The 144,179-nt window shown below is 46.5% G+C and overlaps 2 protein-coding genes across 2 annotated transcripts; both read left to right on the forward strand.

Annotated features, from left to right (window-relative positions):
* Positions 1 to 14,483: 14,483 nt before the first annotated feature.
* LOC148436192 (chloride channel protein 2-like) lies at positions 14,484 to 82,341 on the forward strand (the record flags this gene model as incomplete). Its single annotated transcript, XM_088465223.1, has 17 exons — positions 14,484 to 14,562; positions 30,764 to 30,889; positions 31,939 to 32,023; positions 46,899 to 47,000; positions 50,791 to 50,878; positions 50,964 to 51,146; positions 56,338 to 56,407; positions 60,918 to 61,028; positions 62,791 to 63,004; positions 63,168 to 63,301; positions 63,586 to 63,722; positions 64,570 to 64,615; positions 66,293 to 66,354; positions 66,559 to 66,627; positions 66,998 to 67,102; positions 73,457 to 73,543; positions 82,168 to 82,341. Coding segments are annotated over 17 exons (1,872 nt in total), but the record flags the coding sequence as incomplete, so codon positions are not given.
* Positions 82,342 to 113,017: 30,676 nt separating this feature from the next.
* Positions 113,018 to 116,766, forward strand: POP7 (POP7 ribonuclease P/MRP subunit). Its single transcript, XM_088465226.1, has 2 exons — positions 113,018 to 113,087; positions 115,849 to 116,766. The coding sequence occupies exon 2, from the start codon at positions 115,852 to 115,854 to the stop codon at positions 116,233 to 116,235; it is 384 nt and encodes a 127-aa protein (XP_088321352.1). The 5' UTR covers positions 113,018 to 113,087; positions 115,849 to 115,851; the 3' UTR covers positions 116,236 to 116,766.
* The last annotated feature ends 27,413 nt before the right edge of the window (positions 116,767 to 144,179 follow it).

Consider the following 144,179-nt stretch of genomic DNA (forward strand, 5'->3'; position numbering starts at 1 on the left):
ACTTATAGGTATCCTGTGTGTGTGACACTATTATCCCATCAGAGGAGTCACTGACCCTATAACTTATAGGTATCCTGTGTGTGTGACACTATTATGCCATCAGAGGAGTCACTGACCCTATAACTTATAGGTATCCTGTGTGTGTTACACTATTATGCCATCAGAGGGGTCACTGACCCTATACCTTATAGGTATCCTGTGTGTGTGACACTAATATCCCATCAGAGGAGTCACTGACCCTATAACTTATAGGTATCCTGTGTGTGTGACACTATTATCCCATCAGAGGACTCTCTGACCCTATAACTTATAGGTATCCTGTGTGTGTGACACTATTATCCCATCAGAGGGGTCACTGACCCTATAACTTATAGGTATCCTGTGTGTGACACTATTATCCCATCAGAGGAGTCACTGACCCTATAACTTATAGGTATCCTGTGTGTGTGACACTATTATCCTATCAGAGGAGTCACTGACCCTATAACTTATAGGTATCCTGTGTGTGTGACACTATTATCCCATCAGAGGAGTCACTGACCCTATAACTTATAGGTATCCTGTGTGTGTGACACTATTATCCCATCAGAGGGGTCACTGACCCTATAACTTATAGGTATCCTGTGTGTGTGACACTATTATCCCATCAGAGGGGTCACTGACCCTATAACTTATAGGTATCCTGTGTGTGTGACACTATTATCCCATCAGAGGGGTCACTGACCCTATAACTTATAGGTATCCTGTGTGTGTAACATTATTATCCCATCAGAGGGGTCACTGACCCTATATCTTATAGGTATCCTGTGTGTGTGACACTATTATCCCATCAGAGGGGTCACTGACCCTTTAACTTATAGATATCCTGTGTGTGTGACACTATTATCCCATCAGAGGAGTCACTGACCCTATAACTTATAGGTATCATGTGTGTGTGTGACACTATTATCCCATCAGAGGAGTCACTGACCCTATAACTTATAGGTATCCTGTGTGTGTGACACTATTATCCCATCAGAGGAGTCACTGACCCTATAACTTATAGGTATCCTGTGTCTGTTTGACACTATTATCCCATCAGAGGGGTCACTGACCCTATAACTTATAGGTATCCTGTGTGTGTGATACTATTATCCCATCAGAGAGGTCACTGACCCTATAACTTATAGGTATCCTGTGTGTGTGATACTATTATCCCATCAGAGGGGTCACTGACCCTATAACTTATAGGTATCCTGTGTGTGTGACACTATTATCCCATCAGAGGAGTCACTGACCCTATAACTTATAGGTATCCTGTGTGTGTGACACTATTATCCCATCAGAGGAGTCACTGACCCTATAACTTATAGGTATCCTGTGTGTGACACTATTATCCCATCAGAGGAGTCACTGACCGTATAACTTACAGGTATCCTGTGTGTGTGTGTGACACTATTATCCCATCAGAGGGATCACTGACCCTATAACTTATAGGTATCCTGTGTCTGTGACACTATTATCCCATCAGAGGAGTCACTGACCCTATAACTTATAGGTATCCTGTGTGTGTGACACTATTATCCCATCAGAGGAGTCACTGACCCTATAACTTATAGGTATCCTGTGTGTGTGATACTATTATCCCATCAGAGGGATCACTGACCCTATAACTTATAGGTATCAAGTGTGTGTGACACTATTATCCCATCAGAGGGGTCACTGACCCTATAACTTATAGGTATCCTGTGTGTGTGACACTATTATCCCATCAGAGGAGTCACTGACCCTATAACTTAAGGGTATCTTGTGTGTGTGACACTATTATCCCATCAGAGGGATCACTGACCCTATACCTTATAGGTATCCTGTGTGTGTGACACTATTATCCCATCAGAGGAGTCACTGACCCTATAACTTTTAGGTATTCTGTGTGTGTGATACTATTATCCCATCAGAGGGGCCACTGACCCTATAACTTATAGGTATCCTGTGTGTGTGACACTATTATCCCATCAGAGGGGTCACTGACCCTATAACTTATAGGTATCCTGTGTGTGTGACACTATTATCCCATCAGAGGGGTCACTGACCCTATAACTTATAGGTATCCTGTGTGTGACACTATTATCCCATCAGAGGAGTCACTGACCCTATAACTTATAGCTATCCTGTGTGTGTGACACTATTATCCTATCAGAGGAGTCACTGACCCTATAACTTATAGGTATCCTGTGTGTGTGACACTATTATCCCATCAGAGGAGTCACTGACCCTATAACTTATAGGTATCCTGTGTGTGTGACACTATTATCCCATCAGAGGGGTCACTGACCCTATAACTTATAGGTATCCTGTGTGTGTGACACTATTATCCCATCAGAGGGGTCACTGACCCTATAACTTATAGGTATCCTGTGTGTGTGACACTATTATCCCATCAGAGGGGTCACTGACCCTATAACTTATAGGTATCCTGTGTGTGATACTATTATCCCATCAGAGGAGTCACTGACCCTATAACTTATAGGTATCCTGTGTGTGTAACATTATTATCCCATCAGAGGGGTCACTGACCCTATATCTTATAGGTATCCTGTGTGTGTGACACTATTATCCCATCAGAGGGGTCACTGACCCTTTAACTTATAGATATCCTGTGTGTGTGACACTATTATCCCATCAGAGGAGTCACTGACCCTATAACTTATAGGTATCATGTGTGTGTGTGACACTATTATCCCATCAGAGGAGTCACTGACCCTATAACTTATAGGTATCCTGTGTGTGTGACACTATTATCCCATCAGAGGAGTCACTGACCCTATAACTTATAGGTATCCTGTGTCTGTTTGACACTATTATCCCATCAGAGGGGTCACTGACCCTATAACTTATAGGTATCCTGTGTGTGTGATACTATTATCCCATCAGAGAGGTCACTGACCCTATAACTTATAGGTATCCTGTGTGTGTGATACTATTATCCCATCAGAGGGGTCACTGACCCTATAACTTATAGGTATCCTGTGTGTGTGACACTATTATCCCATCAGAGGAGTCACTGACCCTATAACTTATAGGTATCCTGTGTGTGTGACACTATTATCCCATCAGAGGAGTCACTGACCCTATACCTTATAGGTATCCTGTGTGTGACACTATTATCCTATCAGAGGAGTCACTGACCGTATAACTTACAGGTATCCTGTGTGTGTGTGACACTATTATCCCATCAGAGGGATCACTGACCCTATAACTTATAGGTATCCTGTGTCTGTGACACTATTATCCCATCAGAGGAGTCACTGACCCTATAACTTATAGGTATCCTGTGTGTGTGACACTATTATCCCATCAGAGGAGTCACTGACCCTATAACTTATAGGTATCCTGTGTGTGTGATACTATTATCCCATCAGAGGGATCACTGACCCTATAACTTATAGGTATCAAGTGTGTGTGACACTATTATCCCATCAGAGGGGTCACTGACCAAATAACTTATAGGTATCCTGTGTGTGTGACACTATTATCCCATCAGAGGAGTCACTGACCCTATAACTTAAGGGTATCTTGTGTGTGTGACACTATTATCCCATCAGAGGGATCACTGACCCTATACCTTATAGGTATCCTGTGTGTGTGACACTATTATCCCATCAGAGGAGTCACTGACCCTATAACTTTTAGGTATTCTGTGTGTGTGATACTATTATCCCATCAGAGGGGCCACTGACCCTATAACTTATAGGTATCCTGTGTGTGTGACACTATTGTCCCATCAGAGGAGTCACTGACCCTATAACTTATAGGTATTCTGTGTGTGTGACACTATTATCCCATCAGAGGAGTCACTGACCCTATAACTTATTGGTATCCTGTGTGTGTGACACTATTATCCCATCAGAGGAGTCACTGACCCTATAACTTATAGGTATCCTGTGTGTGTGACACTATTGTCCCATCAGAGGGGTCACTGACCCTATAACTTATAGGTATCCTGTGTGTGTGACACTATTATCCCATCAGAGGGGTCACTGACCCTATAACTTAGAGGTATCCTGTGTTTGACACTATTATCCCATCAGAGGTGTCACTGACCCTATAACTTATAGGTATCCTGTGTGTGTGACACTATTATCCCATCAGAGGAGTCACTGACCCTATAACTTATAGGTATCCTGTGTGTGTGACACTATTATCCAATCAGAGGGGTCACTGACCCTATAACTTATAGGTATCCTGTGTGTGTCACTATTATCCCATCAGAGGGGTCACTGACCCTATAACTTATAGGTATCCTGTGTGTGTGACACTGTTACCCCATCAGAGGGGTCACTGACCCTATAACTTATAGGTATCCTGTGTGTGACACTATTATCCCATCAGAGGAGTCACTGACCCTATAACTTATAGGTGTCCTGTGTGTGTGTGACACTATTATCCCATCACAGGAGTCACTGACCCTATAACTTATAGGTATCCTGTGTGTGTGACACTAATATCCCATCAGAGGGGTCACTGACCCTATAACTTATAGGTATCCTGTGTGTGTGACACTATTTTCCCATCAGAGGGGTCACTGACCCTATAACTTATAGGTATCCTGTGTGTGTGACACTATTATCCCATCAGAGGACTCTCTGACCCTATAACTTATAGGTATCCTGTGTGTGTGACACTATTATCCCATCAGAGGAGTCACTGACCCTATAACTTATAGGTATCCTGTGTGTGACACTATTATCCCATCAGAGGGGTCACTGACCCTATAACTTATAGGTATCCTGTGTGTGTGTGACACTATTATCCCATCAGAGGGGTCACTGACCCTATAACTTATAGGTATCCTGTGTGTGTGACATTATTATCCCATCATAGGGTTCACTGACCCTATAACTTATAGGTATCCTGTGTGTGTGACACTATTATCCCATCAGAGGAGTCACTGACCCTATAACTTATAGGTATCCTGTGTGTGTGACACTATTATGCCATCAGAGGCGTCACTGACCCTATAACTTATAGGTATCCTGTGTGTGTGACACTATTATGCCATCAGAGGGGTCACTGACCCTATACCTTATAGGTATCCTGTGTGTGTGACACTAATATCCCATCAGAGGAGTCACTGACCCTATAACTTATAGGTATCCTGTGTGTGTGACACTATTATCCCATCAGAGGACTCTCTGACCCTATAACTTATAGGTATCCTGTGTGTGTGACACTATTATCCCATCAGAGGGGTCACTGACCCTATAACTTATAGGTATCCTGTGTGTGACACTATTATCCCATCAGAGGAGTCACTGACCCTATAACTTATAGCTATCCTGTGTGTGTGACACTATTATCCTATCAGAGGAGTCACTGACCCTATAACTTATAGGTATCCTGTGTGTGTGACACTATTATCCCATCAGAGGAGTCACTGACCCTATAACTTATAGGTATCCTGTGTGTGTGACACTATTATCCCATCAGAGGGGTCACTGACCCTATAACTTATAGGTATCCTGTGTGTGTGACACTATTATCCCATCAGAGGGGTCACTGACCCTATAACTTATAGGTATCCTGTGTGTGTGACACTATTATCCCATCAGAGGGGTCACTGACCCTATAACTTATAGGTATCCTGTGTGTGATACTATTATCCCATCAGAGGAGTCACTGACCCTATAACTTATAGGTATCCTGTGTGTGTAACATTATTATCCCATCAGAGGGGTCACTGACCCTATATCTTATAGGTATCCTGTGTGTGTGACACTATTATCCCATCAGAGGGGTCACTGACCCTTTAACTTATAGATATCCTGTGTGTGTGACACTATTATCCCATCAGAGGAGTCACTGACCCTATAACTTATAGGTATCATGTGTGTGTGTGACACTATTATCCCATCAGAGGAGTCACTGACCCTATAACTTATAGGTATCCTGTGTGTGTGACACTATTATCCCATCAGAGGAGTCACTGACCCTATAACTTATAGGTATCCTGTGTCTGTTTGACACTATTATCCCATCAGAGGGGTCACTGACCCTATAACTTATAGGTATCCTGTGTGTGTGATACTATTATCCCATCAGAGAGGTCACTGACCCTATAACTTATAGGTATCCTGTGTGTGTGATACTATTATCCCATCAGAGGGGTCACTGACCCTATAACTTATAGGTATCCTGTGTGTGTGACACTATTATCCCATCAGAGGAGTCACTGACCCTATAACTTATAGGTATCCTGTGTGTGTGACACTATTATCCCATCAGAGGGATCACTGACCCTATAACTTATAGGTATCCTGTGTCTGTGACACTATTATCCCATCAGAGGAGTCACTGACCCTATAACTTATAGGTATCCTGTGTGTGTGACACTATTATCCCATCAGAGGAGTCACTGACCATATAACTTATAGGTATCCTGTGTGTGTGATACTATTATCCCATCAGAGGGATCACTGACCCTATAACTTATAGGTATCAAGTGTGTGTGACACTATTATCCCATCAGAGGGGTCACTGACCCTATAACTTATAGGTATCCTGTGTGTGTGACACTATTATCCCATCAGAGGAGTCACTGACCCTATAACTTAAGGGTATCTTGTGTGTGTGACACTATTATCCCATCAGAGGGATCACTGACCCTATACCTTATAGGTATCCTGTGTGTGTGACACTATTATCCCATCAGAGGAGTCACTGACCCTATAACTTTTAGGTATTCTGTGTGTGTGATACTATTATCCCATCAGAGGGGCCACTGACCCTATAACTTATAGGTATCCTGTGTGTGTGACACTATTGTCCCATCAGAGGAGTCACTGACCCTATAACTTATAGGTATTCTGTGTGTGTGACACTATTATCCCATCAGAGGACTCTGTGACCCTATAACTTATAGGTATCCTGTGTGTGTGACACTATTATCCCATCAGAGGGGTCACTGACCCTATAACTTATAGGTATCCTGTGTGTGACACTATTATCCCATCAGAGGAGTCACTGACCCTATAACTTATAGCTATCCTGTGTGTGTGACACTATTATCCTATCAGAGGAGTCACTGACCCTATAACTTATAGGTATCCTGTGTGTGTGACACTATTATCCCATCAGAGGAGTCACTGACCCTATAACTTATAGGTATCCTGTGTGTGTGACACTATTATCCCATCAGCGGGGTCACTGACCCTATAACTTATAGGTATCCTGTGTGTGTGACACTATTATCCCATCAGAGGGGTCACTGACCCTATAACTTATAGGTATCCTGTGTGTGTGACACTATTATCCCATCAGAGGGGTCACTGACCCTATAACTTATAGGTATCCTGTGTGTGATACTATTATCCCATCAGAGGAGTCACTGACCCTATAACTTATAGGTATCCTGTGTGTGTAACATTATTATCCCATCAGAGGGGTCACTGACCCTATATCTTATAGGTATCCTGTGTGTGTGACACTATTATCCCATCAGAGGGGTCACTGACCCTTTAACTTATAGATATCCTGTGTGTGTGACACTATTATCCCATCAGAGGAGTCACTGACCCTATAACTTATAGGTATCATGTGTGTGTGTGACACTATTATCCCATCAGAGGAGTCACTGACCCTATAACTTATAGGTATCCTGTGTGTGTGACACTATTATCCCATCAGAGGAGTCACTGACCCTATAACTTATAGGTATCCTGTGTCTGTTTGACACTATTATCCCATCAGAGGGGTCACTGACCCTATAACTTATAGGTATCCTGTGTGTGTGATACTATTATCCCATCAGAGGGGTCACTGACCCTATAACTTATAGGTATCCTGTGTGTGTGACACTATTATCCCATCAGAGGAGTCACTGACCCTATAACTTATAGGTATCCTGTGTGTGTGACACTATTATCCCATCAGAGGAGTCACTGACCCTATAACTTATAGGTATCCTGTGTGTGACACTATTATCCCATCAGAGGAGTCACTGACCGTATAACTTACAGGTATCCTGTGTGTGTGTGACACTATTATCCCATCAGAGGGATCACTGACCCTATAACTTATAGGTATCCTGTGTCTGTGACACTATTATCCCATCAGAGGAGTCACTGACCCTATAACTTATAGGTATCCTGTGTGTGTGACACTATTATCCCATCAGAGGAGTCACTGACCCTATAACTTATAGGTATCCTGTGTGTGTGATACTATTATCCCATCAGAGGGATCACTGACCCTATAACTTATAGGTATCAAGTGTGTGTGACACTATTATCCCATCAGAGGGGTCACTGACCAAATAACTTATAGGTATCCTGTGTGTGTGACACTATTATCCCATCAGAGGAGTCACTGACCCTATAACTTAAGGGTATCTTGTGTGTGTGACACTATTATCCCATCAGAGGGATCACTGACCCTATACCTTATAGGTATCCTGTGTGTGTGACACTATTATCCCATCAGAGGAGTCACTGACCCTATAACTTTTAGGTATTCTGTGTGTGTGATACTATTATCCCATCAGAGGGGCCACTGACCCTATAACTTATAGGTATCCTGTGTGTGTGACACTATTGTCCCATCAGAGGAGTCACTGACCCTATAACTTATAGGTATTCTGTGTGTGTGACACTATTATCCCATCAGAGGAGTCACTGACCCTATAACTTATTGGTATCCTGTGTGTGTGACACTATTATCCCATCAGAGGAGTCACTGACCCTATAACTTATAGGTATCCTGTGTGTGTGACACTATTGTCCCATCAGAGGGGTCACTGACCCTATAACTTATAGGTATCCTGTGTGTGTGACACTATTATCCCATCAGAGGGGTCACTGACCCTATAACTTAGAGGTATCCTGTGTGTGTGACACTATTATCCCATCAGAGGAGTCACTGACCCTATAACTTATAGGTATCCTGTGTGTGTGACACTATTATCCCATCAGAGGGGTCACTGACCCTATAACTTATAGGTATCCTGTGTGTGTCACTATTATCCCATCAGAGGGGTCACTGACCCTATAACTTATAGGTATCCTGTGTGTGTGACACTATTATCCCATCAGAGGGGTCACTGACCCTATAACTTATAGGTATCCTGTGTGTGTGACACTATTATCCCATCAGAGGAGTCACTGACCCTATAACTTATAGGTATCCTGTGTGTGTGTGACACTATTATCCCATCAGAGGGGTCATTGACCCTATAACTTATAGGTATCCTGTGTGTGTCACTATTATCCCATCAGAGGGGTCACTGACCCTATAACTTATAGGTATCCTGTGTGTGTGACACTATTATCCCATCAGAGAAGTTACTGACCCTATAACTTATAGGTATCCTGTGTGTGTGACACTATTATCCCATCAGAGGAGTCACTACTGACCCTATAACTTATAGGTATCCTGTGTGTGTGGCACTATTATCCCATCAGAGGAGTCACTGATCCTATAACTTATTGGTATCCTGTGTGTGTGACACTATTATCCCATCAGAGGGGTCACTGACCCTATAACTTATAGGTATCCTGTGTGTGTGACACTTTTATCCCATCAGAGGATTCACTGATCTTATAACTTATAGGTATCCTGTGTGTGTGACACTATTATCCCATCAGAGGGGTCACTGACCGTATAACTTATAGGTATCCTGTGTGTGTGACACTTTTATCCCATCAGAGGATTCACTGATCTTATAACTTATAGGTATCCTGTGTGTGTGACACTATTGTCCCATCAGAGGGGTCCCTGACCCTATAACTTATAGGTATCCTGTGTGTGACACTAATATCCCATCAGAGGAGTCACTGACCGTATAACTTATAGGTATCCTGTGTGTGTGACACTATTATCCCATCAGAGGAGTCACTACTGACCCTATAACTTATAGGTATCCTGTGTGTGACACTATTATCCCATCAGAGGAGTCACTGACCGTATAACTTATAGGTATCCTGTGTGTGTGACACTATTATCCCATCAGAGGAGTCTCTGACCCTATAACTTATAGGTATCCTGTGTGTGTGACACTATTATCCCATCAGAGGGGTCACTGACCCTATAACTTATAGGTATCCTGTGTGTGTGACACTATTATCCCATCAGAGGAGTCACTGACCCTATAACTTATAGGTATCCTGTATGTGTGACACTATTATCCCATCAGAGGAGTCACTGACCCTATAACTTATAGGTATCCTGTGTGTGTGACACTATTATCCCATCAGAGGGGTCACTGACCCTATAACTTATAGTTATCCTGTGTGTGTGAAACTATTATCCCATCAGAGGGGTCACTGACCCTATAACTTATAGGTATCCTGTGTTTGACACTATTATCCCATCAGAGGAGTCACTGACCCTATAACTTAAAGGTATCCTGTATGTGTGACACTATTATCCCATCACAGGAGTCACTGACCCTATAACTTATAGGTATCCTGTGTGTGTGAAACTATTATCCCATCAGAGGGGTCACTGACCCTATAACTTATAGGTATCCTGTGTGTGTTTGACACTATTATCCCATCAGAGGGATCACTGACCCTATAACTTATAGGTATCCTGTGTGTGTGACACTATTATCCCATCAGAGGAGTCACTACTGACCCTATAACTTATAGGTATCCTGTGTGTGTGGCACTATTATCCCATCAGAGGGGGCACTGACCCTATAACTTATAGGTATCCTGTGTGTGTGACACTATTATCCCATCATAGGAGTCACTGACCCTATAACTTATAGGTATCCTGTGTGTGTGACACTATTATCCCATCAGAGGGGTCACTGACCCTATAACTTATAGGTATCCTGTGTGTGTGACACTATTATCCCATCAGAGGAGTCACTGTCTCTATAACTTATAGGTATCCTGTGTGTGTGACTCTATTATCCCATCAGAGGAGTCACTGACCCTAAAAATTATAGGTATCCTGTGTGTATGACACTATTATCCCATCAGAGGGGTCACTGACCCTATAACTTATAGGTATCCTGTGTGTGTGACACTATTATCCCATCAGAGGAGTCACTGACCCTATAACTTATAGGTATCCTGTGTGTGTGACACTATTATCCCATCAGAGGAGTCACTGACCCTATAACTTAGAGGTATCCTGTGTGTGACACTATTATCCCATCATAGGGGTCACTGACTCTATAACTTATAGGTATCCTGTGTGTGTGTGACACTATTATCCCATCAGAGGAGTCACTGACCCTATAACTTATAGGTATCCTGTGTGTGACACTAATATCCCATCAGAGGGGTCACTGACCCTATAACTTATAGGTATCCTGTGTGTGTGACACTATTATCCCATCAGAGGAGTCACTGACCCTATAATTTATAGGTATCCTGTGTGTGTGACACTATTATCCCATCAGAGGGGTCACTGACCCTATAACTTATAGGTATCCTGTGTGTGTGTGACACTATTATCCCATCAGAGGAGTCACTGACCCTATAACTTATAGGTATCCTGTGTGTGTGTGACACTATTATCCCATCAGAGGAGTCACTGACCCTATAACTTATAGGTGTCCTGTGTGTGTGACACTATTATCCCATCAGAGGAGTCACTGACCCTATAACTTATAGGTATCTTGTGTGTGTGACACTATTATCCCATCAGAGGGGTCACTGACCCTATAACTTATAGGTATCCTGTGTGTGACACTATTATCCCATCAGAAGGGTCACTGACCCTATAACTTATAGGTATCCTGTGTGTATGACACTATTATCCCATCAGAGGGGTCACTGACCCTATAACTTATAGGTATCCTGTGTGTATGACACTATTATCCGATCAGAGGGGTCACTGACCCTATAACTTATAGATATCCTGTGTGTATGACACTATTATCCCATCAGAGGGGTCACTGACCCTATAACTTATAGGTATCCTGTGTGTATGACACTATTATCCCATCAGAGGAGTCACTGACCCTATAACTTATAGGTATCCTGTGTGTATGACACTATTATCCCATCAGAGGGGTCACTGACCCTATAACTTATAGGTATCCTATGTGTGTGTGACACATTATTATCCCATCAGAGGAGTCACTGACCCTATAACTTATAGGTATCCTGTGTGTGACACTATTATCCCATCAGAGGGGTCACTGACCCTATAACTTATAGGTATCCTGTGTGTGTGACACTGTTACCCCATCAGAGGGGTCACTGACCCTATTACTTATAGGTATCCTGTGTGTGACACTATTATCCCATCAGAGGAGTCACTGACCCTATAACTTATAGGTGTCCTGTGTGTGTGTGACACTATTATCCCATCAGATGAGTCACTGACCCTATAACTTATAGGTATCCTGTGTGTGTGACACTAATATCCCATCAGATGGGTCACTGACCCTATAACTTATAGGTATCCTGTGTGTGTGACACTATTATCCCATCAGAGGGGTCACTGACCCTATAACTTATAGGTATCCTGTGTGTGTGACACTATTATCCCATCAGAGGAGTCACTGACCCTATAACTTATAGGTATCCTGTGTGTGTGACACTATTATCCCATCAGAGGGGTCACTGACCCTATAACTTATAGGTATCCTGTGTGTGTGACACTATTATCCCATCAGAGGAGTCACTGACCCTATAACTTATAGGTATCCTGTGTGTGACACTATTATCCCATCAGAGGGGTCACTGACCCTATAACTTATAGTTATCCTGTGTGTGTGACACTATTATCCCATCAGAGGAGTCACTGACCCTATAACTTATAGTTATTCTGTGTGTGTGACACTATTATCCCATCAGAGGAGTCACTGACCCTATAACTTATAGGTATCCTGTGTGTTTGTGACACTATTATCCCATCAGAGGAGTCACTGACCCTAAAACTTATAGGTATCATGTGTGTTTGTGACACTATTATCCCATCAGAGGAGTCACTGACCCTATAACTTATTGGTATCCTGTGTGTGACACTATTATCCCATAAGAGGGGTCACTGACCCTATAACTTATAGGTATCCTGTGTGTGACACTATTATCCCATCAGAGGAGTCACTGACCCTATAACTTATAGGTATCCTGTGTGTGTGACACTATTATCCCATCAGAGGGGTCACTGACCCTATAACTTATAGGTATACTGTGTGTGACACTATTATCCCATCAGAGGCGTCACTGACTCTATAACTTTTAGGTATCCTGTGTGTGTGACACTATTATCCCATCAGAGGCGTCACTGACCCTATAACTTATAGGTATCCTGTGTGTGTGTGACACTATTATCCCATCAGAGGAGTCACTGACCCTATAACTTATAGGTATCCTGTGTGTGTGTGACACTATTATCCCATCAGAGGGGTCACTGACCCTATACCTTATAGGTATCCTGTGTGTGTGACACTATTATCCCATCAGAGGAGGCACTGACCCTATAACTTATAGGTATCCTGTGTGTGTGACACTATTATCCCATCAGAGGAGTCACTGACCCTATAACTTATAGGTATCATGTGTGTGTGACAGTATTATCCCATCAGAGGAGTCACTGACCCTATAACTTATAGGTATCCTGTGTGTGTGACACTATTATCCCATCAGAGGGGTCACTGACCCTATAACTTATAGGTATCCTGTGTGTGACACTATTATCCCATCAGAGGGGTCACTGACCCTATAACTTATAGGTATCCTGTGTGTGTGACACTATTATCCCATCAGAGGAGTCACTGACCCTATATCTTATAGGTATCATGTGTGTGTGACACTATTATCCTATCAGAGGAGTCACTGACACTATAACTTATAGGTATCCTGTGTGTGTGACACTATTATCCCATCAGAGGAGTCACTGACCCTATAACTTATAGGTATCCTGTGTGTGTGACACTATTATCCCATCAGAGGGGTCACTGACCCTATAACTTATAGGTATCCTGTGTGTGATACTATTATCCCATCAGAGGAGTCACTGACCCTATAACTTATAGGTATCCTGTGTGTGTGTGACATTATTATCCCATCAGAGGGGTCACTGACCCTATATCTTATAGGTATCCTGTGCGTGTGACACATTATTATCCCATCAGAGGAGTCACTGACCCTATAACTTATAGGTATCCTGTGTGTGACACTATTATCCCATCATAGGGTTCACTGACCATATAACTTATAGGTATCCTGTGTGTGTGACACTATTATCCCATCAGAGGGGTCACTGACCCTATATCTTATAGGTATCCTGTGTGTGTGACACTATTATCCCATCAGAGTGGTCTCTGACCCTATAACTTATAGGTGTCCTGTGTGCATGACACTATTATCCCATCATAGGGGTATTCCATCAGAGGATTCCTATAAGCTATAGGGTCAGTGACCCCTCTATGTTGATGGTCTCGTATGTCTGAATGATGACTATTATAGACTTTGCAGTAGGACCAAAGTACTTTGGCTATATCCTTGCCTAGATCCCTGCAATATGTTCTCTTGTTGTAGAATCCGAGCAGGAAGTACGAGCTGCTTATAGCCGGGGCTGCAGTCGGTGTTGCCTGCTGCTTTGTTGCTCCTGTGGGAGGTAGGTTGTCCATTCCATATTCTTGTCTATGTTATATTTGTGTCACTTGTATAATTGTACGTCACATGTAAGTTGTAACAACCATCAGGACCCGTGCGCAGTGCGTCTTGGACGAAAACGCATACGCAGGCTTAAAACATTGGCATACGGCATTGACATTACCTTCACCAATGAATCGGGGTGATAGGGTCTGATTTTGAGTCAGATGCAGCGGTGATTTTGGATGTAGTGGAGCTTTTTTTTTTTTCTCCGCACTGCGCATGTGTCCACAGTCCGTACGCACAGAGCCGGAGTTACGATTGAGGCGCGCGGGAGACGCATGGTTTTAGAAATGTTTAAAAAATTGTGTTGGACTTGCCATCTTACAGGCGTGTTATGGGTGTGTCGAAAGTGTGTCCTACAGAACTGCAAGGAGAGTTGCAAGCTGCACTTCAGGTTGAGACCAGTCTCCTCTGGCAGCGAAGAGCAGTGGGTAGGAACTGTCATCGGATCGATGCCAGGTGATTCTCAGATCTGGACTCTTGGATTGATTACAAAGGATCGAGCACTCCCAGCCTTACGCCAAGGCTGAAGAACCAAGGAGGAGTATGCTATTGAGTTTACAAAGTGGTCGACAGGTATGTACTGGAATGACCCTGCTTTAAGGCGCCAGATCAGATTGTCCTTGATCTGATAAGAGAGACCCACTCTAGTGCAGTAGCAGGTCCTGGCCTCTCCAGAAGCTCTAGTGCAGGTGGCAATATGCATCGATAGGTGTCTCAAGAAGCGATACAAGAAGAGAGGTGTGTGCTCATTTTGCGGAATTGGAGGACACATGGTTTGCTCATGCCCAAATAAGTTGGGAATTGGGAGGAACTGAGATCTGATGAAGACATCTCAGGTTGTTCGTTGAATTTGATAAACTCTGCAAATTCCCGTATTTCTGTGCTCTGCTGATGGACCTAAGGAACTAATGGCTTTGATTGATAGTGGAGCTGCAGGCAACTTCTTAGATCAGGGGTCAGTCTCAAAACTTGGCCTGCAAGTAGTAATACTAGAGACACCGGCCTCAGTCATTTGCTTGGACAACAACACCATAATGGTGGATCTTATTAAGTTCGAAACCGTTCCTGTTACCTTAACAATCGGGAGTCTACAATCTGAAAGGATCTCCTTCTTTGTTATCAAGTCTCCTTCCTATTCTGGGAAACCCTTGGCTGTCCAGGCATAACCCTGTCATATACTGGCTCGTGGCTCGTACAGTAGGTCAGATTTGCCATCGGAGCAAAAATGGTCAACCAGATGAAAGTGGCCTTTAAATTGGCTACAGAATTGATCATTACATACCTGATCATTACAAAGATGTTTCCATATTGTCTGCATGAAATCAGAAGATGTTCTTAACACCTTAGTTAGCCCCGAAGTGACTGCTGCTTTTAAGATGTTACCTTGTTTGTCTGCTCTGCTCTGCTTGAATGAAAATAGCTCTAATGAGCATGTATTGATTCAACAAGTCACTGGTGGGTGGCCTTACGTCTTCTTTGGATTTATATGTCTCTGTGTTACTATATGTCTGCACTGTGTACCGGGCCCTTCCTATGGCCCCAGACCACGCTTCTGTCTGTCTCTGTGTTACTATATGTCTGCACTGTGTACCGGGCACATGCTATGGCTCCAGACCACGCTTCTGTCTGTCTCTATGTTTCTATATGTCTGCACTGTGTACCGGGCCCTTTCTATGTCCCCAGACCACGCTTCTGTCTGTCTCTATGTTACTATATGTCTGCACTGTGTACCTGGCCCTTCCTATGGCCCCAGACCACGCTTCTGTCTGTCTCTATGTTACTATATGTCTGCACTGTGTACCGGGCACATCCTATGGCCCCAGACCACGCTTCTGTCTGTCTCTGTTACTATATGTCTGCACTGTGTACCAGGCCCTTCCTATGGCCCCAGACCACGCTTCTGTCTGTCTCTGTGTTACTATATGTCTGCACTGTGTACCGGGCACATCCTATGGCCCCAGACCACGCTTCTGTCTGTCTCTGTGTTACTATATGTCTGCACTGTGTTCCGGGCCCTTCCTATGGCCCCAGACCATGCTTCTGTCTGTCTCTGTGTTACTATATGTCTGCACTGTGTTCCGGGCCCTTCCTATGGCCCCAGACCACGCTTCTGTCTGTCTCTATGTTACTATATGTCTGCACTGTGTACCTGGCCCTTCCTATGACCCCAGACCACGCTTCTGTCTGTCTCTGTGTTACTATATGTCTGCACTGTGTACCGGGCCCTTCCTATGGCCCCAGACCACGCTTCTGTCTGTCTCTGTGTTACTATATGTCTGCACTGTGTTCCGGGCCCTTCCTATGGCCCCAGACCACGCTTCTGTCTGTCTCTGTGTTACTATATGTCTGCACTGTGTACCGGGCCCTTCCTATGGCCCCAGACCACGCTTCTGTCTGTCTCTGTGTTACTATATGTCTGCACTGTGTTCCGGGCCCTTCCTATGGCCCCAGACCACGCTTCTGTCTGTCTCTGTGTTACTATATGTCTGCACTGTGTACCGGGCCCTTCCTATGGCCCCAGACCACGCTTCTGTCTGTCTCTGTGTTACTATATGTCTGCACTGTGTACCGGGCCCTTCCTATGGCCCCAGACCACGCTTCTGTCTGTCTCTGTGTTACTATATGTCTGCACTGTGTACCGGGCCCTTCCTATGGCCCCAGACCACGCTTCTGTCTGTCTCTGTGTTACTATATGTCTGCACTGTGTTCCGGGCCCTTCCTATGGCCCCAGACCACGCTTCTGTCTGTCTCTGTGTTACTATATGTCTGCACTGTGTACCGGGCCCTTCCTATGGCCCCAGACCACGCTTCTGTCTGTCTCTGTGTTACTATATGTCTGCACTGTGTACCGGGCCCTTCCTATGGCCCCAGACCACGCTTCTGTCTGTCTCTGTGTTACTATATGTCTGCACTGTGTTCCGGGCCCTTCCTATGGCCCCAGACCACGCTTCTGTCTGTCTCTGTGTTACTATATGTCTGCACTGTGTACCGGGCCCTTCCTATGGCCCCAGACCACGCTTCTGTCTGTCTCTGTGTTACTATATGTCTGCACTGTGTACCGGGCCCTTCCTATGGCCCCAGACCACGCTTCTGTCTGTCTCTGTGTTACTATATGTCTGCACTGTGTTCCGGGCCCTTCCTATGGCCCCAGACCACGCTTCTGTCTGTCTCTGTGTTACTATATGTCTGCACTGTGTACCACGCCCATCCTATGGCCCCAGACCACGCTTCTGTCTGTCTCTGTGTTACTATATGTCTGCACTGTGTACCAGGCCCTTCCTATGGCCCCAGACCACGCTTCTGTCTGTCTCTGTGTTACTATATGTCTGCACTGTGTACCAGGCCCTTCCTATGGCCCCAGACCACGGTTCTGTCTGTCTCTGTGTTACTATATGTCTGCACTGTGTTCCTGGCCCTTCCTATGGCCCCAGACCACGCTTCTGTCTGTCTCTGTGTTACTATATGTCTGCACTGTGTTCCGGGCCCTTCCTATGGCCCCAGACCACGCTTCTGTCTGTCTCTGTGTTACTATATGTCTGCACTGTGTTCCGGGCCCTTCCTATGGCCCCAGACCACGCTTCTGTCTGTCTCTGTGTTACTATATGTCTGCACTGTGTACCGGGCCCTTCCTATGGCCCCAGACCACGCTTCTGTCTGTCTCTGTGTTACTATATGTCTGCACTGTGTACCGGGCCCTTCCTATGGCCCCAGACCACGCTTCTGTCTGTCTCTGTGTTACTATATGTCTGCACTGTGTACCGGGCCCTTCCTATGGCCCCAGACCACGCTTCTGTCTGTCTCTGTGTTACTATATGTCTGCACTGTGTACCGGGCCCTTCCTATGGCCCCAGACCACGCTTCTGTCTGTCTCTGTGTTACTATATGTCTGCACTGTGTACCGGGCCCTTCCTATGGCCCCAGACCACGCTTCTGTCTGTCTCTGTGTTACTATATGTCTGCACTGTGTACCGGGCCCTTCCTATGGCCCCAGACCACGCTTCTGTCTGTCTCTGTGTTACTATATGTCTGCACTGTGTACCGGGCACATCCTATGGCCCCAGACCACACTTCTGTCTGTCTCTATGTTACTATATGTCTGCACTGTGTTCCTGGCCCTTCCTATGGCCCCAGACCACGCTTCTGTCTGTCTCTGTGTTACTATATGTCTGCACTGTGTTCCTGGCCCTTCCTATGGCCCCAGACCACGCTTCTGTCTGTCTCTGTGTTACTAAATGTCTGCACTGTGTACCGGGCCCTTCCTATGGCCCCAGACCACGCTTCTGTCTGTCTCTGTGTTACTATATGTCTGCACTGTGTACCGGGCACATCCTATGGCCCCAGACCACGCTTCTGTCTGTCTCTATGTTACTATATGTCTGCACTGTGTACCAGGCCCTTCCTATGGCCCCAGACCACGCTTCTGTCTGTCTCTGTGTTACTATATGTCTGCACTGTGTACCGGGCACATCCTATGGCCCCAGACCACGCTTCTGTCTGTCTCTGTGTTACTATATGTCTGCACTGTGTTCCGGGCCCTTCCTATGGCCCCAGACCACGCTTCTGTCTGTCTCTGTGTTACTATATGTCTGCACTGTGTTCCGGGCCCTTCCTATGGCCCCAGACCACGCTTCTGTCTGTCTCTGTGTTACTATATGTCTGCACTGTGTACCTGGCCCTTCCTATGACCCCAGACCACGCTTCTGTCTGTCTCTGTGTTACTATATGTCTGCACTGTGTACCGGGCCCTTCCTATGGCCCCAGACCACGCTTCTGTCTGTCTCTGTGTTACTATATGTCTGCACTGTGTTCCGGGCCCTTCCTATGGCCCCAGACCACGCTTCTGTCTGTCTCTGTGTTACTATATGTCTGCACTGTGTACCGGGCCCTTCCTATGGCCCCAGACCACGCTTCTGTCTGTCTCTGTGTTACTATATGTCTGCACTGTGTTCCGGGCCCTTCCTATGGCCCCAGACCACGCTTCTGTCTGTCTCTGTGTTACTATATGTCTGCACTGTGTACCGGGCCCTTCCTATGGCCCCAGACCACGCTTCTGTCTGTCTCTGTGTTACTATATGTCTGCACTGTGTACCGGGCCCTTCCTATGGCCCCAGACCACGCTTCTGTCTGTCTCTGTGTTACTATATGTCTGCACTGTGTACCAGGCCCTTCCTATGGCCCCAGACCACGCTTCTGTCTGTCTCTATGTTACTATATGTCTGCACTGTGTTCCGGGCCCTTCCTATGGCCCCAGACCACGCTTCTGTCTGTCTCTGTGTTACTATATGTCTGCACTGTGTACCGGGCCCTTCCTATGGCCCCAGACCACGCTTCTGTCTGTCTCTGTGTTACTATATGTCTGCACTGTGTACCGGGCCCTTCCTATGGCCCCAGACCACGCTTCTGTCTGTCTCTGTGTTACTATATGTCTGCACTGTGTTCCGGGCCCTTCCTATGGCCCCAGACCACGCTTCTGTCTGTCTCTGTGTTACTATATGTCTGCACTGTGTACCGGGCCCTTCCTATGGCCCCAGACCACGCTTCTGTCTGTCTCTGTGTTACTATATGTCTGCACTGTGTACCGGGCCCTTCCTATGGCCCCAGACCACGCTTCTGTCTGTCTCTGTGTTACTATATGTCTGCACTGTGTTCCGGGCCCTTCCTATGGCCCCAGACCACGCTTCTGTCTGTCTCTGTGTTACTATATGTCTGCACTGTGTACCAGGCCCATCCTATGGCCCCAGACCACGCTTCTGTCTGTCTCTGTGTTACTATATGTCTGCACTGTGTACCAGGCCCTTCCTATGGCCCCAGACCACGCTTCTGTCTGTCTCTGTGTTACTATATGTCTGCACTGTGTACCAGGCCCTTCCTATGGCCCCAGACCACGGTTCTGTCTGTCTCTGTGTTACTATATGTCTGCACTGTGTTCCTGGCCCTTCCTATGGCCCCAGACCACGCTTCTGTCTGTCTCTGTGTTACTATATGTCTGCACTGTGTTCCGGGCCCTTCCTATGGCCCCAGACCACGCTTCTGTCTGTCTCTGTGTTACTATATGTCTGCACTGTGTTCCGGGCCCTTCCTATGGCCCCAGACCACGCTTCTGTCTGTCTCTGTGTTACTATATGTCTGCACTGTGTACCGGGCCCTTCCTATGGCCCCAGACCACGCTTCTGTCTGTCTCTGTGTTACTATATGTCTGCACTGTGTACCGGGCCCTTCCTATGGCCCCAGACCACGCTTCTGTCTGTCTCTGTGTTACTATATGTCTGCACTGTGTACCGGGCCCTTCCTATGGCCCCAGACCACGCTTCTGTCTGTCTCTGTGTTACTATATGTCTGCACTGTGTACCGGGCCCTTCCTATGGCCCCAGACCACGCTTCTGTCTGTCTCTGTGTTACTATATGTCTGCACTTTGTACCGGGCCCATCCTATGGCCCCAGACCACACTTCTGTCTGTCTCTATGTTACTATATGTCTGCACTGTGTTCCTGGCCCTTCCTATGGCCCCAGACCACGCTTCTGTCTGTCTCTGTGTTACTATATGTCTGCACTGTGTTCCTGGCCCTTCCTATGGCCCCAGACCACGCTTCTGTCTGTCTCTGTGTTACTAAATGTCTGCACTGTGTACCGGGCCCTTCCTATGGCCCCAGACCACGCTTCTGTCTGTCTCTGTGTTACTATATGTCTGCACTGTGTACCGGGCACATCCTATGGCCCCAGACCACGCTTCTGTCTGTCTCTATGTTACTATATGTCTGCACTGTGTACCAGGCCCTTCCTATGGCCCCAGACCATGCTTCTGTCTGTCTCTGTGGTACTATATGTCTGCACTGTGTACCGGGCACATCCTATGGCCCCAGACCACGCTTCTGTCTGTCTCTATGTTACTATATGTCTGCACTGTGTTCCTGGCCCTTCCTATGGCCCCAGACCACGCTTCTGTCTGTCTCTGTGTTACTACATGTCTGCACTGTGTACCGGGCCCTTCCTATGGCCCCAGACCACGCTTCTGTCTGTCTCTGTGTTACTATATGTCTGCACTGTGTACCGGGCACATCCTATGGCCCCAGACCACGCTTCTGTCTGTCTCTATGTTACTATATGTCTGCACTGTGTACCAGGCCCTTCCTATGGCCCCAGACCACGCTTCTGTCTGTCTCTGTGTTACTATATGTCTGCACTGTGTACCGGGCCCTTCCTATGGCCCCAGACCACGCTTCTGTCTGTCTCTGTGTTACTATATGTCTGCACTGTGTACCAGGCCCTTCCTATGGCCCCAGACCACGCTTCTGTCTGTCTCTGTGTTACTATATGTCTGCACTGTGTACCGGGCCCTTCCTATGGCCCCAGACCACGCTTCTCTCTGTCTCTGTGTTACTATATGTCTGCACTGTGTACCGGGCACATCCTATGGCCCCAGACCACGCTTCTGTCTGTCTCTATGTTACTATATGTCAGCACTGTGTACCGGGCCCTTCCTATGGCCCCAGACCACGCTTCTGTCTGTCTCTGTGTTACTATATGTCTGCACTGTGTACCGGGCCCTTACTATGGCCCCAGACCACGCTTCTGTCTGTCTCTGTGTTACTATATGTCTGCACTGTGTACCGGGCCCTTCCTATGGCCCCAGACCACGCTTCTGTCTGTCTCTGTGTTACTATATGTCTGCACTGTGTACCGGGCCCTTCCTATGGCCCCAGACCACGCTTCTGTCTGTCTCTGTGTTACTATATGTCTGCACTGTGTACCGGGCCCTTCCTATGGCCCCAGACCACGCTTCTGTCTGTCTCTGTGTTACTATATGTCTGCACTGTGTACCGGGCATATCCTATGGCCCCAGACCACGCTTCTGTCTGTCTCTGTGTTACTATATGTCTGCACTGTGTACCGGGCCCTTACTATGGCCCCAGACCACGCTTCTGTCTGTCTCTGTGTTACTATATGTCTGCACTGTGTACCGGGCCCTTCCTATGGCCCCAGACCACGCTTCTGTCTGTCTCTATGTTACTATATGTCTGCACTGTGTTCCTGGCCCTTCCTATGGCCCCAGACCACGCTTCTGTCTGTCTCTGTGTTAATATATGTCTGCACTGTGTACCGGGCCCTTCCTATGGCCCCAGACCACGCTTCTGTCTGTCTCTGTGTTACTATATGTCTGCACTGTGTTCCTGGCCCTTCCTATGGCCCCAGACCACGCTTCTGTCTGTCTCTGTGTTACTATATGTCTGCACTGTGTACCGGGCCCTTCCTATGGCCCCAGACCACGCTTCTGTCTGTCTCTGTGTTACTATATGTCTGCACTGTGTACCGGGCACATCCTATGGCCCCAGACCACGCTTCTGTCTGTCTCTATGTTACTATATGTCTGCACTGTGTACCAGGCCCTTCCTATGGCCCCAGACCACGCTTCTGTCTGTCTCTGTGTTACTATATGTCTGCACTGTGTACCGGGCACATCCTATGGCCCCAGACCACGCTTCTGTCTGTCTCTATGTTACTATATGTCTGCACTGTGTTCCTGGCCCTTCCTATGGCCCCAGACCACGCTTCTGTCTGTCTCTATGTTACTATATGTCTGCACTGTGTTCCTGGCCCTTCCTATGGCCCCAGACCACGCTTCTGTCTGTCTCTGTGTTACTATATGTCTGCACTGTGTACCGGGCCCTTCCTATGGCCCCAGACCACGCTTCTGTCTGTCTCTGTGTTACTATATGTCTGCACTGTGTATCGGGCACATCCTATGGCCCCAGACCACGCTTCTGTCTGTCTCTATGTTACTATATGTCTGCACTGTGTACCAGGCCCTTCCTATGGCCCCAGACCACACTTCTGTCTGTCTCTGTGTTACTATATGTCTGCACTGTGTACCAGGCCCTTCCTATGGCCCCAGACCACGCTTCTGTCTGTCTCTGTGTCACTATATGTCTGCACTGTGTACCGGGCCCTTCCGATGGCCCCAGACCACGCTTCTGTCTGTCTCTGTGTTACTATATGTCTGCACTGTGTACCGGGCACATCCTATGGCCCCAGACCACGCTTCTGTCCGTCTCTATGTTACTATATGTCTGCACTGTGTTCCTGGCCCTTCCTATGGCCCCAGACCACGCTTCTGTCTGTCTCTATGTTACTATATGTCTGCACTGTGTTCCTGGCCCTTCCTATGGCCCCAGACCATGCTTCTGTCTGTCTCTGTGTTACTATATGTCTGCACTGTGTACCGGGCCCTTCCTATGGCCCCAGACCACGCTTCTGTTTGTCTCTGTGTTACTATATGTCTGCACTGTGTACCGGGCACATCCTATGGCCCCAGATCATGCTTCTGTCTGTCTCTGTGTTACTATATGTCTGCACTGTGTACCAGGCCCTTCCTATGGCCCCAGACCACACTACTGTCTGTCTCTGTGTTACTATATGTCTGCACTGTGTACCAGGCCCTTCCTATGGCCCCAGACCACGCTTCTGTCTGTCTCTATGTTACTATATGTCTGCACTGTGTTCCTGGCCCTTCCTATGGCCCCAGACCATGCTTCTGTCTGTCTCTGTGTTACTATATGTCTGCACTGTGTACCGGGCCCTTCCTATGGCCCCAGACCACGCTTCTGTCTGTCTCTGTGTTACTATATGTCTGCACTGTGTACCGGGCCCTTCCTATGGCCCCAGACCACGCTTCTGTCTGTCTCTGTGTTACTATATGTCTGCACTGTGTACCGGGCACATCCTATGGCCCCAGACCACGCTTCTGTCTGTCTCTATGTCACTATATGTCTGCACTGTGTACCGGGCCCTTCCTATGGCCCCAGACCACGCTTCTGTCTGTCTCTGTGTTACTATATGTCTGCACTGTGTACCGGGCCCTTCCTATGGCCCCAGACCATGCTTCTGTCTGTCTCTGTGTTACTATATGTCTGCACTGTGTACCGGGCCCTTCCTATGGCCCCAGACCACGCTTCTGTCTGTCTCTGTGTCACTATATGTCTGCACTGTGTACCGGGCCCTTCCTATGGCCCCAGACCACGCTTCTGTCTGTCTCTGTGTCACTATATGTCTGCACTTTGTACCGGGCCCTTCCTATGGCCCCAGACCACGCTTCTGTCTGTCTCTGTGTCACTATATGTCTGCACTGTGTACCGGGCCCTTCCTATGGCCCCAGACCACGCTTCTGTCTGTCTCTGTGTCACTATATGTCTGCACTGTGTACCGGGCCCTTCCTATGGCCCCAGACCACGCTTCTGTCTGTCTCTGTGTTACTATATGTCAGCACTGTGTACCGGGCCCTTCCTATGGCCCCAGACCACGCTTCTGTCTGTCTCTGTGTTACTATATGTCAGCACTGTGTACCGGGCCCTTCCTATGGCCCCAGACCACGCTTCTGTCTGTCTCTGTGTTACTATATGTCAGCACTGTGTACCGGGCCCTTCCTATGGCCCCAGACCACGCTTCTGTCTGTCTCTGTGTTACTATATGTCTGCACTGTGTACCGGGCCCTTACTATGGCCCCAGACCACGCTTCTGTCTGTCTCTGTGTTACTATATGTCTGCACTGTGTACCGGGCCCTTCCTATGGCCCCAGACCACGCTTCTGTCTGTCTGTCTCTGTGTTACTATATGTCTGCACTGTGTACCGGGCCCTTCCTATGGCCCCAGACCACGCTTCTGTCTGTCTCTGTGTTACTATATGTCTGCACTGTGTACCGGGCCCTTCCTATGGCCCCAGACCACGCTTCTGTCTGTCTCTGTGTTACTATATGTCTGCACTGTGTACCGGGCACATCCTATGGCCCCAGACCACGCTTCTGTCTGTCTCTGTGTTACTATATGTCTGCACTGTGTACCGGGCCCTTACTATGGCCCCAGACCACGCTTCTGTCTGTCTCTGTGTTACTATATGTCTGCACTGTGTACCGGGCCCTTCCTATGGCCCCAGACCACGCTTCTGTCTGTCTCTGTGTTACTATATATCTGCACTGTGTACCGGGCCCTTCCTATGGCCCCAGACCACGCTTCTGTCTGTCTCTGTGTTAATATATGTCTGCACTGTGTACCGGGCCCTTCCTATGGCCCCAGACCACGCTTCTGTCTGTCTCTGTGTTACTATATGTCTGCACTGTGTACCGGGCCCTTCCTATGGCCCCAGACCACGCTTCGGTCTGTCTCTGTGTTACTATATGTCTGCACTGTGTACCGGGCCCTTCCTATGGCCCCAGACCACGCTTCGGTCTGTCTCTGTGTTACTATATGTCTGCACTGTGTACCGGGCCCTTCCTATGGCCCCAGACCACGCTTCGGTCTGTCTCTGTGTTACTATATGTCTGCACTGTGTACCGGGCCCTTCCTATGGCCCCAGACCACGCTTCGGTCTGTCTCTGTGTTACTATATGTCTGCACTGTGTACCGGGCCCTTCCTATGGCCCCAGACCACGCTTCGGTCTGTCTCTGTGTTACTATATGTCTGCACTGTGTACCGGGCCCTTCCTATGGCCCCAGACCACGCTTCGGTCTGTCTCTGTGTTACTATATGTCTGCACTGTGTACCGGGCCCTTCCTATGGCCCCAGACCACGCTTCGGTCTGTCTCTGTGTTACTATATGTCAGCACTGTGTACCGGGCCCTTCCTATGGCCCCAGACCACGCTTCTGTCTGTCTCTGTGTTACTATATGTCAGCACTGTGTACCGGGCCCTTCCTATGGCCCCAGACCACGCTTCTGTCTGTCTCTGTGTTACTATATGTCAGCACTGTGTACCGGGCCCTTCCTATGGCCCCAGACCACGCTTCTGTCTGTCTCTGTGTTACTATATGTCTGCACTGTGTACCGGGCACATCCTATGGCCCCAGACCACGCTTCTGTCTGTCTCTGTGTTACTATATGTCTGCACTGTGTACCGGGCCCTTCCTATGGCCCCAGACCACGCTTCTGTCTGTCTCTGTGTTACTATATGTCTGCACTGTGTACCGGGCACATCCTATGGCCCCAGACCACGCTTCTGTCTGTCTCTGTGTTACTATATGTCTGCACTGTGTACCGGGCCCTTACTATGGCCCCAGACCACGCTTCTGTCTGTCTCTGTGTTACTATATGTCTGCACTGTGTACCGGGCCCTTCCTATGGCCCCAGACCACGCTTCTGTCTGTCTCTGTGTTACTATATGTCTGCACTGTGTACCGGGCCCTTCCTATGGCCCCAGACCACGCTTCTGTCTGTCTCTGTGTTACTATATGTCTGCACTGTGTACCGGGCCCTTCCTATGGCCCCAGACCACGCTTCTGTCTGTCTCTGTGTTACTATATGTCAGCACTGTGTACCGGGCCCTTCCTATGGCCCCAGACCACGCTTCTGTCTGTCTCTGTGTTACTATATGTCTGCACTGTGTACCGGGCACATCCTATGGCCCCAGACCACGCTTCTGTCTGTCTCTGTGTTACTATATGTCTGCACTGTGTACCAGGCCCTTACTATGGCCCCAGACCACGCTTCTGTCTGTCTCTGTGTTACTATATGTCTGCACTGTGTACCGGGCCCTTCCTATGGCCCCAGACCACGCTTCTGTCTGTCTCTGTGTTACTATATATCTGCACTGTGTACCGGGCCCTTCCTATGGCCCCAGACCACGCTTCTGTCTGTCTCTGTGTTACTATATGTCTGCACTGTGTACCGGGCCCTTCCTATGGCCCCAGACCACGCTTCTGTCTGTCTCTGTGTTACTATATGTCTGCACTGTGTACCGGGCCCTTCCTATGGCCCCAGACCACGCTTCTGTCTGTCTCTGTGTTACTATATGTCAGCACTGTGTACCGGGCCCTTCCTATGGCCCCAGACCACGCTTCTGTCTGTCTCTGTGTTACTATATGTCTGCACTGTGTACCGGGCACATCCTATGGCCCCAGACCACGCTTCTGTCTGTCTCTGTGTTACTATATGTCTGCACTGTGTACCGGGCCCTTCCTATGGCCCCAGACCACGCTTCTGTCTGTCTCTGTGTTACTATATGTCTGCACTGTGTACCGGGCCCTTCCTATGGCCCCAGACCACGCTTCTGTCTGTCTCTGTGTTACTATATGTCTGCACTGTGTACCGGGCCCTTCCTATGGCCCCAGACCACGCTTCTGTCTGTCTCTGTGTTACTATATGTCTGCACTGTGTACCGGGCCCTTCCTATGGCCCCAGACCATGCTTCTGTCTGTCTCTGTGTTACTATATGTCTGCACTGTGTACCGGGCCCTTCCTATGGCCCCAGACCACGCTTCGGTCTGTCTCTGTGTTACTATATGTCTGCACTGTGTACCGGGCCCTTCCTATGGCCCCAGACCACGCTTCGGTCTGTCTCTGTGTTACTATATGTCTGCACTGTGTACCGGGCCCTTCCTATGGCCCCAGACCACGCTTCGGTCTGTCTCTGTGTTACTATATGTCTGCACTGTGTACCGGGCACATCCTATGGCCCCAGACCACGCTTCGGTCTGTCTCTGTGTTACTATATGTCTGCACTGTGTACCGGGCCCTTCCTATGGCCCCAGACCACGCTTCGGTCTGTCTCTGTGTTACTATATGTCTGCACTGTGTACCGGGCCCTTCCTATGGCCCCAGACCACGCTTCTGTCTGTCTCTGTGTTACTATATGTCTGCACTGTGTACCGGGCCCTTCCTATGGCCCCAGACCACGCTTCTGTCTGTCTCTGTGTTACTATATGTCTGCACTGTGTACCGGGCCCTTCCTATGGCCCCAGACCACGCTTCGGTCTGTCTCTGTGTTACTATATGTCTGCACTGTGTACCGGGCCCTTCCTATGGCCCCAGACCACGCTTCGGTCTGTCTCTGTGTTACTATATGTCTGCACTGTGTACCAGGCCCCTCTGCACACGAGTATGGTAAATAAAAGATTTTCTCATCGTTTTTTTTTTTTTTTTTAAATTTAAAAAAAGTATTAGCTTATCTGAGTTACGTTTCAGAGGAATAAACTTTTCCTGGGACACGAGATGAAGTTCCCTGGGAACCATGCTCTTCTATTGAATTAGCTATGGTTTACTGAAAGCAGCTCCCAATTCAGCATCCCCATTTTTCTTGTGTCATTTATTTCCTTGTTTTTAAATCGCTTGATTAAATTGTATTTTTAACTTTATTTATCTATTGGCATTTGTATTTATTGCACTGACTTACTGCACTGCTTAGCACTACATGCACTTTAATAGTCATAAATATTATTTTCTTAAACAGTTGTTTGCATCTATTGTATGGATAAGCACATCATGTACTTTAATAGTCATAAATATTATTTTCTTAAACAGTTGTTTGCATCTATTGTATGGATAAGCACATCATGTACTTTAAGTAGCACTTTACACCTGAATATTTGCATACACACAGTCAGGTGCATAAATATTGGGACATTGACATAAATTTCATATTTTGGCCTCTATTCTCCACCACAATGGCTTTGAAGTGAAACAAACAAGATGTGATTTACCTGCAGACTTTCAGATTTAATTTGAGGGTAATTACATCCAAATCAGGTGAACAGTGTAGGAATTACATCGGTTTCTATATATGCCTCCCACTTTTTAAGGGGCCAAAAGTAATGGGACAAACTAAACAATCCTAAATCTAACTTTAACTTTTTAATACTTTGTTGCAAATCCTTTGCAGGCAATTACAGCCTGAAGTCTGGAACGCATAGACATCACCAGACGCTGGGTTTCATCCCTGCTGATGCTCTGCCAGGCCTCTACTGCAAATGTCTTCAGTTCCTGCTTGTTCTTTGGGCATTTTCCCTTCAGTTTTGTCTTCATCGAGTGAAATGCATGCTCAATCGGATTCAGGTCAGGGGATTGACTTGGCCATTGCATAACATTCCACTTATTAGCCTTAAAAAACTCTTTGGTAGCTCTTGCAGTATGCTTCGGGTCATTGTCCATCTGCACTGTGAAGCGCCGTCCAATGAGTTCTGAAGCATTTGACTGAATATGAGCATATAATATTGCCCGAAACACTTCAGAATTAATTCTGCTGCTTTTGTCAGCAGTCACATCATCAATAAATACAAGGGAACCAGTTCCGTTGGCAGCTATACATGCCCACGCCATGACACTACCACCATCATGCTTCACTGATGAGGTGGTATGTTTTGGATCATGAGCAGTTCCTTTCCTTCTCTTCTCTTCTCTTCCCATCACTCTGGTACAAGTTGATCTATGTCTCATCTGTCCATAGGATGTTGTTCCAGAACTGTAATTGCTTTTTTAGATGTTGTTTGGCAAACTCTAATCTGGTCTTCCTGTTTTTGTGGCTCACCAATGGTTTGCATCTTGTGGTGAACCCTCTATATTCACTCTTGTGAAGTCTTCTCTAGATTGTTGACTTTGACACATATACATCTACCTCCTGGAGAGTGTTCTTGATTTGGCCAACTGTTGTGAAGGGGTTTTTCTTCACCAGGGAAATAATTCTTCTGTCATCCACCACAGTTGTTTTCCGTGGTCTTCCGGGTCTTTTGGTGTTGCTGAGCTCTCCAGTGCGTTCTTTCTTTTTAAGAATGTTCAAAACAATTGATTTGGCCACACCTAATGTTTTTGCTATCTCTCTGATGGGTTTGTTTAGATTTTTCAGCCTAATGATGGCTTGCTTCACTGATAGGGACAGCTCTTTGGATCTCATATTGAGAGTCGACAGCAACTGATTCCAAATGCAAATGTCACACCTAGTATCAACTCCAGACCTTTTACCTGCTTAATTGATAATTAAATAACGAGGGAATAGCCCACACCTGTCCATGAAATAGCTTTTGAGTTGATAGTCCCATTACTTTTGGCCCCTTAAAAAGTGGGAGGCACATATTGAAACTGTTGTAATTCCTACACCGTTCACCCGATTTGGATGTAATTACCCTCAAATTAAATCTGAAAGTCTGCAGTTAAAGCACATATTGTTTGTTTCATTTCAAAACCATTGTGGTGGTGAATAGAGGCCAAAATATGAACATTCTGTCAATGTTCCAATATTTATGGACCTGACTGTATATTGCATTGTTGCACATATTAAGCGGAACCTGTCGCTCATGGTTAATTCCCCCTCTTTTCTTATATATATATATATACATACATACACACACATTATAATTGGCTCTCATCTATCAAGCTAAGTACATGCCGTTTATTGCTCCAGGTGTCCTGTTCAGTGTGGAGGCAACAGCTACGCATTTCGCCATCCGGAATTACTGGCGAGGCTTTTTTGCAGCTACATGTGCAGCATTAATGTTTCGTCTCCTGGCAGTGATTAATAGTGAGAGAGGTGAGTCCTGAATATCATGGTACCTTAAGGGCTTGGGTACATAGATGGGATGGCTACACACAGAAGAAAATGAGTGAACACGTGGGTTGACTGGTGAAAACACTACAAGTAGCGCCGTTTTCTGATCCCTACTATGTTTCCAGTTCAACAAACTTTTACTATTTGATTCTTTTAATTTATTATTTTAAAGTTTGAGGTGGATGTTGTGATGACATCTGCCCAGTCCATTTACGGGTCTCTCTCTCTCTCTCTCTCTCTATATATATATACAAGATATACTAAGATATACTATGGTTCATATTCAATATGAGGCGATAACCTGTTATCGGCAGACATGTAAAAAGCATAGGTTGCACCCCTTGGAGTGTCCCCTAAAAATAACCTGTGTCAATAAAAAAAAAATTGGGACACCCCAAAAAATTTATTTTAATTTTGGGGTTAAAAAAAATAGGGAACACGCTTGTAAAATAGCGAAATTGAATCCAGAGGGGTTCCAAAGTATGCAGCAGGTGTTTTCTTCATTGCGGGGAGTAGTGGCAGGTGCATTTTTGAAGTATTTAAAGAAAATCATATTAAGGACTTAAAAATATGCACCCATTTTCATGTACCCCAAATTTGATGGCCATAGTTATTTTCCCCCAAAAAATTCCTAATTGCTATTCTTCATCACCTTCTTCAAAGCCGCATTTATGCACCTGCTGCAGCCATTTACAAACTCGACTTCCCTTCAGCAGGCAAAAACAGGGGTACCCATAGTGATCCCTCATGTTTGGACATCTTTAGGGGGGGGCCAAGGATGATTTCCCAAAAATTCCCAAGTTTTTTCGCTGCTCCCAGTTTTGCTGGGTCCCATTTTTGCATGCTTTGAAATTAAATGCAGGATTCAGTGGGCATGTGCGCAATACTTTTCCACCTGGAAAACAGGCGAAGGAGGCGAAAAGTCCAGCAGGCGAAAAATCTGGACTTTTTGCCTCAAATTGAATACAGGCCTACAGTATGTCTCTCCTTCTGCCATAGCATTAATATGTTTTTTCTAACCTTTCTCCCAGAGACCGTTGCCATTCTCTTTAGAACAAGCTGGCGGGTAGAATTCCCCTTCGACCTCCCCGAATATCTGTCCTACGCCATCTTGGGGTGAGTATCTGTGGTTAGTGCTGCCCATCACAAGACTATTGTCACTTTGTGAGTTAACCTGCATTCCGACATGTAGATAAAATAATTTTTATGGAAGATGAAGAGTCTGCACTGTATGACAACAATTTATTTTAGATAAAGCAGAATTTATTTTTCATACACCTTAACCAAAATGAATGTCCATAAACTAGTGCATGAAGGTACACTTGTGTCTCAGCCCTAGCGATGGAACTGCCACCATCATTGAGAGAGCCATGCCTCTGTAGAGGTGAAATGCGTGGTGCGTTGCACAATCACAAGGAATTGTATCATGTAGCCTCCTGTGATTGTCCTTTTTACCTGCCCTGGCACGCTATTGTCAATCTCCAAATGTTCATGCCTCTGCCGCAACTTCCAGGCTGTTGGTGAGGCTGCCAGTCTAGTGTGAGGCCCTGAGCCTGCTCCTGATCCTCTTATTCAGGTACTGCTGTCCCTTTGTGTACCTGCCTTGTCTGGAACTGCTGCTGGCCACCACTTGGCAGTGCCTCTTTCATCACCTCTCATTGTGCTCCTTATTTTTTGCATTGGGAGACTGTTATAAATATAGGGTGCTTTTATTTGGGTTTTGCCTGCTGTGGCTATTATGAGTAGAAAGCCTCAGACTGTGGCAACCGCTAAAATTGGAAATATATGGACGGACTACTGCTCTTCAGGAATCCATTCCGCCTCCCGATGCATGTCCATCCTCTACAGCCCCTGCTGCTGTCACTGAGTCTGGGTTTCCTGCAGTTGTGGGTCATTACAGCTTCAGGGAAGCAGGCGACGTATCACATTGCCAAGGTTTATATTGATATATCCCTACTGAGATAAGATATGCAAATAAGAAGGGATTGTATAGGAGAAGAACCGTATTACTACACTGGAAGATACCATTACTGCTGTTTTGGGGCATCTGGCAGCTTTGGCATCTCAGATGGCGGCTTGTCAGCTGAATACTCTCAGGATACTCTGCCATGATAATTTTCATTTGGTTGGTGTGCTGGAGAAGGCGGAGGGCTCTGACCCGGTGGTGGGGGGGGTTCATTGAATCGGGTGTAGTGGGTTGATAATGCAATGTGTTCTAGATTTATTTATAAACCTTATTTGTTGTAAGAAATTAAATAATTCACACCAATACAGATTTTAAAATAAATGACAATGCTTTTTCTTAAAGACAGCATAATTATACATGTATTTTTCCAATGCAGAGTTACAACAAAAGGTTATATTAGCAGCAGTAGGGAATATTTGTAAAATAAATTTGTGACACCCAGTGCAGCATACCAGTCAGCCAATTTCATACATACGTACGGTAACCGCACCCAGCACCCTCGTTGTGTGCTCCCTCCTCCTTCCTCTGAATGTTACTCGACTGCCCCCCCTCCCTCTTTCTCTCATGAGTTTTATACTATACTTTTTGGCTAAACCTCCAGTTGACCCAAAAATGGCGAATATTAATTTATTTAATATTCATACGTACTAGACCTTAATTGTTTATATGTCCTAACCAAACTATTGACAATATAATATGTTATATTCTTTCTGTTCTCATTTAGCCTTCAGCTCCTGCTTCTTGTAGACCAAGGCTATCTGATTTAACTATTTTTATTTATAAAATCTGAGACTTGCTGCCTCCTTGTCTGTATACGCTAAATACTGACATTTTAAGGCTACAATTCTTATTGCTAACCACTAAATAAGATGGCTGCTGCATCAGACACTGGATTTGCCTACTTTAAAGGGGATAGACAAGACCCTATCCGCTCTAGGCTGAATCCATTTGACAAACACGATCTTCTGCAACTCATACAACTAATTTATATATTCTCAATTATTCTATACATTCTTAATTGCAATAAAAGTAATAGTGATATACATAAGTATGCATATATTCGTGAATTGCTGACGATACGTGTACAGTCCGCATATTCCTGTGTTATCAGCTCCATCCTCTGAACATAACTCAGAAGAAATTCATCTCTCTCATAAATTGCATCGTCTGATTTCTTCTCAATACATTGGAAAATCTTCTTGAAGCATTTCACTAATACATAGAAAATCAACAACATTATCATGATAAAAAAATATTAACCTTCCCAATATGTGCATCATATCGCTTAACCAATTTCCAACCCATGCAAACCAGGAACTGGGGTTCAACCAGGTGACCAGCTGTCGGGAATCGCACCATCATGTTTATTTGTTCAGCAAATTAATTTTTAACCCGAGTAACTTCATTTAACCTTTATTTTATCATTTCTTCTGCATCAGAAGAATTTGTGATGTATGTATGACACTTTAACTCATATACTGCTTGTAATATGACACAATATCCTGAAGTTGTAGCTGTAAGGTAGTCTGTGCTGCATTTAATTCAGTACTTTATTGCTTGGAAATCTCTTACCACAATGTCTGTGATATTGTTTATTAATTCTCTTAATTCCTATATCATTCTTTGATTTATAGTTATCCTCCATGTACCAAATGTTATTATGTTACCATCTTATAACTTTGGGACAGTGTAAAGAGGTGTTTGTACTTCTCATATACCATTTGTATTTCTATTTACCGTTCTTACACCATAATTATTTCATATGTTTCTTTTAGACCTTTATGTTGTATTACCACAGTATTGGGTAGTATTGTTCTTATATAATCCATTCCAAAGGAATTGACCCTTAATCATTTATAAGCCCTATGTCCATATTTATTATAACCCCCTCCTGCAAATCCTTCACTCTCTTGGTTTACCTGGCACTGCCCTCTCCTGGCTGTCCTCCTACCTCCTTGATCGTTCCTTCTCTGTGTCCTCTCATGACTCCTCTTCCCCCCCACTTCCACTAACAGTAGGAGTTCCCCAAGGTTCTGTTCTTGGACCTCTCCTTTTCTCCCTATACACATCCTCTTTAGGTGAACTCATTAAATCCTTTGACCTCCAATATCATCTCTATGCTGATGATACTCAAATTTACCTTTCCACCCCTGAGCTCTCAACTTCGCTCCTTACCCGTATCTCCAATTGTCTCTCTGCTGTCTCTTCATGGATGTCCCAGCGCTTTCTTAAACTTAACATGTCTAAGACTGAGCTGATCATCTTCCCAACCTCTTCCACTACCTCACTTCCCACAATTTCATTATCTATTGATGGCACAACTATCTCTTCTAGCCCCAAAGTGCGCTGCCTTGGAGTTATCCTAGACTCCTCCCTCTCATTTAAACCACACATTCAGCACCTCTCGCAGTCCTGCCGTCTCCACCTAAAAAATATCTCCAGAATTAGACCCGTCCTCACCCAGGATGCCACTAAAACCCTCATCCACTCACTGGTCATCTCCAGATTGGACTACTGCAACCTTCTCCTAGCTGGCCTCCCAGTCTCTCACTTCTCTCCACTACAATCAGTTCTCAATGCTGCTGCTCGGCTCATCTTCCTCTCCAGATGTTCTACGTCTGCTTCCCCTCTCCTTCAAGCCCTACACTGGCTCCCCTTCCCCTTCAGATGCCAATTCATGGTTCTTACACTCGCCTACAAAGCCCTCACCAAATCCTCTCACACATACATTTCTGACCTTCTCTCCCCTCACACTCCCGCCCGTCCACTTCGCTCATCTAATGCATGCTGCCTCTCTTGCCAACTGATTACTTCCTCCCACTCCCGAATCCAAGATTTTGCCCGTGCTGCTCCCTACCTTTGGAACTCTCTCCCTCTCTGTATCAGATTCTCCACCTCTCTACGAATCTTCAAACGGGTTCTCAAGACCCACTACTTCATCAAGGCCTTCCAGCACTCATCCTAACCCACCTCATACTCTTTCCTCACTATCTTCCCTTTCTGTGTCACACCTGTCTGTCTGCCCCTCCCCTTCTGTATCATGCCTGTCTGTCTGCCCCTCCCCTTCTGTGTCACGCCTGTCTGTCTGCCCCTCCCCTTCTGTGTCACGCCTGTCTGTCTGCCCCTCCCCTTCTATGTCACGCCTGTCTGTCTCCCCCTCCCCTTCTATGTCACACCTGTCTGCCCCTCCCCTTCTGTGTCACACCTGTCTGTCTGCCCCTCCCCTTCTGTGTCATGCCTGTCTGTCTGCCCCTCCCCTTGTGTCACGCCTGTCTGTCTGCCCCTCCCCTTCTATGTCACGCCTGTCTGTCTGCCCCTCCCCTTCTATGTCACACCTGTCTGCCCCTCCCCTTCTGTGTCACACCTGTCTGTCTGCCCCTCCCCTTCTGTGTCACACCTGTCTGCCCCTCCCCTTCTGTGTCACGCCTGTCTGTCTGCCCCTCCCCTTCTATGTCACGCCTGTCTGTCTCCCCCTCCCCTTCTATGTCACACCTGTCTGCCCCTCCCCTTCTGTGTCACGCCTGTCTGTCTGCCCCTCCCCTTCTATGTCACACCTGTCTGCCCCTCCCCTTCTGTGTCACGCCTGTCTGTCTGTCCTCCCCTTTAGAATGTAAGCTCTCACGAGCAGGGACCTCTTCCCTCAAAAAGTAGCTCATAAGGCACAGGTTAAGTGGCTGCTTTGGAGTGGTGTGAATACTATACAAAACCAGAGATAAAAGACCCCAGTCATCTCATGGCAGTCCCCACACCCACCTTAGCTAACTTTGTACTTAATGTTAGTGTTTACACATTCAATTTTACTTTTTTTATACCCATGTATTGACACATTGCTTGGAATACCTTCCCTGTAAAATGTGTAACTCTATCAGTTTAACAACACATGGGATACTATATCTGGACACAAATTCCTGCACTGTTAATGATGATGCACATGATGACAGATTTCTGTGACAACATCCGGGTCACTTCATCAGGAAACTGTGAAGTCCTCACAAACAATAAATGGTTAGATAAATACAAGGTATCCAGGACACATTGAACCTGCTAATGATAGTGAGATTAGTTGCAGGAAGGACACAGACATCAGAAATAATCATCAATTGTATCAACTGAATCAGATCTAACAATTCACTTCTTTGGAATGGTCATAAACATATTGTTGATTAGAATAAGCAGACATAGCTATAATAGTAAGCTTAGACATTAAGGCCCTGATTCAGAGCCGCTCGTAAGCGGCCGCTCGTTCGTTCTGACCGATGTTCGCACATCTGCGCATGCGTATGGATTTTAATACGCATGCGCGAACCAGTCAGTGCGGCCAAAATCGTTTGTTTGCTATATAGCGAATGCCTGCTATTTTGAGTGACAGAAGGAGGCGTATGTGGGTGGTAATGGGGAAGGTGCTTGAAAACGGGGGTGTGGAATTCGAATGCAGGGCGTTTTAAGGGAGTGCATAATTAATACAGCAGCGTCATTGACCACGTCACTTGGTTTTTTTTTACTCAGAACTGCTCGCAAAATAGCGGTTGAAAAAACCAGCCACAAGAATAGCGAGCAGTTCATACGCTGTTCGATGTACTCGATTAATCTAATAAATAGCGGACATGACGTATGGTGCGAGCGGCAAGGGGGCGTATTTTTCAAAATTACAACCACAAGTTTTGCTCGCTCGTTCAGACTTAGAGGCGTGAACAGACCGCAATTAGCGAACGGTTCATTTGAATAGCCACCCCTTGTTTTAGAACGAACGACCGCAAATAGCGAGCGGCTCTGAATGAGGGCCTAAGTCAGCTTCAGAGACAATAGTCTGTGAGATTCAAATATTGGTATTGCTGATTAAAACAAGCATAGATATAGCAATAAGCTCAAGCGTTACATCAGCAGTGTTATCATCAGAGACTGCAGTCTCTGAATTTCAAATCTTGAATAAAACAGAATAAAAAGACAAAACGGGGAGATAACATTTCTATAGGAAATAGATAAGGGGGTTCAGGGAAGGGGAGCAGGGGAAGGAGGAAGGAGGAGAGAGCTGTGAGGGCAGGGGGTGCCATTGGCTGACTGCCATCCCGCACTGTAAGTGTCATTGCGTAGCTTCTTATTGCTACACTGTAAAAAATAATTACAATTGTTTGATGAAATAAATTTGGCTACTTTGGATAAAATAATTGTTGCTTTAAAAGCTTCTTAGACAGATTAAATGTGCCAGACATTGGTAAAGGTCCTGGTGACCATTTTGGACATATTCTAAACAAATGTCACACTCTCATCATCATACAAGTCTTTCATAATTGCATACCTACTTGTCATTCCTAATCACATATGCATTTTTTATTATTATTATTATTATTATTATTATTATCCCTAGATCCCGCATTACCGCTAACCTCATTCCAGGCTACCAAGTTCTAAACAATTTTTTTTTAAATAACTTGGTAAACCCCATGGTAACTCCCTCGATGCCATACACAAGAAATGTCTTTCTCTTTTTTTTTTTTGCTGAGAAAAAAAAAAACTTTTTTTCCAAATAGCCAAACTCTTGATCTTGAAATGGGAACAATCTTTCTTTCAGCACCTCAAAGAAGTTTTAACACTTGCAATGAGAAACATAATATTCTTTCTTAAGTATAAGCGTGTTAGTGGGATTCCATACAAATTGTGGTAAACTACCCTGGTTCCATTAACCGTTTCACCAAACCAATTCCTTCTCACCTTCATCCAAACAATCATTACCATCCAGGTGCTTCACGCGCTATTCCCCGTACTCTGTAGCTTAATGCAGGCTACAATCAACCTCTGCACCTTCAAATCACTTGCGCATACCCTCCATATCACTTACTTAAACTTCCTTCAATCCCATACAAATACTTAGACAATGTTGCCCTTTAAAAAAACAAATGAGATTTAACTCTTTTTTTTTTCTTCTTCCAAGATTGTGACATGTCTATCAAAATTAAACCCTAAAAAAAACTACCCTATTCGTGTTACCTGTCTTTTCGTTATCAGGTCAAACACCTCTCATGTACAATCTGACCTCGTTAACAGATTTAGTACTTCAGTTACCTTGGGTCCCTGTCTTCGTTATCAGGTTTTAGCACGTTTCATGTACAATCTGTCCTGTTATCAGATTTGTACCTATATTGTGCTTATCTGCCCTTCGTTATCAGATTTGTACCTATGCTGTGCTTATCTGCCCTTCGTTATCAGATTTAGCACTTTCACATCAATATTATCTGGTTATCAGATATCTGCAGATTGATTTTACACTATCTACCCACGGCCCTGGACTTCTCCCTTTGCCTATGATAATACTCCTGCAAGCTCACATAACCAGAGTCACATCTCAATACACCTTTCAGAAAAGACAGTAAAGAAAATCCAAAAGCACCCATGTCACCAATGCCTATTAACTCAAACATGTATCTGACACATTACAAATCTTAAACAATATTTCAAATTCTGGAATAAACACCTCAAGTTTACAATGTATCATAACACACCAGCAGAAACTGATCTATGTTAATCAAACTGTCTGCTAAACCTAACACAGCAAAATGCACACAATTAAAACACATCAACTTTAACCACCTAATCAGGGTTTTTTTATTATTAATAATTTCAGAAATCAATATCTCAACAAAAAGAAATAATAATGCAAAGCCAGTCAATTAACTTGCAAATTTAAAGACTGACAATATTTTACTCTTTAACATATTTCATTGCACGGGAAGGAAAAAAAACACAGCAGATACCATTTACTTTCCTTATATACTCTGCTCCCAGCACCATTTTCTAACCGCCTGAAAAACGACACATATTACCATACTATTAAAATAATGGGGAAAAAACTTCTAACAAGAATAAATAAATCCAAAACACTCATTTAAAACAGCACAGCTAACCTAATACTAAGTCAGAGACTGAGGAAGAAATGGGAGGAAAAAACAATACTGCACGTTTAATAAATTTATGAGTAAAACAACTGCCCATGCAGACTCTCTCCCTCCCTCACTCACCGACCCACAGCGGGCATCAACTGGTGTATCTCGCTGCTGGGCTTCCAAATTGATAACGCGATGTGTTCTAGATTCATTTATAAACTTTACTTGTTATAAGAAGAAATTAAATAATTCACACCAATACAGATTCTAAAATAAATGACAATGCTTTTACTTAAAGACAGCATAATTATAAATGTATTTTGCCAATACATATTTACAACAAAAGGTTATATTAGCAGCAGTAGGGAATATTTGTAAAATAAATTTGACACCCAGTACAGCATACCAGTCAGCCAATTTCATGCATACATACGGCAACCGCACCCAGCACCCTCGTTGTGTGCTCCCTCCTCCTTCCTCTGAATGTTCCCCGACTGCTCCCCCCCTCCCTCTTTCTCTCATGAGCTTTATACTATACTTTTTGGCTATACCTTCAGTTAACCCAAAAATGGCGAATATTAATTTATTTATATGTCCTAACCAAAATATTGACAATATAATATGTTATCTTCTCTTTCTGTTCTCATTTAGCCTTCAGCTCCTGCATCTTGTAGACCAAGGCTATCTGATTTAACTCTTTTAATTTATAAAATCTGAGACTTGCTGCCTCCTCGTCTGTACACACTAAATACTGACATTTTAAAGCTACAATTCTTATTGCTAACCACTAAACAAGATGGCTGCTGCATCAGACACATGATTTTCCTACTTTAAAGGGGATAGACAAGACCCTATCCGTTCTAGGCTGAATCCATTTGACAAACACGATCTTCTGCAACTCATACAACTAATTTATATATTCTCAATTATTCTATACATTCTTAATTGCAATAAAAGTAATAGTGATATACATAAGTATGCATATATTCGTGAATTGCTGACGATACATGTACAGTCCGCATATTCCTGTGTTATCAGCTCCATCCTCTGAACATAACTCAGAAGAAAGTTCATCTCTCTCATAAATTGCATCGTCTGATTTCTTCTCAATACATTGGAAAATCTTCTTGAAGCATTTCACTAATACATAGAAAATCAACAACATTATCATGATAAAAAAATATTAACCTTCCCAATATGTGCATCATATCGCTTAACCAATTTCCAACCCATGCGAACCAGGAACTGGGGTTCAACCAGGTGACCAGCTGTCGGGAATCGCACCATCATGTTTATTTGTTCAGCAAATTAATTTTTAACCCGAGTAACTTCATTTAACCTTTATTTTATCATTTCTTCTGCATCAGAAGAATTTGTGATGTATGTATGACACTTTAACTCATATACTGCTTGTAATATGACACAATTTCCTGAAGTTGTAGCTGTAAGATAGTCTGTGCTGCATTTAATTCAGTATTTTATTGCTTGAAACTCTCTTACCACAATGTCTGTGATATTGTTTATTAATTCTCTTAATTCCTATATCATTCTTTGATTTATAGTTATTCTCCATATACCAAATGTTATTATGTTACCAAATCCCAAACCAACCTTGTAACTTTGAGACAGTGGAAAGAGGTGTTTATACTTTTTCATATGCCATTTGTATCTTTATTTACCATTCTTACACAGTATTTATTTCATATGATTCTTTTAGACCTTTATGTTGAATTACCACAGTATTGGGTAGTATTGTTCTTATATAACCCATTCCAAAAGAATTGACCCTTAATCATTAATAAGCCCTATGTCCAGATGTATTATAACCCCTGTGGTAGTGTCATGGTTTTAGACAATGTGTTAGAAAAGCATTATAAGGGACATTACAACGGGCACCCTTTTCATCCTCGCTTTCTTCTTGCTTGTTACATTCGGCGATACGATGACTGTATGTTTTATTGTACCCCTACAGTCCTTGTTATTACACAGTTTATTAATGCACTCACGCATTCTTCATTATTAGGTTTTGTGTATTTATTCATTTCTAAAAGATCCGCAAACAAGTTTAATTCTGTAAGATTGTGTTACAAACACCTGGTTCCCAAATAAGTACCTTCAGCTCCTATACCATTTTGTTAATACACATGATGTTCTCCTGATCATACAGACCGCAAGCTGATTACTGTAAAAAAAAGAAAAAAAAAAAGTAAAAAAAAAAATTTACTTACCTGACTCCAGAGACCGGTGATGTCTCCCCTCCGGTGAGCTGGTCTCCCACAGTGCACTGCTGCCCGGTCATCAGGTGATTGGGTCCCAGTGCAGTATGGGAGATCACCTGACCGGAGGAATGGAGAACATCACTGGAGGCCTGGAGCATGCAGGTAAGTGTATTTAAGGGAGAGGGGGGGTCGCGGGTGTCTGCAATTGTGGGGGGCGGGGCTTAGTGCTGGGGGGGCGGCTTTTAGCAGTGGTGGCCGGTCGGCGCATGCGCGGGCACTTACTCACGGTATTTTTTGCAAAAATACCGTGATAAGGCTCCGAAGGGGATCCGCAGGGACAGAGCTTTATCGCAAGCTCTGTCCCTGCAAGGGATTTGTAGTAAATCCCTGTGATATTGCATGAATTCACTATGCGAATTCAGTCGATAATATCACACTACAATCTGCATTCAATATGCGGATTGTAGTAAATAGAGCCTTTGATCACCAATAGCCATCTTTCCTTTTCTCTGTCCACAATCCGCAGAACACTACTAATACTGTCCCCAATTCTGTGAACCATTATCTTGGTCTGAACTGTGGCTCTGATCAGGCCCATCATGAAATAAGTTTGTTAGATTAAGTCACAGTTAATGTCTTTATCTGCGTCTTCTTTGGCTTTAACTGACCTCACCACCAGGTCGGAAACCTTCTTGCAGTGAGATGCGTGTATCCAATTGTCCTTTTCAGCCACATCGAGGTTGTTAGCAGAACCTGGAACGGGCCTTGCCATCGATCTATGAGACAACCAGAACATAAGAAATTTCTCACCATTACATAAAGTCTTCAGATGCTGTGAGAATTGTATAACATAGGCCATAGTTAAATCATATAACAGTGACAAGTCTGTTGCTGGACTTACAATAAGGATAGGCAGTTTTCCAAAAAGTAGCCCATAAGGCACAGGTTAAGTGGCTGTTTTGGAGTGGTGTGAATGCTATACAAAACCAGAGATAAAGCCCCCAGTCATCTCATGGCAGTCCCCACACCCACCTTAGCTAACTTTGTACTTAATGTTAGTGTTTACACATTCAATTTTACTTTTTTTATACCCATGTATTGACACATTGCTTGGAATACCTTCCCTGTAAAATGTGTAACTCTATCAGTTTAACAACACATGGGATACTATATCTGGACACAAATTCCTGCGCAATTTCCTTGTTGTTAATGATGCTGCACATGATGACAGATTTCTGTAGCAACATCCGGGTCACTTCATCAGGAAACTGAAGTACTCACAAACAATAAATGGTTAGATAAATGCAAGGTATCCAGGACACATTGAACCTGCTAATTATAGTGAGATTAGTTGCAGGAAGGACATCAGTAATAATCATCAATTGTATCAGCTGAACCAGATCTAACAGTTCACTTATGGGGAATAGTCATAAACAAATTGTTGATTAGAATAAGAAGGCATAGCTATAGCAGTAAGCTTAGACATTAAATCAGCATCTTCAGAGACAATGTTCTGTGAGATACAAATCTTGGTATTGTTGATTAAAACAAGCATAGATATAGCAATAAGCTCAGACATTATATCAGCATTGTCATCATCAGAGACAGTAACCCCTGAGGTTCAGATCTTGAATAATTAATTTAATTTACTTAAAGACAGCATAATTATACATGTATTTTGCTAATGCAGAGTTACAACAAAAGGTTATATTAGCAGCAGGAGGGAATATTTGTAAAATAAATTTGTGACACCTAGTGCAGCATACCAGTCAGCCAATTTCATACATACGTATGGCAACCGCACCCAGCACCCTCGTTGTGTGCTCCCTCCTCCTTCCTCTGAATGTTACTCGACTGCCCCCCCTCCCTCTTTCTCTCATGAGTTTTATACTATACTTTTTGGCTAAACCTCCAGTTAACCCAAAAATCGCGAATATTAATTTATTTAATATTCATACGTACTAGACCTTAATTGTTTATATGTCCTAACCAAACTATTGACAATAAAATATGTTATCTTCTCTTTCTGTTCTCATTTAGCCTTCAGCTCCTGCTTCTTGTAGACCAAGGCTATCTGATTTAACTCTTTTTATTTATAAAATCTGAGACTTGCTGCCTCCTTGTCTGTATACGCTAAATACTGACATTTTAAGGCTACAATTCTTATTGCTAACCACTAAATAAGATGGCTGCTGCATCAGACACTGGATTTGCCTACTTTAAAGGGGATAGACAAGGCCCTATCCGCTCTAGGCTGAATCCATTCGACAAATACGGTCTTCTGCAACTCACACAACAATTCTCAATTATTCTATACATTCTTAATTGCAATAAAAGTAATAGTGATATACATAAGTATGCATATATTCGTGAATTGCTGACGAGACGTGTACCGTCCGCATATTCCTGTGTTATCAAGTGTTATCAAGGTATTGCGGTCGGCGGTTCAAATCCCGACAGCGGCAAGGGTGAACATCCTGATCATCCCTAAGGTAAGTATCGCTAACCTAATTCTACCCCCTAACCCTAACCCTCCCTTAGGGGTGCCTAACCCTAACCTCCCCCCTAAGTGCCTAACCCTAACCTCCCCCGGGGGGTGCCTAACCCTAACCCCCCACCCCTTCCCCTAGCCTAAACCTAACTCTCCTGGGGGGGTGCCTAACCCTAAGTCCCCCCGGGAGCTGTAAACCTAGCCCCCCCCATGGCTGTTCGTGCCCCAGCTTGCCTTCGTTTGGTATGCCGGGCGTTGGTCTTCTGGTGTATGGTTAATGACAGGCATCGAGTTTTCGACGCCTGTCATTAGCACCACACCGGGATTAGAGAGTCTGAAGCTGGTGGTTGGCATTTAGACCGTTGGCTTCCAGACTACATCCCCTTGAATCTTGGTTGACTATCACATGTGGTCGGGATGCGTTCACACCTTAATTTGCTATTAAAATCCATACCAGGCCCCTTTCTCTGGGGGCACCACCAATGACTTTATCGCAAAAATCCTGCATTACAAAGACCGAGATGCTGTTCTTCGTCTTGCCAGAACCAAAGTCCCTTTGAAATGTATTGGACAACGGATTGCTGGATTCTAGGACTTTTCTTTGGAAGTACCAAAATCCAGGATGAAGTTTGTCCAAGTCAAGAGACGTTTGCGGGACCTACAACTTCCGTAAGCCATGATTTTCCCTGTCCATCTATGAGTAGTTTCGGGTGGAAGATCGCCTGGCTAGAGCCTCAAGTGCCCAGACGTGGAGGTTCCCTTGGCTGATCAGCTCATGTTTAAGTATTTCATGTTACATTTTTATTATTTTTCTTACTTTTGTTTTCCAATTCTGATTGCAGCACACAAGTTATTTATTGTATGTGGTGGGGTACTTAGGGGTTTCCTTTGATTATTGTTTTTATGCTGAGTGGTCACTTAGGACCTGATTCAGACCCAGACGCTAAGAAGCATTCGCTCGTAGCGTAGACTTTAATACTGTATTGATGATTTGGACAGACAGCGGGAGACTCCGCAATTCTCCCCACGTGCCTGTTCCTCCACCTTCTCTCATCTTGCTTCTGTTGTGTTACTCTTGCTTCATCTCACCATACCTTTTCTGGTATTGAAATGGGGTTGGTCTCCCATTCTTTACTCCCTACAGTTTCTACTACCTCTTATTTGTCTGGGGGTGTTTGGGACCTCTCCCCTCTGTTGCTAGTCCTTGATTTCAGTTTCCCCAAAGGTGCTTCCTTTAGGAGGTTTAATCCCTTTTGGCTGGCACAGATGGGAGCGGCTTCTGAATTACTTGCTGTCGCTGTCCGGGATGGTTTCTTCACTGACAATTCTGTTGTAGTTAGTTCTCCGGTGCTTTGGGATGCTTTTAAGGTTTTTGCATTCTTTTAGATGGTAGCTCTTTGTAGTTGTCTCATTGAGTAACCACATTAGGTTTTATTTATGCGACAAGAGTCCTGTGCTCCTTTGCAACTGAGCTCTGAGTTTAATCTCCCCAACTCTATTTTTATAGGTTTGCAGCTTGGGCATGTGCTTGGTGCACAGTGGGGGGGGGGGTTCCTGTCCTAGCTGAGTTACCTGTGTGAGCTCTGCTTCGTAATCTTCTTTTTATTCATCCCTTTGGGCGGCTATTGATTCTTGAACTTTACAGGCATTATGGGGAGGTTGATCTTGGTCCCCTATCTGATGAGGACTGGAGCATTGCTTTGGGCTCTCCTGGGGTGGCCATGGTGTATGCCCGATGTCAGCAAATTCCAGTTTATATCCTCCAGAGTTTACTGGACACCAGTACATTTGGAGAAACATGGGAGGCTGGTTTCCACTTCTTGTCCTAACTGTGGTGAACCTGGTCCTGGAATTAGGCATATTCTTTGGTATAGCCCTAGCCAACCCCCCTTGTAGCCAATCCCCCTTGTAACATTATGTCATACTTATTTCCTTGTGCTTTTTTGATGTTCTGTTGTTATCCGCATAACTTTGTGTATTTTTCTGATATTTCTATCACTATTTCTTTTGTGTGCTCAACAACTGCGTTTTCATATTTGTATGTTTGCTTGTTTAATGTAAAAAATCTTTTCAGTAAATATACTTGATGAAGAAGAAAAAAAAAAGGCCTCATAAATCCACGATGTGCAAATATACTGTATTAAATCTGTAATTATGTAATTATATTTTGTAATTATATGATCATTATGGGACATTTTGGTACATACATTTGGGAGGTGGCCAGAATCAACTACTGTCTATGGTCATCCGCCGACCATACTGTGAGGACTCCCTGACATGAAAAGACAACCAGCAGCTCGGACCATGTAGAGAATGGCTGGATCGCACCCAGTTGGGCCACCTACCTTTGTGGACGCTGACACTGTAGTGACAATGAGCCTGTTGTGTATCCGGCATCAGTAGTAACTTCTACCCTCATTTTCTGTTGTCGCTCCAGGGTTGTGTGCGGCTGCGTCTGCTGCGTCTACCTGTTTCTCCACCGTGTCACCTTGCTCTTCATCAATAACAATGAACGTATCGGAAAACTGCTGCGAAACAAGTAGGTACATTTATTTTATCCTATGTCCTGTGTAGGGATTAACTATATTTTATGTGTATCAGGGACCAGCTGTACGTTGCGGCTTCCCATGAAAACATCTCATGTAACTAATGTATTAATCATGTAACACTGGGCCTGATTCAGAGGTGAAGGCAAATCCCGCCATGGCTGCCCGGATTTATATTGAGGCGCCCACTTGCATCGTCTAAAGTCCGCCACTTGCATACACTGACACAATCGCTCGCACCATCGACCTGAGCGATCCTATGGTTGCTCAGAATATTCATCGATAGTAAGCCGCCGGAGCTTTAACCGCTGCATGCGAATTTGCAGTTGCAGGCACAGACATGCTCCCAAAATGGTCGCGACACGCCTGCGTCTGAGTCACACTCCCCCCTTTAGCTCCTCCAAACACCCCCGACTGCAAACTGCGCCTAAGTCCACACTGCGACCGCTGATGTGTGACTCATTCACAAAAGCAGTACAAAAATGATCTCTCAATGCCGCAAATCTCAGCAGTGCCTCCACCTATCTTATCTTATCCACCAATTATCAGTCACCGTGTGCAAGTCCCCCACTTAGGGCCAAATGTAATAGGTTGAGGTTTTATGATGAGTTTGAAAATGCCAGAGAGCGCAGCAAGTCTGATGACTTTGGCCTCAAAGTCGCCAGATGTAATAGACGGCGATTGCTTTGTCTTAGTGTGAAAATCAACGACGAGTTTCATCGATTAAAATTATTCAAATATTGTTGAGCCATAATTATCTCAAGATTTTATTAGTGGGGTCAATAATATATTTTAAAAATACTCAAAATTATGCTTAAAAAAATATTTTGGTGCTGACTGTCAGATTCAGCCAGCTCGACTGCGTCTTATGCTAAAGCCGCAGCTGATTTTCTACAAACTGAGACGCCCACCTGCAGCGACTTATGCCAGCGCATTTCTAGCTCGGAATGTCTTTAGATGCCACCATCGGATGCATCATGGATCGTGCCACCAACACTTGCACCAGCTCTATGACACGTGCAGTCTTTACATATGGGTGTGGCCTCCTGTGTCTGCGCGGATCATCATCTTTGGACGCAGCCGATTTCAGCGACATGCCTGCGTCTGCTTAGCTGACCCGTTACCTCCCAGGTACATTCGCTAAAATCCACAGACTCTGCATCCGAGTCCGTACTGCGGCTTTAAGCGGTAACAATCGGGATGCTTGCACAGTCTTACAACAGCGGCCGTTTGATTGTGACATCGCCACCTCTGAATTAGGCTCTCTATGTTAATTAGGGCCATATTCATGAATGAATGATAGAAATACTAATTAGATTACAAACTACAAGAGCCAGCACGGATGTACTTCTATCATTAATTCATTAATATGGCTTCAATTAACATAGAAATAATGTTGCCTTCATAATTTAAAAATGTTCTTTTTAACCTCAATGCCCCAATAATAAATTAATGAAATAATTATGGCCCATCAGAATAGTTGTTATTGTGTGGGGCCCCTCGGTAGTGACAGATATGGGTAATGTGGCTATTTGTTATGTTGTGCCTGGGCAGACAGCACAGAACGCCCGCAGGGTGAGCGATCTCGCCAGCCAGAGGCACCATTTTTATTCTGTGCATTTCTGGCCGGTTTGGAAGTCGCCGGTTATTACATAAGACAAATTGTGTGTCTGAAATTCCAAAAATCAGGACAGTGACTTGTATCCAGTGTAGCGTGATTCTGGCGGATTTCTGGCAACTTTGGGCCTAAGGGCCGTATTCAATTTGAGGCGAGAAGCCGTTTTCGCATGTTTTGGCGGAAACTTTTCACCGATGACGTAATTTTCGCCTGTTTTGATCTTACTTGTATTCAATTTGGAATACTTTTCACCTAGGCAGAAAGTCAATGCTATGTAATAGGCGGAAAAGTTTTGCCCATGAATAGCAGGCGGAAAAAAGTACAGAATTGGGCTTTTGGGGTGCAACGTTGCGGGAACCCCCGTGCAGCCTTCAGACAGTACCCCAAAGGTAAACTGTGTCAAAAAAAATTTCAAAAAGACTTAAGAACACCCCAAAAAATCACTTTGAATTTGGGTGCGAAAAACAAATATTGGGGGACAATTAAAAAATAGCGAACTTGACTCTGGGGGGGTCCCCAAGTATGCCCCAGGTGTTTTTTTCATTGCAGGGGCTTGTGGCAGGTGGATTTTTCACGATTTTTTAAACTTGACTTTAGCAACTTTAAAATATGCTGACCCCCATTTTCAAGTACCCCAAATTTGCTGGGATAAGTTATTATCTGCAAAAAACCTCCTGAACACTATTCTGCATCACTTATACAAAAACGCTATTTAGCAGCTATTGAGCCCGTTTACAAGCACCAAATACCTTCAGCCAGCCAAATCGGGGGGTACCATAGGGAACCCCCATGTCAGAGCATCATTTGGGGGGTGTCAGGCTGATTTCCCCAAATCTGACAGCACTTTCCGCCTATTCAAGTTTCGCCGGGTCCCGTTTTCACATACTTTCAAATTGAATACGGCGATACGCGGGCACGCGCGCGATACTTTTCCGCCTGCAAAACAGGCGAAGTAGATGAAAAATTATTGTGGGTCCGCTCAAATTGAATACGGCTCTTAAATGGAGGTGGACCTCACAATGCTAATATGCACGCAGTTGGTTGATGTTATTAGTACGGCGTATGCACAAGAGTCGCACTGCGAATGCATCCCGATGGTTACTGCACAGAGAGGCAGAACGAATTTGGACGCAAGAAGTGGGGATTTCAGTGGGCGTTTCTTTAAAGAAACAGGGGAGAGTGGTTAGGCAGCCGCGGGCGTGTCACGGGCGTATCGCTGATATCTGCTGCATCTATAGATGCAGAACCACTAACACCAGCCGAGAGAAACTACACTTACCATAGGACTGGTGCATGTTTTGATGGTGTGCGTATGGCGTGTCTAATGACGCACCGAAACGGACTTGCACCGCTGCAAGTGGGCGACTCACTAGGAACAAAATCGGCAGCGGCATTAGCAAGACGCAGACGCGGCCTTTGCCTCTCATCTCATTCTGTAACATACGGTGACATATAACTCGCTGAATAATGGCCAATAAGCATAAAGTGTAAAGTAAGTAGATTATTACGTACAGGCTGAACCATGTTTTGTGACGCTGGCGTGCAGCGCAGATGCGAGTGATGGTGAGCTGATAGCGAGGAACTGGCATCTCTCAGCCACTGTACCACAGATCCACGCCTGCCGACCTGCCGCTCTTCCTGAGCGTAGCCCTCTCGTTACTCAACGACCAGCTCATCAGTGAGTCCTGAACAATCACAGCACATATGCTTCATGCTAGGGATTGCCATTGATAGTTAGCAATAATCGATGGTTAACTGTTGATGGACAATGGTTTTGCCATCGATGACAGAGAGCCAATGGTTCTTCGCCATCGATAGATGAGTGGGAGCCGCAGTTTGTTTTTTACAGGATGATGCCCCGCCCCCAGCACCCACTAAGCCCTGCCCAGATTTTGGGTTGGTCCGCGGCCTGCTGTTGCCCCAGTAGCACTGTGGCCCCAGTAGTGGTGGCCATCGATGGTTCACCATAGATGTTTGTTGCACCATCGATGGTGATCACCAATGGACCCATTGATGGACACCCCACCAGTGGCAATCCCTACTTCACAGCCATCTACCCACTAAATGGAAGAGAAACTAATTACACGTCCATCACCTCCAATATGCCAGATGTCCTGAGTGATGTGAGACAGACATTAACACCCTCTCCTGCTCCCCTATTGCAGTAAGATAGTCTACGCTGCCTTTGTCGCCCTGGTGTTGGCCAGCATCACCTTCCCGCATGGATTTGGCCAGTACATGGGTGGGACTCGGGTAAGTAGTACGCCATGGACATTTCATGAAATAGGAGCAATTATACCTCTGGTGGCCCCTGACCCAACTCTTTGCCTCTGTGCAGTTAACCATGAAGGAACATTTGGAGACTTTCTTCAACAACATCACCTGGGGTGTGGAGGAGCTATCCCTCAGTGTAAACGCCTCGCGCCAGCCGCCAAATCCCACGTATGATAACAGCTGGCTACAGTGGACACATCCACATCTGTCTTCTCTGGAGAAACTCGCCATCTTTGTAGTTCTGAAGGTAAGTAGCGCACATGTGGCTGTTAGAGGTGGATGTGGCCCTTTTTAATCCATTAGCTATTGTACCTACGCTTAGTCTGCAACAATATACTGTATAAGTTACACTAAATATTCCATAATGAAGAACTGCAAGGTCAAACTTCTGTGATGACACAACTACACTACTTGTATTACATTCTACTTATACATCTAGCAGTGACTCAGGGTATGACCGCAGGTGACAGAACATCCTCCTTATTCCTGTGTTATACATCTAGCAGTGACTCAGTGTATGACCGCAGGTGACAGATCCTCCTCCTTATTCCTGTGTTATACATCTAGCAGTGACTCAGTGTATGACCGCAGGTGACAGATCATCCTCCTTATTCCTGTGTTATACATCTAGCAGTGACTCAGTGTATGACCGCAGGTGACAGAACATCCTCCTTATTCCTGTGTTATACATCTAGCAGTGACTCAGTGTATGACCGCAGGTGACAGAACATCCTCCTTATTCCTGTGTTATACATCTAGCAGTGACTCAGTGTATGACCGCAGGTGACAGATCATCCTCCTTATTCCTGTGTTATACATCTAGCAGTGACTCAGTGTATGACCGCAGGTGACAGAACATCCTCCTTATTCCTGTGTTATACATCTAGCAGTGACTCAGGGTATGACCGCAGGTGAAAGATCATCCTCCTTATTCCTGTGTTATACATCTAGCAGTGACTCAGTGTATGACCGCAGGTGAAAGATCATCCTCCTTATTCCTGTGTTATACATCTAGCAGTGACTCAGTGTATGACCGCAGGTGACAGAACATCCTCCTTATTCCTGTGTTATACGTCTAGCAGTGACTCAGTGTATGACCGCAGGTGACAGAACATCCTCCTTATTCCTGTGTTATACATCTAGCAGTGACTCAGTGTATGACCGCAGGTGACAGAACATCCTCCTTATTCCTGTGTTATACATCTAGCAGTGACTCAGTGTATGACCGCAGGTGACAGATCATCCTCCTTATTCCTGTGTTATACATCTAGCAGTGACTCAGTGTATGACCGCAGGTGACAGATCATCCTCCTTATTCCTGTGTTATACATCTAGCAGTGACTCAGTGTATGACCGCAGGTGACAGAACATCCTCCTTATTCCTGTGTTATACATCTAGCAGTGACTCAGTGTATGACCGCAGGTGACAGAACATCCTCCTTATTCCTGTGTTATACATCTAGCAGTGACTCAGTGTATGACCGCAGGTGACAGAACATCCTCCTTATTCCTGTGTTATACGTCTAGCAGTGACTCAGTGTATGACCGCAGGTGACAGAACATCCTCCTTATTCCTGTGTTATACATCTAGCAGTGACTCAGTGTATGACCGCAGGTGACAGAACATCCTCCTTATTCCTGTGTTATACATCTAGCAGTGACTCAGTGTATGACCGCAGGTGACAGATCATCCTCCTTATTCCTGTGTTATACATCTAGCAGTGACTCAGTGTATGACCGCAGGTGACAGATCATCCTCCTTATTCCTGTGTTATACATCTAGCAGTGACTCAGTGTATGACCGCAGGTGACAGAACATCCTCCTTATTCCTGTGTTATACATCTAGCAGTGACTCAGTGTATGACCGCAGGTGACAGAACATCCTCCTTATTCCTGTGTTATACGTCTAGCAGTGACTCAGGGTATGACCGCAGGTGACAGAACATCCTCCTTATTCCTGTGTTATACATCTAGCAGTGACTCAGGGTATGACCGCAGGTGACAGAACATCCTCCTTATTCCTGTGTTATACATCTAGCAGTGACTCAGTGTATGACCGCAGGTGACAGATCATCCTCCTTATTCCTGTGTTATACGTCTAGCAGTGACTCAGTGTATGACCGCAGGTGACAGAACATCCTCCTTATTCCTGTGTTATACGTCTAGCAGTGACTCAGTGTATGACCGCAGGTGACAGAACATCCTCCTTATTCCTGTGTTATACATCTAGCAGTGACTCAGGGTATGACCGCAGGTGACAGATCCTCCTTATTCCTGTGTTATACATCTAGCAGTGACTCAGTGTATGACCGCAGGTGACAGATCCTCCTTATTCCTGTGTTATACATCTAGCAGTGACTCAGTGTATGACCGCAGGTGACAGAACATCCTTTTTCCTGTGTTATACATCTAGCAGTGACTCAGTGTATGACCGCAGGTGACAGAACATCCTCCTTATTCCTGTGTTATACATCTAGCAGTGACTCAGTGTATGACCGCAGGTGACAGATCATCCTCCTTATTCCTGTGTTATACATCTAGCAGTGACTCAGTGTATGACCGCAGGTGACAGAACATCCTCCTTATTCCTGTGTTATACATCTAGCAGTGACTCAGTGTATGACCGCAGGTGACAGATCATCCTCCTTATTCCTGTGTTATACATCTAGCAGTGACTCAGTGTATGACCGCAGGTGACAGAACATCCTCCTTATTCCTGTGTTATACATCTAGCAGTGACTCAGTGTATGACCGCAGGTGACAGATCATCCTCCTTATTCCTGTGTTATACATCTAGCAGTGACTCAGTGTATGACCGCAGGTGACAGAACATCCTCCTTATTCCTGTGTTATACATCTAGCAGTGACTCAGTGTATGACCGCAGGTGACAGAACATCCTCCTTATTCCTGTGTTATACATCTAGCAGTGACTCAGTGTATGACCGCAGGTGACAGAACATCCTCCTTATTCCTGTGTTATACATCTAGCAGTGACTCAGTGTATGACCGCAGGTGACAGATCATCCTCCTTATTCCTGTGTTATACATCTAGCAGTGACTCAGCGTATGACCGCAGGTGACAGAACATCCTCCTTATTCCTGTGTTATACATCTAGCAGTGACTCAGCGTATGACCGCAGGTGACAGAACATCCTCCTTATTCCTGTGTTATACATCTAGCAGTGACTCAGGGTATGACCGCAGGTGACAGATCATCCTCCTTATTCCTGTGTTATACATCTAGCAGTGACTCAGGGTATGACCGCAGGTGACAGAACATCCTCCTTATTCCTGTGTTATACATCTAGCAGTGACTCAGTGTATGACCGCAGGTGACAGAACATCCTCCTTATTCCTGTGTTATACATCTAGCAGTGACTCAGTGTATGACCGCAGGTGACAGATCATCCTCCTTATTCCTGTGTTATACATCTAGCAGTGACTCAGTGTATGACCGCAGGTGACAGAACATCCTCCTTATTCCTGTGTTATACGTCTAGCAGTGACTCAGTGTATGACCGCAGGTGACAGAACATCCTCCTTATTCCTGTGTTATACATCTAGCAGTGACTCAGTGTATGACCGCAGGTGACAGAACATCCTCCTTATTCCTGTGTTATACATCTAGCAGTGACTCAGTGTATGACCGCAGGTGACAGAACATCCTCCTTATTCCTGTGTTATACATCTAGCAGTGACTCAGTGTATGACCGCAGGTGACAGAACCTCCTCCTTATTCCTGTGTTATACATCTAGCAGTGACTCAGTGTATGACCGCAGGTGACAGATCATCCTCCTTATTCCTGTGTTATACATCTAGCAGTGACTCAGTGTATGACCGCAGGTGACAGATCATCCTCCTTATTCCTGTGTTATACATCTAGCAGTGACTCAGTGTATGACCGCAGGTGACAGAACATCCTCCTTATTCCTGTGTTATACATCTAGCAGTGACTCAGTGTATGACCGCAGGTGACAGAACATCCTCCTTATTCCTGTGTTATACATCTAGCAGTGACTCAGTGTATGACCGCAGGTGACAGATCCTCCTCCTTATTCCTGTGTTATACATCTAGCAGTGACTCAGGGTATGACCGCAGGTGACAGATCCTCCTCCTTATTCCTGTGTTATACATCTAGCAGTGACTCAGGGTATGACCGCAGGTGACAGATCCTCCTCCTTATTCCTGTGTTATACATCTAGCAGTGACTCAGGGTATGACCGCAGGTGACAGATCCTCCTCCTTATTCCTGTGTTATACATCTAGCAGTGACTCAGTGTATGACCGCAGGTGACAGATCCTCCTTATTCCTGTGTTATACATCTAGCAGTGACTCAGTGTATGACCGCAGGTGACAGATCATCCTCCTTATTCCTGTGTTATACATCTAGCAGTGACTCAGTGTATGACCGCAGGTGACAGAACATCCTCCTTATTCCTGTGTTATACATCTAGCAGTGACTCAGTGTATGACCGCAGGTGACAGATCATCCTCCTTATTCCTGTGTTATACATCTAGCAGTGACTCAGTGTATGACCGCAGGTGACAGAACATCCTCCTTATTCCTGTGTTATACATCTAGCAGTGACTCAGTGTATGACCGCAGGTGACAGATCCTCCTTATTCCTGTGTTATACATCTAGCAGTGACTCAGTGTATGACCGCAGGTGACAGAACATCCTCCTTATTCCTGTGTTATACATCTAGCAGTGACTCAGTGTATGACCGCAGGTGACAGAACATCCTCCTTATTCCTGTGTTATACATCTAGCAGTGACTCAGTGTATGACCGCAGGTGACAGAACATCCTCCTTATTCCTGTGTTATACATCTAGCAGTGACTCAGGGTATGACCGCAGGTGACAGAACATCCTCCTTATTCCTGTGTTATACATCTAGCAGTGACTCAGTGTATGACCGCAGGTGACAGAACATCCTCCTTATTCCTGTGTTATACATCTAGCAGTGACTCAGTGTATGACCGCAGGTGACAGAACATCCTCCTTATTCCTGTGTTATACATCTAGCAGTGACTCAGGGTATGACCGCAGGTGACAGATCCTCCTTATTCCTGTGTTATACATCTAGCAGTGACTCAGTGTATGACCGCAGGTGACAGATCCTCCTTATTCCTGTGTTATACATCTAGCAGTGACTCAGTGTATGACCGCAGGTGACAGATCCTCCTTATTCCTGTGTTATACATCTAGCAGTGACTCAGTGTATGACCGCAGGTGACAGAACATCCTCCTTATTCCTGTGTTATACATCTAGCAGTGACTCAGCGTATGACCGCAGGTGACAGAACCTCCTCCTTATTCCTGTGTTGTGCTACTGTCTCTTTCATTTATATTTAGACGCTCCTGTTACAGTTATTATATTTGGAATATACAACAACTTAGTGTCTCATTCCCATCATCTCTCCCTCTCCAGTTCTTCTTGCTGCTCTTTGCAAACACCATGATCATCCCAGCCGGATACTTCCTGCCAGTGTTTGTATATGGTGAGTGACCTATAGGGGTTCGGTGTATATATGCTAAATAATCGCAATGTCAACATGTTCATGAATGTCGATATCTTGTTTTTCTTCTCATTTTGTTAATAACGGTAATCCAAACACTATCTGAGCCCTAAGGTAACCCTAATGGTAACACGAACTCTAACCCTTACAGTAACCCTAATGGTAACACTAACTCTAACCCTTACAGTAACCCTAATGGTAACACTAACTCTAACCCTTACAGTAACCCTAATGGTAACACTAACTCTAACCCATACAGTAACCCTAATGGTAACACTAACTCTAACCCATACAGTAACCCTAATGGTAACACTAACTCTAACCCTTACAGTAACCCTAATGGTAACACTAACTCTAACCCTTACAGTAACCCTAATGGTAACACTAACTCTAACCCTTACAGTAACCCTAATGGTAACACTAACTCTAACCCTTACAGTAACCCTAATGGTAACACTAACTCTAACCCTTACAGTAACCCTAATAGTAACACTAACTCTAACCCTTACAGTAACCCTAATAGTAACACTAACTCTAACCCTAATAGTAACACTAACTCTAACCCTTACAGTAACCCTAATGGTAACACTAACTCTAACCCTTACAGTAACCCTAATGGTAACACTAACTCTAACCCATACAGTAACCCTAATAGTAACACTAACTCTAACCCTAATGGTAACACTCACTCTAACCCTTACAGTAACTCTAATAGTAACACTAACTCTAACCCTTACAGTAACCCTAATAGTAACACTAACTCTATCAATTACAGTAACCCTAATGGTAACACTAACTCTAACCCTTACAGTAACCCTAATGGTAACACTAACTCTAACCCTAATGGTAACACTAACTCTTACCCTTACAGTAACCCTAATAGTAACACTAACTCTAACCCTTACAGTAACCCTAATGGTAACACTAACTCTAACCCTTACAGTAACCCTAATGGTAACACTAACTCTAACACTAATGGTAACACTAACTCTAACCCTTACAGTAACTCTAATAGTAACACTAACTCTAACCCTTACAGTAGCCCTAATAGTAACACTAACTCTATCCCTTACAGTAACCCTAATGGTAACACTAACTCTAACCCATACAGTAACCCTAATGGTAACACTAACTCTAACCCTTACAGTAACCCTAATGGTAACACTAACTCTAACCCTTACAGTAACCCTAATGGTAACACTAACTCTAACCCTTACAGTAACCCTAATGGTAACACTAACTCTAACCCTTACAGTAACCCTAATGGTAACCCTGGGCACATGTAGCAGCACCGTAGTGAAAGCCATATGACTGAGGGCCTAAATCAGAGGTAGACGCTAATCCCGTTGTGGCTGCATCTGTGTACGCAGCGGTACTAAGAAGTTATGCCAATGCCACAGCTGTTGTAGTATGTACAGAGACACCAACCAGCTGCGTCTCTAATCCGCCTCTTGCGTACAAAGACGCACCATGGAGCTTCTCAGCCACCCTATGGCTGCTCAAAATGTGCCAGTAGGAACTAAGCCGCCAGGGTCAGTGAGGCTGTGTACAAAGACATAATCGCTGGCTGTGACACGCCCACAAAGCACTCAACACGCCCCCATTTGACAAGCCATACTTCCCCCCCATTACCTCCCATAAACGCCAGTGACGTGCTGTAGGGATGGCCATCAGTGTGGTTACCATCGATGGTGATATAGCAAGCGGTTATCGATGGTAGCCAACTATGTAATGGATGACCATTGATGGTTTCACCAACCGATGGTCATCCCTGTTATTTAACTGACTGGCTCGTGGGCCAATCAGAGCCTGGGGGTGTCAGGGGGGGGTGGAGCTATGCTCCGTGTCCCAGCACCTTGTAAATAAAAAAAAAGTGTTAGGTTATGCTGTGCCATCGATGGAGGGAAACCATCTAGTTCTCCCCCATCAATGGTAAAAGCATTTGACAAAGGCCATAAACCATCGATGATTATGAATTATCGGTGGTCGATGGCTATCCCTAACGTGTGGTATGGTAAGTAGCTGGGGAGGCACACATGGAGATGGGTCCGAGTGCTGGGAGCCTGTCTCACCCCCTACTCACTGTAACTCTCCCCTCAAAGATTTGAGGCTCCTGAAACTCTCAAATTTACCAAGAAGTGAGTTTAGTTGAGAGTGAGTTGGCCGATGGTGAAGCAGAACGAGATTTCTCTCCCGAGTAGAAGGTTTTGCAGGCGATTACTCACCCGAGATTGCTGTGTCTTCTCTCTGCAAAACTCTCCCGAGCAAGCAGCCTGCACATATCAGTGAGATATATCAGTGAGATATGTGTAAGCTGCTTGTGTTCTAGCCTGTCAAAAAAAAACGGGTTAAAAGTTTTTTAAAAAATTACATAGGGCCCCCCCCCCTAAAGCTTAATCAACCCCGGACTTGCCAGCCAGTCCTGGTTTCTAAAATTACGGTCTGGTGCTGGTTTTAAATATAGGGGGTACCCTACGCTATTCTTTTCCCCCTATATTTAAAACCAGGACTGGCCCTGCAGCCAAGTGTTGGTTTCTAAATTATGGTGGAACCCTACACATTTTGTTCCCTGTAATTTTAGAAACCAGGACTGGCTGGTAAGTCCGGGGTTGGTTAAGCTTTTGTTTTTTTAACTTTTAACCTTTTTTTCACAATTTACAGGCAGAAACATAAATGGATCACAGCGACCTGTATATGTTTCTACCAAACTCGCAGATCACAGGCAGGTGTAATTATTTCACAAGTTTTTACAGGAGAGTTTTCCATCTCATGAGAGTTTAGAAACTCTCTGCTTGGTAAATTCCCGAATCCTATCTTCACCAGTGAAAAGGTTCTCTAGTTTTGCCGATGGTGAATTGAAGAGAGTTTGCTAACTCCAGTATTTTCCCATAGCAAAGGAAATCTCTCGCCCGAGTTTTACATTCGTAAATTTGCGAGTGGGAAAAAATGCCCAAACTCTACCAAGTTTGCAAACTCTCCCAGACTTGATTCTTAGTAAATTTACCCCAAAGCCTCAGTTTCAATGGATTCTACCTGCATCACTGTGTCTTTTCTTGCTGCTCCGATCTCTAAACACTGCAGTGCACATCCTGGTCACATGACACATCCAAGGTGTCCATCAGTGCTCAAGGCACACCCCAAAATACTCAGAGGCATGCCTCTATTAGCTCACTTTCTGTACAGCTTACTGCCCATGGTGTGGCCCCACCCCCAGCTGTACAAACAGTGTCTGACTATACAGAAGTGAGGCTGAGCTGTTGCTGCCTCATCTCTCGTCTCCCTGCAGTCCCAGGAAGCCCCACAAAGCTGGTGAATGTTACCTATAAAAATTATTACAATAAACAATGATGAGGTTTATAAGTTATAAATCTCTTCTTTGTATTATTCTATTTATTTTATATCAAATCTCAGGAGTATGACAGGAGAGGCTCTGCCTCCCCCTGCCTACCCTGACTGCACGTCCCTGATAAACGCACACTGACTGCCAACTACTTTGCATCCAAATACTCACTACGGGTAAATCATGCACAGTACAAAATACATCGGCCAACTGCGCAGATATCGGCATAGCGCCCACCTGACAATGCTAGAATATAGTGCACAATACCGGATTCTGAGGCAGAGCCATCGAAACCTTTAACTCGCCAGCAACAGAGGTTTTCTTGCTATCGCTGGCATTAACCCACACCGGGGGTAAAATTTGCCGGCTTTTACAAGTGCCATGGCGGGACAGTGTAAGACATTTCCATTCTTGTTCTGTAATCATCGGCAATAACAGATAAAATGCTTTATTTATTGAATAAAAAAGTAATTCAAAGTTTAAGAATTTTTTTTATTTTTGTTATATTTTTATTTTAATTGTAACCATATTATTTTGTGGCACAAACTGAAATATTTTCCACTGCTTATGCACCTGCCCGCTAGCCTATCTAGAGATCTGCAGAACATTGCTATTTCCCACCTGCCCCCTGACAGCTGCAGAACATTGCTCTGTCCCATCTATCCTGAGACAGATACATAGTGATATATTCTGCAGATTATGCCACTATTCATGCAAATGGTTGATGTTTTCCTAAGTCGCTAAAAAGTCGCACAACGCAGGTGTCACGTGGTGTGTACGCAGTGAGGCGCAGTGGCTACTCAGACACACGAACATGCATTGACTTAACTGGTTGCACACTCAGAAGCTTAATCGCGAGAATCCGCGCATAGCCTGGGGCCGGTGCATGTTTCCATGCACCAAACAAAAGACGCACAAGGTGGGCGTGTCAGTCCTCGCACACTCAGGTGCACGCTTGTACATGAGGGGAAGGGATGATACGAGGATTAGCATAAAGTCACAGGTGCGACTACGGCAACAGACGCAGCGCGTGTAACTCAGAGCGAGCCCTCAGTGATCTATCCTGCAGATTATTACATCCCTGACCTCTCTAGGAGCTAGAAATGATTAATTACACTTTCCCTACTGAATATCTACTAATATTTCCTATAGGTGCTGGATTAGGGCGACTCTATGGAGAATTAATTGCCAAAATCTTCCCTGACGGGTTCATCTCAGAGGGGATCCCTATAAGGATCACTCCGGCAGGATATGCACTAGCAGGTGACAGCGTTATAATCTCTCCAGTGATCTACATAACATCACCCCGTCTGTCACTGCGCCCCCTCTATAACTCCTGCTTATTCTCTATATCACTCTCCCCCTCTCCTCATTCTCTATCACTTCCCCCTCTCCTCATTCTCTATCACTTCCCCCTCTCATTCTCTATCACTTCCCCCTCTCCTCATTCTCTATCACTTCCCCCTCTCCTCATTCTCTATCACTACCCCTCTCCTCATTCTCTATCACTTCCCCCTCTACTCATTCTCTATCACTTCCCCCTCTCATTCTCTATCACTTCCCCCTCTCCTCATTCTCTATCACTTCCCCCTCTCCTCATTCTCTATCACTTCCCCTCTACTCATTCTGTATCACTCTCCCCCTCTCCTCATTCTGTATCACTCTCCCCCTCTCCTCATTCTCTGTCACTCTCCCCCTCTCCTCATTCTCTATCACTCTCCCCCCTCTCCTCATTCTCTGTCACTCTCCCCCTCTCCTCATTCTCTATCACTCTCCCCCCTCTCCTCATTCTCTATCACTACCCCCTCTACTCATTCTCTATCACTCTCCCCATTCTCTATCACTCTCCCCCCTCTCCTCATTCTCTATCACTACCCCCTCTCCTCATTCTCTATCACTTCCCTTCTACTCATTCTCTATCGCTTCCCCTCTCCTCATTCTCTATCACTCTCCCCCTCTCCTCATTCTCTATCACTCTCCCCCTCTCCTCATTCTCTATCACTCTCCCCCCTCTCCTCATTCTCTATCACTACCCCCTCTACTCATTCTCTATCACTCTCCCCATTCTCTATCACTCTCCCCCCTCTCCTCATTCTCTATCACTACCCCCTCTCCTCATTCTCTATCACTTCCCTTCTACTCATTCTCTATCGCTTCCCCTCTCCTCATTCTCTCACTCTCCCCCTCTCCTCATTCTCTATCACTCTCCCCCTCTCCTCATTCTCTATCACTCTCCCCCCTCTCCTCATTTTCTATCACTCTCTCCCCTCTCCTCATTCTCTATCACTACCCCCTCTACTTATTCTCTATCACTTCCCCTCTCCTCATTCTCTATCACTTCCCCCTCTCCTCATTCGCTATCACTTCCCCCTCTCCTCATTCTGTATCACTCTCCCCCTCTCCTCATTCTGTATCACTCTCCCCCTCTCCTCATTCTCTATCACTCTCCCCCTCTACTCATTCTCTATCACTTCCCCTCTACTCATTCTCTATCACTTCCCCTCTCCTCATTCTCTATCACTCTCCCCCTCTCCTCATTCTCTATCACTCTCCCCCTCTCCTCATTCTCTATCACTCTCCCCCCTCTCCTCATTCTCTATCACTACCCCCTCCTCAAGGTCTCTCCCTGTGTTCCCCTCTCCTCACCCTAAATCACTGTCTCCCTTCCCTCCTTGCTTTCTCTTCCACTGTGTCCTATCCTCACTCTCCATCACTGCCTCCCCCTCCATCACTGTCTCTCCATCTCCACTGTCTCCCTCTCCTCCTCAGTCTCTCCGTGTTCCCCTCTCCTCATTCTAAATCACTGTCTCCCTTCCCTCCTTGCTTTCTCTCCCACTATGTCCTCTCCTTGCTCTCCATCACTGTCTCTGTCCTTCTCCTTGCTCTCTATCCCCCCCTGGTGTCCTCTCCTCACCCTCCATCACTGTCTCTGTCCTTCTCCTTGCTCTCTATCCCCCCCTGGTGTCCTCTCCTCACCCTCCATCACTGATTTCTGCCTGCATTAAATCTGTCTCTTCTCTTGCAGGTGCTGCAGCTTATTCTGGAGCTGTGACTCATACCATCTCTACAGCTCTGCTCGTATTTGAATTAACAGGACAAATGTCCCATATTCTTCCTGTCCTGATTGCAGTTCTTATAGCAAATGCCATCAGCCAAAGTTGCCAGAACTCATTTTTTGACCTTATTGTCATTATCAAGAAACTTCCATATCTCCCAAAACTGGCGATGGGAAAGAACAGGTAAAACTGGACTGGAAGTGAGGGTTGGTGACCCTGGTGGGAATGACAGGACAGTCCGGGCTGGACAGGAGTCTGGGTAACTTAGCCCGGGCATATGAATCCTTAGTCACTGGAGTTGCGTGGGTATGACTGGTGTAATCCACAATCTTGTTTTCATTCCTAGTGCTCATGATGTATGTGCTGAGGACTTCATGGTGACGGACCTGCAATATCTGGTGCAAGGATTTAAATACAAGGACATCCGGACTATCCTGAAATCGCCTGATCTGAAGCAGTTCCCCATAGTGGATGCTGAAGGTTCTTCCTCTTATGTTTCATTCATTCTTCTGCTCTATTTTTGTCCTCTAATGTACCTTTCTCTCCTTTCTATGGCTCACCATTAACTAACATCCAAGTTCAAGAGAAATCTGTAACCCAGTAGACAGTAGGTCTACAAAGACCATGGGGCCTGTATCTGAGTGGCACGCATTTCCAGCCTTCATGCTGATTTACATCTCTCCATCACCCTGTTTCTCAAGCTATCAGCATGCCATTGTCATCAATCTCCCCAGTATGCCTTATAAGTCTCTTCCTTCCACCAGATTCTAAGATCCTCCTTGGTTCTGTCAGCCGGAAAACTCTCAGCAAACTCCTGTCAGATCAGCTTAGCACAGAGCGGAGGATCCAATATATGATGGACCAGACTGGGAACAACATGGACCACAATCTAACAGTGACTGTGAGAGAACAAGTTGGGAGTTGGGTGGAGGAGATGTCAGGAATGTGTGGGAGACACTTGAGGAGACAGATTTAATTGTTAGAGCAGGGATAGGCAACCAGAAACACCTCAGAGGCCACATGGTGCCCCCCTAACCTTTAAAAGAGACGTACATTACCCTTAACCATACTAGCCGTCAACGAAAGACTCATACCTGTAATAACAGCAGGTATGTAAGCAAATGCTATAAGCCATATGAAACAACTCTGATTATAAAGCAGGCAAAGGGCTTTGGGTAAAGGACGGTAGTGAGAACAGGAAGATGATAGAGCATTTGGAGGGAAGAGAAATGGAATAAAGTGGTGTAAGAGATAGAGAGAGACCGCTTTTGGGTGGATGGTGGTGGGAACAGGAAGATGACAGAGCAGTCGTGATGGAGGGGATGATGGGAACATGTCAGAGACATGTGAGAAGAAGGATTACATAAAGTGATGTTGGAGATAGAGATAGAGCTGTAGGGTAAAGGATGGTGGTGGGAACAGGAAGATGATAGAGCAGGGGTGATGGAGGGGATGATGGGAACATGTCAGAGACATGTGAGAAGGATTACATAAAGTGATGTTGGAGATAGAGATAGAGCTGTAGGGTAAAGGATGGCGGTGGGAACAGGAAGATGATAGAGCAGGGGTGATGAAGGGGATGATGGAACCATGTCAGAGACATGTGAAAAGAAGGATTATATAAAGTGATGTTAGAGATAGAGGGAGAGCTGTAGGGTAATGGACGATGGTAGGAAGATGATAGAGCAGCTGGATGTGGAGCAGACTGAAGGCTAGACACTTGTATAACCTTATTTCTTACATTTCAGTCTCTAGGGGATAATTCCACTGGCAGATCCAAATTGTCCAGATCTGGTGAGTATTTACGGTTATTATTTCCTGCTAGTTATCACTTCACAGTTAAGGTGCCTACAAGCTTGGCGATGTGCTCACGATCCGACATCGTGTCCGATTTCCCCTTGAACTCTCTCCAGCAGCTCCCCGGCAGTCGTGGGCACGATTTGGTGTTAAAAACTGTCCAATGTGTCAAACGATCTATCGTGCTTCCTAACTATGCCAGTGTATCGTGACAGATTGTCAGATCTGCCCTACAGCATGGCAGATCTGAAGATGTGACCTGCGGGTATGCGCATCGTGATCGTGAGTGGAAACTCACAATTTGGGCATATTTTACACGATTTGTCGTCACGATTCATCGGAATCGGGCAAATCATGTAAAAAAAATCGCCAAGTGTGTAGGCTCCTCTTACAGTGTGTTATGTCTACATATTTTCTTACTTTGACTCTTCCTCTTAAGAATCAGTAAACTATTATCACATTGACAGAGTTCCTGTGCGGTCAAATTGTCATCTGATCCTGGCGCTCGGTCCGAGTGTCAGGATCAGCCCATGCGTGGCCGACATTAAGAATCTCCAGTACAGGGATGCAGGGGGCATTCGAGATGCGTCAGCCTGTAGTGCAGACAGAGGAATGATCTTATCAGAGTGAGGGGAGATCAGGGGCAATAAGGTCTCTGGACCTCATTCAGAGTTGGTCGAAGCGGCCGCACGGTCGTACTCCACCGATGTTCGCTATACTGCGCATGCGTAAAGTTCGCAATGCGTGTGCGCAAACTAGCCGCTACGATCAGAAATTTCTCTCTCCTTGAACACAACCAGGTCGGTAGTTTGAGTGACAGATGGAGGCGTTTGTGGGTGGTAACAGGGGAAGGTGCTTGAAAACGGGGGAGTGGAAATCCGAACGCAGGCGTGCCTAATTATGCGAACGGTGTTTTATGGGAGTGCATACGGATTATGGGAGTGCATAATTAACAAAGTAGTGTCATGGCACATGTGACATGGGAGGTTTTTACACTGACATGATCGTAGAGCTTAAGAGAGGGTATGGTCAACCTTAAGCTCTACGACCAGTTCCGATGGTCTCGATTAATCCTTATATGCCCGGAGATGACGTGCAATGCATACGAGAAGGGGGCGTATTTTTTTTGTCTTCCGGCCGCTTCCTCCCCCTGGTCGGCCAACTACCGATCCGAACTTAGGGATGCAACTTGCGAGGGAATCATTTGCATATCCGGTCCCTTTTCCCGTACGACCGTGCGGCCGCTTCGACCAACTCTGAATGAGGTCCTCTGTGTATCCTCAACCATGCACTTAAACAGCAGAGAAAGTGGAAGGTCCTGACTCTCATGGGGACACTTATGGGATAAGTATTACAGACCAATGGTGAATGCCTCTTCTATGTGCAATAAAGCGTAAAGAAGTAAACAGGACAACCGGGAGGTAGAGCGCACATACCGCAATCACATAGTTCTATTATGCGGGGTGCTAGTGTTACACACTCTGTAGTGGGAGATCAGATGGACAATGTGTCTCTTTCTGCCGTTACACTGAATGACTCTTATATCACTGATTACACCAGGGATGGGGAGGTCTTCTGTCATTGGAGTCAGTAGTTCTGTTGGGTGGAGAGTTGGTTAGCTTCTCCTGATTATTTGCTCAATGTAACTAAACCTCTATTCCTCCATCTGGGCAGATTCGGAAAATGCAGAGACAACGTACAATGCTCAGGACACTGTGACGTATGAGAGTGAAGAGGTGAGAGACGAGGACCCATCCCTGGCAGCCTAGAGCCCTACACAGAAATGATCCCTTACTCTTGTTGGGTCACTACTACTGGCTGTAGAACCATGAGTGCTAGTGCAATGGGACCACCATGGCCTGGCTCAGTATGGTGTAGGGAGAGGGCACATACTGTGACTGCAGACACCTGACAGGTCTCCCATGTTATGTCATCCCCAGACACAGAGACAGAAGCCCGAAGGACGCAGGAGGCGCTCCACGAAGTTCCGGCACCAGTACCTAAGAATGGTGAGTGGGACTGTAAGGGCTCGTTCAACACGGCGCTCAGTGAATTTTGGGTAAGAACAGCGACAGCACATGGCGGGGGCTACATATCGAATGCCCACACCTAGAGCTTGATTCATGTTCTAGTTGTCTATTCACCACAGTTTGCATCATGTTACATCGGTGAACGCCATGGGCATCATTTACCGTTGGGCAAATTAATATCTGCAAGTCATTACTGTGCGGGCATAACACAGGCTGATATTCTTCTGTATATGGCACTTCATTACATTATACTGTATACCAATAGGGTAATGCCGCTTTCCAGTCTATAACTAACACTATAGGACGGAGGAATATACATTGTTGCACCTGACGTACGCCTGTTTTGCAGGTGGAAGAGTGGGAGTGCCGTCAGCTCAACGAGGTGGTACCGGTAGAGGAGCTGACAATCAATCCAGCTCCGTACAGACTGGTGGAGAAACAGACTCTGTACCAGGTGAGATCACTTAGCACTGATGGAGGATAATAGAAGACTGCTCATCTCAGTTACCTTAACAAGGGTGAGGGGGGCAAAGCCAGAAGATCTCTCTGACGCTTTATTTTACCGACAGTAGTTTAACACCTGGGTGTAACATATTAAGTTACTTTATTTCTACACTGTCACTGCATGGCCTGGGGCCACAGCTGCATATAGGCCCCTACACTACACTGCTCTGTACAGAAAGACAGACACTCAGAGCATGTCACTGCATGGCCTGGGGGCCACAGCTACATATAGGCCCTAACACTACACTGCTCTGTACAGAAAGACAGACACTCAGAGCATGTCACTGCATGGCCTGGGGGTCACAGCTGCATATAGGCCCCTACACTACACTGCTCTGTACAGAAAGACAGACACTCAGAGCATGTCACTGCATGGCCTGGGGGCCACAGCTGCATATAGGCCCTTACACTACACTGCTCTGTACAGAAAGACAGACACTCAGAGCATGTCACTGCATGGCCTGGGGGCCACAGCTGCATATAGGCCCTTACACTACACTGCTCTGTACAGAAAGACAGACACTCAGAGCATGTCACTGCATGGCCTGGGGCCACAGCTGCATATAGGCCCTACATTACACTGCACTGTACAGAAATACAGACACTCAGAGCATGTCACTGCATGGCCTGGGGGCCACAGCTGCATATAGGCCCTTACACTACACTGCTCTGTACAGAAAGACAGACACTCAGAGCATGTCACTGCATGGCCTGGGGCCACAGCTGCATATAGGCCCTTACACTACACTGCTCTGTACAGAAATACAGACACTCATAGCATGTCACTGCATGGCCTGGGGGCCACAGCTGCATATAGGCGCTTACACTACACTGCTCTGTACAGAAATACAGACACTCAGAGCATGTCACTGCATGGCCTGGGGGCCTCAGCTGCATATAGGCCCTTACACTACACTGCTCTGTACAGAAATACAGACACTCAGAGCATGTCACTGCATGGCCTGGGGGCCACAGCTGCATATAGGCCCTTACACTACACTGCTCTGTACAGAAATACAGACACTCAGAGCATGTCACTGCATGGCCTGGGGGCCACAGCTGCATATAGGCCCTTACACTATACTGCTCTGTATAGAAAGACAGACACTCAGAGCATGTCACTGCATGGACTGGGGGCCACAGCTGCATATAGGCCCTTACACTACACTGCTCTGTACAGAAAGACAGACACTCAGAGCATGTCACTGCATGGCCTGGGGGCCACAGCTGCATATAGGCCCCTACACTACACTGCTCTGTACAGAAAGACAGACACTCAGAGCATGTCACTGCATGGCCTGGGGGCAACAGCTGCATATAGGCCCCTGCACTACACTGCTCTGTACAGAAAGACAGACACTCAGAGCATGTCACTGCATGACCTGGGGGCCACAGCTGCATATAGGCCCCTACACTACACTGCTCTGTACAGAAAGACAGACACTCAGAGCATGTCACTGCATGGCCTGGGGGTCACAGCTGCATATAGGCCCTACACTACACTGCTCTGTACAGAAAGACAGACACTCAGAGCATGTCACTGCATGGCCTGGGGCCACAGCTGCATATAGGCCCTTACACTACACTGCTCTGTACAGAAATACAGACACTCAGAGCATGTCACTGCATGGACTGGGGGCCACCGCTGCATATAGGCCCTAACACTACACTGCTCTGTACAGAAAGACAGACATTCAGAGCATGTCACTGCATGGCCTGGGGCCACAGCTGCATATAGGCCCTTACACTACACTGCTCTGTACAGAAAGACAGACACTCAGAGCATGTCACTGCATGGCCTGGGGCCACAGCTGCATATAGGCCCTTACACTACACTGCTCTGTACAGAAATACAGACACTCAGAGCATGTCACTGCATGGCCTGGGGCCACAGCTGCATATAGGCCCTTACACTACACTGCTCTGTACAGAAATACAGACACTCAGAGCATGCCACTGCATGGCCTGGGGGTCACAGCTGCATATAGGCCCTACACTACACTGCTCTGTACAGAAAGACAGACACTCAGAGCATGTCACTGTATGGCCTGGGGCCACAGCTACATATAGGCCCCTACACTACACTGCTCTGTACAGATAGACAGACACTCAGAGCATGTCACTGCATGACCTGGGGGCCACAGCTGCATATAGGCCCTACACTACACTGCTCTGTACAGAAAGACAGACACTCAGAGCATGTCACTGCATGGCCTGGGGCCACAGCTGCATATAGGCCCTTACACTACACTGCTCTGTACAGAAAGACAGACACTCAGAGCATGTCACTGCATGGCCTGGGGGCCACAGCTGCATATAGGTCCCTACACTACACTGCTCTGTACAGAAAGACAGACACTCAGCGCATGTCATTGCATGGCCTGGGGGCCACAGCTGCATATAGGCCCCTGCACTACACTGCTCTGTACAGAAAGACAGACACTCAGAGCATGTCACTGCTTGACCTGGGGGCCACAGCTGCATATAGGCCCTACACTACACTGCTCTGTATAGAAAGACAGACACTCAGAGCATGTCACTGCATGGCCTGGGGGCCACAGCTACATATAGGCCCCTACACTACACTGCTCTGTACAGATAGACAGACACTCAGAGCATGTCACTGCATGACCTGGGGGCCACAGCTGCATATAGGCCCTACACTACACTGCTCTGTACAGAAAGACAGACACTCAGAGCATGTCACTGCATGGCCTGGGGCCACAGCTGCATATAGGCCCTTACACTACACTGCTCTGTATAGAAAGACAGACACTCAGAGCATGTCACTGCATGACCTGGGGGCCACAGCTGCATATAGGCCCTACACTACACTGCTGTGTATAGAAAGACAGACACTCAGAGCATGTCACTGCATGGCCTGGGGGCCACAGCTGCATATAGGCCCTACACTACACTGCTCTGTACAGAAAGACAGACACTCAGAGCATGTCACTGCATGGCCTGGGGCCACAGCTGCATATAGGCCCTTACACTACACTGCTCTGTATAGAAAGACAGACACTCAGAACATGTCACTGCATGGCCTGGGGGCCACAGCTGCATATAGGCCCTACACTACACTGCTCTGTACAGAAAGACAGACACTCAGAGCATGTCACTGCATGGCCTGGGGCCACAGCTGCATATAGGCCATTACACTACACTGCTCTGTACAGAAGACAGACACTCAGAGCATGTCACTGCATGGACTGGGGGCCACAGCTGCATATAGGCCCTAACACTACACTGCTCTGTACAGAAAGACAGACATTCAGAGCATGTCACTGCATGGCCTGGGGCCACAGCTGCATATAGGCCCTTACACTACACTGCTCTGTACAGAGAGACAGACACTCAGAGCATGTCACTGCATGGCCTGGGGCCACAGCTGCATATAGGCCCTTACACTACACTGCTCTGTACAGAAATACAGACACTCAGAGCATGTCACTGCATGGCCTGGGGCCACAGCTGCATATAGGCCCTTACACTACACTGCTCTGTACAGAAATACAGACACTCAGAGCATGTCACTGCATGGCCTGGGGGCCACAGCTGCATATAGGCCCTACACTACACTGCTCTGTACAGAAAGACAGACATTCAGAGCATGTCACTGCATGGCCTGGGGCCACAGCTGCATATAGGCCCTTACACTACACTGCTCTGTACAGAGAGACAGACACTCAGAGCATGTCACTGCATGGCCTGGGGCCCACAGCTGCATATAGGCCCCTACACTACACTGCTCTGTATAGAAAGACAGACACTCAGAGCATGTCACTGCATGGCCTGGGGCCACAGCTGCATATAGGCCCTTACACTACACTGCTCTGTACAGAAATACAGACACTCATAGCATGTCACTGCATGGCCTGTGGCCACAGCTGCATATAGGCCATTACACTACACTGCTCTGTACAGAAAGACAGACACTCAGAGTATGTCACTGCATGGCCTGGGGGTCACAGCTCCATATAGGCCCTACACTACACTGCTCTGTACAGAAAGACAGACACTCAGAGCATGTCACTGCATGGCCTGGGGGCCACAGCTGCATATAGGCCCTACACTACACTGCTCTATATAGAAAGACAGACACTCAGAGCATGTCACTGCATGGCCTGGGGGCCACAGCTGCATATAGGCCCTACACTACACTGCTCTGTATAGAAAGACAGACACAGAGCATGTCACTGCATGGCCTGGGGGCCACAGCTGCATATAGGCCCTACACTACACTGCTCTGTATAGAAAGACAGACACTCAGAGCATGTCACTGCATGGCCTGGGGGCCACAGCTGCATATAGGCCCCTACACTACACTGCTCTGTATAGAAAGACAGACACTCAGAGCATGTCACTGCATGGCCTGGGGGCCACAGCTGCATATAGGCCATTACACTACACTGCTCTGTACAGAAAGACAGACACAGAGCATGTCACTGCATGGCCTGGGGGCCACAGCTGCATATAGGCCCCTACACTACACTGCTCTGTACAGAAAGACAGACACGCAGAGCATGTCACTGCATGGCCTGGTGGCACAGCTGCATTACATGCAATGTATGTGATGTATATGCGATGCAATGTATATGTGATGTGATGTATATGCAATGTATATGTGATGTGATGTATATGTGATGTATATGCGATGTGATGTATATGTGATGTATATGCGATGTGATGTATATGCGATGTAATGTATATGTGATGTATATGCAATGTATATGATTTGATGTGATGTATATGCACTGTGTATGTCATGTATAGGTGATGTATATGTGATGTGATGTATATGCACTGTATATGTGATGTGATGTATATGCACTGTGTATGTGATGTATATGTGATGTGATGTATATGCACTGTGTATGTGATGTAATGTATATGTGATGTGATGTATATGCACTGTGTATGTGATATATATGCACTGTGTATGTGATGTATATGCACTGTGTATGTGATGTGATGTTATATGCACTGTGTATGTGATGTATATGTGATGTATATGTGATGTAATGTATATGTGATGTGATGTATATGCACTGTGTATGTGATGTATATGTGATGTGATGTATATGCACTGTGTATGTGATGTATATGTGATGTGATGTATATGCACTGTGTATGTGATGTATATGTGATGTGATGTATATGCACTGTGTATGTGATGTGATGTAATGTATATGTGATGTGATGTATATGTGATGTGATGTATATGCACTGTGTATGTGATGTATATGTGATGTGATGTATATGCACTGTGTATGTGATGTATATGTGATGTGATGTATATGCACTGTGTATGTGATGTATATGTGATGTGATGTATATGCACTGTGTATGTGATGTGATGTAATGTATATGTGATGTGATGTATATGTGATGTATATGCACTGTGTATGTGATGTATATGTGATGTGATGTATATGCACTGTGTATGTGATGTAATGTATATGTGATGTGATGTAATGTATATGTGATGTATATGCAATGTATGTGATGTATATGCAATGTGTATGTGATGTATATGTGTATGTGATGTATATGCACTGTGTATGTGATGTATATGCACTGTATGTAATGTATATGGGATGTGATTTATATGCAAGTATATGTGATGTGATGTATATGCAATGTGTATGTGATGTATATGCAATGTATGTAATGTATATGTGATCTATATGCAATGTGTATGTGATGTATATACAATGTATGTAATGTATATGTGATGTATATGCAGTATATATGTGATGTATATGCAATGTATGTAATGTATATGTGATGTATATACAATGTGTATAAGATGTATATGCAATGTATATGTGATGTGATGTATATGTAATGTATGTAATGTATATGCAATGTAGATGTGATGTATATGCAATGTATGTAATGTATATGTGATGTATATGCAGTATATATGTGATGTATATGCAATGTATGTAATATATATGTGATATATATGCAATGTGTATGTGATGTATATGCAATGTATATGTGATGTGATGTATATGTAATGTATATGCAATGTAGATGTGATGTGATGTATATGCAATGTATGTAATGTATGTGTGATGTATATGTGATGTGATGTATATGCAATGTATGTAATGTATGTGTGATGTATATGCAATGTATATGTGATGTGATGTATATGCAATGTATATGTGATGTATATGCAATGTGTATGTGATGTATATGCAATGTATGCAATGTATATGTGATGTATATGAAATGTATGTAATGTATATATGATGTGATGTATATGCAATAACTCTTCCTCCTATCTCCCCAGTGCTACGACCTGTTTAATCTCCTGGGGCTGCGCATGGCTTACGTCACCAGTACGGGAAGGCTGGTGGGCGTGGTGTCCCTGCGTGAGGTAATTATGACATCACGTCTTTGCCAGAAAGGTGTCTATGTAGAAATGTGTTCAGCTAAACTAAGCATGTAGACGTCAGTGAGCTGTCAGGCATCTGCATGGGCAGTGAGGTAACTTATTATCGTTCTTTGTTTATAGAGCGCTGGCTTGTTATTACACAGTGTATATAGAGCGCTGGCGTATTACACAGTGTATATATAGCGCTGGCGTACTACAGTGTATATAGAGCGCTGGCGTATTACACAGTGTATAGAGAGCGCTGGCGTATTACGCAGTGTATATAGAGCGCTGGCGTATTACACGGTGTATATAGAGCGGTGGCGTATATTACGCAGTGTGTATATAGAGCGCTGGCGTATTACACAGTGTATATAGAGCGCTGGCGTATTACAGTGTATATAGAGCGCTGGCGTATGAGACCGTGTATATAGAGCGCTGGCGTATTAGACCGTGTATATAGAGCGCTGGCGTATTAGACCGTGTTTTTAGAGCGCTGGCGTATTAGACCGTGTATATTGAGCGCTGACGTATTAGACCGTGTACAGTGAGCGCTGGCGTATTACAGAGTGTATAGAGAGCGCTGGCGTATTAGACCGTGTATGGAGACAGCTGGCGTATTACACAGTGTATAGAGAGCGCTGGCATATTACACCATGTATAGAGAGCGCTGGCATATTACACCGTGTATAGAGAGCGCTGGCGTATTACACCGTGTATAGAGAGCGCTGGCGTATTACACAGTGTATAGAGAGCGCTGGCGTATTACACAGTGTGTATATAGAGCGCTGGCGTATTACACAGTGTATAGAGAGCGCTGGCGTATTACACAGTGTATAGAGAGCGCTGGCGTATTACGCAGTGTATACAGAGCGCTGGCGTATTACACGGTGTATATAGAGCGGTGGCGTATATTACGCAGTGTGTATATAGAGTGCTGGCGTATTACGCAGTGTATATAGAGCGCTGGCGTATTACACAGTGTATATAGAGCGCTGGCGTATTACACAGTGTATAGAGAGCGCTGCCGTATTACACAGTGTATAGAGAGCGCTGGCGTATTACACAGTGTGTATAGAGAGCGCTGGCGTATTACACCGTGTATAGAGAGCGCTGGCGTATTACACAGTGTATAGAGAGCGCTGGCGTATTACACAGTGTATAGAGAGCGCTGGCGTATTACACAGTGTATATAGAGCACTGCCATATTACGCAGTGTATATAGAGCGCTGGCGTATTACACTGTGTATATAGAGTGCTGGCGTATATTACGCAGTGTGTATATAGAGTGCTGGTGTATTACACAGTGTATAGAGAGCGCTGGCGTATTACACAGTGTATATAGAGCACTGCCATATTACGCAGTGTATATAGAGCGCTGGCGTATTACACTGTGTATATAGAGTGCTGGCGTATATTACGCAGTGTGTATATAGAGTGCTGGTGTATTACACAGTGTATATAGAGCGCTGGCGTATTACACAGTGTATATAGAGTGCTGGCGTATTACACAGTGTAAAGAGAGCGCTGGCTTATTACACAGTGTATAGAGAGCGCTGGCGTATTACACAGTGTATATAGAGCGCTGGCGTATTACGCAGTGTATATAGAGCGCTGGCGTATTACACGGTGTATATAGAGTGCTGGCGTATATTACGCAGTGTGTATATAGAGTGCTGGCGTATTACACAGTGTATATAGAGTGCTGGCGTATTACACAGTGTATATAGAGCGCTGGCGTATTACACAGTGTATATAGAGCGCTGGCGTATTACGCAGTGTATATAGAGCGCTGTCGTATTACACAGTGTATATAGAGCGCTGGCGTATTACACAGTGTATAGAGAGCGCTGGCGTATTACACAGTGTATAGAGAGCGCTGGCGTATTACACAGTGTATATAGAGCGCTGGCGTATTACACAGTGTATATAGAGCGCTGGCGTATTACACAGTGCATATAGAGCGCTGGCCTATTACACAGTGTATAGAGAGCGCTGGCCTATTACACAGTGTATAGAGAGCGCTGGCGTATTAGGCCGTGTATATAGAGCGCTGGCGTATTACACAGTGTATAGAGAGCGCTGGCGTATTAGGCCTTGTATATAGAGCGCTGGCGTATTAGGCCGTGTATATAGAGCACTGGCGTATTAGACCGTGTATATAGAGCGCTGGCGTATTAGACCGTGTATATAGAGCGCTGGCGTATTACACAGTTTATATAGAGCGCTGGCGTATTAGACCGTGTATATACAACGCTGATGTATTACACAGTGTATAGAGAGCGCTGGCGTATTACACAGTGTGTATATAGAGCGCTGGCGTATTACACAGTGTATAGAGAGCGCTGGCGTATTACACAGTGTATAGAGAACGCTGGCGTATTACGCAGTGTATATAGAGCGCTGGCGTATTACACGGTGTATATAGAGCGGTGGCGTATATTACGCAGTGTGTATATAGAGTGCTGGCGTATTACGCAGTGTATATAGAGCGCTGGCGTATTACACAGTGTATATAGAGCGCTGGCGTATTACACAGTGTATAGAGAGCGCTGCCGTATTACACAGTGTATAGAGAGCGCTGGCGTATTACACAGTGTGTATATAGAGCGCTGGCATATTACACCGTGTATAGAGAGCGCTGGCGTATTACACAGTGTATAGAGAGCACTGGCGTATTACACAGTGTATAGAGAGCGCTGGCGTATTACACAGTGTATAGAGAGCGCTTGCGTATTACACAGTGTATATAGAGCGCTGCCGTATTACGCAGTGTATATAGAGCGCTGGCGTATTACACGGTGTATATAGAGCGCTGGCGTATATTACGCAGTGTGTATATAGAGCGCTGGCGTATTACCCAGTGTATATAGAGCGCTGGCGTATTACACAGTGTATATAGAGCGCTGGCGTATTACACAGTGTATATAGAGCGCTGGCGTATTACACAGTGTATATAGAGCGCTGGCGTATTACGCAGTGTATATAGAGCGCTGTCGTATTACGCAGTGTATATAGAGCGCTGGCGTATTACGCAGTGTATATAGAGCGCTGGCGTATTACGCAGTGTATATAGAACGCTGGCGTATTACGCAGTGTATAGAGAGCGCTGGCGTATTACGCAGTGTATAGAGAGCGCTGGCGTATTACACAGTGCATATAGAGCGCTGGCGTATTACACAGTGCATATAGAGCGCTGGCGTATTACACAGTGCATATAGAGCGCTGGCCTATTACACAGTGTATAGAGAGCGCTGGCCTATTACACAGTGTATAGAGAGCGCTGGCTTATTAGGCCGTGTATATAGAGCGCTGGCGTATTACACAGTGTATAGAGAGCGCTGGCGTATTAGGCCTTGTATATAGAGCGCTGGCGTATTAGGCCGTGTATATAGAGCGCTGGCGTATTAGGCCGTGTATATAGAGCGCTGGCGTATTAGGCCGTGTATAGAGAGCGCTGGCGTATTACACAGTGTATAGAGAGCGCTGGCGTATTACACAGTGTATATAGAGCGCTGGCGTTTTACACAGTGTATATAGAGCGCTGGCGTATTAGACCGTGTATATAGAGCGCTGGCGTATTAGACCGTGTATATAGAGCGCTGGCGTATTACACAGTTTATATAGAGCGCTGGCGTATTAGACCGTGTATATAGAGCGCTGATGTATTACACAGTGTATAGAGAGCGCTTGCGTATTACACAGTGTGTATATAGAGCGCTGGCGTATTACACAGTGTATAGATAGCGCTGGCGTATTACACAGTGTATAGAGAGCGCTGGCGTATTACGCAGTGTATATAGAGCGCTGGCGTATTACACGGTGTATATAGAGCGCTGGCGTATTAGGCCTTGTATATAGAGCGCTGGCTCTATATATAGAGAGCGCTGGCGTATTAGGCCTTGTATATAGAGCGCTGGCGTATTAGGCCGTGTATATAGAGCGCTGGCGTATTAGGCCGTGTATATAGAGCGCTGGCGTATTAGGCCGTGTATAGAGAGCGCTGGCGTATTACACAGTGTATAGAGAGCGCTGGCGTATTACACAGTGTATATAGAGCGCTGGCGTTTTACACAGTGTATATAGAGCGCTGGCGTATTAGACCGTGTATATAGAGCGCTGGCGTATAAGACCGTGTATATAGAGCGCTGGCGTATTACACAGTTTATATAGAGCGCTGGCGTATTAGACCGTGTATATAGAGCGCTGATGTATTACCCAGTGTATAGAGAGCGCTGGCGTATTACACAGTGTGTATATAGGGCCTGATTCAGAGCCGTTCGCTATTTGTGGTCGCTCGTTTAAAAACAAGGGGTGGCTATTCAAATGATCCGTACGCACATTGCAGTCTGTTCACGCCTCTAAGTCTGAACGAGCGAGCAAAACATACGCTCGTTTATTTGTTAAAAACGCCCCCTGGCCGCACGCACCATACGTCATGTCCGCTATTTATTAGATTAATCGAGTACATCGACCAGCGTATGAACTGCTCGCTATTCTTGTGGTTGGTGTTTGCTACCACAAATTTGCGAGCAGTTCTGGCTATAAAATAACCCAGTGACGTGGTCAATGACGCTGCTGTTTTAAATATGCACACCCAGAAAACGCCCGTTTTGACCTTTAAGCACGCCTGCGTTCGGATCTCCACTCCCCGTTTTCAAGCACCTTCCCCTGTTACCACCCACATACGCCTCATTCTGTCACTCAAAATAGCAGGCCCTCGCTATATTGCGTACCAACGATTTTCGGCCGCACTGACTGGTTCGCGCATGCGTACTAAAAACCGTACGCATGCGCAGATGTGCAAACATCGCTCGGAACGAGCGTACTGCCGCTAACGAGCGGCTCTGAATGAGGGCCATAGAGCGCTGGCGTATTACACGGTGTATATAGAGCGCTGGCGTATATTACGCAGTGTGTATATAGAGCGCTGGCGTATTACGCAGTGTATATAGAGCGCTGGCGTATATTACGCAGTGTGTATATAGAGTGCTGGCGTATTACACAGTGTATATAGAGTGCTGGCCTATTACACAGTGTATAGAGAGCGCTGGCCTATTACACAGTGTATAGAGAGCGCTGGCGTATTAGGCCGTGTATATAGAGCGCTGGCGTATTACACAGTGTATACAGAGCGCTGGCGTATTAGGCCGTGTATATAGAGCGCTGGCGTATTAGGCCGTGTATATAGAGCGCTGGCGTATTAGGCCGTGTATAGAGAGCGCTGGCGTATTACACAGTGTATATAGAGCGCTGGCGTATTACACAGTGTATATAGAGCGCTGGCGTTTTACACAGTGTATATAAAGCGCTGGCGTATTAGACCGTGTATATAGAGCGCTGGCGTATTAGACCGTGTATATAGAGCGCTGGCGTATTACACAGTTTATATAGAGCGCTGGCGTATTACACAGTTTATATAGAGCGCTGGCGTATTAGACCGTGTATATAGAGCGCTGGCGTATTACACAGTTTATATAGAGCGCTGGCGTATTAGACCGTGTATATAGAGCGCTGATGTATTATGCAGTGTATATAGAGCGCTGGCGTATTAGGCCGTGTATATAGAGCGCTGGCGTATTACGCAGTGTGTATATAGAGCGCTGGCGTATTACGCAGTGTATATAGAGCGCTGGCGTATTACGCAGTGTATATAGAGCGCTGGTGTATTACGCAGTGTATATAGAGCGCTGGCGTATTAGGCCGTGTATATAGAGCGCTGGCGTATTTGACCGTGTATATAAAGCGCTAGCGTATTAGACCGTGTATATAGAGCGCTAGCGTATTAGACCGTGTATATAGAGTGCTGGCGTATTAGGCCGTGTATATAGAGCGCTGGCGTATTACACAGTGTGTATATAGAGTGCTGATGTATTATGCAGTGTATATAGAGCGCTGCCGTTTTACGCAGTGTATATAGATCGCTGGTGTATTAGGCCGTGTATATAGAGCGCAGGCGTATTACATCGTGTATATAGAGCGCTGGCGTATTACACCGTGTATATAGAGCGCTGGCGTATTACACAGTGTATATAGAGCGCTGGCGTATTACACCGTGTATATAGAGCGCTGGCGTATTACACCGTGTATATAGAGCGCTGGCGTATTACACAGTGTATATAGAGTGCTGGTGTATTACACAGTGTATATAGAGCGCTGCCGTATTACGCAGTGTATATAGAGCGCTGGCGTATTAGGCAGTGTATATAGAGCGCTGGCGTATTAGACCGTGTATATACAGTGCTGGCGTATTAGGCCGTGTATATAGAGCGCTGGTGTTTTACACAGTGTGTATATAGAGCGCTGCCGTATTACGCAGTGTATATAGAGCGCTGGCGTATTACACAGTGTATATAGAGCGCTGGCGTATTAGACCGTGTATATAGAGCGCTGGCGTATTACACAGTGTATATAGAGCGCTGGCGTATTAGACCGTGTATATTGAGCGCTGGCGTATTACACGGTGTATATAGAGCGCTGTCGTATTACACAGTGTGTATAGAGCGCTGGCGTATTACGCAGTGTATATAGAGCGCTGGCGTATTACACAGTGTATATAGAGCGCTGGCGTATTACACAGTGTATATAGAGCGCTGGCGTTTTACACAGTGTATATAGAGCGCTGGCGTATTAGACCGTGTATATAGAGCGCTGGCGTTTTAGACCGTGTATATAGAGCGCTGGCGTATTACACAGTTTATATAGAGCGCTGGCGTATTACACAGTTTATATAGAGCGCTGGCGTATTAGACCGTGTATATAGAGCGCTGGCGTATTACACAGTTTATATAGAGCGCTGGCGTATTAGACCGTGTGTATAGAGCGCTGATGTATTATGCAGTGTATATAGAGCGCTGGCGTATTAGGCCGTGTATATAGAGCGCTGGCGTATTACGCAGTGTGTATATAGAGCGCTGCCGTATTACGCAGTGTATATAGAGCGCTGGCGTATTACGCAGTGTATATAGAGCGCTGGTGTATTACGCAGTGTATATAGAGCGCTGGCGTATTAGGCCGTGTATATAGAGCGCTGGCGTATTTGACCGTGTATATAGAGCGCTAGCATATTAGACCGTGTATATAGAGCGCTAGCGTATTAGACCGTGTATATAGAGTGCTGGCGTATTAGGCCGTGTATATAGAGCGCTGGCGTATTACACAGTGTGTATATAGAGTGCTGATGTATTATGCAGTGTATATAGAGCGCTGCCGTTTTACGCAGTGTATATAGATCGCTGGCGTATTAGGCCGTGTATATAGAGCGCTGGCGTATTACACCGTGTATATAGAGCGCTGGCGTATTACACCGTGTATATAGAGCGCTGGCGTATTACACCGTGTATATAGAGCGCTGGCGTATTACATAGTGTATATAGAGCGCTGGCGTATTACACCGTGTATATAGAGCGCTGGCGTATTACACCGTGTATATAGAGCGCTGACGTATTACACAGTGTATATAGAGTGCTGCCGTATTACGCAGTGTATATAGAGCGCTGGCGTATTAGGCAGTGTATATAGAGCGCTGGCGTATTAGACCGTGTATATACAGTGCTGGCGTATTAGGCCGTGTATATAGAGCGCTGGCGTATTACACAGTGTGTATATAGAGCGCTGCCGTATTACGCAGTGTATATAGAGCGCTGGCTTATTACACAGTGTATATAGAGCGCTGGTGTATTAGACCGTGTATATAGAGCGCTGGCGTATTACACAGTGTATATAGAGCGCTGGCGTATTAGACCGTGTATATAGAGCGCTGGCGTATTACACGGTGTATATAGAGCGCTGTCGTATTACACAGTGTGTATAGAGCGCTGGCGTATTACGCAGTGTATATAGAGCTCTGCCGTATTACACAGTGTATATAGAGCGCTGGCGTATTACACAGTGTATATAGAGTGCTGGCGTATTACACAGTGTATATAGAGTGCTGGCGTATTACACAGTGTATATAGAGTGCGGGCGTATTAGGCCGTGTGTATAGAGCGCTGGCGTATTACACAGTGTATTTAGACCGCTGCCGTATTACACAGTGTATATAGAGCGCTGCCATATTACGCAGTGTGTATATAGAGCGCTGCCGTATTACGCAGCTCATTTACAGATATTCAGTCATTCCCGCCAAGTCCTGGCCGCACAGTAACAGTGTTATCGCTCTATCACACACACATACTAGGGCCTATTGTAGCCAGCACCCAGCTTACCTATCAGTATATACTGTACATACTGTGCCATCCTATACTCTATATAACGATAGTTTGCTAGCGGAGTATAATTTATCACACCACTCCACGCAGAGCGACATTTTCTCCTAGGATGCCCAGGAGGCTCATTAATTTAAGGGTGTTCCCCTGCGCAGTGAAGTGGGTGTGTCCAGGGCTTTAAGACGCAATGCGCAGTAGGGCATAGTTCCGCCATAATGCGAATAGTGTCATTACGACACCCATTTCCCACTTGGGCCTCTCCTCCGGGTTCCCCTGGCCACAGCCTATCACTGTGCTGGGGTCCAGTGTCCTCACTTCTGCTCATGAGGTCATAGTTACTAGTCACACACCTGTGTCTGATGTCATAGAGGTTACTAGTGATGTCACACATCTACATCGCTAATTTCTGCCTTTCCACAGCTGCAAGACGCCGTTCAGGGAACAGTGAAGGGAACATTCACCTCCCGGGTAACCCCCAAGCCAGAGGACAATGGGCAGGAGAGTTATTCCCTGCAGCCCCTGGTTCACCTGCCCCCGGAGTGTCAGTCTCCTCAGGAGGACATCACGCCCACAACCAGGCCGCCATCATCGTGACCTTGCACCGCGTTGTGGAGAGATGGACTGATAGCTGTGGACTCCCCACTTCCTATATGAGCTATATACTGTACATGTTAGCAGCGATGATTGTATCCGGTCAGCTAAGGGGGGAAGCAGAATGCAATACTCTGTGTCATGTATGTCAGCGACGCCTCACCTGCTGACTGCGTGCAGCGCCCGTCCATGGCGGCTACAGGGCCTAATGCTCTATCTCACGCCACAAACATTTACATTTATCTTCCGAATTATTCCATGTTACCCCAGATAAATAAAATGACCCCTCCCATGTTGTCCTCACATATAACATGCTAGCGGGGCACCAGGTGACGTTACTGACCAATCTCCCGCACTCAGTATTTTTATCTGTAAATAGACGATATGTACGTTGTTATGTAACAGGTGCTGTACTGTGTCCTCCATTACTGAGACTGATATATGATAATAGGACCTGCTCCAGGCACCGCCAGACACAATCCCATTGGGGGAGACTTTGGCCATCCCAGGATGGAGGCACCACGAAACGCATTACACCTATTATTCTTAGATTAAATCCTGATCATTCTCTGATTAAGGCGGGACAGCGGGTACATTTATATACTTACCTGTACTAGACTATTTTACCTCATTGAACGGGCAACATGGCGCGTCGCCAGGCTCCTCCCCCTTCATCCAGCGCAAGAATGACTAACCTTATGGTGCCGTGTACATAGTTTTATTGTCAAATTAACGAACAATCAGTTGACCAATTACCTAGTGCTTTAATTACTATGATTTTGAGATCTGTAAATGTATATCAGAAAGATGTTCTCCACTCGATAAATCACATGCCAAACACGCGCCCAGATGCCAGGCCCAAACACTGATTGGTATATATGTATTAGTGCATCCAGGACTAAAGGGAACGTCCCTCAAGGTCTCAGGCTGCGTATTACTGAGATGAAGGATATTGTGTATGAGACCTGTCCCCTTAATACTTGGATGGAGATATATATATATATATACATATACATACACACACACACATACTAATTAATGACGATACAACTGACCAATTGCAGCAACCAATATGATATTATACACAGCTATTACCATTAATACCATTATCACAAAGCCGTTCATTAGAAAGCAGCTATTTCTCTGATTTGGGCCGTTATACTATGTTACACTATAACAAACAGGGGCCGGATTATACGGAGGGCGATGAGGGGCGGTCGTCCTGGGGCCCCCTCACATAGGGGACCCCCCATACTGTCCCCGGCCGGCCCCTTCCCCAAGATGAATTGTTTCTCTTTTATCGGAGCCGCCTGCCGCTGCCGGCAATTAAGCTCCGCCCCCTCCGTCATTTGGCTCCGCCCCTTCTGCTGCTGGCCTGCTGCCTCTGAAGTAAGCAATAATGTTTATATGTTTATGTGTATCTGTGTCTATGTCTGTGTGTGTCTATATGTACGGTATATATACACATATATATATATATCTTTTATTAATAGGGGCCCCAGCACATGTGTTGCCCAGGGGCCCCCACAGACCTTAATCCAGCCCTGATAGCAAATGGAAGTCATGTACTAAGGAAGTCAATGGTCACTTTGTCGGCACAGACGAGATCGACAGGAGAATGTCGGTGGTACCAGTTATCCCGACACAGTAAGAGCGCTAATTACAGCGTTTATACCGTGCGGGCAGTGTAGCTGTAAGTAGGCCTTTAGCCTTTATGCCGTTTTCCATGTTGAAAGTTATAGGGGTAGATTTACGAAAGCAGACAAATGGTGGAGGCGCCCGCAGCGGCCAATCAGATGCGGTCTATAATTTTCTAGGCTGCAATAGAGAAATGATAGCTAGCATCTGATTGGTCGCTATGGGGAACAACACTAATTTTAGAAGCTTTAGTAAATCTACTCCATAGTCACCAGTGATAGATTGGAGACTAGGTGTGCCCTCATACGCTGTGGCTTAAGTCGTGGCAAATAGCCCCTCTCGGCGCGTCAGGTCCAGGGCGACTCCGCCGCGCCAAGCGTCTTTTTAGCTCAAAATGTGCTTCTTATTCATACACATAAAACAGCTGGAAGGGACAAAACCGCATTTGCTAGATTGCACTGATCACTGGAGTGTGAGGCATTTGTACATCCGTGTGCGCCTGCGTCTGATTCTGTGTAAGATGGCTCCGATCCAAGCGACCGCGGCTTTTTCTCACTCCAAGTGCCAATGTGCTTCATCTGCGCCATCGTACGTGTTTAAATCTAATTCCTGTGCAGTGACAGTCACAGCCCGGCATCTCTGGCGCACTGGGAGTGGTGTTCTGCTTCCTGTGCAGTGACAGTCACAGCCCGGCATCTCTGGCGCACTGGGAGTGGTGTTCTGCTTCCTGTACGGTTAGAGTCACAGCCTGGCATCTCTGGCGCACTGGGAGTGGTGTTCTGCTTCCTGTGCGGTTAGAGTCACAGCCCGGCGTCTCTGGCGCACTGGGAGTGGTGTTCTGCTTCCTGTGCGGTTACAGTCACAGCCCGGCATCTCTGGCGCACTTGGAGTGGTGTTCTGCTTCCTGTACGGTTAGAGTCACAGCCTGGCATCTCTGGCGCACTGGGAGTGGTGTTCTGCTTCCTGTGCGGTTACAGTCACATCCCGGCGTCTCTGGCGCACTGGGAGTGGTGTTCTGCCTCCTGTGCGGTTAGAGTCACAGCCCGGCGTCTCTGGGGCACTGGGAGTGGTGTTCTGCTTCCTGTGCGGTTAGAGTCACAGCCCGGCGTCTCTGGGGCACTGGGAGTGGTGTTCTGCTTCCTGTACGGTTAGAGTCACAGCCCGGCATCTCTGGCGCACTGGGAGTGGTGTTCTGCTTCCTGTGCGGTTACAGCCCGGCGTCAGTGGCACACTGGGAGTGGTGTTCTGCTTCCTGTGCGGTTACAGTCACAGCCCGGCGTCTCTGGCGCACTGGGAGTGGTGTTCTGCTTCCTGTGCGGTTAGAGTCACAGCCCGGCGTCTCTGGGGCACTGGGAGTGGTGTTCTGCTTCCTGTGCGGTCAGAGTCACAGCCCGGCGTCTCTGGCGCACTGGGAGTGGTGTTCTGCTTCCTGTGTGGTCAGAGTCACAGCCCGGCGTCTCTGGCGCACTGGGAGTGGTGTTTTGCTTCCTGTGCGGTTACAGTCACAACCCAGCGTCTCTGGCGCAGTGGGAGTGGTGTTCTGCTTCCTGTGCGGTTAGAGTCACAGCCCGGCGTCTCTGGCGCACTGGGAGTGGTGTTCTGCTTCCTGGCGGTTAGAGTCACAGCCCGGCGTCTCTGGCGCATTGGGAGTGGTGTTCTGCTTCCTGTGCGGTTAGAGTCACAGCCCGGCGTCTCTGGCGCACTGGGAGTGGTGTTCTGCTGCCGGTGCGGTTAGAGCCACAGCCCGGCGTCTCTGGCACACTGGGAGTGGTGTTCTGCTTCCTGTGCGGTTAGAGTCACAGCCCGGCGTCTCTGGCGCACTGGGAGTGGTGTTCTGCTTCCGGTGCGGTTAGAGTCACAGCCCGGCGTCTCTGGCGCATTGGGAGTGGTGTTCTGCTTCCTGTGCGGTTAGAGTCACAGCCCGGCGTCTCTGGCGCATTGGGAGTGGTGTTCTGCTTCCTGTGTGGTTAGTCACAGCCCGGCGTCTCTGGTGCACTGGGAGTGGTGTTCTGCTTCCTGTGCGGTTACAGTCACAGCCCGGCATCTCTGGCGCACTGGGAGTGGTGTTCTGCTTCCTGTGCGGTTAGAGTCACAGCCCGGGGTCTCTGGCACACTGGGAGTGGTGTTCTGCTTCCTGTGCGGTTAGTCACAGCCCGGCGTCTCTGGCGCACTGGGAGTGGTGTTCTGCTTCCTGTGCGGTTAGAGTCACAGCCCGGCGTCTCTGGTGCACTGGGAGTGGTGTTCTGCTTCCTGTGCGGTTACAGTCACAGCCCGGCGTCTCTGGCGCACTGGGAGTGGTGTTCTGCTTCCTGTGCGGTTACAGTCACAGCCCGGCGTCTCTGGCGCATTGGGAGTGGTGTTCTGCTTCCTGTGCGGTTACAGTCACAGCCCGGCGTCTCTGGCGCACTGGGAGTGGTGTTCTGCTTCCTGTGCGGTTACAGTCACAGCCCGGCGTCTCTGGCGCACTGGGAGTGGTGTTCTGCTTCCTGTGCGGTTACAGTCACAGCCCGGCGTCTCTGGCGCACTGGGAGTGGTGTTCTGCTTCCTGTGCAGTTACAGTCACAGCCTGGCATCTCTGGCGCATTGGGAGTGGTGTTCTGCTTCCTGTGCGGTTAGTCACAGCCCGGCATCTCTGGCGCAGTGGGAGTGGTGTTCTGCTTCACCTGCGATGCGAATAAGACACAAAATATAAAGACAAAGGCGCTAAGCTAAAGCTCTCGGAGCAGATCAGATGCGCCATGCATCTCGCACCCGCATGGCAAATAGACACTAGGGGGTATACTATTTACTAAAGTTCAGGTTTTTAGAAGTGAGGATGTTGTCCATAGCAACCAATCAGATTCTACTTAACATTTATCTACCACCTTCTAGAAGATAATAGCTAGAATCTGATTGGTTGCTATGGGCAACATCTCCACTTCTAATAACCTGAACGTTAGTAAATCGACCCCCTAGTGTATGAGGACACATCTATAACTCCTGGTCTATGCTGTATACTCATTTTCTTATGTTCCTGTGTCTTTGTGCTGTTACTGCATAAAATTACTTTGAATAAAGGTTTTTAAATATTTGTAGATCTTTGTTTAATAAAAACTGATTGCGTGTGAGGAGGGGAGGTACAGCTGGCACCAGTGTGGTATAGAGAGGGCACAGCCAGTGCCATGCTAGGAGGATACAGCAGCTAATCACCCATCCACGTTCCCCTGGCAGAGAAATATGGGTGAGATGGGCATGTACAGCTGGCACCAGTGTGGTATAGAGAGGGCACAGCCAGTGCCACGCTAGGGGGATACAGCAGCTAATCACCCATCCACGTTCCCCTGGCAGAGAAATATGGGTGAGATGGGCATGTACAGCTGGCACCAGTGTGGTATAGAGAGGGCACAGCCAGTGCCATGCTAGGAGGATACAGCAGCTAATCACCCATCCACGTTCCCCTGGCAGAGAAATATGGGTGAGATGGGCATGTACAGCTGGCACCAGTGTGGTATAGAGAGGGCACAGCCAGTGCCACGCTAGGGGGATACAGCAGCTGATCATCCCTCCACGTTCCCCTGGCAGAGAAATACGTGTGAGGAGGGGAGGTACAGCTGGCACCAGTGTGGTATAGAGAGGGCACAGCCAGTGCCACGCTAGGGGGATACAGCAGCTAATCACCCATCCACGTTCCCCTGGCAGAGAAATATGGGTGAGATGGGCATGTACAGCTGGCACCAGTGTGGTATAGAGAGGGCACAGCCAGTGCCACGCTAGGGGGATACAGCAGCTAATCACCCATCCGCGTTCCCCTGGCAGAGAAATATGGGTGAGATGGGCATGTACAGCTGGCACCAGTGTGGTATAGAGAGGGCACAGCCAGTGCCATGCTAGGAGGATACAGCAGCTAATCACCCATCCACGTTCCCCTGGCAGAGAAATATGGGTGAGATGGGCATGTACAGCTGGCACCAGTGTGGTATAGAGAGGGCACAGCCAGTGCCACGCTAGGGGGATACTGCAGCTAATCACCCATCCACGTTCCCCTGGCAGAGAAATATGGGTGAGATGGGCATGTACAGCTGGCACCAGTGTGGTATAGAGAGGGCACTGCCAGTGCCACGCTAAGAGGATACAGCAGCTGATCACCCATCCACGTTCCCCTGGCAGAGAAATACGTGCAGCTGCATTGGGCTAAGAAGAACAAGGAGAGGGGGACTGGGGAACATTTGGGGCCTCAGAGGTTATCGCAATGTCTATGCCGCACACGAGCGGCCAAAGTCTTCATTCTGCGCGTGCCCGCGACTCACATTGAGCATGGAGATGGCTACTACACAAAGACGATGACCCAAACTGTACTCGGAGTCACTCAGTTTCCCTGGGCGTTTCTTGGAGGTAACAAGGGGGTGGGTAGCCAGACATTGGCATGTCGCGGTCAGCGATTGTGACCACAGACCCAGTTGCACTGACTACGATGACCATGCTCTGACATCCTTCCATAGGGGTAGGTGCGTCTATATAATATGCACGGCGGTGGATTAGTGGCGCAGCCAGTGGACATCTCAGTAAGAAGCCCAGTGGCTGCAGCATTAGCATAATGGCGCAGTCACAACTGCCATAGCGTCCGCCCCTGGTTAAGCCCCTGGCTCTGACCTGCATGGCGTGCTAGAAAATAGCTGCGGATCTCCGCCTGTAGTCAGGCACCTCCATTACACATCCGCCATCACTATCACACACCGGCCCTATATTCCCTCTCACACATCGGCCGTATTTATCTCTACATGCCCACAGCGCCGCAGAGAGCGGGGACAGGCCCTGGTACTGGGGGGGCATGGCCAAATAGTGGGGGCGTGGCCATCCACCCTACCAAAAAAAATCACTATGCGCACCAGGGGCAGATCCAAGGCAGTGACCAGTGCAATCGCCCCCCAGCCCTCCTCCCACACATAATACAGGCACAGAGAGGAGATTCCTGCTGCTCCACCTCCATGGACCCCCTGCAGCCCAGCACACTGACAGGCAGACGTGTAACGGAGGGGATGGGGACCCCACAGAGCTCCTCTAACAAGCCCGAGACCTGGATTCCGGTCACATGTGAGAAAGGAATCCACAATCACGCGAGGGTTTGTGTACAAGCCTGAATCAGACATTGGGCCGTATTCAATTTAGCGGCGAAAACTGCATTTTTTTTCACCATTGGTCACCCCCTAATAATAAATGATCCCAAAAAAATTTCGGAAGTTGCGCACTTTGGCGAAAAACGGGCGCGCAATTTTTGGTAAAAAAAAAATTGAAAATGGTTTTAATGTATTGGGTCTGATTTTTCGCAGGGCGGAACGGATGTGTGAAGTTTTTTAAACATCGCACGCGGTCGCAGCAGGCGGTTTTTTACGGTTTTTAAAAATGCGTTTTTACGACACGAAAATATACTTGCACCCATTTTATTGTCCAATCAATTTACGTGGAACAGTCATTTCCTGGAAAAAAATATTGCTTTGTATCATTTAACGTTTTTATTCTTTTTTTCCCCAAAATTGCGCGGTCGTTTGTCACCAAAGTGCGCAACTTACGAATTTTTGGGGAGATCATTTATTACTAGGAAGGGGGTGTCCATAGGGTTCTGAAAGAAATCCCCACATTTTTAGCCAAAAATAGGGATTTTGCTTTTTTTATCGCCTGGTCTGAGATCTCCAGTTTTTGGTGAAAATATCAACGTTTTTTGGCGAAAAAAATGGCCGTGTTCGCCGCTAATTGAATATGGCCCATAGTGTATGGTCCCTCGGTTCTAACATGGAACCTGCGTGAGGTCAAACTGGAGAGTGATTTTGGCACTGGGGTCAGTTTGCTGCGGGGAAGTAACACAAGGCAGGACGCTACGTCGCTCACAGTCGAAACCATCGGGAGCTCAGAGAAGAGACGGCCCGTGCATTTCATGCGTGTGTTTTACTATCAGTCACTTATCTCCAGGTCACAGTATAATAAATGAGATCAGGGGCAGAGACTGGTGTCCAGGATAAAAGGTGGGAAATGATAATATAGCGGCCATGATGCAATGCCGCCATTTTGTGCTGCCAGGGAGAACCCTTTCTGTTAGCTGAGGGAGTGTTGCAGTATCTACTTAGAAGGGGGATATCTGTGGTAGATAAAGCTGCCACCATCTTTCTGTCACTGACCAGAGACCCAGCTCGTACACATGGCGCCCGTTGCCCTCAGACAAGCAGGAAAGAATGGGTGCCATCCGGCAGGCCGAGACTAGTGGTCACCGCTATGATACACATCAGGGAGAGAGACCTTTATTGTGCTTGATGTAATATAATGAGAGGGGGTTTTCCTGGCCGGCTAATCTTCTCCTTCTATTTAATCCTTCTTGTGGGATGGATAGATAGCACCGACAGACAATTGTCCTCAGAGTCACAATGTTTACACCACACAGGATGTTTTCCATGCGCCCAGCTGGCAGACTTAGATCTGGGTTACACAGATATGGATATGTCAGACCGTCCGTACAGAACCCCCTCCCACTGATTCTCTCATAGCAGATTCCTTATACACACTGACACATAGCAATGGTCACACAGGATTTACTGTATGCGATATATATTCAGGAGACAGTAAGACATGAATGTAATGACAGGCACTGGGCGATTCACCTGATCCATGTGAGCTGTGAGAACAGTGTGCCACGCCAATAGTAAGGCATCCTGAGACCATTCATGTGTGGGGTTACTTCTCAGCCAAGGGAGTAGGATCACTCACAATTCTGCCTAAGAACACAGCCATGAATAAAGAATGGTACCAAAACATCCACCAAGAGCAACTTCTCCCAACCATCCAAGAACAGTTTGGTGAGGAACAATGCCTTTTCCAGCATGATGGAGCACCTTGCCATAAGGCAAAAGTGATAACTAAGTGGCTCGGGGAACAAAACAATGAAATTTTGGGTCCATGGCCAGGAAACTCCCCAGACCTTAATCCCATTGAGAACTTGTCATCAAACCTCAAGAGGCGGGTGGACAAACATAACCCCCCAAATTCTGACAAACTCCAAGCATTGATTAGGCAAGAATGGGCGGCCATCAGTCAGTATGTGGCCCAGAAGTTGAGTGACAGCATGCCAGGGCGAATTGCAGAGGTCTTGAAAAAGAAGGGTCAACACTGCAAATATTGACTCTTTGTATAAACTTAATGTAATTGTCAATAAAAGCCTCTGACACTTAGGAAATGCTGTAATGTTACTTCAGTATACCATAGTAACATCTGACACTTATGTAATGCTGTAATGTTACCTCAGTATACCATGGTAACATCTGACACTTATGTAATGCTGTAATGTTACCTCAGTATACCATAATAACATCTGACACTTATGAAATGCTGTAATGTTACCTCAGTATACCATAATAACATCTGACACTTATGAAATGCTGTAATGTTACCTCAGTATACCATAGTAACATCTGACACTTATGTCATGCTGTAATGTTACCTCAGTATATCATAGTAACATCTGACACTTATGTCATGCTGTAATGTTACCTCAGTATACCATAGTAACATCTGACACTTATGTCATGCTGTAATGTTACCTCAGTATACCATAGTAACATCTGACACTTATGTCATGCTGTAATGTTACCTCAGTATACCATAGTAACATCTGACACTTATGTCATGCTGTAATGTTACCTCAGTATACCATAGTAACATCTGACACTTATGTCATGCTGTAATGTTACCTCAGTATACCATAGTAACATCTGACACTTATGTAATGCTGTAATGTTACCTCAGTATACCATAGTAACATCTGACACTTATGTAATGCTGTAATGTTACCTCAGTATACCATAGTAACATCTGACACTTACAGTCAGGTGCATAAATATTGGGACATTGACAGAATTTTCATATTTTGGCCTCTATTCACCACCACAATGGCTTTGAAATGAAACAAACAAGATGTGATTTACCTGCAGACTTTCAGATTTAATTTGAGGGTAATTACATCCAAATCAGGTGAACAGTGTAGGAATTACAATGGTTTCTATATGTGCCTCCCACTTTTTAAGGGGCCAAAAGTAATGGGACAAACTAAACAATCCTAAATCTAACTTTCACTTTTTAATACTTTGTTGCAAATCCTTTGCAGGCAACTACAGCCTGAAGTCTGGAACACATAGACATCACCAGATGCTGGGTTTCATCCCTGGTGATGCTCTGCCAGGCCTCTACTGCAAATGTCTTCAGTTCCTGCTTGTTCTTGGGGTATTTTCCCTTCAGTTTTGTCTTAAAATACTTTAAGACAAAATACTTTGAGAAAGCCAGTGCCCATTATGCTGTGCCCCCTGTAGTTGTGCCCATTTAGAAATTCCCCCAGTAGTTGTGGCCCTTATGCAATGCCCTCTGTAGCTGTGCTCATTATGCAATGCCCCCAGTAGTTGTGGGCCTTATGTAATGCCCCTGTAGTTGTGCCCATTAAGCACTGCCCCCAGTAGTTGTGGCCTTAATGCAAAGCCCCCGGTAGCTGTGCCCTTTATGCAATGCCCTCAGTAGTTGTGCCCCTTCTGCAATGCTCCCTGTAGTTGTGCCCATTAAGCAATGCCCCCAGTAGTTGTGGCCCTTATGCAATGCCCCCTGTAGCTGTGCCCATTATGCAATGCCCCCAGTAGTTGTGGCCCTTATGCAATGCCCCATGTAGCTGTGCCCATTATGCAATGCCCCCAGTAGTTGTGGCCTTTATGCAATGCCCCCAGTAGTTGTGCCACTTCTGCAATGACCCCTGTAGCTGTCCCCCAGTAGTTGTGCCCCTTCTGCAATGCTCCCTGTAGCCATGCCCCCTAAGGTAGTGCCCCCAGTACTAGCTCCCACTCCCCGCCCACACCCCTATGAAGAAACACCTGTCATCTTGCTGGCACTGCATTACTGGGAACGCTGGTCTCTGAAGCGATCAGAGGCTTCTTTAGTCTCTGATGGCTTCAGAGACCAGCATTCTCAGTACTAGTGGGGGTCTGCCGAGCCGCGAGCAGGGAGCCGCATCAGAAACTCAAAAGAGCCGCATGCGGCTCGAGAGCCGCGGCTTTGCCACCCCTGGTTTAGGGGCTGACTATCACGGGTCTACCGTGACAATAAAAGATTAGTCTTGTCTTTATCCAAATATATCTGTGAGGCAGCCGAGGGCCACTCACCTCCCCCAGCAATACTGGCCCAGAGCGGTCACAGTCATGTAATAATAATTGTATTTGTATAACGCTTTTCTCCCATAGGACTCCAGGCTCTTTACATTGGAGGCCAATACCGTAACAGATACAGTCAGGTGCATAAATATTGGGACATTTTCATATTTTGTCCTCTATTCACCACCACAATGGTTTTGAAATGAAACAAACAAGATGTGCTTTAACTGCAGACTTTCAGATTTAATTTGAGGGTAATTACATCCAAATCAGGTGAACGGTGTAGGAATTACAACAGTTTCTATATGTGCCTCCCACTTTTTAAGGGGCCAAAAGTAATGGGACAAACTAAACAATCCTAAATCTAACTTTCACTTTTTAATACTTTGTTGCAAATACTTTGCAGGCAATTACAGCCTGAAGTCTGGAACGCATAGACATCACCAGACGCTGGGTTTCATCCCTGGTGATGCTCTGCCAGGCCTCTACTGCAAATGTCTTCAGTTCCCGCTTGTTCTTGGGGCTTTTTCCCTTCAGTTTTGTCTTCATCAAGTGAAATGCATGCTCAATCAGATTCAGGTCAGGGGATTGACTTGGCCATTGCATAACATTCCACTTTTTAACCTTAAAAAACTCTTTGGTTGCTTTTGCAGTATGCTTCGGGTCATTGTCCATCTGCACTGTGAAGCGCCGCCCAATGACTTCTGAAGCATTTGGCTGAATATGAGCATATAATATTGCCCAAAACACTTCAGAATTCATTCTGCTGCTTTTGTCAGCAGTAATATCATCAATAAATACAAGGGAACCAGTTCCATTGGCAGCCATACATGCCCACGCCATGACACTACCACCCCTATGCTTCACTGATGAGGTGGTATGTTTTGGATCATGAGCAGTTCCTTTCCTTCTCCATACTCTTCTCTTCCCATCACTCTGGTACAAGTTGATCTTTGTCTCATCTGTCCATAGGATGTTGTTCCAGAACTGTAATGGCTTTTTTAGATGTTGTTTGGCAAACTCTAATCTGGTCTTCCTGTTTTTGAGGTTCACCAATGGTTTACATCTTGTGGTGAATCCTCTATATTCACTCTTGTGAAGTCTTCTCTTGATTGTTGACTTTGACACATATACACCTACCTCCTGGAGAGTGTTCTTGATTTGGCCAACTGTTGTGAAGGGGAAATAATTCTTCTGTCATCCACCACAGTTGTTTTCCGTGGTCTTCCGGGTTTTTTGGTGTTGCTGAGCTCTCCGTTCTTTCTTTTTAAGAATGTTCCAAACAGTTGATTTGGCCACACCTAATGTTTTTGCTATCTCTCTGATGGGTTTGTTTTGATTTCTCAGCCTAATGATGGCTTGCTTCACTGATAGTGACAGCTCTTTGGATCTCATATTGAGAGTCGACAGCAACTGATTCCAAATGCAAATGTCATACCTAGAATCAACTCCAGACCTTTTACCTGCTTAATTGATAATGAAATAACGAGGGAATAGCCCACACCTGTCCATGAAATAGCTTTTGAGTTGATAGTCCCATTACTTTTGGCCCCTTAAAAAGTGGGAGGCACATATAGAAACCGTTGTAATTCCTACACCATTCACCTGATTTGGATGTAATTACCCTCAAATTAAATCTGAAAGTCTGCAGTAAAGCACATCTTGTTTGTTTCATTTCAAAGCCATTGTGGTGGTGTAGAGGCCAAAATATGAAAATTCTGTCGATGTCCCAATATTTATGCACCTGACTGTAATACAGTTACGGGGAGGCAGCCAACTTGGGCGCACTATAATACTTACAGCGAGGAAAAAAACAATATGCGCAGTATAGTTATAGCAACGAGCAAGACACAAAAACACACACGTACTGAGTCACGTACTCAAGCTCAGGCAGCAGCGTTTTTTGGCGGTCGCCCATCTACAAACTCCTTCTCCGGTGTATATCCGTGTGACCGAATGCCTGAGATGCCCCACATTTAGCGCCCGTGAACGCTGTAATACCGATTTGTGCGTCCTTATACGTTACCACTGGTTGCACCATCAACATTTACACCAACCATTATGGCCGGAGCAGGGTCCCATGCTTGCGTCTGTGCGTCTGTGAATGCCGCCGCTTTTCCCTGACAGTGGATCACTTTTCCGCTACATTTTTGATACCATCTTAATTGACCATAGCAGCGGCTCTGTGTAACGCATGCACGAGACGATTTTCAAACATTGTTCATGTATGCGCAGTTGCAAAACATCGCTAAACTACGTTCACATGGGCACCGCGTGCAACTCAGAATCAGCCCCACAAAGTTATCATCGGCTCCACACATCATTCATCATGTCCACAACCGGAGAGGCGGCCATCTTGGGCGCCCTACGCGATTCAAACGGCTGAATATGTAATATGTAAAATTATATAAAAATCACATCAGTTACCTAGATCGCATCAAACACACAGAGAATACAGAATACGACTAACGGAATACAGAAACGCAATGACTCGCACGCCTCGGCCATTCTGCGCAGGTGTCTGGAAATGAATCTGTGAAGGAAATGAAAGGCCAGACTTTGACTTCATTTTCTATAAGTTAATCAACTATGAAATAAAGTTATTCCTCTGCCCACTGCGATTATATATATATATATATTGTGGCAGTGTCACCAGAGATGGCGCTGGTGAGCAGCAGATTCTGTGTGGGGCAGGACAGTTCCGCCCACACAGAATAGAAAAGCATTGTGGGAAGATGCCTAATTGCTGCCTTGTGGAGAGAGCTCAGCTGTGGGCTGATGAGAAGGCAGACCAGTCAGGCTGCTGTTGGAGACAGTCTATGTGGGACTGTGGCAGCCAGAGAGCCCAGTGAAGCTGAGCAAGCCATTGGGGGCCAGGAGGCCTGTGACTGTACCTGCAGGTGGCAGGGGGGACCACAAAACTCTCAGACTGTGTGACATCTAAGCAGCTGGGCTGCAGGCTGAGGAAGCCAGGGCCTACTGTATACCTGGAGGATACAGGGAAGGCATAGAGACTGACTGTGATTGTATAGCTGTGGCAGCCAAACCAGACTGGAGCCGGCGATAGACCTGCAGAGAAGCAGACTGAGGGCCTGATTCAGACTTGGGAATAGAGTGAGATATCTCTCTCAACTGATCATCTTGGTGAAACCATGCTGCACTGCAGGTGGGGCAGATTTAAAATGTGTAGAGAGATGACATCTAAATTGAAGAGCAATAATAAAGCTGTGCAGTATTTGTGGGCTACATGCAAAAGCAGCCAGTATTTATCCCACATGTAAAAAAAATGTATGTATTTACACCCCTTGCATTGCAATATGGTTTGTTCAGGTTCACAGTTGAGAGAGATATCGCACTCTTTTTCCAACTCTGAATCAGGCCCTGAGACTTTATTGGCAGATTAGCTGCACCCTTATAGAGAGGGTTCAAGAAGTGAGTTAGACGCCCTAAATAGGGGCTAGGTTGTTCATTATTTTCTGTTTGTTTCCTGACTTTCCATGCTGGAAAGTAAAGTATCATTTATTTACTTGAAAGCTGTGTGTGTACCCTCATTAAGCACCTAAACACTGCACCAATCCACCCTCTGCCGAGCAAATGACCCCCAAGATATCACATATGGTGGAGAATGCGGGCATGAAGATTCTACGTATAAAGGTCTACGCAAGACAGATCTGCAGAAAAAAGTAGATTACAGCAAGTAAATGGACATAAGGAGACTCACTGCACCTGCATGGTGGAATGCTCGTCAAGGTGGTGAGTGAAGATAAGTTTTTTGTTTAAACAAAAAAAATTGTCTGCAAGTGTGCACTATTGCGGCAGTGTACATCTTTTCCTTGGAAAGGAAGAGAAATAAGGTGTTACACAAGTTGCTGGAGAATTGTTTTGCTTATGGGAGATGCAAAGTTTGCCAGAAACAGAAGTATCCAAGTGTTTTGCAAAAGAGAAATGTGCCCTTCCTCAGCATTGGAAGGGTTAAAAGAAATTGTGTGGTTTATCCTGGTAAATTGCTCATGCTCATTAAGTCAGGTGTGGCTGTAGTGCCACATGAAAAATGTTTTTACTGTGTTGAAAATACATTTGGAAGGGGGGCGTGGCCTGGTAGGCATCGGATGCAGACGTGCCTTTGCAGAGCTCCCGCCTGGCACCCGCAAATTTTGATTTATGGCATCCTCTGCCCGCTCCTGGTGACTCACACCTGGCCCTGCTGACTCCCTGCCACCTCCCTGTCCCGAATGTTGTGACCCTCAGAATCGGGGGCATATCCTGTGCCCCTGCCAGGTTGAGGCCCTCACAGCCTTCTAAAGCCGGGCCTCGATTTGTCTCTGGGCCCGGCGTGTTCCCCGCCACCGGCGGCACTTCCGAGACCTCTACCAGACATCCCCCAACAAGCCTCCCGCGGACCCACTGACCCTCTTACCGCTGCAGCATATCCTCCAGCTGGACTCCGGCTCCCTGCGCATAGCAGCGCTCCGTCTCCATACACGCGGCCGGAAGTGTGGAACCGCCGCCTTCTGTGGTGCCCGCCCGCAGCCTCACTGTCTACGCTGCCGCAGGATTGCCCTCCGGAAGGCCCGATCATCTGTTCTCTGGGTCCTCTCCTGTCAAGGCTCCTGCACCTGCCTAGTCCCTGCTCGGTGTGTCCTGCTCTCCGCCTGATACTGTGGCCGACCAGCTGCCTTATAATCAGATGTGAGTGGTGAGTCCTCTGGACAGTGGGGTCATTCCCTTTCATCTGCCCACTATTTTTCTCCTATCAAGAACATTATTTTATTTCACTATTTTATATATTTTTTGATCCCTTTATTTGTGGGCTTCCTGCCCCTCTACTTTCCCCTCAAAGAATTTGTAACTGGCCTTTGCTGCTCATCTCTGGTGTCGGAGCTCCCTCTTGTGTCCATTTTCTGTAATTGCATTCCAGTATTTTAAAGCAGAAGGTTTCTCCAGTGCTCTTAAAATTATTTTTAGTGATTTCACTCTAATGGTGACCTCCGGCCCCCTAATGTTTTCTTTTTAAGTTTATTTCTTATCCCTCTTGGCCCTGAGCTAAGCTTGCGGAGCAACACTCTCCATATTTTCTTTGTGACCACCCCTGCTGCTCTATCATACAATGCCTAGAGGAAATAAAAAACCATCCGGTGGTGACCTCACCTCATTCCTCACTAGGCGAAGCACCTCTGCCCACGCTAGACCTGCCACACCTGAACACTCTAATGAACACTTGGGCTCGGAATCTGAGGAGGATGATTATGCGCCCATCACCCGACGAGACTTTCTCTCTCTGCTTAAAGAAGTTAAGGAGGTGAAGACCTCGGTTCAAGCCCTTCACTCATTGAAAGCCGATATTGCAGAAATTGGTGGCAGAACTGACCAACTTGAGAGACGAGTAGAGGAGGTGGTATCGTTCCAGCAGTCTTTCGAGACTGACTTCCATCAAATGCATCAAGACATATCCCAACTACAAGAAGGCCAGGAGGATCAGGACAATAGGGCGCGGGGGGATAATTTAAGAATTCGGGGGATCCCGGAGGAGGTTGAACAAGCGCACCTTGAACTTTACCTTAAACGTCTCTTTACCAAGCTTTCTCCTGAAACTCACGAAGACCACCTCCTTCTGGATCGGGCCCATCAGGCTCTACGCCCTCGCTCACAAGATTCCTCTCAACCCAGAGATGTCATTCTCAGAATGCATTACTTCACTGCAAAGGAGGCAGTCATGAGAGAAGCCCGACGTCTTGACTCTATATCCTTTGATAATTCCACCCTACAAATTTTCCAAGACCTCTCTCCGATCACATTAGCCAAACACAGAGATTTTAGACCCATTACTTCCTTGCTTCGCCAGAATAACATCAAATATCGGTGGGGTTTCCTCTTCCGTATCCTGGTGTGGTATCAGAGAAAAATGCTCACTGCCAGAACTTCCGACGAGGCCCAATCTCTGCTCTCTAAACTGGGTATCCACAAGGAACATAGTGATTCTTCTACAACACCTACACTCCCGCAGAGACCGAAGAAGACTCCTCCCGATTTGGAGTGGTCCACTGTCCCCTCCTCACAGGCTTCCTCAACTCCGCCCCCTGTGACTTGATTTTCAACCCTGAGTTTTTCATTTGTTTCATACAGTAATTTTTGGTGATACAATGACCTTCACTGGTCATTATTTTTGCCCGACTAATTTTCTGCAAATTCGAAATTTACTATGATATGTTTATCTATGTTTTATTTTTTGTTCCTAGGTTTTTTTTTCTTCTTTTTCTTTTCTCTTTTTCCTTTCTTCCCTTTATTATTTTGCTCCGCTTGCCCTTTCGTATTGTTTTCTTTCTAATTTTCTTTCCTCTCAGGTTTCCCAAGAGGGATAGATATTTGATCTGTCCTTACCTTCACTGTGATGGTTTTTTTAATGCCTCGCCACGCCCCTCCAGGGCTCTCAGCCCTCTAGCTGACCTAGGTGTCCCTCAGACACGTAGTATCCTTCCCCTTTGTCAGCGCCACTGGTCCTGGCCTATTCTGACAGTCGACCAACTGATCCCTCCCTTTTCCCCTTTGTCTTTCCTTACTTTTTTTCCCTTATGATCACGACATGTCCTGGTCTCTATTTTTTATATTTTTGCATGTTGCCCTTGCCGGTTGCCCATGGGTCTCCGTGTTCTCTCTTTTAATGTAAAAGGGCTCAACAGCCCCCAAAAGCGTGGGAAACTTTTTACTACCCTTAAGCTTTATAAAGCAGATTTGGTTTTCCTTCAAGAAACCCACTTTTTGTATAATTCTCACCCCGAATTACGCTGTAAGCCATATCCAGAGATTTATCATGCCTGTGATCATAACACTAAAAAAACGGGGTGTAGCGATTTTATTTGCTCGCCATCTCACTTTTGAACTTTTTGACACCCATGTTGATAAAGAAGGCCGTTTCCTTGTATTGGTTGGGAAGCTTAACAATACTTTATGTACACTAGTAAATATTTATGCCCCCAATCAACACCAAAATTTATTTTTTGCCAAGTTAGACTCTCTTCTTACTCGAGTGCGTCAAGGGGAACTCATTGTTGCTGGCGATTTTAATGCTATTCTAAGCCCCACTTTGGACCGTTCTGCTCCTGCAGCCTCAGCCTCTTCCTCATCGGCTTGCCAACATTCTAAGTCTCTCCTCCGTCTCATGAAGTCTCAGCTCCTGTGTGATTCTTGGAGAGTGAAAGAACCTTCCGCTCGCGATTATACGTTTTTTTCTTCACCCCACAACTCATACTCCCATATTGATATGATCCTGCTCAGCAACGAGCTTGCTCTCAATCTCCACTCGGCCCTTATCCACCCGCTTATTTGGTCTGACCATTCCCCTATTTCCTGTGATATTTCGGGATTACTCTCTCGTCCCCGCCCTATGACGTGGCGTCTAAATGACTCCCTCCTACATAACCCTGAGATAATATCCCGACTACGGGCACAAATCTCTGATTATTTTGCTCTAAATGATACGTCAGATATCTCCAGATCTACCCTATGGGTAGCACATAAAGCTGTCTTGAGGGGACATTTGATTAGCGTGGCCTCCAAAAACAAAAGAGAATCTCTTACCCAGATTAATAAACTTTCCATCAAACTTCAAACTCTGGAGTCACAACATAAACTATCTCCTGATCCTACTATCCTGTCGGAACTCCAAATGACTAAATCCGAATTGGATTTGCTTCTCTCCAAACGGGTGGCAAAACATCTTAAATGGCTTCGCCAATCCTTTTATGAGACAGGGGATAAAGCAGATAAAATTCTTGCATCTCGTCTTCGATCTGCTAGGACTCATAAAAATATTATTTCGATCCGTGATTCTCACTACCAACTGGTTTATGATCCTGCGGCTATTAGATCGGCCTTTCAATCTTACTACTCTGATCTGTATAACCTCCCTCCCCCAGCCACTTCATCTCCTCTATCTCAGTCTAACTTGATATCTGATTTTCTTGCTAGCTCCAATTTGCCCAAGTTATCTTCTACCGCTATAGAACTCCTTAACTCCGAGATATCAGTTGAGGAGATTGAACATACTATAAAATCTCAAAAAAACGGAAAATCCCCAGGCACAGATGGGTTAACGGCGGCATACTACAAAAAATTTTCAGATTTACTCGTTCCCCATCTTTATACTCTTTTTAATAAGGTTCTTCAGGGTGATCCTTTCCTTTCAGAAATGCTGGAAGACAGAATTGTGGTGATTCCCAAGGAAGGCAAAGACCCACTTAACTGTGCTAGCTACAGACCTATCTCCCTCCTTAATTTGGATTTGAAAATATTTGCTAAAATCCTAGCGAATCGCCTGAACCCATTCCTCTCCTCCCTGATTCACTATGATCAAGTGGGCTTTATACCGGGGCGCCAGGCGAGGGATAACACCAGACGCGCTATTGATCTTATTCATATTTCAAATTCCAGGAGATCCCCTACCATTTTACTCTCTCTAGATGATGAAAAAGCATTTGATAGGATCTCCTGGGATTTTATGAAAGCTGCTCTCGAAGCTTATGGCGTGTTTGGTGACTTCCTCACTGGCCTTCTGGCACTATACTCTACCCCCTCTGCTACGGTCCTGATTAATGGCACTCCCTCAGGCCCAGTCAATATTAGCAAAGGTACAAGGCAGGGCTGCCCCTTATCCCCCCTGGTGTTCGCCCTCATAATTGAACCGCTGGCCTCCCATATTAGATCCCATCCTGATATTCGGGGGGTTCAAGTAGGCGCTTTGGAGCCTAAGATCTCTCTTTTCGCAGACGATATTCTTTTATCCCTGACCCAACCGGCAATCTCTCTCCCCAACCTTTTTTCTGTTCTTCAGTTCTATAGCACTGTCTCTGAGTATAAAATCAACTACTCCAAATCAGAGGTCATGCTTCTCCATGTTTCCCCACAGGATGCTGAAAACCTAAAAACTAATTTTAATTTTAAGTGGCAACCTAAAAAGATCAAGTACTTGGGGATATACTTAACTTCCCACTATGACTCTCTTTATCGTGAAAATTTTTCACCTCTCCTATCTAAAATGCACGCTGATTTAAATTCCTGGAATCGTCTTATAATCTCGTGGTTGGGTAGGATCATAGCTGTCAAAATGAATGTTATACCAAAATGGCTTTATCTTTTTCAGACTCTCCCCGTAACTGTTCCCGCTGTTTTTCTAAGTAATATTCAAAAAGCCCTGATTCGTTTTGTTTCTAATCACAGACCCCCGAGGATTGCGGTTAAAATTTTGGAAAGGTCGGTTGTAAGAGGTGGGAGAGATTTTCCTAATATCAAACTTTATTATCTCACCTCCCATTTCTCCCATATTGTTACCTCATACTCTCCTCCCGGTTCCACTTCATGGTTGGATATTGAATCTGCCTATATTACTCTCCCAGACTTAACTTCCTTATGGGCACACTACCCGCACATCGACCTTCCGCATACAAATTGCTCCCTACTATTAAATTTGACCTCACTCTCTACTCACACAAAATGAATCTTTCTTCTCCGGTATCTCCTCTAACTCCTATCTGGTATAACCCCCTGTTCCCTCCTGGTTCCTCTACTTTGAGGTCCCATAGGTGGATTAATGCAGGCCTTAGATTCCCCACGGACTTTTCTGATCAGGGTCATTGCTTATCCCTACCAATGTTACAACTAAAACGTCTATCCCAGATGCTTAACCCATTAAAAAATTTTCAAATTCGCCATTTTTTACAATCATTACCTCCACTAGCTGTCCTCCGTGCCCTTACTCCTTTTGAAAATCTCTGTAGACACTTCCCATTATCTAAAGGTCTAATTTCCCAGATTTATGCTCTTCTTTTGGACGCTACCCTTCCCTCACGAAAATGCTTGGGAGCGAGACCTTAGCTCTCCTCCAGATGCTGAGGCCTGGGACAACATGAGACTGGGAATAGCCAAAAGTTCTATTGCAACCAAAATTAAGGAGAATGCATATAAAATTTATTACAGGTGGTACTATACTCCTGAGAGACTTCATAAAATGTTCCCATCCTCCTCACCCGATTGTTGGCGGGGCTATGGCTGCAGGGGTACTATGGTCCATATCTGGTGGACCTGTCAAATTATTGTTCCCTTCTGGGACTCTGTCCATAATCTACTAAATTCCCTCCTGGAAGCTCCGATCTCAAAAGATCCTTGGATATTTTTAGTGTGTTACCCACCCCCGAATATTGATACATTTTCCAAAAAGTTAGTTGCGCACATATTAGCAGCAGCAAAGTCTCTTATTGCTCTAAATTGGAAAAAGACTTCCCCTCCACTCCTCTCTGTACTTAAGAGTCAGATTTGGCATATTGCGACCATGGAGGAGATAACTTATTACCTCCATGATCGAGGGCATGCTTTTTCTCAAGTTTGGGCTCCCTGGCTGCTCACTGAGCGCAGTCCCCCTTCTCCTTCCGCATGCTTGATGCATGGACCCATGGGCAACGGCTGAGATTTATCCTCCGGACACTGTCTGATATGTATTAATTTCTAGAGGATATGTCGTGCCTCCCTCCCTCTCCCCCTCATTTCTCCCTTCCCCATGTCCTCTTTTTATCCCCCTCTCTTTCTTACCAAGCATTTTTGGAATAGTTTTGTTTGTCTATTATTGTTGAAAATATGGTCTGTATTGGGTTTCTTGTGACCCTGTATTTGTTCTCCTTTTTGTGTTACATTGTATTCTATTTGACCATTTAAAATAAAGAATTATAAAAAAAAAAAGAAAATACTTTTGGAAGGCAAAGTATGATATAGTGAAAACAAAACCAAGTTGTTCCCGTGTATTTTGTGCCAAGAATTATGGTAAATAAAAAGAAATATTCTAAAGGTAGACCACCTACAAAGGTCTATTCTCAGTCTCTAGAGATGGAATATCCAGGCTGGAGTTTACAGTCGCAATGTGAAGAAAGTCGGTTATATGGAAGTGATTTAAAGCTGTTTGAAATCCTCGGTGGTGAATACTTTCAAAAAGATGTCAGTGTATGGTGCAAGGTCCACTAGGAGAGGACTATGGGGACCCATTCAGACCCGCTCGCGAGCAGCAGTACGCTCGCAAGCGGGTCGATGTTCCCACTGCGCAAGCGCACGACGGAGGGAGCTCCGTCGTGCGCATGCGCGAGACCCGGGGAGCGACGGGCTTTCCATCGCTCCGGGTCTCGCACCAAAGGGGGCGTGCTGTCGATGTTGATTGACAGCACGCCCCCTTTGGTGGGCGTGCTGGGGGCGTGCCTGCCAGACGGAGGCGTTCCCATGGGAACGCCTACCGTCTGAAGCCAGCCCCACTGACATCACTAGTGATGTCAGTGGGAGTGATTTTGGCTCTGATAGAGCCAAAATCACTCCAGGGCTTGTGGCTGGGAGACCCTACCGCAGGGTCTCCGTCGCAAGTCCGATGGTCGCGATGGTCAAGACCATCGCGACCATCTTTTTGGCCGCTCGCATATGCTGTGGGTGGTCACCCACAGCTATACGAGCGGCCAGGAGGCCGCTCCATTTTCATGGAGGAGGGCCCTGATTCAGAGCGAGCGCTCTGGTCAGAGCGTCCGGCTCTGAATCAGGCCCTATGTCAGCATGGAAAAAATTGACTCTCTGTGTGAAGTTTGGCGTGAAACACTTATGCGGTATGGACCAGATAAGTGATTTGGAGAACAAGTCAACAAAAGAGAAGGGGTTGCATGCGCAAATTGAAAAGACGTTACAGAGTAAGTTGTCATCTTTGAAAATAGCATTGGTGCAAGAAGAAGAAAAATGACTTGAAGTTCTTAAAGAGACAGACCTCAAATTAGCGGTTATGTCTGAATGCCTTGAGGCTAAAATGTTCCAAATGTGTTACAAAGTATGAGATGTGCTCCTAGCAGAGAAGATATTGTGTAAATGCAGCAAAAATGTGGGGTACTTCAGCCAGAAGTAGAAGAGTTTAAAGAAGGTGTCCAGAGACATCAGAGTGATGCAGAGAGCGCGCAAGTGAAAGTGGCAGATCTGTCTCTGGTGTTAAAAGAAAAAGACTCTTTAATTGTGTCCACTCAAGTACAGCTTAAAGATTGTGAATTGGAGAAAAATTCTCTGGCGGAAAAGTTTCATGAAGTAAAAGTATCTCCAGATGCTGCAGACTCACGCCCAGTGGGAAACTGACCGTGAGGGAAAAGAGATGGAGATGGTCCGTCTTAAAGTCAGCTGTAAGGAGCAAGTACAAACTCTCCACTCCAATTTAGCTGTAGCTAGAGCAATATCAGAATGTCTGACGGAAAGATACATATTCCTGTAGGAAAGTCTGCATAAAGCCGCCAAGCAAAGTGAATCTCTGGAGAGAGAGCTTAACCTTGCCCATGGCAGGGCTTGGAAGTGGCAAGAACAGAGGGTCTCATTCAGACCTGCTTGCGAGCGCAGGACGCTCGCAAGCGGGTCGATGGTACCCAAATGCGCATGCGCACGACGGAGGGAGCTCCGTCGTGCGCATGCGCGAGACCCGGCTAGCGACGGGGTAGCCGTCGCTCCGGGTCTCGCACCAAAGGGGGCGTGCTGTCGATGTTGATTGACAGCACGCCCCCTTTGGTGGGCGTGCCGGGGGCGTGCCTGCCAGACGGAGGCGTTCCCATGGGAACGCCTACCGTCTGAGTCGGCCCCTTTTGGAGGACTTCACACCCTCAGCTATCACTGTAAGCTGAAAGTCACTGCAAGGAATCTCATCCACTCTTACAAGGTGGACCTTTAGGGAATTTCCCAACTCCGATACTTCTGTCCCTTCTTGTACACTGGTATCGTTAATGAGGACATCTCTATGGTCCCATTGCTGCTGAAAGACATCATAGAGCCAAAATCACTCCAGGGCTTGCGGCAGCGAGACCCTACCGCAGGGTCTCAGTCGCAAGCCCGATGGTCTTGACCATCGCGACCATCATCATGGACGCTCGCATAAGCTGTGGGTGGTGACCCACAGCTATGCGAGCAGCCATAAGGCCGCTCCAAGTTGAGGTAGGAGGGCCCTGATTCAGAGCGAGCGCTCTGGTCGGAGCGTCCAGCTCTGAATCAGGCCCAGAGTAGAACCTTGAGAAGGGTCTGCTAAGTACACAGGACCAGTTGCAAAGATTCCAAGTGGAGAGGAACATCAAAGAGATGGAGTTGCAATATGAATTTAACGTAGCAGAGTCTCAGATAGCTGTACAAAAGTTGAGACTTGCTGAATATGAAGTTGTGGAGCACAGTCTGCTACAAACTGAGAGCAAGTTGGAAAGCACCATGGCAAAAATTGCCCAGCTGGAAAAGTTCCACATGGTAGTGGGAAAATCAGAAGAGGAAAAGAAGTTGGATAATGTTCCGAAGTTGGATTCTGGACCCAAAATGATGCCCGATGTCTTTGCTAAACCCAGGGTGGCAGAAGTACATAAACACAAGCAGTAATTGTTACAGGTTGATCCTGAAAAGGCCGGCACGCAGAGTGATATGCTACCGGTGCAGTGTCTTGTGTGATGAGCAGCGGACAAACAGTGAATTGCAGGAACTAAGTAAGATGTTCCAGAATGATGTCTTTCAGCAGCAATGGGAACATAGAGATGTCCTCATTAACGATACCAAGGTACAAGAAGGGACAGAAGTGTCAGAGTTGGGAAATTCCCTAAAGGTCCACCTTGTAAGAGTGGATGAGATTCCTTGCAGTGACTTTCAGCTTACAGTGATAGCTGAGGGTATGAAGTCCTCCAAAAGGGGCACAGGTCCAGACTGCAAAACTGTGTCCGAAGTTGATAATAAAGAATTGACGTATACAGATAGGGATTGCATGACCTGTCAAGCAAAGGTGCAGGATGTACAAAAGTCTACGAAGATAGTGATGGCTTCAGAGGATGAGACTCTCTTGTTGCCGGGTGTTCAGAGTGATGGGAATGTGACTCAATCACACAGTTTTGCAGGACAAAGCAGAACCTTGGAGAAAGTTAATTCTGAGAGTTGTGAAGAATAATTCACGTGTATGTGAAACAGCCTTCATACAAGCAGGATGGAATTTGCAATGCTGCTGGATTTGTCTATGAGGAAGTGGAGGGGTCTCACATGATAAAGCTTGAAGCAAGTAGTCCAGCTAAACAGTATTTGAAAATAAAGCCCTCTTGGGAAAGTCAACTTCAACCTGTGCTGGTGGAACACGTGAAAGTTCATTATATTTTCAAGGCTCAAAAATCGGGAGCACAAGAAAATCCAAGAGATCTATGCCTTATTGAAGTGGCAGATAGCCATCAAAGCCGTGAGATAAATTCTGTGGATCAACGGAGTAAATACTCATGTATCTTATGTGGACATGAGAGTCTGAAATCTGAGGGTGGCAGTGCCAGTACATGGTCGGTTGACATAAAGCCAAGGTCCAGAAGTTGTGATGCCGCTGACTCTCAGGATACTGCTGACCCCTTGAAAGAAGAGGAGGTATCGGTGAAATATGCCAGTAGCCAATACAGGGCTTTAAGGCTGAAGGTTAGAGATATGAAAAGCAAGAAGTACCATGGCTACCATAAAGTGAGGAAAAAAGTTTGGACGAAAATAAATTCTGGAATCTGGAGGATGAGACCCCCAGCGATCGCAAGAGTCTGTATGACCGTGGATATAGTTGATTTCCCTCATGAGAATGCTTCGTCCCATGTCGCTGAACCCAGGGGTTTCAAGCTGGGGAGGGGGATATGTTACAGTGTCACCAGAGGTGGCACTGGTGAGCAGCAGATTCTGTGTGGGGCAGGAGAGAACCGCCCACGCAGAGAAGAAAAGGATTCAGGTGTGGGCTGATGAGGAGGCAGACCAGTCAGGCTGCTGCTGGAAACAGTCTATGTGGGATTGTGGCAGCCAGAGAGCCCAGTGAAGCTGAGCAAGCCATTGGGGGCCAGGAGGCCTGGGTCTGTACCTGCAGGAGGCAAGGGGGACCACAAAACTCTCAGACTGTATGACATCGAAGCAGCTGGGCTGCAGGCTGTGGAAGCCAGGGCCTACTGTAGACCTGGAGGATACAGGGAAGGCATAGAAACTGTTTGTATAGCTGTGGCAGTCAAGCTAGGCTGGAGCCGGCGATAGACCAGCTGAGAAGCAGGCTGAGACTTTATTGGCAGATTAGCTGCACCCTTATAGAGAGGGTTCAAGAAGTGAGTTAGACGCCCTAAATAGGGGCTAGGTTGTTTATTATTTTCTGTTTGTTTCCTGACTTTCTATGCTGGAAACAATTGTGGTGAGCAGCGCTCAATGCAGTAAGTTATTCTTTTACAGTTTTCAAAGTCTTTCTTTACTGTGAAAAAAATATGACAGAAGTACACTCCTCAAATATTAATATTTTTACCAGTTATTTATATTCCGCAGCGCTATATAGAGAATACTATAGTCACTAACATCACTCCCTGCCCCAGTGCTTACACTCTATATTCCCTATCATATGGCACACACATACACACTAGGGGTCACATCACTCCCTGCCCCAGTGCTTACACTCTATATTCCCCGTCACATGGTCACACACACTAGGGGTCACATCACTCCCTGCCCCAGTGCTTACACTCTATATTCCCCGTCACATGCTCACACACATACACACTAGGGGTCACATCGCTCCCTGCCCCAGTGCTTACACTCTATATTCCCCATCACATGGTCACACACATACACACTAGGGATCACATCGCTCCCTGCCCCAGTGCTTACACTCTATATTCCCCATCACATGGTCACACACATACACACTAGGGGTCACATCGCTCCCTGCCCCAGTGCTTACACTCTGTATTCCCCATCACATGGTCACACACACACACACTAGGGGTCACATCGCTCCCTGCCCCAGTGCTTACACTCTGTATTCCCTATCACATGGTCACACACATACACACTAGGGATCACATCACTCCCTGCCCCAGTGCTTACACTCTGTATTCCCTATCACATGGTCACACACACACACACTAGGGGTCACATCACTCCCTGCCCCAGTGCTTACACTCTATATTCCCCATCACATGGTCACACACACACACTAAGGGTCACATCACTCCCTGCCCCAGTGCTTACACTCTATATTCCCCATCACATGGTCACACACATACACACTAGGGGTCACATCACTCCCTGCCCCAGTGCTTACACTCTATATTCCCCATCACATGGTCACACACATACACACTAGGGGTCACATCACTCCCTGCCCCAGTGCTTACACTCTATATTCCCCATCACATGGTCACACACATACACACTAGGGGTCACATCACTCCCTGCCCCAGTGCTTACACTCTATATTCCCCATCACATGGTCACACACATACACACTAGGGGTCACATCACTCCCTGCCCCAGTGCTTACACTCTATATTCCCCATCACATGGTCACACACATACACACTAGGGGTCACATCACTCCCTGCCCCAGTGCTTACACTCTATATTCCCCATCACATGGTCACACACATACACACTAGGGGTCACATCACTCCCTGCCCCAGTGCTTACACTCTATATTCCCCATCACATGGTCACACACATACACACTAGGGGTCACATCACTCCCTGCCCCAGTGCTTACACTCTATATTCCCCATCACATGATCACACACATACACACTAGGGTTAATTTTTGTTGGGATCCAATTAACCTACCAGTATATATTTGGAGTGTGGGGGGAAACCCGGAGCATCCGGAGGAAACCCACGCAAGCACAGGGAGAATATACAAACTCCGCACAGTTAGGGCCATGGTGGGTATCAAACCCATTACCTCAGTGCTGTGATGCAGTAATGTTAACCACTACACCATCTGTGCTGCTCCAAGAAAGGACTATTGGAGCTGATTCAGAGCCGCTCGCATGATGTGTATGTAAGTTGTGTAGGCAGTGCTATCGCACAGCAATACATGAGCACGCCCAGTATTTCTTATAGAGCGATCACATAGTGTATGCAGACACCCACCAGCCTGTCTTAAGATGCCCACTTGTGCACGTCATGTCCAGGAAGTGTATGCAACCATCGGTACATCGGATGCTATCGCAGCGCTTGAGGTTGACCATACCCTGCCGTAAGCACTGCGAGCACTTCAGTGTAAGAACCAGCCCGGTGACGTGTACTATGATACTGTCTTATAATTATACACACCTCTAACACGCCGCTGAGACGCTCAGGTACGCCTGTGTTTACACCTCCACTCCCCCGTTTTTAATGGCCAGCCCGTTACCACCTACAGACGGCTTCCCCTGTCACTCCCTGGGCTGTCTATGAGCAGCGAGTGAACGCTTTGTAAACTTTTGCTAAGGTATGCGCACTGCGATGCATACACACAGCATACCATCGGCAGCAGCAACCGTTTGCATCAGGCCCATTGTTCCATAAGTCCAAGCAGAAAGATTGTTCAACAATAGTGAGACGTCAGCGCCATCTAGTGTAAATAGTCCGAATAATATCTGTGTTGTTTGCCAATTTTCATCAAAATTAATAAATACTAAAGTGCATTAGTTATATAATATATTCCAATAAGATATATTTTTATACGTAGTAACCACCACCTTTATAGGTGCAGATTCAATATTTGTTGGTATGAGTATTTTACTCACATGCAAAATTGTATATTCCACCAGTGTAACCACACCGCAAAGATGAACAAAGTGCACAGTGCTTGTGCAAACACATATAGCTCCAAAGCAAATAGCCTTAACCACAAGTAATAAAAGTGCACAGTGCTCGTACCAGCGGACTCATTTGGCAATGTCCTGACGTCCACACTGTCACTCATGTACTGTAGGTTTTGTGGTAAAACAAAGGAATATGGATAAATGAATAGTATATAAAAAACACATTTAATAATGAAGCATGTAAAACATACATCTAAGAGCAGAGCGTGGAGCTTATCTGTCTGGGGTCATCGCATCACAGAGACTGGACCAACAGCACCAGGACCACCTCAACGCGTTTCGTCAGATAAACATATAGCAGGACTTCTTCAGGAGGATATATATATATAATCCGGTACTCCCTAATGACAGAAATACCTTTACCCCATTGCCAGCATCAGCACATCAACATAGACATGCTATAATAACGGGGCAGAGTGTATGCGGCACTCAGAGGCTTCTATAAGACATAACACAAGTCTTCCTTCCTTACTGAAGCCTCTGAGTACTGCATATACTCTGCTCCTATATATATATATATATATATATATATATATGTGTGTCGCCATGCCCCTCCCATCTCCAACGCATGCATCGCTGCGCCCCTCCCATCTCCCACTCCAACGCATGTGTCGCTGTGCCCCTCCCATCTCCCACTCCAACGCATGTGTCGCTGTGCCCCTCCCATCTCCCACGCATGTGTCGCTGTGCCCCTCCCATCTCCCGCATCAGCGCATGTGTCGCTGTGCCCCTCCCATCTCCCGCATCAGCGCATGTGTTGCCGTGCCCCTCCCATCTCCCGCATCAGCGCATGTGTTGCCGTGCCCCTCCCATCCAGCACGTGTCACCATGCCCCTCCCATCTCCCGCTGTAGTGCATGCATCGCTGTGCCCCTCCCATCTCCCGCATCAGCGCATGTGTCGCTGTGCCCCTCCCATCTCCAGCATCAGCGCATGTGTTGCCGTGCCCCTCCCATCTCCCGTCCAGCGCGTCACCATGCCCCTCCCATCTCCCGCTGTAGTGAATGTGTCGCTGTGCCCCTCCCATCTCCCGCTGTAGTGAATGTGTCGCTGTGCCCCTCCCATCTCCAGCATCAGCGCATGTGTTGCCGTGCCCCTCCCGTCCAGCACGTGTCACCATGCCCCTCCCATCTCCCGCTGTAGTGAATGTGTCGCTGTGCCCCTCCCATCTCCCGCTGTAGTGAATGTGTCGCTGTGCCCCTCCCATCTCCCGCATCAGCGCATGTGTTGCCGTGCCCCTCCCATCTCCAGCACGTGTCACCATGCCCCTCCCATCTCCCGCTGTAGTGCATGTGTCGCCTTTTCTTTTCTAACTGTGCACGCACAATACTAATCTCCCACCAAACAGTGCATGCAGCAATATCACATCTATGTTATTTTTGCTGATCGTCTTCTGCATTAAATGCAAATACGACGAACCCGCTGATCGGCCATCTCTGCACTCAGGGCAGGTGCTGGGAGCGGCAGGACGCCATTTGCAATACTCACAGTAACCGTCATGTATGGTAACGTCAGCACTGGGCACCCAGGTCTCTCAGTAGGTGACTGCCCATAGCGACCCATCACTGGCGCTCGCCCCGTAGCACCCATCTACATAGCTGAGGCCCGTGCCACACAGCATCCCTACATACTGGGGCCCCCAGTCCGCGCGTGTTCTCTACGTGTATAACATTCTGCGCAGGGCGCTGTGTGCGATACCCCAGGGAGAGCGCTGTGCATAAGTCACGTACCCAGGGCAGAGAGGGGCTCACTGCACAGAGTCTACCAGTCTCTGGAACTACAAGTCTCAGCATGCCCAGCCAGCCAAGGCCGGGCCCTATGTTTCAAGTGCCCCTGGGGGAGGTTATGCTGCTGGGGGGGCCCAGGGCACAGGCTGGGGTACCAAGAGGTCACCCTCCACCATGGAGTCTCCTGATCTTAGCCAGGAGATAGATGAGACAGGTGGTAGCACAGGTGAGGGACGTCCAGGAGCGGAGCATTGTGCACCTATTAGAAGGGATCATGTTGGAGGGTCTGCACTCTGTATATTGCACAAAAGTGACGTCACACTGCAGCACTTTATAACAAGTGACCACGCCCATTCCCCGGGCGGCTCCTCCCAGTGGCGGCGGCGGCCCGGACACGTAACACCGGGAGGCGGGGCTTCTCTCCAGCAGGGTGAGGCGTCGCCATGGCAACAAAGTGACTGCGGGTAGGGGGCGTGTCTTCTAACCGCAGCGCTGTGGTTTGTCTGTAGCGGCGCTCCGGTCACGCCCACCTACGTACAGGAGCAGCGCCGGGTCACGTGTGGGAGAGGGAAGAAGGCGAAGCAGCAGCGCGGAGAGGTGAGAGGAGCGACCCGTCCCCGGCCGCCGTACACCTCATACACCCCGCTCTGTGTGACCCGTGCTCCCCATACACCCCCCTCTGTGTGACCCGTGCTCCCCATACACCCCCCTCTGCGTGACCCGGGCTCCCCATACCCCCCCCTCTGCGTGACCCGTGCTCCCCATTACACCCCCCTCTGTGTGACCCGTGCTCCCCTACACCCCCCTCTGTGTGACCCGTGCTCCCCATACACCCCCCTCTGCGTGACCCGGGCTCCCCATACCCCCCCCTCTGCGTGACCCGTGCTCCCCATACACCCCGCTCTGTGTGACCCGTGCTCCCCGCTCTGTGTGACCCGTGCTCCCCATACACCTCCCCTCTGCGTGACCCGGGCTCCCCATACACCTCCCCTCTGTGTGACCCGGCTCCCCATACCCCCCCTCTGTGTGACCCGCTCCCCATACACCTCCCTCTGCGTGACCGGGCTCCCCATACACCCCCCCTCTGCGTGACCCGGGCTCCCCATACACCTCCCTCTGCGTGACCCGGGCTCCCCATACCCCCCCCTCTGTGTGACCCGGGCTCCCCATACACCCCCCTCTGTGTGACCCGGGCCTCCCCATACACCCCCCTCAGTGTGACCCGGCTCCCCATACACCTCCCTCTGCGTGACCCGTGCTCCCCATACACCTCCCCTCTGCGTGACCCGGCTCCCCATACACCTCCCTCTGCGTGACCCGTGCTCCCATACCCCCCCCTCTGTGTGACCCGGGCTCCCCATACACCTCCCCTCTGCGTGACCCGGGCTCCCATACCCCCCCCTCTGTGTGACCCGGGCTCCCCATACACCCCCCTCTGTGTGACCCGGGCTCCCCATACACCCCCCTCTGTGTGACCCGGGCTCCCCATACACCCCCCTCTGTGTGACCCGGCTCCCCATACACCTCCTCTGCGTGACCCGTGCTCCCCATACACCTCCCTCTGCGTGACCCGTGCTCCCCATACACCCCCGCTCTGTGTGACCCGGGCTCCCCATACACCCCCCTCTGCGTGACCCGGTGCTCCCCATACACCTCCCTCTGCGTGACCGGGCTCCCCATACCCCCCCCTCTGCGTGACCCGTGCTCCCCATACACCTCCCCTCTGCGTGACCCGTGCTCCCCATACACCTCCCCTCTGTGTGACCCGGGCTCCCCATACCCCCCCCTCTGTGTGACCCGTGCTCCCAATACACCCCCTCTGTGTGACCCGTGCTCCCATACACCCCCCCTCTGCGTGACCCGGGCTCCCCATACCCCCCCCTCTGCGTGACCCCGTGCTCCCCATACACCCCGCTCTGTGTAACCGTGCTCCCCATACACCCCCTCTGTGTGACCCGGGCTCCCATACCCCCCCTCTGTGTGACCCGGGCTCCCCGTACACCTCCCTCTGCGTGACCCGGGCTCCCCATACACCTCCCTCTGCGTGACCCGTGCTCCCCATACACCTCCCCTCTGCGTAACCCGTGCTCCCATACACCTCCCCTCTGCGTAACCCGTGCTCCCATACACCTCCCCTCTGCGTGACCCGTGTCCCCATACACCTCCCCTCTGTGTGACCCGGGCTCCCCATACCCCCCCCTCCCGTGCTCCCCGTGCAACCCCCTCCCGTGCTCCCCATACACCTCCCCTCTGTGTGACCCGGGCTCCCCATACACCTCCCCTCTGTGTGACCCGGGCTCCCCATACACCTCCCCTCTGTGTGACCCGGGCTCCCCATACACCTCCCCTCTGTGTGACCCGGGCTCCCCATACACCCCCCTCTGTGTGACCCGTGCTCCCCATACACCCCCCCTCCCGTGCTCCCCGTGCAACCCCCTCCCGTGCTCCCCGTGCACCCCCCTCCCGTGTGACCCGTGCTCCCCATACACCCCCCTCCCGTGTGACCCGTGCTCCCCATACACCCCCCTCCCGTGTGACCCGTGCTCCCTCCGCCCCCCCCTCTTACAATAAGAGCATTGTGTACCTGGTGGAAGGGGTCATGTTGGAGGGTAGGTGTACAGCCTGTAGGTGGCGCCGTGTGTCACAGATTGTGTATCACTCCCAGGCACTTGGCAGCAAGAAAAACTTGTGCTTTATATTTGGCAGGCACCCCTGTGTGTACAAATGTACACTTAACACTGAATCCTTTAAGAAGTAATGTATCAGTTCAACATTTGTTCTGGATATTTTGTATTATTATTGTCACATTTATAACATGGTGAGTGCTAGATGTGTGTTACTCATGTGCTAATCTGTAAAATCACAGATCTGACACTACATTCAGAAAAATCTCATTGAGCTTACAGAGAGCAGATATATGTAACTGATTTGGGGGCTAGACTGTGTTCCAGTGCATGACTTTCTGGGGTCCATTTAACTACATGCAATGTAATATGGGATCATTCTGGCGCAATGTGTGGTGCGCACAAACCCTGCACAAACGCCAGCCTGCTTCGTGTATTTTCCTGTGCACCCCTATCGGGCTGCAAGGTATTATGCGTGATCTAAGGTACCTTTGCCAGCGTGCAAACGCTATAACACATCGCCCGTAGTGTCCATACATCACCTCTATTGGAATGTCTGAAGGCGTATTGAAGGAATGCAGTGCGAGCTGTAGAGTGTTACCTGGCTTCCACCACGGCACAGGACAGCAGCTTGCTCTACACAGCATAAGAAGGCTACATGTACAGTAATGTCGCACATTATTACTCAGAGTTGTAAAAATACTACAAAAATAACATCTTTTTCTACCCATCAGTACATGGCTGAGCAGACGTCTTTCCAAGATCGGGTCCCTCACCGTCGCCGGCCAGCCCCCCGGCCGCCTCGTGGTCCTAATGACATTTACGTTAACACAAAAACTGACTTTCAGGCCCAGCTGTCCCGATGCCGTCGTCTCCTGGCAAGCGGAGGACAGAAGGAGCTGAGGGTGCACGGGTTAGGCCTGGCCATTGGCCGAGCCATTAACCTCGCTCTACAGCTGCAGCTTTCAATGCCCGAGGTCCTTCTGATCTCTGCTAGTACATCCACAGTGGAGCTGACCGACGATATGGAACCGGAGGGAGGGGAGGATGGAGAGCCGGGCACCCGAAGCAGGAATAACTCTGCCATCCACATCCGCGTGTACCGAGCGCAGGAAGAGTGACGCAGGAACCATCCACGTGTACCGAGCGCAGGAACTTATCACCACTTTACGCTACATTTTTCCTCGCAGCCCTTCTGGATCTGGGGGAGCTCAGTAACCTGTCCATGGGGGCTGGGATCTTAAAGTGCTTCCAAAAGACGGGCCTCTCGTATGTGATGTAAGATCAGTGGGCCCCTCAACAACGAGGTGCTTTGTAACAGTGGGAGACAGCAGCCAGATTGAATGGACCACCCTCTGGGGATGTTGGGACTGTATATTACTGCTCCACGCTGAAGCAAGACCCCCCTATAGTGTGGCAGCAGCGTCAAACCCCTGTGTGACCGTTGTGGTGTAAAAGTCATTGTCTTATCTCTTTACTTAATATCCGTGACACTTGTAACTATACTTGGGGCAGCTAGTCTGGATATTGTCATCAGTAGAACAGATCTGACTTCTTACATTATATATAACACCCCCTCCCCCCTCCCCATATTGTACAAGCAATACTGTCCCCTGCAGAAATTGCTTCTGTAACATAAATCACTGTGTGTACATGTCGTGTCATTCACTTTTACTTCCTGTTTGGATGTAAGCTTTTATTAACACTTTACAGTTGGTTTAGTGCTCTGTGGTTACCGTGGTGACCACAGTCGCATGATGTGTAGTGACCACTCAGGAATTCAGAGGCTTAGGGGTCAATTTACTAAGCCTTGGATGGTGATCAAGTGAACAGAGATAAAGTACCAGCCAACCAGCTCCTAACTGTCACTTTATAGGCTGTGTTTGAAAAATTACAGTTAGGAGCTGGTTGGCTGGTACTTTATCTCTGTTCACTTGATCTCCATCCAAGGCTTGGTAAATGGACCCCTTAGACTGAAAGATGGGGAGACAGTGCTGGGAAGAAGAATTATAGTGGGGGACCTCTTATATAGCAGCCTCGGGGTAAGGCGGTATAAAACAGAGCATATAATAAATACCGTGTGGGATTGCTGCTGCTTGACATGCCGTTGTGTGTAAGATACATGTCCTAGCCCTGTGGCTGAAGGTAAGTGACGCCTAGTGAGCCCACTAAGATATTACATCTACTGCCCCTTATGTGTAAGGATTTACATTTGTATTTTTTTTCAAGTCAATGGGTTAAATAGGAGTTCATGGACCGGCACTCCAATTAGCCAAGCAAATACCCGAGTGCACGTCCTGTAAGAGCCGATAGTACAGCCAATCAGGCAGCACTTTGGGAGATAATACGTCCCCAGACCGCGGATTCCAACGTTTCAGATGACTTTCGTTTTCCTTGTATCATTTTCTAGTGGCGATAATCTTAGCCGCACTAAGACTAGGTACACACTATATCAATGATCTGTCCTATCTATCTGGCTGGAACAAAAATCTGGTAACGTATGGGAGCAAATGACAACTGGCAATTTCATGGTCATTCAGACAAATAGGTTAAATCAAACGGATTTGACCAATTTGTCCGAGCTACTGTTTTTGTCAGTCTTCTGGAGTTTGGGAGCAAATGGTCGAGTGTCGCTTACTCCTATACATTCCCAGATTTCCGTTCCGAACAGCCAGCCTGGACAGATACTTGATATAGTGTGTACCTAGATTAAGTCCTGTGCCTAATTGTGTATCATCTGTATTCAGCCTATGATGGTAGTACACGTGTCCGCCCTTTTGCATAAGTACATACGGCAGATCCTGCAAAACATGTCATGGTGTAGAGACTGTGCCTCTGGATATCCGTCGGGGGTGACGGATTAGCCCTTTCCCTGACAACGTGAAACATTTTGTATATTTCTTAAACCCTGCATGATTCTCTGTAATTGCGGTGAGTTTTTGGAACAAAGAGCTGATTTTTACAGTCACATTCAATATTACAAATGTTACATTTAAGAATATTAATATAATAAAACAGTCCACAATCGAGTAATTTTGATAAGAATGGAACTTGGTTGAAAAAAAAAAAAAAAAATACTTGAGACTGCGCTGTTTGATTTAAACCATTAGATTGTGAGATGGCAGGCAAGGCTCTATATGTTAGACATTAAGGCCCTCATTCAGAGCCGTACGCTCTGAGCAGAGCGCACGCTCTGCATGAGGGCCGGGCTCCTTTTTCATGGAGCGTCCTCCTGGACGCTCGTATAGCTGTGGGTCACCACCCACAGGCTATACGAGCGTGCATTTTGATGGCCGCGATGGTCGTGACCATCGCGACCATCGAAATTGCGAGCCGGAGCCTGCGGTTGAGGTTTTCAACCGCAAGCTCCGGAGTGATTTTGGCTCTATCAGAGCCAAAATCACTCCCACTGATATCACTAGTGATGTCAGTGGGCCGGCTTCTGACGGGAGGCGTTCTCGTGGGAACGCCCCCGTCAGGGAGGCACGCCCCCGGCACGCCCACCAAAGGGGGCGTGCTGTCAATCAACATTGACAGCACGCCCCCTTTGATCGGACACAACGAGCGAAGGAAAGTCCTTCGCTCGTCGTGTCTGGCGCATGCGCACGACGGAGCTCCCTCCGTCGTGCGCATGCTCAGTGCAGACCATCGACCCACTTGCGAGCGTACAGCCGCTCGCGAGTGGGTCTGAATCAGGCCCTAAGGGCGGAATTCAATTGATTACGCGGTCCGGATCTCCCGTCTAAAGTGACAGGAGATAGCGGGCCGCTATTCAATTGCTGCCATTTTTTGCGCTGATCGCGCCCATAGAGGTCAGGTTTAGCTGCGTAAAGCAGCTAAACCCGACCAAAGTGCTGGGCGCGACCGCGAAAAGTGATGGTTGGGCGCCCAAACGGGTCACTTTTTGTACATTTCAGCTCTCATCCACCTGGGGCTGCGAGCTGAAATGTAGCGCTGGCAGCTGATCGCGCCGGACAGGAGCAAGAATTGAATAGCTCCGTCGGACACGATAGGGGCTGGAAACAATTGAATTCTGCCCTAAGTATCAATTTAATCGCATTAAAAAGTTAAAACTTATCACGATCTACATCAGTACATACTGTGTGTGTGTGTGTGTGTGTGTGTGTGTGTGTGTGTGTGTGTGTATATATATATATATATATATATATATATATATATATATATATATATATAACACCAGTGTTTGTTTTTTACTAGGTTGTGGTTTATTGGGTGCTCACAATCCCCATATTGTAGACTTGCAGCTGATTAACCAAAACTGAAAACATATATTTTTTTATATAATTGTTGTATCAGCGCCAAGGTCATTGGTTTGTTTTAGCGGTCTCAGAATGGAACTTGAACAAACTTTTTTTTATTTTAATTATTCATATTATACTTGGGACGTGTTTTTAAACATTATTTTTGGTGATTATAGGGACATGTTGTTATAGAGGACAGATAAGAAGGTCTGCTGCTGTTGTGTGTGTTTCCAGGCTCTAGTAAACTTTTGGGGGGGGGAAAGAGAGGGGTCTGAAAAGTCTCCTTTTTCAGAGCTTGATATATTAAGGTGGGGAGTGTGACTGGGGCAGTACGTGTGTCCTAAGGCGAGCTCAGGGAGGACAGGAGCCAGGCTGAATCGGTCACCTCACTCCGAGCACATTGGGGCCCCTGTCACTGAGGGTGCTCTTATTACTCTCATCGCATACTGCAGTGTGTTTATGGGCGATAATATCGCGCCCATGTCGCATTGAGTATGCCATTATTGATTAATGGGCTCCTGCGTGTCCTCTTCTGCAGTGGGCAGCACCACAGAGCGAATCGTGTCTTTTAGTGCTGCAAATTCTGCTTTTGGTGAGCAAATGTCCCATACGAGGGCTCAGTGGGAGGAGACTGCAGTCCTGCAATAATTTGTGTCTAGGGCCTAAAACAGATGAAGGTCAATGTGATTCTTCAGTGACGCAAATTGGGTCGGTTTAAGAAACTGTCAAATAGTAAATGATCCCTTTTCTAAGTTTTATTTATCACCGTGTTACTTTGCCACAGTGTGGTGGCTCGTCTGTGTCAGGCTACAGGGTTAGTGTGTAAAGGCAAGATAACCTATGTTCTGTGTGCCCCAAAGCACCCAACATCACCCTGCGGTAATAGGGGAAGGAGGCTGTCTTCCCAGGTACTCCTGTGGTTGTAGGGAGACTGGGATTAACGTCCCCCCCAAAAATGCTCTTAGTCGAGTTACCCCAGGTTCAGTTTCCCAGCTCCAGCCTCAGGTTTTTGTTTTACTGAACCAGCACCAAAATGGTTAGCCGCTGGTGGGTCACTGGTATGACCCACCAGTTCTGACCCTTGACTATCCCTGACCATTCTCTCTGTGTTTTACCCGCTGCTGTTCCATTCACCACTTCTTGGCCTGTCTGACTAGTCTCCAACCTGTTAACGACCTATTACACTATGAGCCCGGACAGGGGGGCGCAACTTTCCTACTGGATGCAACAAAGTCTGAACCTCATTACGTGGGTTCCTGGTGACAACTACCGGTGTGTTATGCTCGTCGCCTCTGTCCTAAGCAGCACCGATCCTAGTATATAGTGCAGAACCTAACATCCATCATTCGAGACGCTGTGCGAGTATTCACTGGCCAGAAATGGATTCAGCTGGTTGTCCCTTGCCAAAACTTTTACTTCCCCATCTTATGTCCCGGTGGGCAAACGAGAGCCGAACCGGAATCCAGTCATGGAATCCCTCCAGTCCTCTGTGCCACAAGATGTAGGAAATAATACATGTACAACTCAGGCAAGTACATTTGGGATTATAGAATTTGTGATGAAAGGAAGCAATGGAACGGCAGAAGGTCAATACACAGGAGGAGAATCCGGGAAACCTGGTCTGAGACCAATAAGAGGACAGGAGGTCAGGACCCTTGTTTGCTTGCCGCACCAGTAACAACTTGCAATAACTTAGCCCTGGTAATTGGGGCAGTTTTCCGTAAATAGGCTGGAAGACTGGTGATGTCACACAAGGAAGGTTTCAAAAGACCCATGATGAGCTGTGAGGTCGAGGAGACAATTCCTGAATGGAGCCCCTGAGCCCACTTGGCAGCCAATGGAGGCAGACTGATGCATAGTGGCAAGCCAGCCATCGAAAACAGGACGTCCATATCGGACAGGAGCAGATCATTCCCGGGGGCTCCAGGAGAACCGCACGTAATGATTATCGGGATCTAAGACACCACAGGCGGTGCCGCTGCACTTGTGTGAGGACCACTTGTTATACTTCATCAAACGCAAGGATGCTATTCAGCCATTTTTTGGCTTTACCAAATCTAGCTCCTATTATTCCACCGCTACCAGATGGGGCTTCTTCACCAGTTCAGATTATTAATCCACCAACATTTGATGGAGATCTCACATAATGCAGAGGGTTTCTTAAGCAATTTTCAGTCCAATTCGTGTTATACTCTGCAAACCTTGGCCTGGGCACCACCCGTTTTTTTGCAATTCAACAGTGGAACATTTTTGAAGGCGTTTAAAATAATTATCGCTGAGACTGGACATGTTACTAAGCGCTGTTTTGCAGCCCAAGCACAGGACAAGCAACTTCGGCCAATGTGCGGTTCAATTTGGGATGCTTGATTCCGAAGTCCACTGTAACAATGACTGGTAGCTGTCGTTTGTCAAACCTCCTGGTTCATTCGCCACTGGGCGTTCCCTCGGAGGCTTGAAGTTCCCCTCTTGGCTCATGAACAGATGGCAGTTTTATTACTTCGGTAGTAGTAATAGAATTGGCCTTGATTACAATCCCCCTCCAGACGCCCATTTTCTTGACCATAATTGATGGAAATATTTACTGGTGCTACTATTTATTGTTCAACCAATCCTTTGGTTCTACAGATGGGAACGCTGCAAGGGGAGATCATCTCCTTCCATGTAGATCCAGATGCAATAAATAAGATTATATTAGGGCTACCATGGTTACAGTGACATCCGCCTGTCATCGACTGACGTAAAGCCCAAGTCCTCTCCTGGGTTAGGCAGTGCCATAAACAATGCCCACTGGAAGTATAACCCTTATTTCATGCTAAGGTGCCCTTGGTAAACCGCCAGAGCCTCCTCAATGCTACCATTTTTATTATTCCAATTTAGGATTCCCCCACATAGGAAATGAGATTGCCCCATGGGTCTAAGCCCCGGGTAGATTCCTCATCCAGGCCGACTTTCCCCTCTCTCTTGCGACCAAGACCATGAGCAAATAGAGAATCTGGAATGATGATTCGTGCAAAAAAAATAAAAGATCGCACAGCTGTCTACTAGTGTGGACAGCATGAAATACTGGCTGATGGAACCAAATCCAGTAACACTCGAAGGTGCACCACAATAATCATTAGCACCTAAATTGGCGAGACATTTTATCCCAGGAGTTTTCAGGCTGTGTGAACTCCCACAAGGTAGTACTGTCGGACCGGCCTGTGCTGTTTGTGTCCAGGCTTTACAAAGCATTTTGCAAGAGTTTTAACATCAAACTGGACTTTTATTCTGCATCACGTCCCCAGATTCATGGACTAACAGAACGTATTAGTGAGGAATGAGAATAAGTCCTCAGTAGTCATGTCTCTGCGAATCAGGATGATTGGGCTGACCTATTGCCCTGGGCGTAATTTGGCCACAATAATCTGTTTAAGTCTTTTTTTTTTCTTTTTTCCTTATTGAACAAGAGATTATTCCTGCTTTACTAGACTTGCCATCCTGTCCTTACATTCCAGTACCAGCGCTAACATCTGTAGTTCAAAATTTCTTGCAGAAATGGAGTAAGTAACTTATACAATAAACATCTGCTCGAAACAAGACAGGAAGAAGCATCGAGCCGTCCCCAAAGTACTTCCTACAGTTAGAGATTGGTCATCTACACGACCGTTACGTCTGGAGGCACCATGCATGAAGTTTCTTCTCTAGGTTCATCGGATCTTCAGTAGCATTCCTGCTAGCTCTTCCCTCTACAGTACACATTCTGAATGGGTCCGGTGTATTTTGTTGACATTCACAATATCGACACTGACGATATGGGGGGCGTGTGATCGCTTTGTGTATGTAGACGCTCACCAGCCTGTCTTAAGATGCCCACTTGCGCATGTCATCTCCAGGAAGTGTATGCAACCATCAGTACATTGGGTACCATCGGATGCGATCGCAGCACTTGAGGCAGATCATACCCTACTGCGAGCACTGAGTGTAGGACACCAGTTACAGGTATACAGTGAGGCTACTGGTCAGGCAGTATATACAGAGCACAGCACAGGGTTAGGGATGATGATGATGATGATAATAATGAGTGTAGGACACCAGTTACAGGTATGCAGTGAGGCTGCTGGTCAGGCAGTATATACAGAGCACAGCACAGGGTTAGGGATGATGATAATAATAATGAGTGTAGGACACCAGTTACAGGTATACAGTGAGGCAGCTGGTCAGGCAGTATATACAAAGCCCGCACAGGGTTAGGGATGATAATAATGAGTGTAGGACACCAGTTACAGGTATACAGTGAGGCTGCTGGTCAGGCAGTATATACAGAGCACAGCACAGGGTTAGGGATGATGATAATAATAATGAGTGTAGGACACCAGTTACAGGTATACAGTGAGGCTGCTGGTCAGGCAGTATATACAGAGCACAGCACAGGGTTAGGGATGATGATAATAATAATGAGTGTAGAACACCAGTTACAGGTATACAGTGAGGCTGCTGGTCAGGCAGTATATACAGAGCCCCGCACAGCACAGGGTTAGGGATGATGATGATAATAATGAGTGTAGGATACCAGTTTCAGGTATACAGTGACGCTGCTGGTCAGGCAGTATATACAGAGCACAGCACAGGGTTAGGGATGATAATAATAATGAGTGTAGGACACCAGTTACAGGTATACAGTGAGGCTGCTGGTCAGGCAGTATATACAGAGCCCGCACAGCACAGGGTTAGGGATGATGATAATAATAATGAGTGTAGAACACCAGTTACAGGTATACAGTGAGGCTGCTGGTCAGGCAGTATATACAGAGCACAGCACAGGGTTAGGGATGATAATAATAATAATGAGTGTAGGACACCAGTTACAGGTATACAGTGAGGCTGCTGGTCAGGCAGTATATACAGAGCACAGCACAGGGTTAGGGATGATGATAATAATAATGAGTGTACGACACCAGTTACAAGTATACAGTGAGGCTGCTGGTCAGGCAGTATATACAGAGCACAGCACAGGGTTAGGGATGATGATGATGATAATAATAATAATGAGTGTACGACACCAGTTACAGGTATACAGTGAGGCTGCTGGTCAGGCAGTATATACAGAGCACAGCACAGGGTTAGGGATGATGATAATAATGAGTGTAGGACACCAGTTACAGGTATACAGTGACGCTGCTGGTCAGGCAGTATATACAGAGCACAGCACAGGGTTAGGGATGATGATGATAATGAGTGTAGGACACCAGTTACAGGTATACAGTGAGGCAGCTGGTCAGGCAGTATATACAGAGCCCGCACAGGGTTAGGGATGATAATAATGAGTGTAGGACACCAGTTACAGGTATACAGTGAGGCTGCTGGTCAGGCAGTATATACAGAGCACAGCACAGGGTTAGGGATGATGATAATAATAATGAGTGTACGACACCAGTTACAGGTATACAGTGAGGCTGCTGGTCAGGCAGTATATACAGAGCACAGCACAGGGTTAGGGATGATAATAATAATAATGAGTGTAGGACACCAGTTACAGGTATACAGTGAGGCTGCTGGTCAGGCAGTATATACAGAGCACAGCACAGGGTTAGGGATGATGATGATGATGATAATAATAATAATGAGTGTAGGACACCAGTTACAGGTATACAGTGAGGCTGCTGGTCAGGCAGTATATACAGAGCACAGCACAGGGTTAGGGATGATGATAATAATGAGTGTAGGACACCAGTTACAGGTATACAGTGACGCTGCTGGTCAGGCAGTATATACAGAGCACAGCACAGGGTTAGGGATGATGATGATAATGAGTGTAGGACACCAGTTACAGGTATACAGTGAGGCAGCTGGTCAGGCAGTATATACAGAGCCCGCACAGGGTTAGGGATGATAATAATGAGTGTAGGACACCAGTTACAGGTATACAGTGACGCTGCTGGTCAGGCAGTATATACAGAGCACAGCACAGGGTTAGGGATGATGATAATAATAATGAGTGTAGGACACCAGTTACAGGTATACAGTGAGGCTGCTGGTCAGGCAGTATATACAGAGCACAGCACAGGGTTAGGGATGATGATAATAATAATGAGTGTAGGACACCAGTTACAGGTATACAGTGAGGCTGCTGGTCAGGCAGTATATACAGAGCCCCGCACAGCACAGGGTTAGGGATGATGATAATAATAATGAGTGTAGAACACCAGTTACAGGTATACAGTGAGGCTGCTGGTCAGGCAGTATATACAGAGCCCCGCACAGCACAGGGTTAGGGATGATGATGATAATAATGAGTGTAGGATACCAGTTTCAGGTATACAGTGACGCTGCTGGTCAGGCAGTATATACAGAGCACAGCACAGGGTTAGGGATGATAATAATAATGAGTGTAGGACACCAGTTACAGGTATACAGTGAGGCTGCTGGTCAGGCAGTATATACAGAGCCCGCACAGCACAGGGTTAGGGATGATGATAATAATAATGAGTGTAGGACACCAGTTACAGGTATACAGTGAGGCTGCTGGTCAGGCAGTATATACAGAGCACAGCACAGGGTTAGGGATGATGATGATAATAATGAGTGTACGACACCAGTTACAGGTATACAGTGAGGCTGCTGGTCAGGCAGTATATACAGAGCACAGCACAGGGTTAGGGATGATGATAATAATAATGAGTGTACGACACCAGTTACAGGTATACAGTGACGCTGCTGGTCAGGCAGTATATACAGAGCACAGCACAGGGTTAGGGATGATAATAATAATAATGAGTGTAGGACACCAGTTACAGGTATACAGTGAGGCTGCTGGTCAGGCAGTATATACAGAGCCCAGCACAGGGTTAGGGATGATGATAATAATAATGAGTGTAGGACACCAGTTACAGGTATACAGTGAGGCTGCTGGTCAGGCAGTATATACAGAGCCCGCACAGGGTTAGGGATGATGATGATAATAATGAGTGTAGGACACCAGTTACAGGTATACAGTGACGCTGCTGGTTAGGCAGTATATACAGAGCACAGCACAGGGTTAGGGATGATGATAATAATAATGAGTGTAGGACACCAGTTACAGGTATACAGTGACGCTGCTGGTCAGGCAGTATATACAGAGCACAGCACAGGGTTAGGGATGATGATAATAATGAGTGTAGGACACCAGTTACAGGTATACAGTGACGCTGCTGGTCAGGCAGTATATACAGAGCACAGCACAGGGTTAGGGATGATGATAATAATAATGAGTGTAGGACACCAGTTACAGGTATACAGTGACGCTGCTGGTCAGGCAGTATATACAGAGCACAGCACAGGGTTAGGGATGATGATAATAATGAGTGTAGGACACCAGTTACAGGTATACAGTGACGCTGCTGGTCAGGCAGTATATACAGAGCACAGCACAGGGTTAGGGATGATGATGATGATAATAATAATGAGTGTAGGACACCAGTTACAGGTATACAGTGACGCTGCTGGTCAGGCAGTATATACAGAGCACAGCACAGGGTTAGGGATGATGATAATAATAATGAGTGTAGGACACCAGTTACAGGTATACAGTGACGCTGCTGGTCAGGCAGTATATACGGAGCACAGCACAGGGTTAGGGATGATGATAATAATGAGTGTAGGACACCAGTTACAGGTATACAGTGAGGCTACTGGTCAGGCAGTATATACAGAGCCCGCACAGCACAGGGTTAGGGATGATGATAATAATAATGAGTGTAGGACACCAGTTACAGGTATACAGTGACGCTGCTGGTCAGGCAGTATATACAGAGCACAGCACAGGGTTAGGGATGATAATAATAATAATGAGTGTAGGACACCAGTTACAGGTATACAGTGAGGCTGCTGGTCAGGCAGTATATACAGAGCACAGCACAGGGTTAGGGATGATGATAATAATAATGAGTGTAGGACACCAGTTACAGGTATACAGTGACGCTGCTGGTCAGGCAGTATATACAGAGCACAGCACAGGGTTAGGGATGATGATAATAATAATGAGTGTAGGACACCAGTTACAGGTATACAGTGATGTTGCTGGTCAGGCAGTATATACAGAGCACAGCACAGGGTTAGGGATGATGATAATAATAATGAGTGTAGGACACCAGTTACAGGTATACAGTGATGTTGCTGGTCAGGCAGTATATACAGAGCCCCGCACAGGGTTAGGGATGATGATAATAATAATGAGTGTAGGACACCAGTTACAGGTATACAGTGAGGCTGCTGGTCAGGCAGTATATACAGAGCACAGCACAGGATTAGGGATGATGATAATAATAATGAGTGTAGGACACCAGTTACAGGTATACAGTGATGTTGCTGGTCAGGCAGTATATACAGAGCACAGCACAGAGTTAGGGATGATGATAATAATAATGAGTGTAGGACACCAGTTACAGGTATACAGTGAGGCTGCTGGTCAGGCAGTATATACAGAGCACAGCACAGGGTTAGGGATGATAATAATAATGAGTGTAGGACACCAGTTACAGGTATACAGTGACGCTGCTGGTCAGGCAGTATATACAGAGCACAGCACAGGGTTAGGGATGATGATAATAATGAGTGTAGGACACCAGTTACAGGTATACAGTGACGCTGCTGGTCAGGCAGTATATACAGAGCACAGCACAGGGTTAGGGATGATGATGATGATGATAATAATAATGAGTGTAGGACACCAGTTACAGGTATACAGTGACGCTGCTGGTCAGGCAGTATATACAGAGCACAGCACAGGGTTAGGGATGATGATAATAATAATGAGTGTAGGACACCAGTTACAGGTATACAGTGACGCTGCTGGTCAGGCAGTATATACGGAGCACAGCACAGGGTTAGGGATGATGATAATAATGAGTGTAGGACACCAGTTACAGGTATACAGTGAGGCTACTGGTCAGGCAGTATATACAGAGCCCGCACAGCACAGGGTTAGGGATGATGATAATAATAATGAGTGTAGGACACCAGTTACAGGTATACAGTGACGCTGCTGGTCAGGCAGTATATACAGAGCACAGCACAGGGTTAGGGATGATAATAATAATAATGAGTGTAGGACACCAGTTACAGGTATACAGTGAGGCTGCTGGTCAGGCAGTATATACAGAGCACAGCACAGGGTTAGGGATGATGATAATAATAATGAGTGTAGGACACCAGTTACAGGTATACAGTGACGCTGCTGGTCAGGCAGTATATACAGAGCACAGCACAGGGTTAGGGATGATGATAATAATAATGAGTGTAGGACACCAGTTACAGGTATACAGTGATGTTGCTGGTCAGGCAGTATATACAGAGCACAGCACAGGGTTAGGGATGATGATAATAATAATGAGTGTAGGACACCAGTTACAGGTATACAGTGATGTTGCTGGTCAGGCAGTATATACAGAGCCCCGCACAGGGTTAGGGATGATGATAATAATAATGAGTGTAGGACACCAGTTACAGGTATACAGTGAGGCTGCTGGTCAGGCAGTATATACAGAGCACAGCACAGGATTAGGGATGATGATAATAATAATGAGTGTAGGACACCAGTTACAGGTATACAGTGATGTTGCTGGTCAGGCAGTATATACAGAGCACAGCACAGAGTTAGGGATGATGATAATAATAATGAGTGTAGGACACCAGTTACAGGTATACAGTGAGGCTGCTGGTCAGGCAGTATATACAGAGCACAGCACAGGGTTAGGGATGATAATAATAATGAGTGTAGGACACCAGTTACAGGTATACAGTGACGCTGCTGGTCAGGCAGTATATACAGAGCACAGCACAGGGTTAGGGATGATGATAATAATGAGTGTAGGACACCAGTTACAGGTATACAGTGACGCTGCTGGTCAGGCAGTATATACAGAGCACAGCACAGGGTTAGGGATGATGATGATGATGATAATAATAATGAGTGTAGGACACCAGTTACAGGTATACAGTGACGCTGCTGGTCAGGCAGTATATACAGAGCACAGCACAGGGTTAGGGATGATGATAATAATAATGAGTGTAGGACACCAGTTACAGGTATACAGTGACGCTGCTGGTCAGGCAGTATATACGGAGCACAGCACAGGGTTAGGGATGATGATAATAATGAGTGTAGGACACCAGTTACAGGTATACAGTGAGGCTACTGGTCAGGCAGTATATACAGAGCCCGCACAGCACAGGGTTAGGGATGATGATAATAATAATGAGTGTAGGACACCAGTTACAGGTATACAGTGACGCTGCTGGTCAGGCAGTATATACAGAGCACAGCACAGGGTTAGGGATGATAATAATAATAATGAGTGTAGGACACCAGTTACAGGTATACAGTGAGGCTGCTGGTCAGGCAGTATATACAGAGCACAGCACAGGGTTAGGGATGATGATAATAATAATGAGTGTAGGACACCAGTTACAGGTATACAGTGACGCTGCTGGTCAGGCAGTATATACAGAGCACAGCACAGGGTTAGGGATGATGATAATAATAATGAGTGTAGGACACCAGTTACAGGTATACAGTGATGTTGCTGGTCAGGCAGTATATACAGAGCACAGCACAGGGTTAGGGATGATGATAATAATAATGAGTGTAGGACACCAGTTACAGGTATACAGTGATGTTGCTGGTCAGGCAGTATATACAGAGCCCCGCACAGGGTTAGGGATGATGATAATAATAATGAGTGTAGGACACCAGTTACAGGTATACAGTGAGGCTGCTGGTCAGGCAGTATATACAGAGCACAGCACAGGATTAGGGATGATGATAATAATAATGAGTGTAGGACACCAGTTACAGGTATACAGTGATGTTGCTGGTCAGGCAGTATATACAGAGCACAGCACAGAGTTAGGGATGATGATAATAATAATGAGTGTAGGACACCAGTTACAGGTATACAGTGAGGCTGCTGGTCAGGCAGTATATACAGAGCACAGCACAGGGTTAGGGATGATAATAATAATGAGTGTAGGACACCAGTTACAGGTATACAGAGAGGCTGCTGGTCAGGCAGTATATACAGAGCACAGCACAGGGTTAGGGATGATGATAATAATAATGAGTGTAGGACACCAGTTACAGGTATACAGTGACGCTGCTGGTCAGGCAGTATATACAGAGCACAGCACAGGGTTAGGGATGATGATAATAATAATAATGAGTGTAGGACACCAGTTACAGGTATACAGTGAGGCTGCTGGTCAGGCAGTATATACAGAGCCCGCACAGCACAGGGTTAGGGATGATGATAATAATAATGAGTGTAGGACACCAGTTACAGGCATACAGTGAGGCTGCTGGTCAGGCAGTATATACAGAGCCCGCACAGCACAGGGTTAGGGATGATGATAATAATAATGAGTGTAGGACACCAGTTACAGGTATACAGTGACGCTGCTGGTCAGGCAGTATATACAGAGCACAGCACAGGGTTAGGGATGATGATAATAATAATGAGTGTAGGACACCAGTTGCAGGTATACAGTGAGGCTGCTGGTCAGGCAGTATATACAGAGCCCGCACAGCACAGGGTTAGGGATGATGATAATAATAATGAGTGTAGGACACCAGTTACAGGCATACAGTGAGGCTGCTGGTCAGGCAGTATATACAGAGCCCGCACAGCACAGGGTTAGGGATGATGATAATAATAATGAGTGTAGGACACCAGTTACAGGTATACAGTGAGGCTGCTGGTCAGGCAGTATATACAGAGCACAGCACAGGGTTAGTGATGATGATAATGAGTGTAGGACACCAGTTACAGGTATACAGTGAGGCTGCTGGTCAGGTAGTATATACAGAGCACAGCACAGGGTTAGAGATGATGATGATGATAATGAGTGTAGGACACCAGTTACAGGTATACAGTGAGGCTGCTGGTCAGGCAGTATATACAGAGCACAGCACAGGGTTAGGGATGATGATAATAATAATAAGTGTAGGACACCAGTTACAGGTATACAGTGACGCTGCTGGTCAGGCAGTATATACAGAGCACAGCACAGGGTTAGGGATGATGATAATAATAATAATGAGTGTAGGACACCAGTTACAGGTATACAGTGAGGATGCTGGTCAGGTAGTATATACAGAGCCCGCACAGCACAGGGTTAGGGATGATGATAATAATAATGAGTGTAGGACACCAGTTACAGGTATACAGTGATGTTGCTGGTCAGGCAGTATATACAGAGCACAGCACAGGGTTAGGGATGATGATAATAATGATGAGTGTAGGACACCAGTTACAGGTATACAGTGAGGCTGCTGGTCAGGCAGTATATACAGAGCCCGCACAGCACAGGGTTAGGGATGATAATAATAATAATGAGTGTAGGACACCAGTTACAGGTATACAGTGAGGCTGCTGGTCAGGCAGTATATACAGAGCACAGCACAGGGTTAGGGATGATGATAATAATAATGAGTGTAGGACACCAGTTACAGGTATACAGTGACGCTGCTGGTCAGGCAGTATATACAGAGCCCGCACAGCACAGGGTTAGGGATGATGATAATAATAATGAGTGTAGGACACCAGTTACAGGTATACAGTGATGTTGCTGGTCAGGCAGTATATACAGAGCACAGCACAGGGTTAGGGATGATGATAATAATAATGAGTGTAGGACACCAGTTACAGGTATACAGTGATGTTGCTGGTCAGGCAGTATATACAGAGCCCCGCACAGGGTTAGGGATGATGATAATAATAATGAGTGTAGGACACCAGTTACAGGTATACAGTGAGGCTGCTGGTCAGGCAGTATATACAGAGCACAGCACAGGATTAGGGATGATGATAATAATAATGAGTGTAGGACACCAGTTACAGGTATACAGTGATGTTGCTGGTCAGGCAGTATATACAGAGCACAGCACAGAGTTAGGGATGATGATAATAATAATGAGTGTAGGACACCAGTTACAGGTATACAGTGAGGCTGCTGGTCAGGCAGTATATACAGAGCACAGCACAGGGTTAGGGATGATAATAATAATGAGTGTAGGACACCAGTTACAGGTATACAGAGAGGCTGCTGGTCAGGCAGTATATACAGAGCACAGCACAGGGTTAGGGATGATGATAATAATAATGAGTGTAGGACACCAGTTACAGGTATACAGTGACGCTGCTGGTCAGGCAGTATATACAGAGCACAGCACAGGGTTAGGGATGATGATAATAATAATAATGAGTGTAGGACACCAGTTACAGGTATACAGTGAGGCTGCTGGTCAGGCAGTATATACAGAGCCCGCACAGCACAGGGTTAGGGATGATGATAATAATAATGAGTGTAGGACACCAGTTACAGGCATACAGTGAGGCTGCTGGTCAGGCAGTATATACAGAGCCCGCACAGCACAGGGTTAGGGATGATGATAATAATAATGAGTGTAGGACACCAGTTACAGGTATACAGTGACGCTGCTGGTCAGGCAGTATATACAGAGCACAGCACAGGGTTAGGGATGATGATAATAATAATGAGTGTAGGACACCAGTTGCAGGTATACAGTGAGGCTGCTGGTCAGGCAGTATATACAGAGCCCGCACAGCACAGGGTTAGGGATGATGATAATAATAATGAGTGTAGGACACCAGTTACAGGCATACAGTGAGGCTGCTGGTCAGGCAGTATATACAGAGCCCGCACAGCACAGGGTTAGGGATGATGATAATAATAATGAGTGTAGGACACCAGTTACAGGTATACAGTGAGGCTGCTGGTCAGGCAGTATATACAGAGCACAGCACAGGGTTAGTGATGATGATAATGAGTGTAGGACACCAGTTACAGGTATACAGTGAGGCTGCTGGTCAGGTAGTATATACAGAGCACAGCACAGGGTTAGAGATGATGATGATGATAATGAGTGTAGGACACCAGTTACAGGTATACAGTGAGGCTGCTGGTCAGGCAGTATATACAGAGCACAGCACAGGGTTAGGGATGATGATAATAATAATAAGTGTAGGACACCAGTTACAGGTATACAGTGACGCTGCTGGTCAGGCAGTATATACAGAGCACAGCACAGGGTTAGGGATGATGATAATAATAATAATGAGTGTAGGACACCAGTTACAGGTATACAGTGAGGATGCTGGTCAGGTAGTATATACAGAGCCCGCACAGCACAGGGTTAGGGATGATGATAATAATAATGAGTGTAGGACACCAGTTACAGGTATACAGTGATGTTGCTGGTCAGGCAGTATATACAGAGCACAGCACAGGGTTAGGGATGATGATAATAATGATGAGTGTAGGACACCAGTTACAGGTATACAGTGAGGCTGCTGGTCAGGCAGTATATACAGAGCCCGCACAGCACAGGGTTAGGGATGATAATAATAATAATGAGTGTAGGACACCAGTTACAGGTATACAGTGAGGCTGCTGGTCAGGCAGTATATACAGAGCACAGCACAGGGTTAGGGATGATGATAATAATAATGAGTGTAGGACACCAGTTACAGGTATACAGTGACGCTGCTGGTCAGGCAGTATATACAGAGCCCGCACAGCACAGGGTTAGGGATGATGATAATAATAATGAGTGTAGGACACCAGTTACAGGTATACAGTGACGCTGCTGGTCAGGCAGTATATACAGAGCACAGCACAGGGTTAGGTATGATGATGATAATAATGAGTGTAGGACACCAGTTACAGGTATACAGTGAGGCTGCTGGTCAGGCAGTATATACAGAGCACAGCACAGGGTTAGGGATGATGATAATAATGAGTGTAGGACACCAGTTACAGGTATACAGTGACGCTGCTGGTCAGGCAGTATATACAGAGCACAGCACAGGGTTAGGGATGATGATAATAATAATGAGTGTAGGACACCAGTTACAGGTATACAGTGAGGCTGCTGGTCAGGCAGTATATACAGAGCACAGCACAGGGTTAGGGATGATGATAATAATAATGAGTGTAGGACACCAGTTACAGGTATACAGTGAGGCTGCTGGTCAGGCAGTATATACAGAGCCCGCACAGCACAGGGTTAGGGATGATAATAATAATAATGAGTGTAGGACACCAGTTACAGGTATACAGTGAGGCTGCTGGTCAGGCAGTATATACAGAGCCCGCACAGCACAGGGTTAGGGATGATGATGATAATAATAATGAGTGTAGGACACCAGTTACAGGTATACAGTGAGGCTGCTGGTCAGGCAGTATATACAGAGCACAGCACAGGGTTAGGTATGATGATGATAATAATGAGTGTAGGACACCAGTTACAGGTATACAGTGAGGCTGCTGGTCAGGCAGTATATACAGAGCACAGCACAGGGTTAGGGATGATGATAATAATAATGAGTGTAGGACACCAGTTACAGGTATACAGTGATGCTGCTGGTCAGGCAGTATATACAGAGCACAGCACAGGGTTAGGGATGATAATAATAATGAGTGTAGGACACCAGTTACAGGTATACAGTGAGGCTGCTGGTCAGGCAGTATATACAGAGCACAGCACAGGGTTAGGGATGATGATAATAATAATAAGTGTAGGACACCAGTTACAGGTATACAGTGACGCTGCTGGTCAGGCAGTATATACAGAGCACAGCACAGGGTTAGGGATGATGATAATAATAATGAGTGTAGGACACCAGTTACAGGTATACAGTGACGCTGCTGGTCAGGCAGTATATACAGAGCACAGCACAGGGTTAGGGATGATGATAATAATAATGAGTGTAGGACACCAGTTACAGGTATACAGTGACGCTGCTGGTCAGGCAGTATATACAGAGCACAGCACAGGGTTAGGGATGATGATAATAATAATGAGTGTAGGACACCAGTTACAGGTATACAGTGAGGCTGCTGGTCAGGCAGTATATACAGAGCCCGCACAGCACAGGGTTAGGGATGATGATAATAATAATGAGTGTAGGACACCAGTTACAGGTATACAGTGATGTTGCTGGTCAGGCAGTATATACAGAGCACAGCACAGAGTTAGGGATGATGATAATAATAATGAGTGTAGGACACCAGTTACAGGTATACAGTGACGCTGCTGGTCAGGCAGTATATACAGAGCACAGCACAGGGTTAGGGATGATAATAATAATGAGTGTAGGACACCAGTTACAGGTATACAGAGAGGCTGCTGGTCAGGCAGTATATACAGAGCACAGCACAGGGTTAGGGATGATGATAATAATGAGTGTAGGACACCAGTTACAGGTATACAGTGACGCTGCTGGTCAGGCAGTATATACAGAGCACAGCACAGGGTTAGGGATGATGATAATAATAATGAGTGTAGGACACCAGTTACAGGTATACAGTGAGGCTGCTGGTCAGGCAGTATATACAGAGCCCGCACAGCACAGGGTTAGGGATGATAATAATAATAATGAGTGTAGGACACCAGTTACAGGTATACAGTGAGGCTGCTGGTCAGGCAGTATATACAGAGCACAGCACAGGGTTAGGGATGATGATAATAATAATGAGTGTAGGACACCAGTTACAGGTATACAGTGACGCTGCTGGTCAGGCAGTATATACAGAGCACAGCACAGGGTTAGGGATGATGATGATAATAATAATGAGTGTAGGACACCAGTTGCAGGTATACAGTGAGGCTGCTGGTCAGGCAGTATATACAGAGCCCGCACAGCACAGGGTTAGGGATGATGATAATAATAATGAGTGTAGGACACCAGTTACAGGCATACAGTGAGGCTGCTGGTCAGGCAGTATATACAGAGCCCGCACAGCACAGGGTTAGGGATGATGATAATAATAATGAGTGTAGGACACCAGTTACAGGTATACAGTGAGGCTGCTGGTCAGGCAGTATATACAGAGCACAGCACAGGGTTAGTGATGATGATGATGATAATGAGTGTAGGACACCAGTTACAGGTATACAGTGAGGCTGCTGGTCAGGCAGTATATACAGAGCACAGCACAGGGTTAGGGATGATGATAATAATAATAAGTGTAGGACACCAGTTACAGGTATACAGTGACGCTGCTGGTCAGGCAGTATATACAGAGCACAGCACAGGGTTAGGGATGATGATAATAATAATAATGAGTGTAGGACACCAGTTACAGGTATACAGTGACGCTGCTGGTCAGGCAGTATATACAGAGCACAGCACAGGGTTAGGGATGATGATAATAATAATAATGAGTGTAGGACACCAGTTACAGGTATACAGTGAGGATGCTGGTCAGGTAGTATATACAGAGCCCGCACAGCACAGGGTTAGGGATGATGATAATAATAATGAGTGTAGGACACCAGTTACAGGTATACAGTGACGCTGCTGGTCAGGCAGTATATACAGAGCACAGCACAGGGTTAGGGATGATGATAATAATAATGAGTGTAGGACACCAGTTACAGGTATACAGTGAGGATGCTGGTCAGGTAGTATATACAGAGCACAGCACAGGGTTAGGGATGATGATAATAATAATGAGTGTAGGACACCAGTTACAGGTATACAGTGAGGATGCTGGTCAGGCAGTATATACAGAGCCCGCACAGCACAGGGTTAGGGATGATGATAATAATAATGAGTGTAGGACACCAGTTACAGGTATACAGTGAGGCTGCTGGTCAGGCAGTATATACAGAGCCCGCACAGCACAGGGTTAGGGATGATGATAATAATAATGAGTGTAGGACACCAGTTACAGGTATACAGTGACGCTGCTGGTCAGGCAGTATATACAGAGCACAGCACAGGGTTAGGGATGATGATAATAATGATGAGTGTAGGACACCAGTTACAGGTATACAGTGAGGCTGCTGGTCAGGCAGTATATACAGAGCCCGCACAGCACAGGGTTAGGGATGATAATAATAATAATGAGTGTAGGACACCAGTTACAGGTATACAGTGAGGCTGCTGGTCAGGCAGTATATACAGAGCACAGCACAGGGTTAGGGATGATGATAATAATAATGAGTGTAGGACACCAGTTACAGGTATACAGTGACGCTGCTGGTCAGGCAGTATATACAGAGCCCGCACAGCACAGGGTTAGGGATGATGATAATAATAATGAGTGTAGGACACCAGTTACAGGTATACAGTGACGCTGCTGGTCAGGCAGTATATACAGAGCACAGCACAGGGTTAGGTATGATGATGATAATAATGAGTGTAGGACACCAGTTACAGGTATACAGTGAGGCTGCTGGTCAGGCAGTATATACAGAGCACAGCACAGGGTTAGGGATGATGATAATAATGAGTGTAGGGCACCAGTTACAGGTATACAGTGACGCTGCTGGTCAGGCAGTATATACAGAGCACAGCACAGGGTTAGGGATGATGATAATAATAATGAGTGTAGGACACCAGTTACAGGTATACAGTGACGCTGCTGGTCAGGAAGTATATACAGAGCACAGCACAGGGTTAGGTATGATGATGATAATAATGAGTGTAGGACACCAGTTACAGGTATACAGTGAGGCTGCTGGTCAGGCAGTATATACAGAGCACAGCACAGGGTTAGGGATGATGATAATAATAATGAGTGTAGGACACCAGTTACAGGTATACAGTGAGGCTGCTGGTCAGGCAGTATATACAGAGCCCGCACAGCACAGGGTTAGGGATGATGATAATAATCAGTGTAGGACACCAGTTACAGGTATACAGTGACGCTGCTGGTCAGGCAGTATATACAGAGCACAGCACAGGGTTAGGGATGATGATAATAATAATGAGTGTAGGACACCAGTTACAGGTATACAGTGAGGCTGCTGGTCAGGCAGTATATACAGAGCCCGCACAGCACAGGGTTAGGGATGATAATAATAATAATGAGTGTAGGACACCAGTTACAGGTATACAGTGACGCTGCTGGTCAGGCAGTATATACAGAGCACAGCACAGGGTTAGGGATGATAATAATAATGAGTGTAGGACACCAGTTACAGGTATACAGTGAGGCTGCTGGTCAGGCAGTATATACAGAGCACAGCACAGGGTTAGGGATGATGATAATAATAATAAGTGTAGGACACCAGTTACAGGTATACAGTGACGCTGCTGGTCAGGCAGTATATACAGAGCACAGCACAGGGTTAGGGATGATGATAATAATAATGAGTGTAGGACACCAGTTACAGGTATACAGTGACGCTGCTGGTCAGGCAGTATATACAGAGCACAGCACAGGGTTAGGGATGATGATAATAATAATGAGTGTAGGACACCAGTTACAGGTATACAGTGAGGCTGCTGGTCAGGCAGTATATACAGAGCCCGCACAGCACAGGGTTAGGGATGATGATAATAATAATGAGTGTAGGACACCAGTTACAGGTATACAGTGAGGCTGCTGGTCAGGCAGTATATACAGAGCCCGCACAGCACAGGGTTAGGGATGATGATGATAATAATAATAATGAGTGTAGGACACCAGTTACAGGTATACAGTGACGCTGCTGGTCAGGCAGTATATACAGAGCACAGCACAGGGTTAGGGATGATGATGATAATAATGAGTGTAGGACACCAGTTACAGGTATACAGTGAGGCTGCTGGTCAGGCAGTATATACAGAGCACAGCACAGGGTTAGGGATGATGATGATAATAATGAGTGTAGGACACCAGTTACAGGTATACAGTGACGCTGCTGGTCAGGCAGTATATACAGAGCACAGCACAGGGTTAGGGATGATGATAATAATAATGAGTGTAGGACACCAGTTACAGGTATACAGTGAGGCTGCTGGACAGGCAGTATATACAGAGCACAGCACAGGGTTAGGGATGATGATAATAATAATGAGTGTAGGACACCAGTTACAGGTATACAGTGATGCTGCTGGTCAGGCAGTATATACAGAGCACAGCACAGGGTTAGGGATGATAATAATAATAATGAGTGTAGGACACCAGTTACAGGTATACAGTGACGCTGCTGGTCAGGCAGTATATACAGAGCACAGCACAGGGTTAGGGATGATGATAATAATAATGAGTGTAGGACACCAGTTACAGGTATACAGTGACGCTGCTGGTCAGGCAGTATATACAGAGCACAGCACAGGGTGAGGGATGATGATGATAATAATGAGTGTAGGACACCAGTTACAGGTATACAGTGACGCTGCTGGTCAGGCAGTATATACAGAGCCCGCACAGCACAGGGTTAGGGATGATGATAATAATAATGAGTGTAGGACACCAGTTACAGGTATACAGTGAGGCTGCTGGTCATGCAGTATATACACAGCCCCGCACAGCACAGGGTTAGGGATGATGATAATAATAATGAGTGTAGGACACCAGTTACAGGTATACAGTGATGTTGCTGGTCAGGCAGTATATACAGAGCACAGCACAGGGTTAGGGATGATAATAATAATAATGAGTGTAGGACACCAGTTACAGGTATACAGTGACGCTGCTGGTCAGGCAGTATATACAGAGCACAGCACAGGGTTAGGGATGATGATAATAATAATGAGTGTAGGACACCAGTTACAGGTATACAGTGAGGATGCTGGTCAGGCAGTATATACAGAGCACAGCACAGGGTTAGGGATGATGATAATAATAATGAGTGTAGGACACCAGTTACAGGTATACAGTGAGGCTGCTGGTCAGGCAGTATATACAGAGCACAGCACAGGGTTAGGGATGATGATAATAATAATGAGTGTAGGACACCAGTTACAGGTATACAGTGACGCTGCTGGTCAGGCAGTATATACAGAGCACAGCACAGGGTTAGGTATGATGATGATAATAATGAGTGTAGGACACCAGTTACAGGTATACAGTGAGGCTGCTGGTCAGGCAGTATATACAGAGCACAGCACAGGGTTAGGGATGATGATAATAATGAGTGTAGGACACCAGTTACAGGTATACAGTGACGCTGCTGGTCAGGCAGTATATACAGAGCACAGCACAGGGTTAGGGATGATGATAATAATAATGAGTGTAGGACACCAGTTACAGGTATACAGTGAGGCTGCTGGTCAGGCAGTATATACAGAGCCCGCACAGCACAGGGTTAGGGATGATAATAATAATAATGAGTGTAGGACACCAGTTACAGGTATACAGTGAGGCTGCTGGTCAGGCAGTATATACAGAGCCCGCACAGCACAGGGTTAGGGATAATGATAATAATAATGAGTGTAGGACACCAGTTACAGGTATACAGTGACGCTGCTGGTCAGGCAGTATATACAGAGCACAGCACAGGGTTAGGTATGATGATGATAATAATGAGTGTAGGACACCAGTTACAGGTATACAGTGAGGCTGCTGGTCAGGCAGTATATACAGAGCACAGCACAGGGTTAGGGATGATAATAATAATGAGTGGAGGACACCAGTTACAGGTATACAGTGACGCTGCTGGTCAGGCAGTATATACAGAGCACAGCACAGAGTTAGGGATGATGATAATAATAATGAGTGTAGGACACCAGTTACAGGTATACAGTGACGCTGCTGGTCAGGCAGTATATACAGAGCACAGCACAGGGTTAGGGATGATGATAATAATAATGAGTGTAGGACACCAGTTACAGGTATACAGTGAGGCTGCTGGTCAGGCAGTATATACAGAGCCCGCACAGCACTGGGTTAGGGATGATGATAATAATAATGAGTGTAGGACACCAGTTACAGGTATACAGTGACGCTGCTGGTCAGGCAGTATATACAGAGCACAGCACAGGGTTAGGGATGATGATAATAATAATAATGAGTGTAGGACACCAGTTACAGGTATACAGTGATGTTGCTGGTCAGGCAGTATATACAGAGCACAGCACAGGGTTAGGGATGATGATGATAATAATGAGTGTAGGACACCAGTTACAGGTATACAGTGAGGCTGCTGGTCAGGCAGTATATACAGAGCACAGCACAGGGTTAGGGATGATGATGATAATAATAATGAGTGTAGAACACCAGTTACAGGTATACAGTGACGCTGCTGGTCAGGCAGTATATACAGAGCCCGCACAGCACAGGGTTAGGGATGATGATGATGATAATAATAATGAGTGTAGGACACCAGTTACAGGTATACAGTGAGGCTGCTGGTCAGGCAGTATATACAGAGCACAGCACAGGGTTAGGTATGATGATGATAATAATGAGTGTAGGACACCAGTTACAGGTATACAGTGAGGCTGCTGGTCAGGCAGTATATACAGAGCACAGCACAGGGTTAGGGATGATGATAATAATAATGAGTGTAGGACACCAGTTACAGGTATACAGTGATGCTGCTGGTCAGGCAGTATATACAGAGCACAGCACAGGGTTAGGGATGATAATAATAATGAGTGTAGGACACCAGTTACAGGTATACAGTGAGGCTGCTGGTCAGGCAGTATATACAGAGCACAGCACAGGGTTAGGGATGATGATAATAATAATAAGTGTAGGACACCAGTTACAGGTATACAGTGACGCTGCTGGTCAGGCAGTATATACAGAGCACAGCACAGGGTTAGGGATGATGATAATAATAATGAGTGTAGGACACCAGTTACAGGTATACAGTGACGCTGCTGGTCAGGCAGTATATACAGAGCACAGCACAGGGTTAGGGATGATGATAATAATAATGAGTGTAGGACACCAGTTACAGGTATACAGTGACGCTGCTGGTCAGGCAGTATATACAGAGCACAGCACAGGGTTAGGGATGATGATAATAATAATGAGTGTAGGACACCAGTTACAGGTATACAGTGAGGCTGCTGGTCAGGCAGTATATACAGAGCCCGCACAGCACAGGGTTAGGGATGATGATAATAATAATGAGTGTAGGACACCAGTTACAGGTATACAGTGATGTTGCTGGTCAGGCAGTATATACAGAGCACAGCACAGAGTTAGGGATGATGATAATAATAATGAGTGTAGGACACCAGTTACAGGTATACAGTGACGCTGCTGGTCAGGCAGTATATACAGAGCACAGCACAGGGTTAGGGATGATAATAATAATGAGTGTAGGACACCAGTTACAGGTATACAGAGAGGCTGCTGGTCAGGCAGTATATACAGAGCACAGCACAGGGTTAGGGATGATGATAATAATGAGTGTAGGACACCAGTTACAGGTATACAGTGACGCTGCTGGTCAGGCAGTATATACAGAGCACAGCACAGGGTTAGGGATGATGATAATAATAATGAGTGTAGGACACCAGTTACAGGTATACAGTGAGGCTGCTGGTCAGGCAGTATATACAGAGCCCGCACAGCACAGGGTTAGGGATGATAATAATAATGAGTGTAGGACACCAGTTACAGGTATACAGTGAGGCTGCTGGTCAGGCAGTATATACAGAGCACAGCACAGGGTTAGGGATGATGATAATAATAATGAGTGTAGGACACCAGTTACAGGTATACAGTGACGCTGCTGGTCAGGCAGTATATACAGAGCACAGCACAGGGTTAGGGATGATGATGATAATAATAATGAGTGTAGGACACCAGTTGCAGGTATACAGTGAGGCTGCTGGTCAGGCAGTATATACAGAGCCCGCACAGCACAGGGTTAGGGATGATGATAATAATAATGAGTGTAGGACACCAGTTACAGGCATACAGTGAGGCTGCTGGTCAGGCAGTATATACAGAGCCCGCACAGCACAGGGTTAGGGATGATGATAATAATAATGAGTGTAGGACACCAGTTACAGGTATACAGTGAGGCTGCTGGTCAGGCAGTATATACAGAGCACAGCACAGGGTTAGTGATGATGATGATGATAATGAGTGTAGGACACCAGTTACAGGTATACAGTGAGGCTGCTGGTCAGGCAGTATATACAGAGCACAGCACAGGGTTAGGGATGATGATAATAATAATAAGTGTAGGACACCAGTTACAGGTATACAGTGACGCTGCTGGTCAGGCAGTATATACAGAGCACAGCACAGGGTTAGGGATGATGATAATAATAATAATGAGTGTAGGACACCAGTTACAGGTATACAGTGACGCTGCTGGTCAGGCAGTATATACAGAGCACAGCACAGGGTTAGGGATGATGATAATAATAATAATGAGTGTAGGACACCAGTTACAGGTATACAGTGAGGATGCTGGTCAGGTAGTATATACAGAGCCCGCACAGCACAGGGTTAGGGATGATGATAATAATAATGAGTGTAGGACACCAGTTACAGGTATACAGTGACGCTGCTGGTCAGGCAGTATATACAGAGCACAGCACAGGGTTAGGGATGATGATAATAATAATGAGTGTAGGACACCAGTTACAGGTATACAGTGAGGATGCTGGTCAGGTAGTATATACAGAGCCCGCACAGCACAGGGTTAGGGATGATGATAATAATAATGAGTGTAGGACACCAGTTACAGGTATACAGTGAGGCTGCTGGTCAGGCAGTATATACAGAGCCCGCACAGCACAGGGTTAGGGATGATGATAATAATAATGAGTGTAGGACACCAGTTACAGGTATACAGTGACGCTGCTGGTCAGGCAGTATATACAGAGCACAGCACAGGGTTAGGGATGATTATAATAATGATGAGTGTAGGACACCAGTTACAGGTATACAGTGAGGCTGCTGGTCAGGCAGTATATACAGAGCCCGCACAGCACAGGGTTAGGGATGATAATAATAATAATGAGTGTAGGACACCAGTTACAGGTATACAGTGACGCTGCTGGTCAGGCAGTATATACAGAGCCCGCACAGCACAGGGTTAGGGATGATGATAATAATGAGTGTAGGACACCAGTTAC

Source organism: Taudactylus pleione, unplaced genomic scaffold, assembly GCF_031769625.1.
Source record: "Taudactylus pleione unplaced genomic scaffold, aTauple2 ptg001917l, whole genome shotgun sequence".
In the NCBI taxonomy this organism is placed as follows: Eukaryota; Metazoa; Chordata; class Amphibia; order Anura; family Myobatrachidae; genus Taudactylus; species Taudactylus pleione.

Excerpts from the sequence above, each read along its gene's own strand:
- POP7 (XM_088465226.1), top strand. The coding sequence starts at position 115,852 with ATGGCTGAGCAGACGTCTTTCCAAGATCGGGTCCCTCACCGTCGCCGG.